This window comes from Pristiophorus japonicus, chromosome 5 (genome assembly GCF_044704955.1).
Source record: "Pristiophorus japonicus isolate sPriJap1 chromosome 5, sPriJap1.hap1, whole genome shotgun sequence".
Lineage (NCBI taxonomy): Eukaryota > Metazoa > Chordata > Chondrichthyes > Pristiophoridae > Pristiophorus > Pristiophorus japonicus.
This window is the reverse complement of record NC_091981.1, coordinates 246,928,616-247,055,769: the sequence shown is the minus strand read 5'-3', so window position 1 is coordinate 247,055,769 and position 127,154 is coordinate 246,928,616. Positions and strand designations below refer to the sequence as shown.

General features: G+C 45.3%; 1 protein-coding gene across 1 annotated transcript; it reads right to left on the bottom strand.

Moving 5' to 3' along the window:
- Positions 1–6,878: 6,878 nt before the first annotated feature.
- jcada (junctional cadherin 5 associated a) lies at positions 6,879–107,916 on the bottom strand. Its single transcript, XM_070881499.1, has 3 exons — positions 107,559–107,916; positions 69,146–73,239; positions 6,879–11,990 (listed from the first exon to the last, which is right to left on the bottom strand). The coding sequence occupies exons 1-3, from the start codon at positions 107,861–107,863 to the stop codon at positions 11,956–11,958; spliced, it is 4,434 nt and encodes a 1,477-aa protein (XP_070737600.1). The 5' UTR covers positions 107,864–107,916; the 3' UTR covers positions 6,879–11,955.
- Between the last annotated feature and the right edge of the window lie 19,238 nt (positions 107,917–127,154).

Here is a 127,154-nt window from a genome sequence, read left to right as displayed (position 1 = left end):
GTCTTCTCTCTTAGGTGGATGTAAAACTTCCCATGGCACTATTCGAAGCACAGCAGGGGAGTTCCCCGGGTGTCCTGGCCAAAAATGATCCCTCAACAAACATAATTGAAATGGATAATGTGGTCATTAGCTTATTGCTGTTTGTGGGAGCTTGCTGTGTGCAAATTGTCTGCCGATTACACTAGTGACTACACTTCAAAAGTACTTCATTGGCTGTGAAGTGCTTTGGGACATCCAAAGGCTGTGAAAGGTGCTACATAAATGAAAGTTGTTTTTGCTTTCTTTCTGACATCATTGAGTTGCATTGCTGCTCGCGTCACTCTTTGGTCAGGCAAAGTGCCACCAGATTGCCGATGAAACTTTTAATATTAATGAAGAGCCAATGGAACAGTCAGGAAGGTCAGCTGTCCGCTGGGGTTCCGAAGGATGTTTTAAAAAGTTTCTTCCAAGGTTTCCAAAGTTATTTAAACGTTTCTCCAAAGGTTTCCAAGTTGTTTAAAAGTTTAAAAGTATTTCCAAATTGTTTAAAAAGTAACTCAGGTTGATTAAAAGGTTAAAAAATAGATTAAGAGTTGGCTAAAAGTTGATAAAAAGTCTAAAATGAAAATCAGTAGTAGATTATAAAAGTTTTCCCAAATTGTTTAAAAGTTTAAAAATTGATTAAAAGTTTAAAAATTGATTAGCTCACATAGTTTAAAAGCTCGCTGGTGGTCCAACTGTACTACAAGTTTTGTATTGACGCAACATGCAAATTGTCACGTCAGCATAAAAACTGCAGTGTAATTGAGCCATTGTACTGTGTTTTGTAACCTGGCAGTGCTGACGAATGAAAAAGTGTTCTACTTTGTGACGAGGGTCTCCCATTGGAAAATCAGTTGAAAAGCAAAGCTGTCCAAAGAATGCAATCATTCTCACCCCTTTGAGGTGCATTATTACCGTATTGTCATGAACTCTGCCAGTATGCCTGAGCTACGCTTTTGGTACTCAGGTTGTAATCGTAAGATCTGCATCTTACTACGTGGGCTTATACTATGCACAGGGACCTGGACCTTTGCATTTAGACTGCAAACACTAACCAAATACTTTAGTATGACAGCCTTGTATCTGAATTCTTACTTTGAGGTTGCCTGTTTGAGCACCTGTGGTGCCGTTGGTTTGTGACATCCTCAGCACGGAGCTATGATCAAGAGCTCACCTCTCAGGGTTCGGGTGTTACATTACTTCAGTTCTCTGCCGTGCTTCAGTCATCTAGTCCCGAAACTCTGGAACTCACTACATAAATCTCTCCGCTCCTCTACCTTGCTTCTCCTTTAAGATGCTCCTTAAAACCTACCTTTTAAGGAATTTCTGCAGCCGCAACCGAGACTCCAGGATGGTATGTTGCCTCCCTGGTGGAAGGGTCAAGGCTGTCTCGGAGTGGCTGCAGAGCATTCTGGAGAGGGAGGGTGAACAGCCAGTTGTCGTGTTACATATAGGTACCAACGATATAGGCAAGAAATGGGAAGAGGTCCTACAAGCTGAATTTAGGGAGCTAGGAGTTAAATTAAAAAGTAGGACCTCAAAGGTAGTAATCTCTGGATTGCTACCAGTGCCACGTGCTAATCAGAGTAGAGGGAGCAGGATAGTTAGAATAAATGCGTGGCTTGAGCAGTGGTGCAAAAGGGAAGGATTCAAATTCCTAGGACATTGGAACCAGTTCTGGGGGAAGTGAGACCTGTACAAAAGGGACGGTTTGCACTTGGGCAGGACTGGAACTGATGTCCTGGGGGGAACATTTGCTAATGCAGTTCGGGAGTGTTTAAACTAATATGGCAGGGGGATGGGAACCTATTTAGCGAGACAGGGTGAAGTAATATGGAATCAGAAACAGATGGGAGAAAGGTAAAAAGCAATGTGGAAGGCTGAGTAAACAAAGGCAAGAAACAAAAAGGGCCACACTACATCATAATTCTAAAAGGACAAAGGATGTTAAAAAAACAAGCCTGAAGGCTTTGTGTCTTAATGCAAGGAGTATCCGTAATAAGGTGGATGAATTAACTGTGCAAATAGATGTTAACAGATATGATGTGATTGGGATTACAGAGACGTGGCTCCAGGATGATCAGGGCTGGGAACTCAACATCGAAGGGTATTCAACATTCAGGAAGGATAGAATAAAAGGAAAAGGAGGTGGGGTAGCATTACTGGTTAAAGAGGAGATTAATGCAATAGTTAGGAAGGACATTAGCTTGGATGATGTGGAATCTATATGGGTAGAGCTGCAGAACACCAAAGGGCAAAAAACATTAGTGGTAGTTGTGTACAGACCTCCAAACAGTAGTAGTGATGTTGGGGAGGGCATCAAACAGGAAATTAGGGATGCATGTAATAAAGGTGCAGCAGTTATCATGGGTGACTTTAATATGCATAGAGGTTGGGCTAACCAAACTGGAAGCAATACGGTGGAGGAGGATTTCCTGGAGTGCATAAGGGATGGTTTTCGAGACCAATATGTCGAGGAACCAACTAGGGGGGAGGCCATCTTAGACTGGGTGGTGTGTAATGAGAGAGGATTAATTAACAATCTCGTTGTACAAGGCCCCTTGGGGAAGAGTGACCATAATATGGTGGAATTCTACATTAGGATGGAGAATGAAACAGTTAATTCCGAGACCATGGTCCAGAACTTAAAGAAGGGTAACTTTGAAGGTATGAGGAGTGAATTGGCTAGGATAGATTGGCGAATGATACTTAAGGGGTTGACAGTGGATGGGCAATGGCAGACATTTAGAGACCGCATGGATGAACTACAACAATTGTACATCCCTGTCTGGCGTAAAAATAAAAAAGGGAAGGTGGCTCAACCGTGGCTATCAAGGGAAATCAGGGATAGTATTAAAGCCAAGGAAGTGGCATACAAATTGGCCAGAAATAGCAGCGAACCCGGGGACTGGGAGAAATTTAGAACTCAGCAGAGGAGGACAAAGGGTTTGATTAGGGCCGGGAAAATAGAGTGCGAGAGGAAGCTTGCAGGGAACATTAAGACAGACTGCAAAAGCTTCTATAGATATGTAAAGAGAAAAAGGTTTGTAAAGACAAATGTAGGTCCCCTGCAGTCAGAATCAAGGGAAGTCATAACGGGGAACAAAGAAATGGCAGACCAATTGAACAAGTACTTTGGTTCGGTATTCACTAAGGAGGACACAAACAACCTTCCAGATATAAAAGGGGTCAGAGGGTCTAGTAAGAAGGAAGAACTGAGGGAAATCCTTATTAGTCAGGAAATTGTGTTGGGGAAATTGATGGGATTGAAGGCTGATACATCCCCAGGGCCTGATGGTCTGCATCCCCAGAGTACTTAAGGAGGTGGCCTTGGAAATAGCGGATGCATTGACAGTCATTTTCCAACATTTCATAGACTCTGGATCAGTTCCTATGGAGTGGAGGGTAGCCAATGTAACCCCACTTTTTAAAAAAGGAGGGAGAGAGAAAACAGGGAATTATAGACCAGTCAGCCTAACATCGGTAGTGGGTAAAATGATGGAATCAATTATTAAGGATGTCATAGCAGCGCATTTGGAAAGAGGTGACATGATAGGTCCAAGTCAGCATGGATTTATGAAAGGGAAATCATGCTTGACAAATCTTCTGGAATTTTTTGAGGATGTTTCCAGTAGAGTGGACAAGGGAGAACCAGTTGATGTGGTATATTTGGACTTTCAGAAGGCTTTCGACAAAGTCGCCACAAGATATTAATGTGCAAAGTTAAAGCACATGGGATTGGGGGTAGTGTGCTGACGTGGATTGAGAACTGGTCGGCAGACAGGAAGCAAAGAGTAGGAGTAAATGGGTACTTTTCAGAATGGCAGGCAGTGACTAGTGGGGTACCGCAAGGTTCTGTGCTGGGGCCCCAGCTGTTTACACTGTACATTAATGATTTAGACGAGGGATTAAATGTAGTTTCTCCAAATTTGCGGATGACACTAAGTTGGGTGGCAGTGTGAGCTGCGAGGAGGATGCTATGAGGCTGCAGAGTGACTTGGATAGGTTAGGTGAGTGGGCAAATGCATGGCAGATGAAGTATAATGTGGATAAATGTGAGGTTATCCACTTTGGTGGTAAAAACAGAGAGACAGACTATTATCTGAATGGTGACAGATTAGGAAAAGGGGAGGTGCAACGAGACCTGGGTGTCATGATACATCAGTCATTGAAGGTTGGCATGCAGGTGCAGCAGGTGGTTAAGAAAGCAGGTGGCATGTTGGCCTTCATAGCGAGGGGATTTGGGTACAGGGGCAGGGAGGTGTTACTACAGTTGTACAGGGCCTTGGTGAGGCCACACCTGGAGTATTGTGTACAGTTTTGTTCTCCTAACTTGAGGAAGGACATTCTTGCTATTGAGGGAGTGCAGTGAAGATTCACCAGACTGATTCCCGGGATGGCGGGACTGACATGTCAAGAAAGACTGGATCAACTGGGCTTGTATTCACTGGAGTTCAGAAGAATGAGAGGGGATCTCATAGAAACGTTTAAAATTATGACGGGTTTAGACAGGTTAGATGCAGGAAAAATGTTCCCAATGTTGGGGAAGTCCAGGACCAGGGGTCACAGTCTAAGGATAAGGGGTAAGCTGTTTAGGACCGAGATGAGTAGAAACTTCTTCACCCAGAGAGTGGTGAACCTGTGGAATTCTCTACCACAGGAAGTTGTTGAGGCCAATTCACTAAATATATTCAAAAAGGAGTTAGATGAAGTCCTTACTACTAGGTGGATCAAGGGGTTTGGCGAGAAAGCAGGAATAGGGTACTGAAGTTGCATGTTCAGCCATGAGCTCATTGAATGGCGGTGCAGTCTCGAAGGGCCAAATGGCCTACTCCTGCACCTATTTTCTATGTTTCTATGTTTACCTCTTTGACCAAGCTTTTGATCGCCTGCCCTAATATCTCTTTATATGGCTCGGTGTCAAATGTTGTATGATAATGCTCCTGTGAAGCGATTTGGGTCTGTTTTCTATATTAATCATCATCATAGGCAGTCCCTCAAAATCGAGGAAGACTTGCTTCCACTCTAAAAGTGAGTTGTCAGGTGACTGTACAGTCCAATACGGGAATTACAGTCTCTGTCACAGGTGGGACAGACAGTCATTGAGGGAAAGGGTGTGTGGGGAGTTTGGTTTGCCACATGCTCTTTCCGCTGCCTGCACTTGTTTTATGCATGCTCGAGGTGCTCAGCGCCCTCCTGGATGCTCTTCCTCCACTTCGGGCAGTCTTTGGCCAGGGAGTCGCAGGTGTCGGTGGGGATGTTGCACTTTATCAAGGAGGCTTTGAGGGTGTCCTTGAAATGTTTCCTCTGCCCACCTGGGGCTCGCTTGCCATGTAGGTGTTCCGAGTAGAGTGCTTGCTTTGGGAGTCTTGTGTCGGGCATGCGAACAATGTGGCCCGCCCAACGGAGCTGGTCGAGTGTGGTCAGTGCTTTGATGCTGGGGATGTTGGCCTGATCTAGAACACTGATGTTGATGCGTCTGTCCTCCCAGGGGATTTGCAGGATCTTGCAGAGAGACTATGTTAAAGGCGCTATATAAATGTACGTTGCCAGGATCTTACAGCCCGAAGACATAGCACCGACAGTGAGGGTCCCTCTTTTCTCCTCACATCCTCAGACATGGCACTCATTTTATCCACTTCAGAAGAATGGAAGGCTGAATGATCCCTGCCAGGAATCAAACTTACAATTCCAAGACCGGCAATCAGCTCCAGGTATTGAACCTCCAAGATCACCCCAACCTCTGTCATTGAGCTGCAGTATGTGGACGACGCCTGTGTCTGCGCACATTCAGAGGCTGAAATCCAGGATACAGTCAATGTATTCACTGAGGCATATGAAAGCATGGGCCTTACGCTTAACATTCGTAAGACAAAGGTCCTCCACCAGCCTGTCACCGCCGCACAGCACTGCCCTCCAATCATCAAGCTTCACGGCGCGGCCCTCGACAATGTGGACCATTTCCCACATCTCGGGAGTCTCTTATCAACAAAGGCAGACATTGATGCAGAAATTGAACTTCGCCTCCAGTGTGCCAGTGCAGCCTTTGGCCATCTGAGGAAAAGAGTGTTTGAAGACCCAGCCCTCAAATCTACCACAAAGCTCATGGTCTACAGGGCTGTAGTAATACCCGCCCTCCTGTATGAATCTGAGGCATGGACGATGTATAGAAGGCACCTCAAGTCGCTGGAAATATATCATCAACGATGTCTCCACAGATCCTGCAAATCTCCTGGGAGGACAGGCGCACCAACATCAGTGTCCTCGACCAGGCTAACATCCCCAGTATTGAAGCACTGACCATACTCGATCAGCTTCGCTGGGCAGGCCACATAGTTCGCATGCCAGATACAAGACTCCCTAAGCAAATGCTTTATGCGGAGCTCCTTCATGGTAAACGAGCCAAAGGTGGGCAGCGGAAGCGTTACAAGGACACCCTCAAAGCCTCCCTGGTAAAGTGCGGCATCACCACTGACACCTGGGAGACCCTGGCCGAAGACCGCCCGAGGTGGAGAAAGTGCATCCAGGAGGGCGTTGAGTTCTTCGAGTCTCAATGCAAAGAGCGTGAAGAGATCAAGCGCAGACAGCGGAAGGATCGTGAGGCAAACCAGTCCCACCCTCCCCTTCCCTCGACGAATATCTGTCCCACCTGTGATAGAGTCTGTAGCTCCCATATTGGGCTGTTCAGCCACCAGAAAACTCACTTTGGGAGTGGAAGCGAGTCTTCCTTGATTCCAAGGGACTGCCTATGATGATGATGAATACTGAACCTCTGGTGCCAAATGAGAAAAATTGAAGAAATTGGAGGGCAAAGAAAACTCATACAAATAGGGTAATATTTAAAAGTAGTTTCATGCATACATTTTATTCAGAGATAAACTGGAATAATATACAACGGTGAACATACAAGACAGTCTGTGAATTAGTATTTACATTGAGTTGATAAATGGAAGCTAATGGCAAGCCTCAAGGGAAAACAAATGAATTCCCTGTTATTTTACCCCACATCTTCTTGGGTTCTATACAAATACATATTTATGTTTAAAAATAATATAACAGCTTTTGTTTTCAAAAATAATAGAGCAGCTTTTAAGATACGTGGCATTTGGATGATTTTCTGAGTCACTGAAATGCAAATTCATCCCATCCTCTGTGTCTAGACAGAAGAAAGGCTGCATTTCAATCACCTCAGACTGTTAGTCTACTGTCACTTACATTGTCTCCATAAAGGAAGGGACAAAGCATTCATATAAAGTATTAACCTGGTTATGGAAATTACTATTCCAACACACTCCTGGCTGCCCTCCTATGTAAACTTGAGGTCATCCAAAACTCGGCTGCCCGTGTCCTAACTCGCACCATGTCCCGCTCACCCATCACACCTGTGCTCGTTGACCTACATTGGCTCCTGGTTAAGCAATGCCTTGATTTCAAAATTCTCATCCTTGTTTTCAAATCGCTCCATAGCCTCGTCCCTCCCTATCTCTGTAACCTCCTCCAGCCCCACAACCCCCCAAGATATCTGTGCTCCTCTAATTCTGCCCATTTGAGCATCCCTGATTACAATCTCTCAATTGGTGGCCGTGCCTTCTGTTGCCTAGGCCCTAAGCTCTGGAATTCCCTGCCTAAACCTCTCCACCTCTCTACCTCTCTCTCCACCATTAAGACGCTCCTTAAAACTCTTTTCTTCATCTGTCCTAATTTCTCCTTATGTGGCTTGGTGTCAAATTTTTTGTCTTATAATACTCCTGTGAAGCTCCTTGGGACGTTTTACTACATTAAAGGCACTATAATAGCACAAGTTGTTGTTGTTATAATATCACAAAAAAAAATGTTAATGGACAACAGTCTACCTCACTTTTTTGATCCACGCTGTGTATTGTATTTAGGTGATTAGTTTTTGACAACAGAAAAGGATTAGCCATTGGAAGACCTTCCTATGAGACAGAAGCTTCCAGTTTCTCTCTTACATTGTATTTGGCATTAATGTCACAATTTGGCTTTCAACAAAAATCAGTGATTTTTTGTCAGTGTTGTCGCTAGGATTTTTGTAAACTCTAATTATAAATAAACATGCTATAATACAATTATGGATTTTATCGCTTTATAACTGGAATGTGCCTGGAAAAGCATTTTGAGTTGTATAACATGAGGGCGATTTGGCTACAGTCCATCAGTGCAGTAGTGGTGGGAGCAATTTGAGATGGTGAATTAAAGAATATCACCAAGAAACATAATGCACCAAATTTAAATGACACTGGCTTAAGTGCAATGCTCCCTAAAGTGGATTAGTACCAATGGGCTAAAATACAGCTAGTGACAACACTGCCCAATGTGAATTGGAATCCAGCACATTAAATTTACATCCAAAGCTTTTCTGTGTAAATAACAATTATCTGGATCCAGCTACAGCTACACATGTGGGACTTGAGATAACGAATCAAAATAGAAGGTTCTTTACCAACTTTTATTTTGGAATTCTTGCGAAAGCTACACATAATTGAACTCTTATTATCGGTCACTTTATTTGCTGCCCATATACATACTATATGCATAGATATGCATTAAACTATACAATTTATCTCTATATATTAAGTCAGCTGTAAGCCTACTTGTCTTGCTGTTAATTTTCATTAACTTTTGAATAGCTTGTGTCCCCTGTGCTCAGAATGAAAACTGAGCCCAAACTGCACTAGCGTTTAAAAGTTTAAACACAACCGCTTACCTTTTTTCACATGTGTTATTTCATTTAAATGTTAGAAAAATAATGAATATGTTGTCTGTAGGTAGCACGAATGCTGCATTAGAATTAGTAGCATTTTGTAATTGTATGATACGCTTGAACCTAGAATAATGTCATTTTTACCCTACAGAAATATAAAAGCCAGCCTCACATGCTACTATCAACCAATAAACAGTGGGCCAGAAAGCTTACCGGCAAACAGTCAATCTCAGATTTCTATATTTACCTTGTGGTGCTCAATCTGAATGTAAACACTGGCCATTTGTGCTTTGCCATTGAAAACAACAGGATTGGGTAAATTCACCCAGAACGTGTATTGATGAGGCAATTTACTTTGCACACATTACCTTGGCATCTTTTAAGAATTCCAGTCTGTGCTGTCTGGTAAGTAAACTACGTGCAAACACGGGGCTTATTAGACTGAAATTATTGACATGCATGTCGATTAGACATTTTTTAATCCATTCTCAGGATGTGGGCATCGCTGGCAAGGCCGGCATTTATTGCCATCCCTCATTACCCCGAGGAGATGGCGGTAAGCCTTCATATAACACGTATGCTGCAAAAGGCCCTGAATAATTCCTAGTCCTTGGAGGCACAGAGAAAGAACTTTTTTCTCCCCAGTTGCTATGAAAAGGAAAAAAATCCCACCACAATAACCTCAATTTCCACATGGTTTAACAGTCAATAACCTTATAATATTAGCTTGCTACTACTGGTTCTCTGTGTTAATCAAGATTCCAAATAGCAAGGTCTCTGATAATCTTGCCATTACTTCCATTTTTATAATACTGTATAGGTTAAAAATAAATATACATAACATTTTATTTACAGCAATACTCTTTTGAGCCCATTTCTTCATTTAGTATATAGTCAGTCAGAAAGGCACCAACAAGCACTTAAAAGGTTACATTCCACTTCTGTTTAAAAATCAATACAGCACTTTGGGGTGTTTTTCTACAATAGAGGTGCTATATAATTGCCAGTTGTTGTGATGTGAATTTATAACAGTTCTCAGCTACTTCAGATCTAAACAACTCCAAGAAAGACAGCAGAAAGTGCCGATGGATTTGCTGATCTGAGGAATGAGTACTTTCCCCGTCATCTTGTGGCTTGTCCACCATTTTCCAAAACAAACACAAAAGACAGGTCGATAGATGTGCAATTTCTGCGGTGTAATGGCACTGGATGGTATTGGTTGTGGGTGTCATTTGCACAGCATCATCCAGCTCGAGACCGTTTTCTGTTGGAAATTGTCTCTACAACATGATGGTTTTAAAACTTCAGGGGGCACTGATTATTAAACCTGTGGCGGACACACAATTAATTTGGGTCAGAAATATTGAAATTAATGTCCAATATAAAAAATACGCATTGCAAACTGTGGGCGGGCACATCAAATATTCTTCTCCCAATGTCATATTAATATTAATTTGAGGAACGCATCATGCTGCATGAATCTCAGTAAAGTATGCCTTGCCCTGTCTGGCAGGGATTGGCCTGCAGTTTCTGCTGCCGGCCTCGGGCAGTAGTGACTTGAATTGGGCGTCCAATTGTGGGGAAGGGGCGGGAGCCCTGTCCAGTGGCAACTCCACACCTGCTACCTCAGGTGCCATTTCTGGGGAGTGGGGACCGGCAGCTTTAGAACTCCCGCCTCAAATGGTGGGCACTTCATTTAAATATTCACGGCGGTGGGAAGCGGGGTGTGGTGTTGTCCATCCTGCAAGGCACGTCCCAACATTCAGGTGGGCGGAACACGGATTCTAAAGGAATGGCCGCTCAGCGTTGCTAAAGGAATCAACTGTGGTGGTGGCTGATCTTTAAAGGCCTGGATAAATAAATTCAATCTGCAAAATTTCACTCATTTGTGGCCCATTTATGCTCATTTTCTTTTCTTTTGTCTTGCGGGCATTTCATCTGTCTGGAGTCTTTGTGCCAATTGTTCACTTTTTTACTGGCATCAATGGTTTTCCGTTAATGGGACTGTCCGCCCTCCCCTGCCCACCCCACCTGTAGTATTTGGAAGAAGAGGAGGACCCACAGAGGGATGCCAGGCAGGTCTGGGTGATAATTCGTGCCCACCCACTGGGGCCCTGGAACCCACATGTGCTGACAGGTGACAGGTCTTGCTTTGGCAGACAATTAGTGCCTGAGGAAGCTCCTCTCTCCAAAGGAAGCTGGGTCAGCAGACCCAATGTTGCCAAAGGTTTTCTGAGATTTAGCCCCCCATATTCTGACACACACGCACACTTTGCTTTGCCCCCATCATGAGTGAGCTCCCAGGCCTGCACCTGTCCAGATTTGCACCTGAAGCTATGCAAATGAGTTAATCTTGTCAAATTGTGCGGAAACAACGCACTTCTATTTGAGTCAGCCTAAAACTCACCAACAACCATTCCACTCTAAAAGGTGCCAATTTTGGAAAGTCTGGGCTTAGGGGTTTCATAACTTGAAAATATATACGATTTGCACAAAACACTTTCGCATAATTAGTTGTAATTAAGATGTAAAAACTGTATACTTACAAATACTTCTAATACAGAGAAAGCAAATTCGGAACAGCACATGAGCAATATTGCCATTCTCTGATATCAAATCCAGTTAGTGGAAGCTCAACGCGGAAGGCTTGATTTTGCATTTTTAGTGACTTTTGTGCTCATCAAGTGAGTGATATCAGCTCAAGGGAACGGAGCAGTTCCTAATTTCAGGCGTCCAGTGTTAGCATCAAGCGTTCCTAACTTAGGCATTGTGTAATTGGATGCTTTAACTCTGCCTCAATCTCAACTTCAGACGCACACCCCGTACTGCACCAATGGGACACTTCCTGCACCAGCCATCCTGTGGACTCAGAGTGAGGTGACAATTCGGTGCCAAATTACGGGTGGTTTTGTGCTGTGTGCCCATGTGCACCAGGAACTGGGTTGTGTCTACCAGATGTAGAAGGCTGCGATCTTTATTGAAGAGTGCAGTCTGTTCAGACACTCAACGGTTAACAGTGGTCTCTGTGCCTGACTAATTTCTTCCTGGCAGTGATATAGCATTTTATCAATGCATTTATTAATATAAACAGTGTGTGCAGAAGGCAGACCAGAAGTTTGCATTTGATGAAAGGCAGTCTTGTGAACCAGATCACAGTGTAAAATCCATAACATTTTCCTGAAATCTCTTCGCTCTTGTCATCTCCCTTCTTTTCACACAGTCTCAACTTTGCTGGGATCGTAAGCATCTGGAAAACAGGAACGATGCAGGGTAAAGAAAATTGCATCAACATCTGTTTCACACATAATTCGTACAGCCACAGGCTTGCTCACACCTCAGCCTCTGCAATCCAATGTGACATTATTCAGTGTTACGCAACAGTCAACTTGTTGAACCATATGTTGAAGTTAGTGTGGAGTGATGCATGCATGTAAAACATCCCCATTTTTGCACAGATAGCCAGTGTTTGGACCTGGTGCCCTGCGTTGCCTATTCTTCTGCTTTAAAATCAGTGCGGGGACAGGTCTGAGCTATCTCCGACTGAAGCTTACTGGCTCTCGCACCTCGTCACCCACTGCAGCTCACTTTAATACCATGCACTAAGGTGGTTCCCATACTTGGCAGAACAGATAAAAGTGAGGATGAGGATACGATTTGCTTTGCGGCCTGGCGGTAGATAAGGCGGAAGGGGTAGGGATGGGGTGGGGGTGGGTGGGATGGGCGGTGTACAGCTTAAAAGTCAAACTGCTGTTCTGCTTAGGTGGGCTTGTTCAGCATCTGTGATCGAAGAGAAAGCCTCCAGTTAAATGAAAGCACAAGGAAACTAATTTTGTAACTGTTGCGAGCCAGTGAGGTATAGCTCTGGGATCTTGGCAAACGTGTTGTTTATGTGGGCTTAGTGAGATAATTTTGATAGCTTAAAATCTTAATTGCAATCAGTCGTAAAACTTGTGACTTGTAAATACACACATTGGTGAAACATTAGGACGTTGCAACACGGTTTAAGAAGGAACATTTTTATTAATGCTTGCGATTATCCTTCATTTCCAATGGATTAAACCCAACACAAAAAACTTATTGTAGAATTTGTGTACTTTAATCAACGTAACTGTTACGCTTACTGAACTCAGCCATCGGGGTCGGAGGTCAATGCCAACCGACTTAAAGGCAGTGAGAAAAGCCAAAGCAGCTGGATTTATATAGCGCCTTTCATGTCCACTAGATGTCTCAAAAGTGCTTTACAGCCAATGAAGTATTTTGGAGTGTAGTCACTGTTGTAATGTAGGAAACGCAGCAGCCAATTTGCGCACAGCAAGCTCCCACAAACAGCAATGTGATAATGACCAGATAATCTGTTTTGTTATTTTGGTTGAGGGATAAATATTGGCCAGGACACCGGGGATAACTCCCCTGCACTTCTTCGAATGGTGCCATGGGATCTTTTACGAGAGAGCAGACGAGGCTCGATTTAACATCTCATCCGAAAGATAGCATCTCCAACAGTGCAGCACTCCCTCAGTACTGAACTGAAGTGCCAGCCTAGATTTTAGCGCTTAAGTCTCGAACTCAGAGGTGAGAGTGCTGCCAACTGAGCCAAGTTTTCAGTGGTCCCCAAATGTTCATGATGTGGGAACCCCGGCTTCGAGTTGTGACCGAAGGGGCTTGGGGTATGGTATCTGGCTGCGCTTTCTGCTATTCCAGTGCAAACTGGTGACTGAGGACTAGGGCAGAAAGCCTTCTGCAAGCACTAATAGCAAGGAACAGGCCAATCCCAGTTTATCCTCCAAGGGAGACTTGAGCAGCATCTGCACAGGGCCTCTTCCTGCCCTTGGACTAGTTCCCAGCTGGAGAGAGAGGTTGCTTTCCCCATCAGACACAACCTTCTTCCAGAGTGTCAAGCTCGAGGGAGAATCCTCCAGCCTACATCCATACTCCATCCACCCATGCCTTTCAGGAAGAAACAATTAAGCAAATAATCTTTGATATTTTTCACAACAATTAATTACGACAAGTGACAATTGTAACTAAAATAGTGCAAAATGGCAGCACTTTAAAAATGTGCTTGCTTATACTTAACCTTTAATTAATGTAATTTTTTTAGAAAATGTCAACATTAGACTACCTACAAATTATAACAGAAATATCTGAAAAATAAATAAATCATATGCATAGGTTGTTTTTACTGTTTGCAGTCAGGTGGCAATAAGATTGCTAAAATTAGCCTCCAAAATCCAGGCTAGAGAGAGGAAAAGCCAGCCAGGGCAATTGTTTCTAATCATCAGTCAGTGTCTGCTACTAAACAGACATCTGATGTCTCTGAGGTCTCATGGAATCTCATTTCAGCACGAGTCAGTGCTTTCACTGCGAGGAAGGAGAGACAGTGGTGTGTGTGGAACTGAGTACAAAGTGACATGAAATGAGACCATTTCTTTCATACAATTACTGCTTCTGTGTTTATTTGTGTACAGGTCACTGCTTCCAACAGCACTTGCTCTCGCTTACTGATTCGCTGCAGCCCAGTTTACCAAATGAAAGATAGCATTAACTCCATAACCAGCTGCCCTCTACTGGATGCAGGTGCAATTACATCATATTAAATGCTGTGAGAAGAAAAAGTAGTTACCAAATAGTTCAAATTTGAGGTGTCAGTCTTTCGGATAGGAGGGCCAAACACAATTAAAGGCAGCTGGGAATGACTGGCAGAGGCCTCATTGGAAGCAGTGGAACCCATGATAAATAGTAATTGGATGGAGCGTATACCTTTAATTGTACCTGGGCTATAGGCAGCACTGGGCCTCGTTTCTCATCACAGAAAAGCTCAGAGTCTATAAAGCACCTAAAACATGATACAATTTGGACATTGCAATCTAGAAATTACTGTTCCGTATACTGAATGTTCAAACCTGTACAGGCTGACATCTTATTCCACAGACACAAATTAAAATTTTCCATAGAAAGCTGTCGGTTTTGCTCAAAACCTGTACCACAATTTTAAAGGTTAAATGGATATCTTGGTGAATCATTTGGGACAGACAATTAAAAAAAACCCCGTAAATTGTTAAATGCAACAGACCAGTCCATTTGCAGGCGTTCCAAAGTTCAGCTTGGTGCATAATGTCTACATCGTTTCAAGAATATCATAATATTGGAAATGAAAGCAATCTGTTTTGATGAGATTGTTTATAGTGCACGACTCATAAAAAACAAATCTCCTGCCAAAATAAATAGTGTTGTTAGAATTCTCCAAATGGTGGGTCATCAAATCATTTGGCACGGAGATGGCTCAAATAAAGGCTGGTCTGTTGATACACGAGATAAATACCTATTAAGTCTTAACAGGAAACATGGGTACACAAAACAAGGCTGTCAAACTGGACTTGAAGTGGCAGCAGCACTTATTCTGCAATTCCAGCACTGATGTGGAAGTAATTAGCTCTCCCTTATGGTCACTTTGGGCATTGCAAGGTTGGATTTTCCACAAAATAACAAGGTGGAGAAATTCAGTTGGATAGTGCCCCGAGGGGTGTTACAGGGGCGCTAAAGGGTTTGCAGCTGTGAGCGCCGGCATTAGCGCTGCTCGGCAAATTCAGTGTGCCGGTACTGGCGATTCTGAGGAGTCTCGCCCTAGAGCATCGCGCCGGTGTGCAACGCCCCTGGTATTGACATGGAAGCAATGTTTGGTTTCCGCTGCATCCGTAGCGTCCCGTAGTGACACCGCCAGGTCAAAGAGCATAGGGGTGATGGGTGAGCGGGACCTGCCACGAGTTAGGAGACGATGTCAAGCTTACGTAAGGTAGAATGTGGGAGGCCAGCCAGAAGTGCATTGGAATACTCAAGTCTAGAGGTAATAAAGGCATGGATGAGGGTTTCAACAGCGGATGAGCTGAGGAAAGGGCAGAGACGGACAATGTTATGGAGGTGGAAATAGGCGGTCTTAGTTATGCTGTGGATCTGTGGTCAAAAGCTGATTTCCGGTTCAAATATGACCCTGGGAAAATGTGAGGGTATCCACTTTGGTATGAAAAATAAAAAAGAAAATTATTATTTACATGGGGAGTGATTACAAAATGCTGTAGTACAGAGGGACCTGGGGGGTTTTGTACATGAAACACAAAAAGTTAGTATACAGGTACAACAATTAATCAGGAAGGCAAATAGAATGTTGGCCTTTATTGCAAGGGGGATGGAATATAAAAGTAGGGAAATCTTGCTACAACTGTACAGGTATTGGTGAGAGACCACACCTGGAGTACTGCGTGCAGTTTTGGTCTCCTTAGTTAAGGAAGGATATTCTTGCATTGGAGACAGTTCAGAGAAGGTTCACGAGGTTGATTCCTGAGATGAAGGGGTTGTCATATGAAGAAAAGTTGAGCAGGTTGGCCCTTTACTCATTGGAGTTTAGAAGAATGAGAGGTGATCTTATTGAAACGTATAAGATTCTGAGGGGGCTTGGCAGTATAGATACAGAGAGGATATTTCCCCTCATGGGGGAATCTAGAACTAGGGGGTATAGTTTCAGAACAAGGGGTCGCCATTTAAAACAGAAATGAGGAGGAATTTCTTCTCTCAGATGGTCGTGAATCTTTGGAATTCTCAGTTGTGGAGGCTGGGTCATTGAATATATTTAAGGTGGAGATAGACAGATTTCTGAATGGTAAGGGAGCCAAGAGTTATGCAGAGCAGGCGGGGAAGTGGAGTTGAGGCCAGGATCAGATCAGCCATGATCTTACTGAATGGCGGAGCAGGCTCGAGGAGCCAAATGACATACTCCTGCCCTATTTCTTATGTTTTTATGTTCTTATACAGGTGGTGGGTTCACTTGCTGGATGATCGGCAACACCTGAATGGCACCCTCGGTGCTCTGTGATTGGATGAGCTCCATCTATTGACCTCTAACCCTGGAGGTCCGCAACAAGATCATGATTCATCTTTTCTTCAAGCAGTGGCGATTTACCGCTCAGTCGATTCTCTTTCTGAGTTCACAGACTTTTAAGAGATGAGTAAATCATTATTTATTGAACACTGATGGCACTCTGTGCTTCATTTTTCTTTATGTTGGTGGATCTGTTGCAGCAGTAGTTTCACATTTTTGTCTTTATATTTTGTGGATTGTCATTATTTGTTTTACAATTTTAAGTAACTGTGAAAAAGAGCAATTGAGACCTTGGTCAATCTGCCTCTGTGATGTGCATTGTAAATCTGCCTGCACCTGTTACCACCTGATTCCATACTTTGTGACGAGGTCTCAGCATACTATTTGACCACAGGAGGCCATGTCCTTTTCCTTATATTTTATCCTTTAGCCCATGTGCCAGAGCCAAGACCAATCTATGAGAAGGATTTGTGGTGAAAGGGGAAAACGGTTAGAAAGAGACACTTGCATTTATCATGACCATCGGACGTCTCAAAGCACTTTACAGCAAATTAACTACTTTTGGAATATAGTCACTGTAGTAACGTGGGAAATGCGACAGCCAACTTGCGCACAGCAAGCTCCCACAAACAGCAATGTGATAATGACCAGATAATCATTTTTCCTTGTTATATTGATCGAGGGATAAATATTGTCCAGGACACCGGGGATAACTCCCCTGCTCTCCTTCAAAATAGTGCCATGAGATCTTTTATGTTCACCTGAGAAAGCAGATGGGGCCTCGGTTTAAAGTCACATCTAAAAGACAGCACATCAAACAGTGCAGCACTCCCTTAGTGCTGCACTGGAGTGTCAGCCTAGATTTATGTGCTCAAGTTCCTGGAGTGGGATTTGAATCCACAACTTTCTGACTCAGAGACAAGTGTGCTACCCACTGAGCCACAGCTAACATAGTTAGCAATCAGAGGGAGGAAGCATCCTGCCCTCCACCAGCCTGTCACTTTGGATCTTGCCAACCTACATCTAATCTTTTTGGATGTAGGCAAGTGGGTGTCTCCCAAAGAGGAGTGATTACAAACACAAACACTGGCCTTGAATTTAACTTCAGCACCCCTCTATCCCTCCAACCCTCTGACAGTCTCGAGCAATCCAATCCCCATTCCCGGCGGCCATAATATTATTCAGGCTCTGGTCGAGGCTCCCGCTAAACGCAGGCGGGAGCCGACTTAACACGCAAAAGAAATTGGTAGCTGCGCAACTTATTTTTAGCCTTACCACAGGGGGAGTGCTGCCTGTTTTCAAGCTCCTCGTCGACCAGGAGGCACAGGAGTGCTCCCGCCAGGCCTCACTAGGAAGCCTTCAGCCTCCCCAGCCTCAATCCCCAGTAGATGTAATTTATCTAGATTTTCACAAGGCCTTCGATAAGGTACCTCCTAATAGACTGATGAACAAGGTCAGAGAATGCGGAGTCAGGGGACAAATAGCAGAATGGATAGCTAACTGGCTTCAAGACAGAAAGCAAAGAGTAGGGGTAAATGGTAGCTATTCACAATGGCAGAAGGTAGGTAGTGACGTTCCACAAGGATCAGTGCTGGGACCACTGTCGTTCACAATTTATATTAACGATTCAGACTTTGGAATCAAAGAAACAATTTCTAAATTTGCAGATGAAACCAAATTGGGGGCGATAGTCAATACTGAGGAGGACTGCAAAAAATTACAGGAGGATATTAATAAACTTGCAGAATGGGCATATAATTGGCAAATGAAGTTCAACACAGATAAATGTGAGGTCTTACATTTTGGTAGGAAGAATAGGGAGGTCACTGATTACTTGGAGGGTGAGCGTCTAGGTGGGGTAGAGGAACAAAGAGATCTCGGAGTACAAATACATAAATTGCTAAAAGTTGCGACACAGGTTAGCAAGGCCATAAAAAAAAAGCAAATCAAGCACTCGGGTTTATTTCTAGATGTATATAATTGAAAAGTAGGGAAATTATGCTAAACATGTATCGAACCTTGGTTAGGCCAAACGTAGGGCTAGAAATTCGCTGGGATACCATCCTCACTATAGTCTGAATAGGGGTGCTAAAAGGTTGGCAGCCGCAAGCACCAGCATTCGCATCGTTCGGCAATTTCAGTGTGTCGGTACCGGCGACGCAGAGGAGTACCGCCCAGGAGCGCCACGCGCGGTGTACAACGCCCCCGGTATTGACCCGCTTTCAAAATATGTTTTGCGCTGAACCCGTAGCGCCCCCGTAGTGACAGCACCAGAGAAAGCGAGTGTGTAGAGCTGTCTTGGCGGTGGAGAGGGAAGGAATGACTGCGTGAGGTAAGTGTGATTGTTTTGTTTTCTTTTTGCGATTTAACTTCAATTGGGGTGATCAATATATGGGGAATGTTTTTTGGTGTTTTTTGTTTCGATTTTTTTTTTGCAGGGAGGCCTCTCTTGGGGTGCGACGAAGCCGGCTCTTTAGCTCCAGATATTCAGTTGTTCGCCCGGCCTAGCGCCCGAAGGGAAGTGTGGAACACTTCCCTTCGCGCTCCACTCCACTCTCAGCGCGCAGCTGCTGAATTTTTTGGCTGCCGACACAAACCATTTCCCGGCGCTAATTTTATCCACCGCCCGACATTTACCCCTCAAAAAACCATCAACCTAACTTCCAACCCTAAGAGTACTGCATACAGTTCTGGTCGCCATATTATAAAAAGGATATAGAGGCATTGGAGAGGGTGCAGAGAAGATTTACATGGATGATACCAGAAATGCGAGGCTATACATATCAGGAAAGGATGAACATGCTGGGTCACTTTTCTCTTGGAAAAAAAAAGGCTGAGGGGTGATCTAATAGAGGTCTTTAAAATTATGAAAGCTTTTGATAGAGTAGCTACAGAGAGAATGTTTCCACTTGTGGGGAAGAGCATAGCTAGAGGCCATCAATATAATATAGTCACAAGGAAATCCAATAGGGAATTCAGAAGAAACTTCTTTACCCAAAGAATGATGAGAATGTGGAACTCGCAACCACAGGGAGTGGTTGAAGCGAATAGTATAGATGCATTTAAAGGGTGACTAGACCAGCATATGAGGGAGAGGGGGATAGAGGGTTATGTTGATTTTTTTTTGATAACACTCCTGTGAAGCGCCTTGGGATGCTTTATTATGTTAAAGGTGCTATATAAATACAAATTGTTGTTATTGATTTTTCAGCTTGTACCAAGCATGGTTCATTCCACGTAACCTATACTCAGAGGGGATATCCCAACCTTGAAGGATCCTTGGATTAGGCTCCGACCTATAATCATCCATCATCATAGACAGTCCCTCGACATCGAGCAAGACTTGCTTCAACTCTAAAAGTGAGTTCTTAGGTGACTGAACAGTCCAATATGGGAATTACAGTCTCTGTCACAGGTGGGACAGATAGTGGTTGGAGGAAAGGGTGGGTGGGGAATCTGGCTTGCAGCACATTCCTTCCGCTGCCTGCACTTGTTTTCTGCATGCTCTCGGCAACGAGACTCGAGGTGCTCAGTACCCTCCCGGATGCTCTTCCTCCACTTAGGGCCATCTTTGGCCAGGGACTCCCAGGTGTTGCTGGGGATGTTGCACTTTTTCAAGGAGGGTATCCTTGAAGCGTTTCCTCTGCCCACCTGGGGCTCGCTTGCCGTGTAGGAGTTTCGAGTAGAGTGCTTGCTTTGGAAGTCTCGTGTCGGGCATGCGGACAATGTGGCCCTATAATCTGAGCTATAAAGAGAGCCGACCGGGAATGTTTACACTAGAGAATGGGTGGCTCAGGGCGATCCTGCTAACTTATTCAAACTGGAAGGAATATGGATAAAGGAACGGCGATATATTTCCAAGTCTGGATGGTGTGTGATTGCGGGGGAACATGGAGGTGGTGGTGTTCCCATGCGCCTGCTGCCCTTGTCTTTCTAGGTGGTAGAGGTTGCGGGCTTGGGAGATGCTGCCAAAGAATCCTTGCCGAGTTGCTGCAATGCATCTTGTATATGATACACACTGCAGCCATGCTACACCGGTGGTGCAGGGAGTGAATGTTTAAGATGGTGGATGGGGTGCCAATGAAGTGGGCTGCTTTGTCCTGGATGGTGTCAAGCTTCTTGAGTGTTGGAACTACACTCATCCATCACACTCCTGACTTGTGTCTTGCAGTTAGTGGAAAAGCTTTGGGGAGTCGGGAAGTGAGACCCTCACTGCAGAATACCCAGCCTCTGACCTGTTCTTGTTGCCACAGTATTTATGTGGCTGGTCCAGTTAAGTTTCTGGTCAATGGTGACCTTCGGGATGTTGATAGAAACATAGAAACATAGAAAATAGGTGCAGGAGTAGGCCATTCAGCCCTTCTAGCCTGCACCGCCATTCAATGAGTTCATGGCTGAACATGAAACTTCAGTACCCCCTTCCTGCTTTCTCGCCATAACCCTTGATCCCCCGAGTAGTAAGGACTTCATCTAACTCCCTTTTGAATATATTTAGTGAATTGGCCTCAACTACTTTCTGTGGTAGAGAATTCCACAGGTTCACCACTCTCTGGGTGAAGAAGTTTCTCCTCATCTCGGTCCTAAATGGCTTACCCCTTATCCTCAGACTGTGACCCCTGGTTCTGGACTTCCCCAACATTGGGAACATTCTTTCTGCATCTAACCTGTCTAAACCCGTCAGAATTTTAAACGTTTCTATGAGATCCCCTCTCATTCTTCTGAACTCCAGTGAATACAAGCCCAGTTGATCCAATCTTTCTTGATAGGTCAGTCCCGCCATCCCGGGAATCAGTCTGGTGAACCTTCGCTGCACTCCCTCAATAGCAAGAATGTCCTTCCTCAAGTTAGGAGACCAAAACTGTACACAATACTCCAGGTGTGGCCTCACCAAGGCCCTGTACAACTGTAGCAACACCTCCCTGCCCCTGTATTCAAATCCCCTCGCTATGAAGGCCAACATGCCATTTGCTTTCTTAACCGCCTGCTGTACCTGCATGCCAACCTTCAATGACTGATGTACCATGACACCCAGGTCTCGTTGCACCTTCCCTTTTCCTAATCTGTCACCATTCACATGGTGGGGGATTCGGTGATGCTAATGCCGTTGAATGTCAAGCGGCGGTGGTTAGACTCTCGCTTGTTGGAGATAGTTATTGCCTGGCACATGTGTGGCAAGTTACTTGCCACTTATCATCCCAAGCCTGAATGTCATCCAGATCTTGCTGCATGCGGGCATGTACTGCTTCATTATCATGTGAATGGAACTGAACACTGTACAGTCATCAGACCTTCTGATGGTGGGAAGGTTATTGATGAAGCAGTTGAAGATGTTTGGTCTGTATAATAAATCATTGATCCAGTGGTAAAAATGAAAGGGGTTGATTTTAACTTTTGGTGGGGGTTAAAAGATGGGCTTGTCACCCATTACACCCTCACCCTGGTTTGGAGAATCAGGCGGAGTGTATAATGGGGAGCCAATCCACTATCGGCCATTTTTCTGCCACCGCTTCAAGTTACGATCTCTTATAATTCAACATCTTGCTCAACATTTCTTATATTTAAACAGTTTGACAGAATCTGGGAGCATTTTTGTCGGGTGTGGGTTTTGCTCGCTCCCAGCTGACCCTGACCCTCGCTTCTGACCTTGGCCGCTTTTCTAGGGCGAGGCTATTTGCATAATTCAGGTGGGTGTCTCGTCCTCTGCCCAGAAGCAGGCAGCAAATGGCCATGCTGGGCCATGCTGAGTCGTGCTGGGCTGCACTGAGCCGCGCTGGGTCGCGCTGAGCCGTGCTGGGTGGTGCTGGGCCGTGCTGAGCCGTGCTGGGCTGCGCTGAGTCGTGCTGGGCCGCACTGAGTCGTGCTGGGCCTTGCTGAGCCAAGCTGGGCCATGGGTGCCTGGGGCATTGTAGCAATAGCAGCATGCAGAGGAACATGTTAAATATAGCACTTTAGCTTTTGAAATTGAGTGCGTAGGCCATTTAATTTTTTAATTCCCCTGCCCCCACAGCAATCCTGGATGACACTCCAGTGCAGCACTGAGGGATTGTTGCTTGGGCCTCAGCTATTCACAATCTATATCAATGATTTGGATAAGGGGACCAAATGTAATATATCCAAGTTTGCTGATGATACAAAGCCAGGTGGGGATGCAAGTTGTGAGGAGGATGCAAAGAGGCTTCAAGGGGACATAGTCAGGCTAAGTGAGTGGGCAAGAACATGGAAAATGGAATATAGGGCCCAAGTTTGCTCCGACGCTTAGAACGGCGCACCTCCGTGAGTTGCGCCGACTTTCTGGAACATAAAGCGCGCCTAAAACTTACCGAGGAATTCTCCCCGCTCCTCGGAATGTCTTCGGGCTCAGCATAGCGCACCACATCCAGTGGGGGGGCGGAGCCAGGTCCCGGTGCTGAAAACAATGCCGGGACCTCTGCACATGTGCGCTAGAGTGTGCGCGCATGTGCAGTAACTCCTCGCCCCCGAATCTCTGCAGGCTGTGTGGCAGGGGCCCGAAGCACGCCGCCCCAGCCCTGGCCAAATGGGCTCCAACTATGCGGAGGAGAAGGATATCCTGAGATCGGATCTGGAGACGGCAATGTCTGTCATTGGAGACAGGAGATCCTTGGAACAGAAAGCCAAACAAGAAAGGGAGAAGGAGCTGGCAAAAGTGACCATCAAGAAGGAAGATGTCGAACTCATTATGAACAAGATGGAGATTTCTCGAAGTGCAGCAGAGCGTGGTCTCCGGGAGCATCTGGGAAAGGTCGTCGAAGCCTTGATTGCTCTCACTGACTGAGGCCATCGAGTGTTTCTTGGGACTGTCTCAGAGATGTTCGGGGGAGCGGGGGTAGCAGGAAAGCAAAGAGATTGGCGGCAAGACGTGAGTAGGATGGTACCTGGGCAGACTCGTCTGTTTAACGTTGCCCGCTGTTTGGGGGCAGGATTGGTGAGGTCTCCGTGAAATGAATGCTTTGCTTGTGCAAGTGTTTCTTCTTGTGCCCCGGCGATAGAAACATAGAAACATAGAAAATAGGTGCAGGAGTAGGCCATTCGGCCCTTCGAGCCTGCACCGCCATTCAATGAGTTCATGGCTGAACATGCAACTTCAGTACCCCATTCCTGCTTTCTCGCCATACCCCTTGATCCCCCTAGTAGTAAGGACTACATCTAACTCCTTTTTGAATATATTTAGTGAATTGGCCTCGACAACTTTCTGTGGTAGAGAATTCCACAGGTTCACCACACTCTGAGTAAAGAAGTTTCTCCTCATCTCAGTCCTAAATGGCTTACCCCTTATCCTTAGACTGTGACCTCTGGTTCTGGACTTCCCCAACATTGGGAACATTCTTCCTGCATCTAACCTGTCTAAACCTGTCAGAATTTTAAACGTTTCTACGAGATGGCCTCTCATTCTTCTGAACTCCAGTGAATACAAGCCCAGTTGATCCAGTCTTTCTTGATAGGTCAGTCCCGCCATCCCGGGAATCAGTCTGGTGAACCTTCACTGCACTCCCTCAATAGCAAGAATGTCCTTCCTCAAGTTAGGAGACCAAAACTATACACAATAGTCCAGGTGTGGCCTCACCAAGGCCCTGTACAACTGTAGTAACACCTCCCTGCCCCTGTACTCAAATACCCTCGCTATGAAGGCCAACATGCCATTTGCTTTCTTAACTGCCTGCTGTACCTGCAAGCCAACCTTCAATGACTGATGTACCATGACACCCAGGTCTCGTTGCACCTCCCCTTTTCCTAATCTGTCACCATTCAGATAATAGTCTGTCTCTCTGTTTTTACCACCAAAGTGGATAACCTCACATTTATTCACATTACACTTCATCTGCCATGCATTTGTCTACTCACCTAACCTATCCAAGTCACTTTGCAGCCTCATAGCATCCTCCTCGCAGCTCACACTACCACCCAACTTAGTGTCATCCGCAGATTTGGAGATACTACATTTAATCGCCTCGTCTAAATCATTAATGTACAGTGTAAACAGCTGGGGCCCCAGCACAGAACCTTGCGGTACCCCACTAGTCACTGCCTGCCATTCTGAAAAGTACCCATTTACTCCTACTCTTTGCTTTCTGTCTGCCAACCGTTCTCAATCCACGTCAGCACACTACCCCCAATCCCATGCGCTTTAACTTTGCACATTAATCTCTTGTGTGGGACCTTGTCGAAAGCCTTCTGAAAGTCCAAATACACCACATCAACTGGTTCTCCCTTGTCCACTCTACTGGAAACATCCTCAAAAAATTCCAGAAGATTTGTCAGGCATGATTTCCCTTTCACAAATCCATGCTGACTTGGACCTATCATGTCACCTCTTTCCAAATGTGCTGCTATGACATCCTTAATAATTGATTCCATCATTTTACCCACTACTGATATCAGGCTAACCGGTCTATAATTCCCTGTTTTCTCTCTCCCTCCTTTTTTAAAAAGTGGGGTTACATTGGCTACCCTCCACTCCATAGGAACTGATCCAGAGTCTATGGAATGTTGGAAAATGACTGTCAATGTATCCGCTATTTCCAAGGCCACCTCCTTAAGTTCTCTGGGATGCAGACCATCAGGCCCTGGGGATTTATCGGCATTCAATCCCATCAATTTCCCCAACACAATTTCCCGACTAATAAGGATTTTCCTCAGTTCCTCCTTCTTACTAGAACCTCTGACCCCTTTTATATCCGGAAGGTTGTTTGTGTCCTCCTTAGTGAATACTGAACCAAAGTACTTGTTCAATTGGTCTGCCATTTCTTTGTTCCCCGTTATGACTTCCCCTGATTCTGACTGCAGGGGACCTACGTTTGTCTTTACTAACCTTTATCTCTTTACATATCTATAGAAGTTTTTGCAGTCCGTTTTAATGTTCCCTGCAAGCTTCCTCTCGTACTCCATTTTCCCTGCCCTAATCAAACCCTTTGTCCTCCTCTGCTGAGTTCTAAATTTCTCCCAGTCCCCGGGTTCGCTGCTATTTCTGGCCAATTTGTATGCCACTTCCTTGGCTTTAATACTATTCCTGATTTCCCTTGATAGTCACGGTTGAGACACCTTCCCTTTTTTATTTTTATGCCAGAACAGGGATGTACATTTGTTGTAGTTCATCCATGCGATCTCTAAATGTCTGCCATTGCCCATCCACTGCCCTTAAGTATCATTCGCCAATCTATCCTAGCCAATTCACGCCTCATACCTTCAAAGTTACCCTTCTTTAAGTTCTGGACCATGGTCTCTGAATAAACTGTTTTATTCTCCATCCTAATGTAGAATTCCACCATATTATGGTCACTCTTCCCCAAGGGTCCTCGCACAATGAGATTGCTAATTAATCCTCTCTCATTACAGAACACCCAGTCTAAAATGGCCTCCCCCCTAGTTGGTTCCTCGACATATTGGTCTAGAAAACCATCCCTTATGCACTCCAGGAAATCCTCCTCCACCGTATTGCTTCCAGTTTGGTTAGCCCAATCTATATGCATATTTAAAGTCACCCATGATAACTGCTGCACCTTTATTGCATGCACCCCTAATTTCCTGTTTGATGCCCTCCCCAACATCACTACTACTGTTGGGAGGTCTGTACACAACTCCTACTAACGTTTTTTGCCCTTTGGTGTTCTGCAGCTCTACCCATATAGATTCCACATCATCCAAGCTAATGTCCTTCCTAACTATTGCATTAATCTTCTCTTTAACCAGCAATGCTACCACACCTCCTTTTCCTTTTATTCTATCCTTCCTGAATGTTGAATACCGCTGGATGTTGAGTTCCCAGCCCTGATCATCCTGGAGCCACGTCTCTGTAATCCCAATCACATCATATCTGTTAACATCTATTTGCACAGTTAATTCATCCACCTTATTACGGATACTCCTTGCATTAAGACACAAAGCCTTCAGGCTTGTTTTTTTAACACCCTTTGTCCTTTTAGAATTATGATGTAGTGTGGCCCTTTTTGTTTCTTGCCTTTGTTTACTCGGCCTTCCACTATTGCTTTTTACCTTTCTACCATCTGTTTCTGACTCCATATTACTTCGCCCTGTTTCACTGCATAGGTTCCCATCCCCCTGCCATATTAGTTTAAACACTCCCGAATAAACCCCTCTCTCGCCCCCTCCCTCTCCCCTCTTCCCCCCCTCCTCTCCCTCCTTTGCTCTCCCCACTCCCTCTCCCCCTCCCTCTTCCCCCTCCTCTCCCCCCCACCTCACCCCCCTCCTCTTCCCCCCTTCCTCTCCCCTCCTCTCTCCACTCCCTCTTCCCCCTCCTCTCCCCCCTGCCTTCCCTTCTATTTTTTATTTGTTATTGATTGATTGATTGCTTATTACTTTGGTGTTGGTGCTTTAGGTGCAGGGTTCCTTCTATTTTTTATTTGTTAATTAATTGCTTATGACTTTTTGTGCTTTGTTTAGTGCTTTGTAATTCTTAGTGCTAGGTTCAGGTCCTCTCAGCTTCCTTGTATTTTTTATTTGTTATTGAATGCTTATTGTTGTTTAGTGCTTGGTGCTTTAAATGTACTGCTTTGTTTAGTGCTTAGTGCTTTAAATGTACTTCTGCTTCTTTAATGTTGTTGTGAAAGTGTTTAGTGCTTTGGAAAATCCTCCAACTTCCCCCTACCCCGCCCCCCATCTCTGGCTACCTGCATTAATTTCTTAAGTCTCCACAAGATTTTTCTGAGTGTACATACGCTCGACTAAGTTAGTTTGGAGTAACTTTTCGCTGGCTAAACTTGCTTAAATGGCCAAAGCAGGGTAACGCCCCCTTTTGAAAAAAAAAATTGAACTAAAAAGAAACTGAACTAACTCACTTAAACTGGAGCAAACTAAATGGGGAGAATTGCGATTTTTAAGATACTCCAAAAAAAACTAGTTGCTCCAAAAAAATAGGAGCAACTCCTGGGGAAACGTGGGTCCATAATGTGGAGAAATGTGAAGTTATCCACTTTGGTAGGAAAAATAGAAAATCAGAGTATTTTTTAAATGGTGAGAGATTGGGAAATGTTGGTGTACAGAGGGACCTGGGTGTCCTTGTGCACAAATCACTGAAAGTTAACATGCAGGTACAGCAAGCAATTAAGAAAGCAAATGGTATGTTAGCCTTTATTATAAGAGGATTTGTCTATTAGAATAAAGATGTTTTACTGCAATTATATAGGGCCCTGGTGAGACCGCATTTGGAGTATTGTGCACAGTTAAGTCTCCTTACCTAAGGAAGGATATACTTGCCATAGAGGGAGTGCAACGAAGGTTCACCAGACTGATTCCTGGGATGGGTGGATTGTCCTATGAGGAGAGATTGAGTAGACTAGGCCTACATTCTCTAGAGTTTACAAGAATGAGAGGTGATCTCATTGAAACATACAAAATTCTTACAGGGCTTGACAGGGTAGATGCAGGGAGAATGTTTCCCCTGGCTGGGGAGTCTAGAACCAGGGATCACATTTTCAGAAGAAGGGGTCGGCCATTTAGGACTGAGATGAGGAGAAACTTCTTCACCCAGAGGGTGGTGAATCTTTGGAATTCTCCACACCAGAGGGCTGTGGAGGCTAAGTCTTTGAGTATATTCAAGACAGAGATTGATAGATTTTGGGATATTAAGAGAATCAAGGGATTTGGGGACAGTGCAGGAAAGTGGAGTTGAGATCAGCCATGATCTTATTGAATGGCGCAGCAGGCTCAAGGGGCCAAATGGCCTACCCCTGCTCCTAACTCTTATGTCCTGTGCTGCACTGTTGGAGGTGCCATCTTTAAGATGAGGCGTTAAATCCCGCTTGCCCTCTCAGGTAGACATAAATGATCCCATGGCACTATTTCCAAGAAGAGCAGGGGAGTTCTTCCCTGTTTCCTGACCAATATTTATCCCTCACTAAAATAGATTTTCTGTTCATTATCTCACTGTTGTTTGTGGGACCTTGCTGTGCGCATATTGGCGGCCTCGTTTTCTACATTACAACAGTGACTGCACTTCAAAAGTACTTCATTGGCTGTATAGTGCTTTGAGATGTCCTGAGGTCATGAAAGATGCTTTATGAATGCAAGTTCTTTCTTTTCTTTCTGTAAGAACAGACTGGCTAGAGCACAAATGGTGGAGATCATCAGATGACATTTTTCCCTCATTTCCCTGCAATTACAATACACCTGCCCATGTTCGGGTGGGCCTATTGTAGTCCCATTACCACGTCTGGTGGAAATTCCTGGAAGTGGCAAGGGATGAGCGAAGTACCGGCACAAATAGCTCCTGAAAATTTCCCGCTTGGATCGCCTGGAATTACACCCGGGTAGCTAGAGTCACTCGAATGAAAAATCCCGGCTCGTGGCCTCTGGTTCTGTGTTCACAGAGTAGTGTTCAATCGCCTCCTTAAATCTACACCATCTACATATTGTTGCATTTTATAGACCTAGATCAAGTCATGCCTTGTTCTCCCCACCCCAACCCCCAGAAAAATCTTTTCTCCACTAAAAACACATTCATTCATGTGGGCACCTCCTCATAACCGACATCACTCGTCTCTGATCCCGCTCCAAAGTTCTGTTAAAAATACCCTGATGAGTAGCCTGTGAATGGTTGGGCTGTCAGAGCTTATTTGTGAAGTAAAGCTTTTTTGGTCGGGATTTGCACTAGCCACTTTCCCTCTGCAGCTGAGGCACATCAGTACCAAGCATCTGACACCGTACATTCGTCTGTTTTAAACTGCACTTAATAAACGCCACCCCGCCCCACAAGTGCAGCATAAAAGAATCAAAGGCAGTCAGAGGCGGGAGTTCGTGGCGTTGGTGAGGCCTATAAAAGGCCCAGCGGCAGTCAGAGGCTGCAACAGTCAGAGGCGGGAGTTCGTGGCGTTAGTGAGGCCTATAAAAGGCCCAGTGGCAGTCAGAGGTGGCGGCAGTCAGAGGCGGAAGTTCGTGGCGTTAGTGAGGCCTATAAAGGCGCGGCGGCAGTCAGAGGCGGGAGTTCGTGGCGTTAGTGAGGCCTATAAAAGGCCCAGCGGCAGTGAGAGACGAGAGTTCGTGGCATTGTTGAGGCCTATAAAAGGCCCAGCGCCAGTCAGAGGCTGCGACAGTCAGAGGCGGGAGTTCGTGGCGTTGGTGAGGCCTATAAAAGGCCCAGCTTGTGCAGCTACAGGGAGAAGGCAAAAAAGTAGAAAGAAACAGAAAGGTGACGTCACAGCCAAGGGGGTAAGTGATTGGCTGGATTGGTGAATAGCTTTTCTTTTTTCTCTTCTATAACAGTCAGTAACTTTTAACATTGTTGTTGCCAATTTAAGGGTATCTACGGGTTAAGTCATGGCAGGGGAGCTCGGTCACGTGATATGCTCCTCCTGTACCATGTGGGAACTCAGGGACACTTCCGGTGTCCCTGACGACTACATCTGCGGGAAGTGTATCCACCTCCAGCTCCTGACGGACCGCGTTGCGGAATTGGAGCTGAGGGTGGATTCACTCTGGAGCATCCACGATGCTGAGAATGACGTGAGTAGCATGTGTAGCGAGTTGGTCTTACCGCAGGAGAAGGGTCCACAGCCAGCTAGGGAATGGAAGACCAGCAGGAAGAGTAGTGCAAGGAAGGTAGTGCAGGGGTCCCCTGTGGTCATCCCCCTGCAAAACAGGTACACCGCTTTGAGTACTGTTGAGGGGGATGACTCATCAGGGGAGGGCAGCAGCAGCCAAGTTCATTGCACCGTGGCTGGCTCTGTTGCACAGGAGGGCAGGAAAAAGAGTGGGAGAGCGATAGTGATAGGGGATTCAATTGTGAGGGGAATAGATAGGCGTTTCTGCGGCCGCAACCGAGACTCCAGGATAGTATGTTGCCTCCCTGGTGCAAGGGTCAAGGATGTCTCGGAACGGGTGCAGGACATTCTAAAAAGGGAGGGAGAACAGCCAGTTGTCGTGGTGCACATTGGGACCAACAACATAGGTAACAAAAGGGATGAGGTCCTACAAAACGAATTTAAGGAGCTAGGAGCTAAATTAAAAAGTAGGACCTCAAAAGTAGTAATCTCGGGATTGCTACCAGTGCCACGTGCTAGTCAGAGTAGGAATCGCAGGATAGCGCAGATGAATACGTGGCTTGAGCAGTGGTGCAGCAGGGAGGGATTCAAATTCCTGGGGCATTGGAACCGGTTCTGGGGGAGGTGGGACCAGTACAAACCGGACGGTCTGCACCTGGGCAGGACCGGAACCAATGTCCTACGGGGAGTGTTTGCTAGTGCTGTTGGGGAGGAGTTAAACTAATATGGCAGGGGGATGGGAACCAATGCAGGGAGACAGAGGGAAACAAAAAGGAGACCAAAGCAAAAGACAGAAAGGAGATGAGGAAAAGTGGAGGGCAGAGAAACCCAAGGCAAAGAACAAAAAGGGCCACTGTACAGCAAAATTCTAAAAGGACAAAGGGTGTTTAAAAAAAACAAGCCTGAAGGCTTTGTGTCTTAATGCAAGGAGTATCCATATTAAGGTGGATGAATTAACTGTGCAAATAGATGTTAACAAATATGATGTGATTGGGATTACAGAGACGTGGCTCCAGGATGATCAGGGCTGGGAACTCAACATCCAGGGGTATTCAACATTCAGGAAGGATAGAATAAAAGGAAAAGGAGGTGGGGTAGCATTGCTGGTTAAAGAGGAGATTAATGCAATAGTTAGGAAGGACATTAGCTTGGATGATGTAGAATCTATATGGCTAGAGCTGCAGAACACCAAAGGGCAAAAAACGTTAGTGGGAGTTGTGTACAGACCTCCAAACAGTAGTAGTGATGTTGGGGAGGGCATCAAACAGGAAATTAGGGGTGCATGTGATAAAGGTGCAGCAGTTATCATGGGTGACTTTAATATGCACATAGATTGGGCTAACCAAACTGGAAGCAATACGGTGGAGGAGGATTTCCTGGAGTGCATAAGGGATGGTTTTCTAGACCAATATGTCGAGGAACCAACTAGGGGGGAGGCCATCTTAGACTGGGTGTTGTGTAATGAGAGAGGATTAATTAGCAATCGCATTGTGCGAGGCCCCTTGGAGAAGAGTGACCATAATATGGTGGAATTCTGCATTAGGATGGAGAATGAAACAGTTAATTCAGAGACCATGGTCTAGAACTTAAAGAAGGGTAACTTTGAAGGTATGAGGCATGAATTGGCTAGGATAGATTGGCGAATGATACTTAAGGGGTTGACTGTGGATGGGCAATGGCAGACATTTAGAGACCGTATGGATGAACTACAACAATTGTACATCCCTGTCTGGCGTAAAAATAAAAAAGGGAAGGTGGCTCAACCGTGGCTATCAAGGGAAATCAGTGATAGTATTAAAGCCAAGGAAGTGGCATACAAATTGGCCAGAAATAGCAGCGAACCCAGGGACTGGGAGAAATTTAGAACTCAGCAGAGGAGGACAAAGGGTTTGATTAGGGCAGGGAAAATGGAGTACGAGAAGAAGCTTGCAGGGAACATTAAGACGGATTGCAAGTGTTTCTATAAATATGTAAAGAGAAAAAGGTTAGTAAAGACAAACATAGGTCCCCTGCAGTCAGAATCAGGGGAAGTCATAACGGGGAACAAAGAAATGGCAGATCAATTGAACAAGTACTTTGGTTCAGTATTCACTCAGGAGAACACAAACAACCTTCCGGATATAAAAGAGGTCAGAGGGTCTAATAAGGAGGAGGAACTGAGGGAAATCCTTATTAGTCGGGAAATTGTGTTGGGGAAATTGATGGGATTGAAGGCCGATAAATCCCCAGGGCCTGATGGACTGCATCCCAGAGTACTTAAGGAGGTGGCCTTGGAAATAGTGGATGCATTGACAGTCATTTTCCAAAATTCCATTGACTCTGGATCAGTTCCTATCGAGTGGAGGGTAGCCAATGTAACCCCACTTTTTAAAAAAGGAGGGAGAGAGAAAACAGGGAATTATAGACCGGTCAGCCTGACCTCAGTAGTGGGTAAAATGATGGAATTAATTATTAAGGATGTCATAGCAGCACATTTGGAAAGAGGAGACATGATAGGTCCAAGTCAGCATGGATTTGTGAAAGGGAAATCATGCTTGACAAATCTTCTGGAATTTTTTGAGGATGTTTCCAGTAGAGTGGACAAGGGAGAACCAGTTGATGTGGTATATTTGGACTTTCAGAAGGCTTTCGACAAGGTCCCACACAAGAGTATAATGTGCAAAGTTAAAGCACATGGGACTGGGGGTAGTGTGCTGACATGGATTGAGGACTGGTTGTCAGACAGGAAGCAAAGAGTAGGAGTAAATGGGTACTTTTCAGAATGGCAGGCAGTGACTAGTGGGGTACCGCAAGGTTCTGTGCTGGGGCCCCAGCTGTTTACACTGTACATTAATGATTTAGACGAGGGGATTAAATGTATTATCTCCAAATTTGCAGATGACACTAAGTTGGGTTGCAGTGTGAGCTGCGAGGAGGATGCTGTGAGGCTGCAGAGTGACTTGGATAGGTTAGGTGAGTGGGCAAATGCATGGCAGATGAAGTATAATGTGGATAAATGTGAGGTTATCCACTTTGATGGTAAAAAGAGAGACAGACTATTATCTGAATGGTGACAGATTAGGAAAAAGGGAGGTGCAACGAGACCTGGGTGTCATGGTACATCAGTCATTGAAGGCTGGCATGCAGGTACAGCAGGCGGTTAAGAAAGCAAATGGCATGTTGGCCTTCATAGCGAGGGGATTTGAGTACAGGGGCAGGGAGGTGTTGCTACAGTTGTACAGGGCCTTGGTGAGGCCACACCTGGAGTATTGTGTACAGTTTTGGTCTCCTAAATTGAGGAAGGACATTCTTGCTATTGAGGGAGTGCAGCGAAGGTTCACCAGACTGATTCCCGGGATGGCGGGACTGACCTGTCAAGAAAGACTGGATCAACTGGGCTTGTATTCACTGGAGTTCAGAAGAATGAGAGAGTACCTCATAGAAACATTTAAAATTCTGATGGCTTCAGACAGGTTAGATACAGGAAGAATGTTCCCAATGTTGGGGAAGTCCAGAACCAGGGGTCACCGTCTAAGGATAAGAGGTAAGCCATTTAGGACCGAGATGAGGAGAAACTTCTTCACCCAGAGAGTGTTGAACCTGTGGAATTCTCTACCACAGAAAGTTGTTGAGGCCACTTCACTAATTATATTCAAAAAGGAGTTAGATGAAGTCCTTACTACTGGGGGGATCAAGGGGTATGGAGAGAAAGCAGGAATGGGGTACTGAAGTTGCATGTTCAGCCATGAACTCATTGAATGGCAGTGCAGGCTAGAAGGGCCGAATGGCCTACTCCTGCACCTATTTTCTATGTTTCTGTTTCTAATATGTACCTCCACTGTGTGAAGTTCCCTGCCTTCAGTGTGCACCCTGAGCATCAGTTCCATTGTCTCCTTGAGGTCATATGCTTATTTGCCTCCAAAGTCAACTGTTCCTATTCCCAATTACACACTAACAGCATCTTCATCTGTGAAGCTTTAGTGGCATCAGGAAGCATGTTTTCAAACAAAGGGTAGTGGAAATCTGGAAGTCTCTCATCCAAAAGGCTGTAGATGCAGATTCGATTCAAATTTTCAAGACTGATATGGGTAGATTTTTGTGAGGTAAGAATATCAAGCAATATGGATCAAAGGGTTGCGGTACAGATCAGCCATGATCTCACTGAATGGTGGAATAAGCTCAAGGGGCTGGATGGCCTACTCCTGTTCCTGTGACCAATGTTTTCCACCTCCTCACTCATTTTAGCATCCAGTTGGAAAACATTTGATCACATCTGGTTGTAAGCCTTTATCGGCTTTGTTGTTGACAATGAATTCATCTTTTTCTGGTTGCTGATAAAACACGCTACCCATTGAGCACATTTCAGAAAGGCCAGTGCAAAATTCTAGTTGTGAGAGCACGGCAGATCTATAGGAAAGCTCCCAGGAGAGAGCTGCTGGTAAATCTTTTAATGATCAGGAGTGGGAGACAATCTGAAAGTTAATCCACACAATCTCACTTGTCATAGCATGAAAGAAATCCACAAGGAATTACATTGCAATGCAGATGCACAGAACTGTTAGTGAATACGTGCCACCTTACAGCTTCTCAGATTTGTTGTGAGGGAATATTGCACTGTTTAATAAGAGATGTGCTGCCATAAGTCAAAGCTTTTCTCAGTAAATACGTTAGCAAAAAAATCTTATGCTTTCCAAATTAAAAGAAAAAAAGTTCCTTTGAAAACTTGGAACTGCCAACCCTCAGGGACAAAAATAAAAGCACTTCAGTTTTAAAAACATTCTTTTCAAGGGTGCTAGGTTGTTAATTTGAGGAGGTGTTCGGTTAATTCAGTTGCTGAAGTACCCAGCTGCTGTACAAAACTGTCATCACCTAGTCCCAGGGCAGTCCAGCCTTTCGGCCCAATTTTGACCCCAATTAGTTCCAATTCAGATTGTTTCCTAACTGATTCTGATGTACAATCAGTGACAGAATGGCACTTCAGTGACGAAATCTGTAAAACTTTCTTTCAACAGGACCTCAGCAAAGTGAAGAGGAGAAAAGGCCATTTTGCCCATTGAAGCACATCTACTATCCGAACTACATTGGTCCATTTCCAATGTTTCTATTCACCTTCCAGGAAAATTATTCTCTTTCAAATTTAAACTAAGGATCTTAATTTATTTTTTTAAATGAAGTACATTGACACAATGTCCTGGAGTTTCCACTCAGTTGTGCTCGTTTTTTTAGGTGCAAAAGATTGCAGAATTTTAAGTGCAAATTACGTTCCGCACAAATTGAGTTTCCGCAATCTATTGCGCTGGTTTAAAAACCATGGCGCTGGAAACTGGCCCCGCCCACAAACCTGGCCATGCCCCCAGATCGAATAAATCACCATGGCGAGTTTCCGCTAATTACACTTGTTTGCGGGCCTTCGAGAAGACTCTTAAAATTAAACAAACTTGTTCAGGAGCTGTGTAATAAAGGTGCAGGTCCTGAGTGACCTTGACTTCACTATGTGCTTTGTGTGAATCTGTACTGAGGGGACAGGACTTTACAATTATATTATATGTGTCAGCTATGGCTCAGTGGGTAACACTCTCGCATCTGAGTCAGAGGTTGTGGGTTCATGTCCCACTCCAGGAACTTGAACACATAAATCTAAGCTGACACACCAGTGGAGTGCTGCACTGTTGGAGGTGCTGTCTTTTGGATGAGATATTAAACCGAGGCCCCGTCTGCTCTCTCAGGTGGACGTAAAAGATCCCATGGCACTATTTCAAAGAAAAGCAAGGTATATTAGTTATCACCAGTGTCCTGGCCAATATTTATCCCTCCATCAACATAACAAAAACAGATTATCTGGTCATTATCACATTGCTGTTGGGGGAGCTGGTTGTGCACAAATTGGCTGCCGTGATTCCTACATTGCAACAGTGACTACACTTCAAAAAGTACTTAATTGGCTGTAAAGCGCTTTGAGGCATCTGGTGGCTGTGAAAGGCACGATATAAATGCAAGTCTTTCTTTCTTTATTTCTTTCTTCAGAATATTGGCTGATTTGTGTGATTCCAGAATTGCCTGAAATACTCTTCTCTGAAATTTCAGTTGCAACATGTTCGCCATTGGCAATTTCAGGCTATAGAAAATGCTATGAGAAATATGTTTCTCCTTTTCTTTTTCTTAACCTTACTTTTGGTCATGTTTAACAGCTGTTAATCAGAATGGCAGGTGGCTCATTTTACAGCAGCTGATTCCATGCCACATGAATTTGAAAAGTTACCAACCACAATGAAAGACTTGCATTTATATTATGCCTTTCATGACCTTAGAACGTTCCAATGTGCTTTTGCTGTTCTTCGAAACAGTGCCATGGGATCTTTTACATCCACTGAGAAGGCAGACAGGGCCTCGGTTTATTATCTCATTCAAAAGTCAACACCTCAGACAGTGCAGCACTCCCTCAGTACTGCACTGAAGTGTTAACCTGGATTGCATACTTAAGTTTCTGGAGTGGGACTTGAACCCACAACCTTCTGACTCAGTAAGCAAAAGTGTTACCCACTGAGCCACAGGTGACAATGTGTAATAATGCTAATTTCTCACTTCAAAAATGCTAAAATGTAGTTTATCTGGCTGTGCGTACAGGTTTGGTCTCCTTATTTAAGGAGGGATATACTTGCATTGGAGGTAGTTCAGAGAAGATTCACGAGGTTGATTCCTGAGATGAAGGGGTTGTCTTACGAGGAAAGCTTGAGCAGGCTGGGCCTGTACTCATTGGAGTTTAGATGAATGAGAGGTGTTCTTACTCAAACATAAAAGATTATGAGGGGACTCGACAGGGTAGATGCTGAGAGGAATCCCTCGTGGGGGGAATCTAGAACTAGGGGGCATAGTTTCAAAATAAGGGATCGCACATTTAAGTCGGAGATGAGGAGGAATTTCTTCTCCAGAGGGTCGTGAATCTTTAGAATTCTCTGCCCCAGAGAGCTGTGGGAGCTGAGTCATTGAGTATATTCAAGGCTGATAGACAGATTCTTGAACTATAGGGGTGTAATGTCTGTAAACTTGTAATGTTTGTAGCGCAACACAGTGGATGTGGATGTATTGTGTACTGCAAGTGCAGGGTTAATAATAAACAGCCCAGGCAGATTTCCGGAGACTTCCGAGAGAGCTGCTTGCCATGTTAGGAGCTGTGTGTGCTGTGTTCTGTGAATATATCACATTTGGCGACTGAGATGGGATTTTTCAGATGATTTAAAGCTTAAATTTTGTTGGTGAAGGATTCAGCCAGCCGACAGAGAGATTTTGGAAGTTTCTGTCTTTTGAAGAAAGCTACAAAATCCGAGGTAAAATACAGCACACGGTGTGAACAGCTAGAGATTAAAATGGCAACACCCGCAGGTGTATTGGGACATTTGGGAGAATATAGACATGACCGGGAACGTTTTAAAGCATATGTGGATTGGTTAGAATTGTATTTCATTGCAAATAACATAATCGAAGTTCCAGACAATGCAGTCTAGAACCGGGCTGTGTTGGAACATAAGAGAGCGATCTTTTTATCGTAGGCAGGTCCGGCATTATATCACACTCTTGTAAATCACTGTACCTCGACAAATTGCGTGATTTCCAACTGGAGAAATCCAAGATAGAGCTGCGAGGCTACTTGGGATAGAAAATTCCTGTGGTAGGTCGTATCACCGTACCGGTGAAATATAAAGATCAATTTCAGAACTTGCCTTACTAGGAAGAAATTGGTTGAGCTCACTAAAGCTGGATTGGAGTAAGATTTTCTGTGTGGAAGCGAGATTTTCATCAACGGATGAGGTTATCAAGAAGTATCTGAAGGTGTTCTGCGAAACGGGCAGTCCGATCCAAGGCTTCAAGGCGAGTGTCAGGGTACAGAAGGACGCTAGATCGGTTTACTACAAGCCACGTTCTGTACCATATGCACTCAAGGAGAAAGTTGAGCAAGAACTCAAAAGACTAGAGACTGAGAACATTATTTGTAAGATAGATCGATGTAATTGGGCTACACTCATTGTTGTTGTACCTAAGTACAATGGTAAGGTAAGATTGTGTGATGATTATAAAGTAACCGTAAACCAGGTTCTGGAGGGTAATGTCCCCAATACATTGCCGAATATAGAAGATTTGTTCACAGCACTGACAGGTGGTCAGATCTTCTCAAAACTAGATCTTACGAATGCCGACTTACAGCTTGAACTAGATGAGGAGTCCAAGTCATGTTTGTCTATAAATACTCATCTAGGCCTATATCAATTTAATAGGCTACCGTTTGGAGTGTCTTCCGCCCCAGCCATATTCCAAGGGGTGATGAACCAGATTTTGCAAAGTATTGAAAGGGTAGCATGTTATTTGGATGACATACTAATTTCAGCACCAAATAGGCAAATTCATAATAACATATTGAATGAAGTCCTCAAACGGCTAGAGAAGCACAAAGTACGAGTGTCTGCTCGTAAGTGAGAGTTATTTAAAAACTCAATGGAGTACTTAGGGTACAGAGTAGACAAAGATGGTTTACATCCGACCAAGGAAAAATTGGATGCAATTAGAAATGCACCCACTCCCAGGAATGTCACTGAACTTTGTTCATTCTTGGGTCTTTTGAACTGTTATGGGAAGTTCCTACCAAATTTGGCTACAGTAGTACATCCACTGAATGAACTTTTGAAAAAACAGGTCCATTGGAAGTGATCAAAAGAATGCGATACAGCATTCAAGGAATGTAAAAGCAAATTGGTAGAGAGCACCATGTTAGTTCACTATGACATATCTAAGGAGATTAAGCTAGCATGTGATGCCTCTCTGTATGGAGTTGGGGCAGTAATCTCTCAGGTATTACATAGGGGGGAGGAGAGACCAATTGCTTTTTCTTCACGCTCTCTCAGTGCCAGTGAGAGTAATTATGCGCAAATTGAAAGGGAAGCTTTGGCATTAATTTTTGGGGTCAAGAAGTTTCACAAATACTTGTATGGTCGTAAGTTTACCATCGTTACGGACCATAAGCCCCTAACAGCAATCCTCCATCCTAAGTCCCTAGTTCCAACATTAGCTGCAGCCCAAATGCAGAGATGGGCTTTGATTTTGTCAGCATATACATATGATACTGAATACAGACGATCAGCTGATCACAGTAATGCTGATGCAATGTCTAGATTGCCTACCCCATCACAAGTTACACCTGATAGGGAAGAAGTGTTTTATTTTTCATACATTGATGAACTGCCAGTCATAGCTGAAGAGATTGGTAGAGCAACCAAACGTGACCCAGTGATGTCAAAGGTGTATGAGTATATTGCAAATGGATGGCCAAACTAGGTAACAGACAAAGATACACATCCATTCTTCATTCGTAGGAATGAATTATCAGTCGATAAAGATTGTATCATGTGGGGTGCAAGAGTGGTTATACCAAATAAATTCAGGTCCAAATTGTTAGGAGACCTCCTTGACCAGCACCTGGGAATGTGCTTAACCAAGAGTTTTGCACGCAGTTATTCATGGTGGCCAGGTCTTGATAAAGATAAAGAGTACATCGTGAGTCAGTGTACGACATGTCAATCGGTAAGCAAACAACCACCACCAGTGAGAGTGAAGAACCATCACCATAAATGGTTAAAGTGGTTACCAGGAAGAGTGGTGAAGATATGTGGTCCTCGCACATATTTGGTAAAGATGTTTGATAATGGACAGGTTAGGTTTGTTCATATTGATCATATTTTACCTACAGACATGGAAGGAGTTGAAGGTGGGAATGATTCAATTATTTCTGACTCATCAGATAGTTTTGATACACCAGTAGCAAATCCTAAATCCAATGTATTGAAACAAATCCAGGAGAGAATCAGAATGAAAGTCTGAGTCTGAGTCAGGAAAACAAAGAGCCTGAAGTTAGAGTGAGTTCAAATGAAAATCAAGGAAATTCCGTGGAGGAAAACATTCCTCAGGATGAGCCTCGAATGAGTTTAGATTCGACACCATGTTTGGAAGGTTCTGTTCGAGAGTGAAGGTATCCTCTTTGAAACAGAAAACAAGTGGTAAAGTTAAATTTGTAAATATGGAAAAAAAAGTTTATATCCTGTGTTATGTATAAACATGAAAGTTATGTATATTTGTTATGATGGCTTCTTCAGTAAGGAGGGAGAAGTGTAATGTCTGTAAGCTTATAATGTTTGTGGCTCCACACTGTGGATGTGGATGTATTGTGTACTGCAAGTGCAGGGCTAAAAATAAACAGCCCAGGCAGATTTCTGGAGACTTCCGAGAGAGCTGCCTGCCATGTTAGGAAGCTGTATGTGCTGTGCTCTGTGAATATATCACAAGGGGAGTCAAGGGTTATGGGGAACAGGCAGGAAAGTGGAGTTGAGGCCAAGATCAGATTAGCCATGATCCTATTGAATGGCAGTGCAGGCTCGAGAGGCCGTATGGCCTACTCCTGCTCATATTTCTTACGTTCTTATGTGCAGTGAGCAAAATTTAAATATTTACCCATTGATACACAAAACCATTGAAAAGCATGGTTAAATATCTAGAATCTTTTGACCTGCTGTATTATTCATTTACAAAACCAGATGACATTTTTGACTTGAGGGATTGCTAGGAGACATGCTGCTTGGCAATACTTGCTAAGATAGTGTTGCTAGGCCACTGAAGTAGACATTAAGAATCAACCACCTATTGTGGGACTGGAATCACAAGTGAATCAATTGGGTTTTATAACAATCCAGAAGCTATTTATAGCTATTTTCTGGTACTAGTCCACAACTATATTAAATTCAATTTCACAACTTCTCCAGGGTGGGATGTGAAACGTGATCTTTGGGTTGCTAGTCTAACATCATCATTCCCATCTTCTGCAGATGACAATGGCCCTTTAAATCCCAAATTTAAATGGCATTCGGAGGCTAATATCATGTGCATTGACATTCATATTTAGTATCATTGCAAAACCATAGACATTTCACCACAAGCTGAGTGAACAATAACATTGCAGAAGACTGCAAACCTCAGCAGGCAAACGGCATTCACAGATAAAGTGGTGCAAAAACTGAAAGCTATTAAATGAAGCTGCTAGTTACTGGTTTCAAAGCAGCTTAGTAGAATGCACGCAGGTAATACAGAGAAGCAAGTGATTGATCAAAGCTTCTTTCCCTTCTGAATTGTGGACTCGCCCAGCGAAATGACATGGCAATTGCTTTTAAATTAGATCTGCTGCTTTCAGGAGGGTTTTGAAGGGCTATATTAAGGATTAGGGTGATTGCTCTAGTAAGCTCAGCTAACAGTTGTATGAAATTGCTAATATCGAGCTAGGCGAAAATGGTTGGACTGCTGCTCCAGTGCTGAACCTACCTGGCCCGAGGGTGAGAAGTAAAAGGAACCGCTGCTGCTCAGGCGATGCTCATTGACATTGCGTGCTCTGCTTTATTCTGATACTTAGTGGGTGATTTTAACCCAATCCACCCAGCAGAACCTGGGTGGGAGAAAGTTCTAATTGCCCAGGTCACCGACCCACCCTGGATCCACGATCTCTGCGCTCCTCCAATTCTGGCCTCTTGCACAGCCCCGATTTCCACCGTCCCACCATTGGCGGCTGTGCCTTCAGCTGCCTAGGCCCTAAGTTCTGAAATTTTTCCCCCAGAATCTCTTTATCTCTCTACGTCTCGCATCTCCTTTAAGATGCTCCTTAAAACCTACCTCTTGAGACCTAGGCTCTGTCCTAATATCTCTGTACGTGGCATGGTGTCAAATTATGTCTGATTACACTCTTGTGAAGACCCTTGGGATATTTTGCTACATTATCATCATCATAGGCGGTCTCTCGAACGAGGATGACTTGCTTCCCCGAGAGTTCACAGATGTTTCAATGAAGGACCCGATGTTCCAGTCCTGAACTCCAATTGAGCGGGTGGAAGATGCCTGTGCGTGGACTTTTTTAACATGTGGTGACCGTTGCACATCAGCCACTACACGGGCTTGACAAAGCTAGGCCTTTATCCAGTGGCAAGGGTTGAACCAGGACGACTGGAGACCTGCTCTGCTGCACGGACCCAGTGCGCACACATTATAGGCGCTATATAAATGCATGTTGTTGTTGTTGGAACCACCGGGAGATAGTAGCCATGGGAAACAAGCTGAAAGCAGAAAAGCAAATGTCATTCGGCAGCAAAGGAACAGAATCCAGAGCGGGATGGGAAGCAGCAGAAACTGATCAGACTTAGTTCAGCATAGAGAGAAACATTCCAAGCAGAGGAGCAGATAACAGAGGACTCAGTAGCAGGCCAAGTCCTAGAATAGAGGCAACCCAGCAGAGAATACAGTCTGTGTAGAAAGCAGCAGCTGAGGAAGAGGTCACTATCAAGCCCAGGACCAGTGGAAAAATGGCCGAGGATCAGGAGCATATAGCTGAGGACCCAGCAGTGCATTGAAGTACAGACCTGAAGCTCAGCAGGTAACAGCAGCAGACATGGGATGGGCACTGTCGGCTAGAACATATTCCTTAAAGTCTGGCGTGACTGAGTAGCAGAGCAGAGTTTTGGCAGCACAGTTTTATAGTGCAGTCCTGCACAGCAGTGTAGCCCTGATGGCAGAGGAATCCAGGAGTTTGTGACGTCCAATTTGAACAGAGTTTCAGCCATTGGAAAGAGCACAGTAAAAACACGGAACGAGTATGGTGGGGGTGGGGGGTGCAGTGGGGGGGTGGGGGGGGGGGCGGTGTTGGAGATGAGTAATGTGCTCTGTACAGGTGCTTTGACAAGCTGTTTGAACTTATCCTTTGGGCTACAATGCACCCACTACCTCATCATAACTGCGTTTACACTACAACCCTAGCAACATTGAAATGCAGACTGAATATAATCCAGAATCAGGCCTGACATGACTCCGCAGAGAAGCAGGCAGACTGTGACTCCAGGAATGAGCTGGCTTCCACTGTTTCTGTCTGACGCTGCATGGAGTGGAACTCCAGTGCTTTGTCAAACTGGGTTTAAAATGGGCTTCAGGATCTCTTTGATCTCCTGGACTCTTGTTAAATCTACCTGGAGTTGATTTAAATGTTTACAGAGTTCAGAAACTGCTGCTCGCAGATGTTGGGAGAGGAATTCTGCCCATTTATGGAATCACCAAGTCCTCGACTGGACAGAATTGCTATGCCAGCCAGGCAGGAGCCAGGCAGTGCAAACAGGGCTGGAACTCATTCTGCAGCTACCTGTCTGAGACCAGTAGACAACAACAACCACAACTTGTATTTATATAGCACCTTTAACATAGTAAAACATCCCAAGGTGCTTCACAGGAGTGTGACACCAAGACACATAAGAGAGAAAGGGATAAACAAAATAATTACAGGCGAGTCAGCCTAACCTCGGTGGTGGGAAAATTATTGGAAAGATTTCTGAAGGACAGGATAAATTTTCATTTAAAAAGACACGGATTAATCAAGGACAGTTAGTATAGATTTGTTAAGGAAAGGTCATGTCTGACTAACTTGATTGAATTTTTTGAGGAGGTAACAAGGAGGGTCGATGAGGACAGTGCATTTGTTGTAGTGTATATGGATTTTAGCAAGGCTTTTGATAAGGTCCCACATGGCAGACTAGTCATAAAAGTAAAAGCCCATGGGCTCCAGGGCAAAGTGGCAAGTTGGATCCAACATTGGCTCAAAGGCAGAAAGCAGAGAGTAATGGTTGATGGGTGGTTTTGTGACTGGAAGGCTGTTTCCAGTGGGTTTCCGCAGGGCTCTGTGCTATGTCCCTTGCTTTTTGTGGTATACATCAATGATCTAGACTTGAATGTATGGGGTATGATTAAGAAGTTTGCAGATGATACTAACATTGGTTGTGTGATTGATAATGAAGAAGAAGGCTGCGGACTGCAGAAAGATATCAATCTACTGGCCAGGTGGGCAGAACAGTGGCAAATGGAATTCAATCCGGAGAAGTGTGAAGTAATGCATTTTGGGAGGGCTAACAAGGAAAGGGAATACACATTAAATGGTAGGACACTGAGAAGTGTAGAGGAACAAATGGACCTTGGAGTGCACGTCCACAGATCCTTGAAGGTAGCAGGCCAGGTAGATAAGGTGGTTAAGAAGGCATACAGCATGCTTGCCTTTGTTAGCCGAGGCATAAAATACAAGATCAAGGGGGTTGTGCTTGAACTGTATAAAACACTAGTTAGGCCACAGCTAGAGTACTGCATGCAGTTCTGGTCACTGCATTACAGGAAGGATATGATCGCACTGGAGAGGGTACAGAGGAGATTTACAAGGATGTTGCCGGGAGTGAAGAATCTTAGCTATGAGGACAGATTAGATAGGCTGTGTTTGTTTTCCTTGGAACAGAGGAGGCTGAGGGGAGACCTCATTCAGGTGTATAAGATTATGAGTGCCCTGGATAGGAAAGGTCTATTTCCCTTAGCAGAGGGGTCAACAACCAGTGGGCATAAATTTAAAGTAATTGGTAGAAGGTTTAGACAGGATTTGAGGGGAAATTTCTTCACCCAGAGGGTTGTGGAATCTGGAACTCACTGCCTGAAAGGATGGTTTTTGGCATGGAAGCAAGGTTTCGAGGGACTGCCTATGATGATGCTGAGAGGTAGAAACCCTCACCGCATTTAAAAAGTTCTTGAATGTGCTCTTGAAGTGCTGTAACCTGCAGGGCTACAGACCGAGAGCTGGAAAGTGGGATTAGGCTGGATAGCCTCTTGTTGGCTGGTACAGACACGATGGGCCGAAATAACCTCCTCCCATGCTGTAAATTTCTATGATTCTATGATAAGAAGAAATCAAGGCAGGTGACCAAAAGCTTGGTCAAAGAGGTAGGTTTTAAGGAGCATCTTAAAGGAGGAAAGAGAGGTAGAGAGGCGGAGAGGTTTAGGGAGGGAGTTTCAGAGCTTAGGGCCCAGGCAGCTGAAGGCACGGCCACCAATAGTTGAGCGATTATAATCAGAGATGCTTACTGCAGAAGATAGAGGTACGCGGAGTCAGAGGAAATGTATTAGCATGGATAGAGAATTGGCTGGCGAACAGAAAGCAGAGAGTCGGGATAAATGGGTCCTTTTCGGGTTGGAAATCGGTGGTTAGTGGTGTGCCACAGGGATCGGTGCTGGGACCACAACTGTTTACAATATACATAGATGACCTGGAAGAGGGGACAGAGTGTAGTGTAACAAAATTTGCAGATGACACAAAGATTAGTGGGAAAGCGGGTTGTGTAGAGGACACAGAGAGGCTGCAAAGAGATTTGGATAGGTTAAGCGAATGGGCGAAGGTTTGGCAGATGGAATACAATGTCGGAAAGTGTGAGGTCATCCACCTTGGGAAAAAAAACAGTAAAAGGGAATATTATTTGAATGGGGAGAAATTACAACATGCTGAGATGCAGAGGGACCTGGGGGTCCTTGTGCATGAATCCCAAAAAGTTAGTTTGCAGGTGCAGCAGGTAATCAGGAAGGCGAATGGAATGTTGGCCTTCATTACGAGAGGGATGGAGTACAAAAGCAGGGAGGTCCTGCTGCAACTGTATAGGGTATTGGTAAGGCCGCACCTGGAGTACTGCGTGCAGTTTTGGTCACCTTACTTAAGGAAGGATATACTGGCTTTGGAGGGGGTACAGAGACGATTCACTAGGCTGATTCCGGAGATGAGGGGGTTACCTTATGATGATAGATTGAGTAGACTGGGTCTTTGCTCGTTGGAGTTCAGAAGGATGAGGGGGGAACTTATAGAAACATTTAAAATCATGAAAGGGATAGACAAGATAGAGGCAGAGAGGTTGTTTCCACTGGTAGGGGAGGCTAGAACTAGGGGGCACAGCCTCAAAATACGGGGGAGCCAATTTAAAACCGAGTTGAGAAGGAATTTCTTCTCCCAGAGGGTTGTGAATCTGTGGAATTCTCTGCCCAAGGAAGCAGTTGAGGCTAGCTCATCGAATGTATTCAAGTCACAGATAGATAGATTTTTAACCAATAAGGGAATTAAGGGTTACGGGGAGAGGGCGGGTAAGTGGAGCTGAGTCCACGGCCAGATCAGCCATGATTTTATTGAATGGCGGAGCAGGCTCGAGGGGCTAGATGGCCTACTCCTGTTCCTAATTCTTATGTTCTTATGTTCTTAAGAGAGCAGAATTTGAGGAGCACAGGTATCTCAGAGGGTTGTGGGGCTGTAGATTACAGAAATAGGGAGGGGTGAGGCCATGGAGGGACTTGAAAATAAGGATGAGACTTTTGAAATCTAGGCATGGTTTAACCGGGAGCCAATGTAGGTCAGTGAGCCCAGGGGTGATGGGTGAGCAGTATAAATGTCGCAGCAAATTACATTGGTATGGCCTTAAATTCAGTATAAGGAGCATATCAGATATTTTTGGTTTATGTGGGTTGTCTTCCCAATGTGAAAACAAGTATGAATTTTGGGTCAAATGTGGCAGCTTGGCTCAGTGGTAGCACTCATGCTTCTGAGTCAGAAGATTATGGTTTCAAGTCCTCCACTCCCGCTTCCTGAAGCACTTCAGCACTTAATCAAGCCCGATCCTTAAATGTAGTTTTAAAATGTGCAGTATTGTCTGTGGTGCCATCTTTTGAAGGAGACATTAAACTAAGCCTGTGCCTGCTTGTTCAGGTGGGTGTAAACAATTATACTTGCATTTATATAGCTGTTATAGTGCCTTATCACTCCTCAAACCAAATTAAATGCAAGAGGTGGTAGTCAATTTTCACATAGGATGATTCTATGCACATCAAGATCCCACAAACAGCAACTGGGTAATAGGCCAATTGATCTGTTTTTGATGATGATGGATGCAAGAGGAATATTGGCTACAATGCCAGGAAAATTGCCCGCTCTTCTTCCAATAGTGCCACAGCTGGAGTACCACGTGCAGTTCTGGTCACCGTATTATAGGAAGGACGTGATTGCACTTGAGAGGGTGCAGGGGAGATTTACTAGAATGCTGCCTGGAATGGAGAATCTTAGTTATGAGGACAGACTGGATAGGCTGGGTTTGTTCTCATTGGAACAGAGAAGGTTGAGAGGAGACCTCATAGAGGTGTACAAAATATTGAGGGGTCTGGACATAGTGGATAGTAGTGGCCTATTTCCATTGGTGGGGGGGGGGTCTATTACGAGGGGGCATAGTTTTAAGGTGGTTGGTGGAAGGTTTAGAGGGGATTTGAGGGGGGGGGGGGTTCGTTACGCAGAGGGTTGTGGGGATCTGGAACTCGTTGCCTGGAAGATTGGTGGATGCAGAAAACCTCACCACTTTTAAGAGATGGTTGGATGGGCGCTTAAAGTGCCGTAACCTGCAGGGTTACGGATCTAGAGCTGGTAATTGGGATTAGACTGGATGACCTTTTGTTGATCGACATAGTATTAATGGTAAGTGCTGCAGGGAATAGAATATGGCCAGGATGATCTCCTGGACTAGTTTCGATCTCCTGGATTGGTCGGAGAGGAATTTTCCCAGATTTTTTTCCTCCCGAAACTGGTGTGGGTTTTTATCTGTTTTTTGCCTCTCCCAGGAGATCACATGGCTCCGGTTGGGGTGGAGTGTAGAATGTTTCAGTATAAGGGGTGTCGCAGTTGTAGTGAGGCGGACTGGTTGGGCTGGGTGCTCTTTGCCTTTCCGTCATTGTTCATAGGTTTATATGTAACCTTTAGGGCTGCTGACCAAGGGCTGTGCGGCTCTTTGTCGGCCGGCGTGGACACGATGGGCCGAAATGGCCTCCTTCTGTGCTGTAAATTTCTATGTTTCTATTGAATTTTTTCAACCACCTGAAATAGCAGATTGGACCAAGGAAAAAAGAAGCACAGCACCTCCAAAACTAAAACCACAGCACTCCATCAGTACTGCACCCAAATATTAACCTACATTATATGCTCAAGTCTTGAAGTGGGACTTGAACCCTCCACCTGCTAACTCCAAGGCAAAGGTTTTGCATCTTGAAGCAGTGCTAACAACAAATCAGGTGATTCTTCACGATACAAACCTGGCAGGGCCTTCTTGGCAGCTTTCTTCTGGCCCATCTTTCTGCACATTTGGAGCCAGGTCATTTGAGTATTGATGACAGCAGTTACCCTGCCAGCTATTACACAATAATAAGAATAAAACCGGATGGCCCACCCGGCATTGACCTCGGCACTGGCTTCAGACACAACAATGGCACACTCAGCCCAGTTGACCCTGCAAAGACTTCCTCAATAGCATCTGGGGACTAGTGCTAAAATTGGGAGAGCTGTCACACAGACTAGTCAAGCAACAGCCTCACACAGTCATACTCACAGAAACATACCTGTCAGCCAATGTCCCAGATTCTTCCATCACTATCCCTGGGTATGTTCTTTCCTACCGGTAGGACAGATCCACCAGAGGTGGCAGCTGTTACGTATGCAATAAAGGTTCAAACTGAGTACTGTTTAATTAAGCAAGGTACAACCTTGCTTCTGCTTTATTTAGTCCCAAAGTGCCTGACTCTCAAAATGGCTGGCCTTTTATACCTGAGCAGCACCATGTGCATGCTGCTCAGTGGCCTCCAACAATGACGTCATCAGGTGGCTACAAACAGAATGTACATACATGACAATACCACCCTCTTAATTCTTATCACAGTCTTTGACAGGTTGAGACGGTCTGGTGCTTTGCGCTCCCGGATTGACCGTCTCATTTCGATTCCAGCCTTGGGTGAGTGTGCGGGGTCTGTTGTGGCTGATGGCTGGATGACTGAATTGTTGGGTGTGGCAGTGGCCATGTCAGGAATTGCAAGTCCATTTTTATTGAACAGGTCTGTGATGGAAATTCCGGGCTCACTGATGACCCTTGAGTTCTCCGAAGATTGCTGGTAGGTTGGTTGGTCGTCGATGGTTTTTTTGTCTGACTGTTTTGGCTTGTCTGTGTGCCTCAGCTTTGTCTGATCCATGTGTTTCCATGTTTCCTGCAAGTTTGCCTATTCTTGAGCTTAATAATGAATACTCTGTTGCCCTCCATGGCCATGACCGTACCAACGATCTATTTGGGACCCTGACCATAGTTCAACACATATACAGGATCATTAACAGAAATCTTGCGTGACACAGTTGCGCGATCGTGATACCCTTGTTGACTTTGTCTTCTATGTTCAACATGGTTATTTAAATCCGGGTGTACCAGAGACAGCTTGGTCTTAATTCTTCTTTTCGTCATGAGTTCAGCAGGCGAGACCCCTATGAGTGTGTGGGGTCTTGTCCTGTAACTCAGCAGTATGCAGGACAAGCAGGTCTGCAGTGACTCTTGGGTTACTCTCCTCATGCTTTGCTTGATAATTTGTACTGTACGTTCAGCTTGCCCGTTGGACGCAGGCTTGAATGGTGCTGACCTTACATGTTTTACGCCTTTATGTTTCACAAACTCCTGAAACTCCTGACTGGTGAAGTATAGAAACATAGAAACATAGAAAATAGGTGCAGGAGTAGGCCATTCGGCCCTTCGAGTCTGCACCGCCATTCAATGAGTTCATGACTGAACATGCAACTTCAGTACCCCATTCCTGCTTTCTCGCCTTACCCCTTGATCTCCTTTGTAGTAAGGACTACATCTAACTCCTTTTTGAATATATTTAGTGAATTGGCCTCAACAACTTTCTGTGGTAGAGAATTCCACAGGTTCACCACTCTCTGGGTGAAGAAGTTTCTCCTCATCTCGGTCCGAAATGGCTTACCCTTTATCCTTAGACTGTGACCCGTCAGAATTTTAAACGTTTCTATGAGATCCCCTCTCATTCTTCTGAACTCCAATGAATACAAGCCCAGTTGATCCAGTCTTTCTTGATATGTCAGTCCCGCCATCCCGGGAATCAGTCTGGTGAACCTTCGCTGCACTCCCTCAATGGCAAGAATGTCCTTCCTCAAATTAGGAGACCAAAACTGTACACAATACTCCAGGTGTGGCCTCACCAAGGCCCTGTACAACTGTAGTAACACCTCCCTGCCCCTGTACTCAAATCCCCTCGCTATGAAGGCCAACATGCCATTTGCCTTCTTAACCGCCTGCTGTCCCTGCATGCCAACCTTCAATGGCTGATGTACCATGACACCCAGGTCTCGTTGCACCTCCCCTTTTCCTAATCTGTCACCATTCAGATAATAGTCTGTCTCTCTGTTTTTACAACCAAAGTGGATAACCTCACATTTATCCACATTATACTTCATCTGCCATGCATTTGCCCACTCCCCTAACCTATCCAAGTCACTCTGCAGCCTCATAGCATGCTCCTCGCAGCTCACACTGCCACCCAACTTAGTGTCATCCTCAAATTTGAAGATACTACATTTAATCCCCTTGTCTAAATCATTAATGTACAATGTAAACAGATGGAGCCCCAGCACAGAACCTTGTGGTACCCCACTAGTCACTGCCTGCCAGTCTGAAAAGTACCCATTTACTCCTACTCTTTGCTTCCTGTCTGTCAACCAGTTCTCAATCCACGTCAGCACACTACCCCCAATCCCATGTGCTTTAACTTTGCACATTAATCTCTTGTGTGGGATCTTGTTGAAAGCCTTTTGAAAGTTCAAATGCACCACATCAACTGGTTCTCCCTTGTCCATTCTACTGGAAACATCCTTAAGAAATTCCAGAAGATTTGTCAAGCATGATTTCCCTTTCACAAATCCATGCTGACTTGGACCTATCATGCCACCTCTTTCCAAATGCGCTGCTATGACATCCTTAATAATTGATTCCATCTTTTACCCACTACCGATGTCAGGCTGACCGGTCTATAATTCCCTGTTTTCTCTCTCCCTCCTTTTTTAAAAAGTGGGGTTACATTGGCTACCCTCCACTCCATAGGAACTGATCCAGAGACTATGGAATGTTGGAAAATGACTGTCAATGTATCCGCTATTTCCAAGGCCACCTCCTTAAGTACTCTGGGATGCAGACCATCAGGCCCTGGGGATTTATCGGCATTCAATCCCATCAATTTCCCCAACACAATTTCCCGACTAATAAGGATTTCCCTCAGTTCCTCCTTCTTACTAGACCCTCTGACCCCTTTTATATCCGGAAGGTTGTTTGTGTCCTCCTTAGTGAATACCGAACCAAAGTACTTGTTCAATTGGTCTGCCATTTCTTTGTTTCCAGTTATGACTTCCCCTGATTCTGACTGTAGGGGACCTACGTTTGGCTTTACTAACCTTTTTCTCTTTACATATCTATAGAAGCTTTTGCAGTCCATTTTAATGTTCCCTGCAAGCTTCCTCTCCTACTCTATTTTCCCTGCCCTAATCAAACGCGTTGTCCTCCTCTGCTGAGTTCTAAATTTCTCCCAGTCCCCTGGTTCGCTGCTATTTCTGGCCAATTTGTATGCCACTTCCTTGGCTTTAATATTATCCCTGATTTCCCTTGATAGCCACGGTTGAGCCACCTTCCCTATTTTATTTTTATACCAGACAGGGATGTACAATTGTTGTAGTTCATCCATGCGGTCTCTAAATGTCTGCCATTGCCCATCCACTGTCAACCCCTTAAGTATCATTCGCCAATCTATCTTAGCCAATTCACGCCTCATACCTTTAAAGTTACCCTTCTTTAAGTTCTGGACCATGGTCTCTGAATTAACTGTTTCCTTCTCCATCCTAAGGTAGAATTCCACCATATTATGGTCACTCGTCCCCAAGGGGCCTCGCACAACTAGATTGCTAATTAATCCTCTCTCATTACACAACACCCAGTCTAAGATGGCCTCCCCCCTAGTTGGTTACTCGACATATTGGTCTAGAAAACCATCCCTAATGCACTCCAGGAAATCCTCCTCCACCGTATTGTTTCCAGTTTGGTTTGCCCAATCTATATGCATATTAAAGTCACCCATGATAACTGCTGCACCTTTATTGCATGCACCCCTAATTTCCAGTTTGATGCCTTCCCCAACATCACTACTACTGTTTGGAGGTCTGTACACAACTCCCACTAGCGTTTTCTGCCCTTTGATATTCCATAGCTCCACCCATACCGATTCCACATCATCCAAGCTAATGTCCTTCCTTACAATTGCATTACTTTCCTCTTTAACCAGCAACGCCATCCCGCCTCCTTTTACTTTCTGTCTATCTTTCCTAAATGCTGAATACCCCTGGATGTTGAGTTGCCAGCCTTGGTCACCCTGGAGCCATGTCTCCGTGATGCCAACCACATCGTATCTGTTAACTGCTATCTGCACAGTTAATTCGTCCACCTTATTCCGAATACTCCTCGCATTGAGGCACAGAGCCTTTAGCCTTGCCTTTTTAATACACTTTGACCCTTTAGAATTTTGCTGTAAATTGGCCCTTTTTGTTTTTTGCCTTGGGTTTCTCTGCCCCCCACTTTTACTCATCTCCTTTCTGTCTTTTGCTTCTGTCTCCATTTTGTTTCCTTCTGTCTCCCTGCATTGGTTCCCATCCCCCTGCCATATTAGTTTAACTCCTCCCCAATAGCATTAGCAAACACTCCCCCTTGGACATTGGTTCCGGTCCTGCCCAGGTGCAGACCGTCCGGTTTGTACTGGTCCCACCTCCCCCAGGAATTTGAATCCCTCCCTGCTGCACCACTCCTCAAGCCACGTCGCTCACCACTATGTCAGGCAGACCATGTGTCGCGAACATGACATTGAGATTCTCTATGGTTGCCGTGGTCATGCTGGATGACATGATTATGCATTCTATCTTCTTCGAATAAGCATCCACCACCACTAAAAACATCTTGCCCAGGAAGGGATCTGCAAAATCTACATGGATCCTGGACCAAGGTTTCGATGGCCACGACCACAGACTCAGCAGCGATTCCGCTGATGCTTTGCTGAGCTGCATGCAAGTGTTGCACTGATGCACGCTTGCTTCCAGCTCAGAATCAATTCCTGGCCACCATACATGAGACCTGGTGATGGCCTTCATCATCAGTATACCTGGATGTGTGATGTGTAACTCATGCACAAACTTCTCTCTCCCTTTCTTGGGCATTACAACGCGATTGCCCCACAATATGCAATCTGCTTGAATAGACAGTTCGTCCTTACGATGAATGTATGGTTTGGCCTCCTCGCATATTTGCTTAGGCATGGCAGACCAATCCCCTTTGAGGATGCAACCCTTTACCACCGATAAAATCGGGTCCTGGCTATTCCAGATCTTAACTTGTTGAGCCATGACAGGGGTTCCTTCACTCTCAAAAGCATCCATGAATAACATAAGATCTGCCAGTTGTGGCATTTCCACCTCTGGTGTGGGCAACGGCAACCGGCTCAAAGCATCGGCACAATTCTCTGTGCCAGGTCTGTGACGAATGACATAACCATAGGCAGATAATGTCAGCGCCCACCTTTGGATGCGGGGATGAAGCGTTGGTATTGATACCTTTGCTCTCGGAAAACAATGAAATGAGCGGCTTGTGATCAGTCTCTAATTCGAACCTTAGACCGAACAGGTATTGATTCAGCTTTTTAACACCGTACACACATGCTAAAGCTTCTTTTTCTGTCATGCTGTAAGCTCTTTCCGCTTTAAATAAACTTTTGGATGCATACGCGAAAGGTTGAAGTTTCCCCGGCTCATTGGCTTGTTAGAGTATGCAACCAATTCCATATGACGATGCATCACAGGCCAAAACTAAACGTTTACATGGGTCATAATGTACCAGCAGCTTGTTCGAGCAAAGCAGATTGGTGGCTTTCCCAAAAGTTCTGTTTTGCGATGCGCCCTACGCCCAGTTGTCGCCTTTTCTCAATAGCATGTGCAGTTGTTCTAGTAAGGTGCTCAATTTAGGTAGGAAGTTACCAAAGTAGTTGAGTAGATCCAGGAACGAATGCAGCTCTATTATATTCTGCGGCTTGGGTGCATTCTTGATGACCTTGGTTATCACGTCAGTAGGTCTGATGGCATCAGCGGCGATTTTCCTCCCGAAGAATTTGACCTCCGGTGCCATGAAGACGCACTTCGAGCTTTTCAGTCTGAGTCCCACTATCTCCAAATGCAGTAGAGCCTCTTCCAGGTTGTTCAGATGTTCCTTGGAGTCATGACTGGTGATCAGGATGTCATCTTGGAATACGACGGTTCTGGGAACGGACTTCAGTAGACTTCAGCAGCGCGAGTCCGGGGTGCGTGGAGAGGCCTATAAAGGCCCAACGTTGGGGGAGGAGCGGCAGTTCGAGCAGCGCGAGTCCAGGGTGCGTGGTGAGGCCTATAAAGGCCCAACGTTGGGGGAGGAGCGGCAGTTTGAGCAGTGCCAGTCCGGGGTGCGTGGTGAGGCCTATAAAGGCCCAACGTTGGGGGAGGAGCGGCAGTTCGAGCAGCGCGAGTCCGGGGTGCGTGGTGAGGCCTATAAAGGCCCAGCTTGTACAACTCCAGCCGGGAGAAAAAGCAAAAAAGAAGTAGAAAGGAATCAAAAGGTGACGTCACAGCCAAAGGGGTAAGTGATTGGCTGGTGATTGGTGAGTAGCTTTTCTTTTTCTTTTTTATATCAGCAAGTAAGTCGTTAACATTATTGTCTTTTTCTTTCTTATATCAGTAAGTAACCTGTTAACATTGTTGTCGTCAAATTAAACGTATCTAAGGATTAATCATGGCAGGAGAGCACGGTCACGTGATATGCTCCTCCTGTACCATGTGGGAACTCAGGGACACTTCCGGTGTCCCTGACGACTATGTGTGCGGGAAGTGTATCCACCTCCAGCTCCTGACGGACTGCGTTGCGGATTTGGAGCTGAGGGTGGATTTACTCTGGAGCATCCACGATGCTGAGAATGACGTGAGTAGCACGTGTAGCGAGTTGGTCTTACCGCAGGTGAAGGGTCCACAGCCAGCTAGGGAATGGAAGACTAGCAGGAAGAGCAGTGCAAGGAAGGTAGTGCAGGGGTCCCTTGCGGTCATCCCCCTGCAAAACAGATACACTGCTTTGAGTACTGTTGAGGGGGATGACTCATCAGGGGAGGGCAGCAGCAGCCAAGTTCATGGCACCGTGGCTGGCTCTGTTTCACAGGAGGGCAGGAAAAAGAGTGGGAGAGTGATAGTGATAGGGAATTCAATTGTAAGGGGAATAGATAGGTGTTTCTGCGGCCGCAACCGAGACTCCAGGATGGTATGTTGCCTCCCTGGTGCAAGGGTCAAGGATGTCTCGGAGCGGGTCCAGGACATTCTGAAAAGGGAGGAAGAACAGCCAGTTGTCGTGGTGCACATTGGTACCAACAACATCGGTAAAAAAAGGGATGAGGTCCTACGAGACAAATTTAAGGAGCTAGGAGCTAAATTAAAAAGTAGGACCTCAAAAGTAGTAATCTCGGGATTGCTACCAGTGCCATGTGCTAGTCAGAGTAGGAATCGCAGGATAGCGCAGATGAATATGTGGCTTGAGCAGTGGTGCAGCAGGGAGGGATTCAAATTCCTGGGGCATTGGAACCGGTTCTGGGGGAGGTGGGACCGGTACAAAGCGGACGGTCTGCACCTGGGCAGGACCGGAACCAATGTCCTAGGGGGAGTGTTTGCTAGTGCTGTTGGGGAGGAGTCAAACTAATATGGCAGGGGGATGGGAACCAATGCAGGGAGACAGAGGAAAACAAAATGGAGACAGAAGCAAAAGACAGAAAGGAGATGAGTAAAAGTGGAGGGCAGAGAAACCCAAGGCAAAATACAAAAAGGGCCAATGTACAGCAAAATTCTAAAGGCTCAATGTGTAATAAAAAGGCAAGCATGAAAGCTCGGTGTCTCAATGCGAGGAGTATTCGGAACCCAGGAGATGGCTCTGAGCTAGTTAGAGTGGGTGAGAGCGCAGATGAACAGGACCCCAAGAAAGAATGCAAAAGGCAGGATGCAACAGAGCAGAGTAGCACTGGGGTAAGTGTAAACCACAAAGTGATAGGAAGGGACAATATGTATGAATATAAAGGGGCTGCAGGAGGGGTCAAAACTAAAAATCATGGTTTAAAAACTAGTAACTTTACCTAAGCACACGCAGCATTCGAAGTAAAGTAAATGAGTTGACAGCACAAATCATTACAAATGGGAATGATTTGGTGGCCATTACAGAAACGTGGTTGCAGGGTGGCCAAGACTGGGAATTAAACATACAGGGGTATCTGACAATTCGGAAGGATAGACAAGAAGGGAAAGGAGGTGGGGTAGCTCTGTTAATAAAGGATGATATCAGGGCAGTTGTGAGAGATGATATTGGCTCTAATGAACAAAATGTTGAATCATTGTGGGTGGAGATTAGAGATAGTAAAGGGAAAAAGTCACTGGTGGGCGTAGTTTATAGGCCCCCAAATAATAACTTCACAGTGGGGCGGACAATAATCAAGGGAATAATGGAGGCATGTGAAAAAGGAATGGCAGTAATCATGGGGGATTTTAACCTACATATCGATTGGTCAAATCAAATCGCACGGGGTAGCCTGGAGGAGGAATTCATAGAATGCATACGGGATTGTTTCTTAGAACAGTACGTTACAGAACCTACAAGGTAGCAAGCTATCTTAGATCTGGTCCTGTGTAATGAGACAGGAATAATAAACGATCTCCTCGTAAAAGATCCTCGCGGAATGAGTGATCACAGTATGGTTGAATTTGTAATACAGATTGAGGGTGAGGAAGTTGTGTCTCAAACGAGCGTACTATGCTTAAACAAAGGGGACTACAGTTGGATGAGGGCAGAGTTAGCTAAAGTAGACTGGGAATACAGACTAAACGGTGGCACAATTGAGGAACAGTGGAGGACTTTTAAGGAGCTCTTTCATAGTGCTCAACAAAAATATAGTCCAGTGAAAAAGAAGGGCGGTAAGAGAAGGGATAACCAGCCGTGGATAACCAAGGAAATAAAGGAGAGTATCAAATTAAAAACCAATGCGTATAAGGTGGCCAAGGTTAGTGGGAAACTAGAAGATTGGGAAAATTTTAAACAACAGCAAAGAATGACTAAGAAAGCAATAAAGAAAGGAAAGATAGATTCCGAAAGTAAACTTGCGCAAAACATAAAAACAGATAGTAAAAGCTTTTACCGATATATAAAACGGAAGAGAGTGGCTAAAGTAAATGTTGGTCCCTTAGAAGATGAGAAGGGGGATTTAATAATGGGAAATGTGGAAATGGCTGAGACCTTAAACAATTATTTTGCTTCGGTCTTCACAGTGGAAGACACAAAAACCATGCTAAAAATTGCTGGTCACAGGAATGTGGGAAGGGAGGACCTTGAGACAATCACTGTCACTAGGGAGGTAGTGCTGGACAGGCTAATGGGACTCAAGGTAGACAAGTCCCCTGGTCCTGATGAAATGTATGCCAGGGTATTAAAAGAGATGGCAGAAGTTATAGCAGATGCATTCGTTATAATCTACCAAAATTCTCTGGACTCTGGGGAGGTACCAGCGGATTGGAAAGCAGCTAATGTAATGCCTCTGTTTAAAAAAGGGGGCAGGCAAAAGGCACGTAACTATAGGCTGGCTAGTTTAACATCTGTAGTGGGGAAAAGGCTTGAAGCTATCATTAAGGAAGAAATAGCGGGACATCTAGATAGGAATAGTGCAATCAAGCAGACGCAACATGGATTCATGAAGGGGAAATCATGTTCAACTAATTTACTGGAATTCTTTGAGGATATAACGAGCATGGTGGATAGAAGTGTACCGATGGATGTGGTGTATTTAGATTTCCAAAAGGCATTCGATAAGGTGCCACACAAAAGGTTACTGCAGAAGATAAAGGTACGCGGAGTCAGAGGAACTGTATTAGCATGGATCGAGAATTGGCTGGCGAACAGAAAGAGTCGGGATAAATGGATCCTTTTCGGGTTGGATATCGGTGGTTAGTGGTGTGCCACAGGGATCGGTGCTGGAACCACAACTGTTTACAATATACATAGATGACCTGGAAGAGGGGACAGAGTGTAGTGTAACAAAATTTGCAGATGACATAAGGATTAGTGGGAAAGCGGGTTGTGTCGAGGACACAGAGAGGCTGCAAAGAGATTTAGATAGGTTAAGCGAATGGGCTAAGGTTTGGCAAATGGAATACAATGCCAGAAAATGTGAGGTCATCCACCTTGGGGAAAAAAACAGTAAAAGGGAATATTATTTGAATGGGGAGAAATTACAACATGCTGCGGTGCAGAGGGACCTGGGGGTCCTTGGAAGAATCCCAAAAAGTTAGTTTGCGGGTGCAGCAGGTAATCAAGAAGGTGAATGGAATGTTAGCCTTCATTGCGAGAGGAATGGAGTATAGAAGCTGCAACTGTACAGGGTATTGGTGAGGCCGCACCTGGAGTACTGCATGCAGTTTTGGTCACCTTACTTAAGGAAGGATATACTCGCCTTGGAGGCGATTCGCTAGGCTGATTCCGGAGATGAGGGGGTTACCTTATGATGATAGATTGAGTAGACTGGGTCTTTACTCGTTGGAGTTCAGAAGGATGAGGGTTGATCTTATAGAAACATTTAAAATAATGAAAGGGATAGACAAGATAGAGGCAGAGAGGTTGTTTCCACTGGTCGGGGAGACTAGAACTAGGGGTCACAGCCTCAAAATACGGGGGAGCCAATTTAAAACCGAGTTGAGAAGGAATTTCTTCTCCCAGAGGGTTGTGAATCTGTGGAATTCTCTGCCCAAGGAAGCAGTTGAGGCGAGCTAATTGAATGTATTCAAATCACAGATAGATAGATTTTTAACCAATAAGGGAATTAAGGGTTATGGGGAGCGGGCGGGTAAGTGGAGCTGAGTCCACGGCCAGATCAGCCATGATCTTTTTGAATGGCGGAGCAGGCTCGAGGGGCTAGATGGCCCACTCCTGTTCCTAATTCTTATGTTCTTATGACTTTCCATATTCCTCTGGAATATTGCTATAGCTGAGCGAATTCCGAAAGGGCACCTGTGGTAAATAAACAGTCCTTTGTGCGTGTTAATGCACGTAAGTCTCTTCGATGTCTCGACCAACTCTTGTGTCATATAGGCCGACGTCAAGTCCGGTTTTGTGAACGATTGCCCTGCGGCTAGCATCGCAAACAAGTCATCAGCCTTCGGTAATGGGTACTGATCTTTTTTCGAAACCCTGTTGATCGTAGCCTTGTAGTCTCCACAGATTCTGACTGCGCCATCACTTTCCAGCACAGGAACAATGGGGCTGGCCCATTCATTAAATTCAACCGGTGATATGATCCCTTCACGCTGGAGTCTGTCCAGTTCAATTTCGACCTTCTCCCTCATCATATACGGCACTGCCCGAGCTTTATGATGGATGGGTCTTGCATCTGAATCCACATGGATCTGCACCTTGGCTCCCGTGAAGTTGCCGATACCCGGTTCGAACAGCGAGGGGAACTTGCTCAATACTTGGGCATATGTATCTTCCTCCGATGACAACGCTTTATGTCGTTCCAGTCACATCTGATTTTATCCAACCAGCTCTTGCCGAGCAGTGTTGGGCCATTGCCTGGAACAATCCACAGCAATAACTCATGAATCGCACCGTTATATAACACATGACTTTGTGTACTGCCAATCGCCTTTATCAGGTCTTTGGTCAATGTGCGCAGCTTGGCATTAACAGGGCTCAGCCTGGGCCTCACAGTCTTAGTATCCCACAGCTTATTAAATGTCCTCTCGTTTATGATCGATTGACTTTCCCCTGTGACCAGTTCCATCGACACCCATTAAACTTCACATTATCAAAATTGGTTTATTCTTGGTTATGAAGGAGTAGAGTGCATACACTTCCTTCTCTGGCATCGTGGATTGCGTATCCGGATCTGTGCCAGTCTGACTCTCATCCTCCACGTGGTGTGTCACAGCTCATTTGATCATCTGCGGATACTTGCGCTGGAAATGCCCCACTTTCAGACAGCCTTTGCAACTATATTGCTTAAATCGGCACTGCTGGTGCCGATGATTTCCTTCACAACGCCAACACGGAGAAGTCGGATACATTCCCGCTGCCGGACTTTGGGCAGCCACAGGTTTCGCGAACGCAGCCGGATAGGCCCTGCCATGTGCCACTCTGCTGAACGCTGAATCAATCGGATTTACAGTACTTGCTGAGGTTCGGTTCTTCACCGCTATTTGCTTTAGACTTCTGTCCGTCGTCATACATGATTGAGCGATCTGGATGGCCCTTTTTAAATCCAACTCCTCCACCACCAGAAGTTTGCGCAGGATCACCTCGTGGTTGATACCGACAACAAAGAAGTCCCGCAGCATGTCTGCCAACACCATCCCCAACTTGCACGGTCCCGCTAGACGTCTCAGGTTGGCAACGAATTCTGCCGCGCTCTGGCCCTCCAATCGAACGTGCGTATAAAACCTGTAACTCGAGATGATGATGCCGTATTCTGGCTTGATATTCAACATTACCATTGCTGAATCCCCCACCATCAACGTCCTGGGGGTCACCATTGACCGGAAACTTAACTATTGTGGTGACAAGAGCAGATCAGAGGCTGGGTATTCTGCGCTGAGTGTCTTACTTTCTGACTCCCCAAAGCCTTTCCACCATCTTCAAGACACAAGTCAGGAGTGTGATGGAATGCTCGCCACTTGCCTGGATGAGTGCAGTTCCAACAAGACTCAGGAAGCTCGACACCATCCTGGACAAAGCAGCCCATTTGATCGGCACCCCATCCACCATCTTAACCATTCACTCCCTGCACCACCGGCGCACTGTGGCTGCAGTGTGTACCATCTACAAGATGCACTGCAGCAACTCGCCAAGGCTTCTTCGGCAGCACCTCCCAAACCCGCAACATCGACCACCGAGAAGGACAAGGGCAGCAGGCACATGGGAACACCACCACTTCCATGTTCCCCTCCAAGTCACACACCATCCTCACCGTTCCTTCATCGTCCCTGGGTCAAAATCCTGGAACTCCCTCCCTAACAGCACTGTGGGAGTACCTTCACCACATGGACTGCAGCGGTTCAAGAAGGCGGCTCACCAGCTCCTTCTCAAGGGCAATTAGGGATGGGCAATAAATGCTGGCCTTGCCAGCGACATCCGCATCCCATGAACGAATAGAAAAAAAATTTGTTGCCAGGCTTCTAGCACCTGCCTTTTTTGTGAAATGTGCCCTTCTTTACCAGAGGACAGCATGTCTTTTGCCTCTCTGCCTGCGACATGAGTTTGAGAAAATCTGTTGGGGCATGGTTGAGAAGCCCCCATTGCCCATGGATTTCCAAATGCAAGTCCTTACCCTTCTGCTGCAGATGACTGATGCAGCTGCAGCCCTTCAAATACGTACCCACTGTGGAACTGCTCAATGCTCTGCTATTGACTATAATGTAATTCGACCTTCTGAAGACATTTAATAAAATGCTGCATGTGAGCCTTCTCAAGGAGATTAAGGCTTATGGAATTCATGGTAAAAAATCCTATCTGAATCTATTTTTGTACATACTGATGGGGGATGTGGTGCAGCCTTGTCTCAGAGTTTGGTTAATAAGTGTGGCCTATTGGGATTGTGAATCCATTTTCCCTCTATTATGATTATTGATTATTCACTAAATGCAGTTATCAGTCAATAAGAAGCTGTTATCAACAAAGATAATGAAATATTAGGATATTTCTCAAGAGCATTGATCTATAAATCACAACTAGCTATTATCATCTTGTATAGATCACTGGGGTGAAACCACATTTGAAATGCTATGTGCAGTTTGGGGCACTCTACTTTCTAAAACAGTGGTTCTCAAAACTTTTTTGGTTGAAAGACCCCTTTTCAAATTGATTCGTAATCATGGATCCCCGAAGGACCCCTTATCAAAATGAGTAGTAATCATGGACCCCCCATCTGAATTATAATACTATATCAGACTCATAATATGAAAGTGCTGCATGTAGTAGTTTAATAACAACAACAACAACTTGTATTTTTATAACGCCTTTAACGGAGTAAAATGTCCCAAGGCGCTTCACAGGAGTATTGTGAGATTAAACATTTGACACCTAGCCGCATAAGGAGAAATTAGGGCAGGTGAAGAGGTAAGTTTTAAGGAGCGTCTTGAAGGAGGAAAGAGATGTAGAGGCAGAGAGGTTTAGGCAGGATGTACCAAAGCTTGGGGCCCAGGCAGCAGAAGGCACGGCCACCAATGGTTGAGCAATTATAATCTGGGATGCTCAAGAGGGCAGAATTAGAGGAACGCAGACATCTTGGGGGAGGTGGTAGTGGGGCTGGAGGCGTTACAGAGATAGGGAGGGGTGAGGCCAGGGAGGGATTTGAAAACAAGGATGAGAATTTTGAATAAGGCTTTTAAGAAAACAGGGACTAGAAATTTGACTTGGGCGGTGGTGCGAAATGTGCGGTATTAGATCGGCCGCCCGTTATATGCAGCGCTGATATTCAGGAACATTGACTGCACTGGAACTGAATATCAGGCGCTGCGTATAATGGCAGCCAATCCGATACCACCCGCTTTGCGCCACTGTCCGAGACAAATTTCTAGGCCCAGGTATTTACTTACAGATATCAGTGAGATGGGTGTGCCTGCTTCTCACTGTCTACCTTGGTGTGAGGTATTTAAAGTTGTGCCTGCTGTTCACTTGCTACTTGTTACATTTATTTTAAATACCGTCCTTAAAACTACTGCTCATCTCCGCATTTTAATTACAAACCTGTTTTTAAATATCATTTGAAATTAGCTGAAGCCTCAATTTTAATTCAATGCTAAAGAGTGAAAGAAGTGAAATTAAAAAGCACTCAAGACGAATAAAACCTCCCAAGACATATAAGCTGCTTGAGTAACTGGGATCGCCAGTTTCACACCCATCTGCCGACATCCACATCAAACAAACTTGTTCTTTTTGCGGTCAGGGCGTTCCCAGCGGGTCAGGAACAAGTCCGTGCATTTCCAGTCCGCAACCTGCCCTCTCCAGCCAGTGACACGCAAACCCGAATTCTCCTCTCCCCTCCCATCCCCCAAAAAACAACAGCTGTGCCACCTAATGGGCCCGGGTCTCCAATAGCCCTGCTTCCTCCAACTCTCAACTTTTCCAGAACGGTCCAGCATATAAATCAGTGCTACCGTGGTAACAGGATTTCGGCTCGATTCGGACCATAGAATCATAGTATCATAGAAATTTACAGCTCAGAAGGAGGCCTTTCAGCCCATCGTGTCTATGCCAGCTGAAAAAGAGCTATCTGACCTAATCCCACCTTCCAGCTCTTGGTCCGTAGCTCTGTAGGTTGCGACACTTCAAGTGCGCATCCAAGTACAGGTACTTTTTAAAGGTGATGAGGGTTTTTGCCTCTACCAACCTTTCAGGCAGTGAGTTCCAGACCCCCACCACCCTCTGGGTAAAAAAAGTTCTGCTCAACTCCCCTCTAATCCTTCTACCAATTACTTTAAATCTATGCTCCCTGATATTGACCTCTCTGTTAAAGGAAATAGGTCCTTCCTATCCACTCTATCCAGGCCCCTCATAATTTTATACAACTCAATTAGATCTCCCCTCAGACTCCTCTGCTGCAAAGAAAACAACCCCAGCATATCCAGTAATTTTTCACACGTAAAATTCTCCAGTCCAGGCAACATCCTTGTAAATCTCCTCTGTATCCTCTCTAGTGCAATCACATCTTTCCTGTAATGTGGTGACCAGCACTGTATGCAATCCTCTAGCTGGGGCTTAACTAGTGTTTCATACAGTTCAAGCATAACCTCCCTGCTCTTGTATTCTATGCTTCAGTTAATAAAGGAAAATAATAAAGTAATAAAAAAAAGACCAGTGGCAGTTTCAACTCGCTGACATTAATGATCCAAGATTATCCCACATAACTGGTTCAAGAAAAGTTGGTACATTGAATAAAAACTTTCCATCAGACCACATATAGCCAGCAGAAGACTTGCAGTGAACGAGGGCAACTCACCCTTGGTTGAACTTTGAGCTAGAAATTCATTATAGCCAAGAAATGGGCAGTGTTTAGACTAAAAATGGTTAAGTAGCGCCAGTTGAAAAATCGTCTAGGCTGCACGTAAAATTCGTCCTCACTCCTTATTACAATGATTGCAGTCATGATTCTAATCTAAAAGCTCTTGCTCATTGGCTTTACACTGAAAAGATGGACCAATATCGGGGGCAGTCTAAACACAAGTAATGATTTCTACAGACATTTTTCACTGCTTAAAGGTGAGGTTCATTGATGCTGCAGCACCTCATCCTCAGCATTGTTGGGTTAGCAGCTGCCCCAACAACCATATGAAGTAGGAGAAGGAGAAGGAGCTCTTATTTACAAATCCTGATGGCAGATCGCTGCCTCCGGGAGAGAGCCCGGAGGTTTTCCGATTAAACTTTGGAGGGATTGGTTTTAGCAGTGATAGGAAGGCAGACGGTCCGGTACCCGCCAACTGGCAGGAGGCCCTCACCACAGGTCTGCCACATTATGTGGAAGGAGGTGGCACACCACGTCACAGGCAGCACTGTGGTCCTCAGGACCCACACACAATGCAGGAAGTAGTTTAACAGGCTCATCCGGGTGGTCAGGGTGAGTGAAGGCTTCAACAAATGCTACAGACCCGCATCTGTACCACAAGCGTCACACACTGCTCAATGCAGCACACCCCCAGCACTCACCCACCAACAATCTAGCAACACTCACACCCACATCTCACACCTTGCACACAATGTCAACTTTTCAACTAAGGCAGGCACAGGGGTCATTAGTTATTAGAATTCATGTGATAAGTGTAGTATGTTTATAGATACACTTATTAATTGTGTTTGGAATATTTTGTGGTCTCTCTCATTTCACTTTTGTGCCCAGGAGGATGCTGTGATATGGCATGAGACAAGGATGGTATAATGGGAATGTGGTGAGCTATGGGGATCTGGGCTTTCATTCATGCAAATCAGAGCATGGTGAGCCGATCACGGACAGCCCATACAGAAGGTTCATTGTCTTGCAGCCTCCGCCTCCCTCTTCCTCTTTGTCCTCTTCCTCATCCTCCTCTGCCTCGTCTTCCTCCTCGTCCTCATTCTCCTCGTCCTTGGTCTCGTCCTCCTCGGCCTCTTCCTTTTACCCCTCGTCCTCTTCCACCTCATCCTGTTACCCCTCGTCCTCTTCCTCCTCCTCCTCCTCATCCTCATCCTCATCCTCCTCTGCCTCATTGTCCTCCTGAGGTAATCCCGCAATCTCACAGCCCCCATGACTGTGAGGATGTGTTGTGAGCAGAAGCTTTTAACAAATAATGAGTGGCTTCTGCACTTGAATGGACACTCCCTGTCACCAATAAAAACTTGAAATAAATGAAGAAAGCTGTTTCATTTGCAGGAAGTAGCAAACGGGCACTGAAACTGCAAAGCCCTGTCAGACTCGGCTGATTGGGGATGGTATCTGTAAATATTGCTGCTGCAGGCTGCTTCCTGCTGGTAGATGCCAGCTCTCCCTGTCATTGTTCTGCACTGCCGTTAAAATAAGTGGCTATAATGAAGTTGGAGATTGGACGTCCAGTGAGCGTTGCACACTCACTGACGTCATGATCTCCATGATGGCGAGGTCTCTGGTGATCTAATTTACCAGCAGCACTACTGGCAACATAGCGTGCCGATATAGCGTGCGGCACTGAAACCAGCATCAGTTGTTGTTACAGCATTTTAGCACTATCTTGCGGCGCTAATGTGTGACAGAAACCACACGAATTTCTCTCCCGACAAAACGTTTCTATTTTTCAGGCGCCCTTCGCTGCACTACCAGCCAGCCTACCTCCGCTTTCCTCCCACAGACAAGTGAGGTCATTGGAAGGAACCCCACCGTGAACACTCTGGTGCTGCCTCCTGCCCGATCCACACTAGTTCATTTTTACAGTCTCCAATTTTTCTGAGATCTTCTCCAACGAATAATTGGTCAATGTTTTGCAGACCTCCTGGAAAGTCTGTATGGACCCCAGTTGGAGAATCAGTGCTAAAAAAGACATTGATATATTGTACAAAATACAGAAGAGTGACAACGATGATCCCAGAACTTAGGGCACCGACTTAGGAGAAAAGGGCCTGACATTCCAACCCAGACCAACGACACCAGCCGGCATCTGGATTGTGAACTGGAAAATGTGGCTCAGCCGGGTTTTCATTGCATTTTTTTCTGAGTTGCCATTTTCCAATAAAGGCGGATCTTCCGTCCGCTCCGAAAAGTTTAAGGGGCATGTTGAAGGAATTCCCATGCTACCCTGGTCATGCTTCTCTTAAAAGAAGGTTCACTAGGTTGATTCCGGAGATGAGGGGGTTGACTTATGAGGATAGGTTGAGTAGGTTGGGCCTATACACAGTGGAGTTCAGAAGAATGAGAGGTGATCTTATCGAAACTTATAAGATAATGAGGGGGCTCGACAAGGTTGATGCAGAGGATATTTCCACTCATAGGGGAAGCTAAGGGACATAGTCTTAGAATAAGGGGCCGTTCATTTAAAACTGAGATGAGGAGAAATTTATTCTCTCAGAGGATTGTAAATCTGTGGAATTCGCTGCCTTGCAGAGCTGTGGTTGCTAGGTGGAGATAGACAGATGTTTGAGCGATAAGGGAGTAAAGGGTTATGGGGAGCGGGCATGGAAGTGGAGCTGAGCTCAAGAACAGATCAGCCATGATCTTATTGAATGGCGGAGCAGGCTCGAGGGGCCAAATGGCCTACTCCTGCTCCTAGTTCTTATGTTCTTAAAAGGCCTCGGTGGAATTTCCACCAGCTGCACCAAGATGTGAGCTTCTTTTGAGCGAATCGATTACCTTCTGTCTTGATGCAATTAAGGCTCATTTTGAAGGTGAAGAATATTGCAACTGCTTTTTTTCTTTGACCCAGAAGGATCTGTCGGCCACTCCACCTTCCTGGAGTGAATCAGAGTAGTCACCATTGATGCACCCATGCAAGTGCTGGCTGCCTTACCCTGACCGCATAAATGACCTTATCCCAACAACTTGGGACGGGGATTGGTAGCTGGGTGCTTGGTGGCTTCTCTTCACCACTTTCCCACTGGCGGAGCAGCCCCTACGGAATTTCCAGGCAAGAGACTTTGCTCAGTTGAACATGTTTCCATTGGAGAAAAGATTATTGGGGGCGGGGTGCAGGATATAGTTCTTCAAAAGCTGAGACATAGAAATGAAGTAGATGTAGGAATCGGTAACCAGAGCACGCAGACTTAAGATAATTGCCAAAAGAACCAGAAGAAAGATTGGGATTGTTTTTAATGCAGTGTATTATTGTGATCTGGAATGTATTGCCTGAAAGGTTGGTGGAAGCAGATTGAATGGTAAATTTCAAAAGGGAATTAGATAAACACTTGAAGGGGAAAGAAATGGTAAGGCTGTGGGGAAAGAGCAAGGGAGTGGGTCTAATTGGATAGCTCTTTAAAATAGCCAGCACAGGCACAATGGTCCAAGTGGCCTCCTTCTGCGCTGTATGATTCTATGTAAAAACGGAGTGACTCCTGCCAGCGAACTGCAAGTTGTGCACTCCAACAACTGGAAGCATGAGTTTCTGCTTTTTAAAAAAATTATCATACTAACCAGCCCGCTCCCTTTCCGGCTTCCCTGCTTTCTCACCAGCCCACTCCCTTCACGACTTTTAAAAAAAAATAGTACAAATTACAGCAATCACCCCTTCATCGAGACATCACATCCTGTTGAAATTTGCTATGCTTTTTATATAAATACATGTTATTCCCCAATATCAATTGGGAACAATTATTCCCGTTTCTTATTTACCAGCATTCAATTAATAGCCATAAGGAAGTGGATGCCTATCAGAGGCAAGGCAATGTTTTTACATTTTTTTTAATTACTTTCTCAAAATGTTATATATACATATTTTGTGAAGTCATTGTAAATTATAATTTTGTGTGCTTGTAAGTGAGTATATTGATACAGTGGGTTTGTTGGCATTATGGTGCATATGTTGTGACCATTAATGGTTAAGGTGATTCATTTGGGCTTGCTCCCTGCATTCAGTTGGTCTGAGGTGGAGATGAGGAGTCCTGCCAACATTAACTTGCGGTCCTATTCATCGGAATCTCCATCCTTCCCTGGCTCCAGGTAAGCAGCTGCTGTTGACAACAATCTTAATCTTCTGCTTTCGCAAATGTATTCCTAGGCTCAACAACAGTATCAATGGAGGGTGCATATGAATGCAGCCTCACATGACTATGTTAAGGAGCTGGTGTTCATGTTAGGGGCAATGAAGTGTGGGGAAAAAGCAGAAAAGGCTGCTCAGGTGAAGAACAGACTATCCGCTTTACACTGTCCTCTTGTATTTCGCCCCTAAGCAATGGATCATGACAATGATAATGCAGTGGCCACAAAATGAACATACTCTAAAATGGCACATTGGTGCAACATGTCAAAGCATGGGTATGGTAGCATAATGGCTATGTTACTGGATTAGTAATCCAGAGGCCTGGACTTTCTTGAGAGATGAGTTCAAATCCCATTATGGCCAAGAGAATTTAAATTCAGCTAATTAAAAAGCTAGTATCAATAATAATGACCATAAAACTACCAGATTTGTCATTAAAAACCCATCTAGTTCACTAATGGGAAGGAAATCTAATGTCCTTACCTGGCCTGGCCTATATGTGACTCCAGACCCACAACAATGTGGTTAACTCTTAACTGCCCTCTGAAATGGCCTAGCAAGCCACCCAGTTGTACTGAACCTCTACAACAAAATCAGCACTGTGGGTGTATCTTCACTACAAGGACTGCAGCAGTTCAACACCACCTTCTCAAGGGCAGTTAGGAATGGGCAGTACATTTTGGAGGAGGTTCCCGGCCTGTTTGTTGATTGGGGCTGGCATGTGGTGCAGGGAAACACAAGAAAAAAAGAGGGAAGACAACACCTTAAAAACAGGAAGATCCACCATTAAGCAAAAGGTGGCTATCACATTTCAATAACTTGACCCAGTGCCTGCGAGGTGAAAATGCCAATCGGTTTGCTCAAAAACACAAACTGTTTACATCTTGGTCTGTGCTACACTAAAAGCATCCCTATATTTACACATTCTACAGTGAGCATCATCCAGTCTATGAGATGCCGCGAATCTAGTCCTGACATTGTGCTGTAAAGATTTTACAAAGACATACCTCCAATCTCTTTGTTCTCAACATCAGCTGTTATTGAAGACACGTAGGATTCCAAATCCTGGTCCAGTGATATGATTCTCTTCCTTGTTGTGCAGGTGTCTTCTCTTCTGGCCGATGTGTAAGCTGCTTCCTTTTCTCCTCGCTCTGTGCTACATTTTTCCTCATCAAGTTCATCACCAGAATCTGCACTTTTTATGCTGAGACGCCTGATACGGGAAACCGAATCTACTTCTTTCATTCTAGCCAAGCGCTCCAGAGCTGTTCGGCTCGGGGTCGCTGCAAGTTTACCTTGCAAGGCTTCAATCATCTCGCAAGTGTTTCGACCTTTTCTGTCTGTACCCGGGACAGAGGCATTTTTTCTTTCTGTGCTAAAACAGCAATTTTTGTCAGCCCAATTATAAAACTCTTTGAAAGGCCCATGAAAGAATTCGTTTATGATGGCCCTTTTCCCCAACTGCAACTCTTTGTAACTTTCAGTCGCATGTTTTGGTAGTTTATTCTGTAGCACATTATTTCCATTTGGGATCCAAGTGCCTGTTCCATATAGAGGGCTGTGTTGCCATTCTGATTGTATGTTGATGTCAAAAGGTTTTTCATTTACATGTCCCAGTAGCTCTTCTGAAGCGTATTTCCTGTTTGCTATAAAATGATCATAAGTATAGCCCAGCTCCACTTCAGCAGAAGATTTTGTCTCACTTTCTCCTGTATCCTGAAGCATAATTTTCTTCCCTGGAGAAATCAAAGCTTCTGCTGCTACATCTATTCCTAAAATCCTGGCAGCTCTTTCTTCGAACGATTCGTTTTTGGAAATTCCTTCTGCAGTTTTCTGTTCATAGAGGTCATTCATGTTGTCAATGTTTGGTTTTGTGCTTTCATGACAGCTTACAGAGCTCAGGTCAGTTTCAGAGCAGCCCTGATCATTGTCACGTTGAGATAACATGTTTCTAATACTACCATCACAATCAGTTTCTGGAATTGGCACTGTTTTTTTACCTAGTGCCACAACTCTGATTGGTGAGTCTCCATCATTTGTGCTTTCTGCCTTTGTCTCACTTAACTGATGCATAGACTTTCGAACTCCATTGATGTTTATGCATTGCCTTTTGCTATGGGTGTCTTCCACATTCTTTTCATTGTTTAATTTAGTGAATTGTGCATTTTTTTTTGTGAATACATTTCGCATTCTGCTGCTTTCTGTATTTGTCGTTCCTTTATGGATAGGTTTATGGAGTAGATTGCTTAACTGGCTGCTGAGTTTGTTATTGTCAACAGATGCTTTAAAAAGGTTCTGAACCTCAGGGGTAATATTGGTGTAGTCTGGGCAACTTTTATTACTGCCTCTGTCCACCTGTTCTTTGGGCTTGGTTATTTTGGCGCTTGGATTTTCAGGCACACATAGTTCAGGTTTCTGACAAGACATCATTTGAATGTTTGAAATATCTTTGTCTGAATTTATCGACTGGATTGCAGTGAGCTCACCATCTTCATTCTCCTTGTGCAATGCCTGGAGGTTACGGTCCTCTTGTTCCTGAATCTCTTTGTTGAAACTTTCCAATTCACTGATTGCATCCCAAGGACGACGGTTTACAGGCTTCAGCAAGAACTGACCAAAACCTACAGCCTCCTTGTTGGATAAAGTCTGCGGACACACTCTGCTCTCTTCCACCCTCTCTTCCACATTTACATCTCTGCCTTTCTCATGTGGCCTTTTCGAAGCCCCATCGAGCTGACTTTGGTGCAAGTTAATGTGACTGGCCTGATACTGTGCTGAAGATGTCCTTGAGAAAGCACTGTTGGTCGATGGATACAAGCTTGTTTGACCATTTATTGAATAGTTATTTAGATTACGTTTCTGGTCATTGATGCCTGTAGCATCTGCACTTCTTTTAGCCCCTTTCATTAATTCAGGCTCTGAATGGTTCTGACTTTGTATCTGGTTGCCTGTTGCAATCTTTTTTATAGCACCAGTGAATGACCGAGCAGTGCGTGGACCTTTAATGAAACTCGTTTGCGTTTCTTGATCTCTGTACTGGTCACCTGGCCAAGAGCCAGAGGCTCTTAATTCTCTGTGTTGGTTGAAATGATAGCCAACTGCATGTGTGTGGCTAAGATCATTCCAAGGCTCTGGTCTCTTCAAGCCATTTTCTGACATCATATTTCCTGTCAATGCTTGTAACTCCAAGTCAGAGGAAGACATGCTTAAAAAACTTTGCTCTGTTAAGTTTCCAGTGCTATCGTTCATAACTCTTTCAACGTTGCCATTTCTCATGTTATTATTAAGTGCATCTTGATTTGACCCACCTTCAAATGTTTTCACTGGCACAGAAACGAGACAAAATATTGTTTCCGTCATCCTTCTTTTTGGGCGTTTCTTTTCTTGAACCTCGAAACACCGGGAATCTGCTTCCCACTTTTTTAGTTGGGTTATAGTTTCAGCAGTGCCTGGATTTGTATGCAGTTCTGCTTTAGAACTGGCAGTTGAATGTTGAAAGCTTGCTGGATGGTTGGTGGTTGCAAGAACCCTTGTATTATACTTTAATGAGGAGTCACGCTGGTTATCGACGTATGGTTTACAACAATGATCAGACTTAGTACCATTATCACTCTCTGGCTTGGATGCTACCAACCATCTGTTGCTAGTTGGCGGATCAGCGATAGGCCTCAGGCCTGCCTGAGTGGAGTAATATGACTCTGATGGAACAGCAAAGGCACTGCGACGGTCTGAGGGCCCAAATGTCTTGTTTCCATCTGTAACATGGTCCTTTGCATTCCATTGTTCATATTTATTATCTGCGTCACCGTATTGCTTTTCAGTCTGCACTATAGTAATATGTCTAATTCGAGGATCATTAAACGGTATGTACTTGACAAATGCCTTTTGGTCATCTGTGTATCCATTATGTGATGAACTATAGCTTTCCCTAGAGTGAGGGACATCTTTACCCATATCATCATTTACATTCTTAGCTTGCCGCAAATGTTGCTTTGAGCCATTATCATCAGCCATGTGTTTCTGATGAGCGTGATTGTTCTCCTGATTTTCTGAACACCAGTGAGCCTGATCGATAAGAGTCTCTGTAGACTGGTGGGGTTGACAAGTGTTGTTGCAAGTAGGCACTTTATCAAAACATTTCTGACCAACTTTCTGTTGAGGTGGTGCTTTGTAAGATGGGGGAGGCACATAGACAGGAGGCTCCAAGCTGCTACTAGCAAGAGCTTGGGAGTAGCAATTATGGTCAGCACCTGCTTCACTGTCCTTGGCAAAATAAGTCACTTGCCCATCATTTTCTCCATGTACATGGAGACTAGGTATCATTTCTGAACTTCTCCTAATTTGCTGATACAGTTCATAGGAGGGAGGTTTCAGTGGTCTACTGAACTTAGCTTTTGGCAACTGTGCACACTGAGCACTCTGCCTGAAGTTTTCTGTCCATTTTGAACTTGTACTCGGATTACAATAAGAGCTGCTATCTTGCATCACAAGATGATCTTTCAAACATTGATTTTCCAATCGATTTCTGTCAAACCCAGACATATCTACATAATGTAGATCTGTGTGAAATTCCTTACCATTACTTTCTGGTATAACTCTGGGCAACGATTGAGACTTCCCCTTTTTTTTATATTGCATTCCTTCTCTTTTTAATACTTCATCACCAACCATGTGGGGCAATGCACCCTGTCTTAACTTGTTTCCATCATCATCAGACAGCTGTCTTCCCAAGGAAGATTTCCACTCCTCTGTACCCAAGCTTTGGCACTTACGATCCACCGGAGTTCTCCACTTGTCTTCACACATCTCTCTCCCCGTCTCTCTCTGACCTTCTGTCTTCCAACCCTTTTGCTCAATTATTCCACTTACTTCTGTTTTAGGCTGCGTGTTCTTCAGCTGTGCATCTGGTGAACTTTTTCCTCGTTGTTCAGCTTTTGGAATGTTTTGAGTTTTTGTCACATTAGTTCCTTTGTAGTCTGAGTCTCCTCGGTTTGTGTAATCCAGTAAAACACTGAAGTCTTGTCCTCTTCGTCTCCAATAGGTGACATCCTTACCAGACTTGGGCCTAGATGAACAAAGTAATGGAGGACCACTGTTTAACCTGCAATGATTGTAAAAGCATAGAGTGTGGTTAAGACACTTGAGAAAATTGAATTCACATTTAAAACTTTAATGCCAACTTCATTAATAAACCCTTGTCATTTGCTCATAGATGATATATGCAATAAACTTAGGAACAAGAGGCTTTGAAAGGAATTAAGCAGGTTCTGTACACTGAATAAACACTCAGGTTACAGGCAGCAGCGATTAATCATGTACCAGAGCTAAATTATGCCAAATACTGTATATCTTGGACCTTAAACTACAGGTTACTTTTTACTGTATATTGTTTCCATTTTATGTTTTAACAAAGAGAAAGCGTTTCATAATAGTTCACTACCCAAAGACGGATTAACATGAAGTGAAGGTAGATATCAGAGCTGCACAAACGCAAAAGGTGATGAATGCATTTTTAACATTTACAATGGGCACATTTAAATTCATAGCCCGAGTAGACATGGTGGGCTGACTGCAAGCAGTGGATATTTCCGTTGAGTCTAATCACCAGATGGTTGTTCCAAGCAGTAAAGGTTCCTCATCCATGACAAACATAAAGCAGAGACAACCTGATGCCACATTTTATTAAAGAGGATAAGGAACCTTGGTGTGCAATATGCTGGTGGTTTCACAGCAACAGACCATAATAATCCTAGATATCTACGGCCCAAGTTTCCACACGCGCCTAGAACGGCGCAGTCCCGACCTGGACACCCATTTTTCGCGCCACAAAGTGCGCCTAAAAAAATCCTCCGTATTCTCCACTTCCCTGCAGGTCCTCTGGCCCTCGGCGCATCCAGCACGAGCTGTGGGGGGGCGGAGCCAGGTCCCTGCGCTGAAAACAGTGCTGGGACCTCTGCACATGCGCGCTACAGTGGGCACGCAAGTGCAGTAGCTCCAGGCGCCCGAAACTGTGTGGGAGGGGCCCGAAGCACGCAGCCCCTAGCCCTGGCCCAATGGCCTCACTGGGGCTGCGTGAATAAGGCTCCTCCCACGGCCAGCTCCTGCTTCCCCCCCCCTCCCCCCGACCAGACCCGACACCCGCTCCCCCCCCCCCCCCCCGGACTGGACCCGACCCGATTCCCGCTCCCGCTCCCCCCCTCGGACCCGACCCGACTCCCGCTCCTGCTCCGCCCCCTCCCCCGACTGGACCCGACCCGACCCGCGCTCCTGCTCCCGCTCCCCCCCCCCCCCCCGACTGGACCCGACCCGACCCGCGCTCCCGTCCCCCGACCCGGCCCGACCCCCCCCCCCCACTGGACCCGACCCGACCCGACTCCCGCTCCGTTCCCCCCCTCCACCCCCGACTGGACCCGACCCGACTCCTGCTTCCCCCCCCCCCCCACTGGACCCGACCCGATTCCCGCTCCCGCTCCCCACCCCCCCGACTGGACCCGACCCGACCCGACTCCCGCCCCCGGACTGGATCCGACCTGACCTCCCCCTCCCTCCCCCTCCCCCTCCCTCCCTCTCCCTCTCCCTCCCTCCCTCTCTCTCCCTCCCTCCCCCCGACCCGAACCGAACCGAACCTCCCCGACCCGATCCGACCCGACCCAACGCCACCTACCTGTAAATCTGGTGCTGGGGACGGGCCCTGCCCGAAGTCTCGGGCCGGCCCGTTCAGCCTTCGGTCCCGAAAGGCCTGCCTGAAGCACTTTCACACAGGTAGGAAGATGGTTTATTTAATCTTTTCTTTGCTTATAAATGTTTATTCAGGTTGGATTTATTTGTATAATATTTGTATACGTATAAATAAGGATTTATTATAGAATTTATTGACTTCCCTTCCCCCCCCCCGCACCTCGTTCTGGACCCTAATTTGTAACCTGCGCCTGATTTTTTTAATGTGTAGAACAGGTTTTTTCAGTTCTACAAAAATCTTCACTTGCTCCATTCTAAGTTCAATTTGGAGTACGTTTTCATTGTGGAAACTTTGAAATCAGGCATCAGTGGCCAGACACGCCCCCTTTTGAAGAAAAAATTCTGTTCCAAAGTGGAACTGTTCTACCTGACTAGAACTGCAAAAAAAAATGTGGAGAATTGCGATTTCTAAGATAGTCCGTTCTCCACCAGTTGCTCCTAAAAATCAGGCGCAAATCATGTGGAAACTTGGGCCCCTAGAGTGTTCACAATAGTGAGAGAAGAAAATAATGCAAGAAAAGTCACGCTATAATTTTTGTGGGGAGTCAGCTTTAAAGGACAGGGGCAAATCCAGGAGATCACCCACACTTCTTTTAGAAGGGGTCCAAAAAGAGGGGTTGACAGATTACAGATGAGGTTTCTTGAGATAGGAAGGTGGACATAATGCTCACTTACAAATAAGAGTGACCTGCTCTTGACTTCTCACGCTACTCTAAACAGGGAACTTGAAAGAACTTGATTTGATGTAGTCAAAAGGAGTAAATAATTGACTCTGGCCTTTTTTCTCTCCAAAGCATCTCAATTCAGATAAATGACAATAGCAACAGTGCCTGGTATCACAGGGTTAGAGTTCAATATTATGCAGCATGCAGATGGGAGTCAATCAGTTGTACCAGACTGAAGTCCAACAGGTTCTCCAGCATCTTTGAAAGGGTTATGTGACTAGGTATTAAGAGCTCTGACTAAGGACTCTGCACACTGGCATCTAAATGCTGATAATATTTTAATTCAAAGTATAGTCTGATGAAATATGCCCAGGAATATATAATGTTAAGAAGGTATGCCAAACGTAACGCTTTGCTGACAGTGAACATTTAAAAAGATGTTTAAGAAGGTGCCATGGATCATCTGGGAACTTTGTAAAGCGTGCTTTACGATAGTTAACCTGTGGGAAGCCAAAGTGATATGAGACTAGCTCCTTGAGGTGGTCTCAATCTACTTCACTAAATTTGATTCTGGTGACTTCACCCCTGAGTTACACCTCTAATTGCAAATTAAAGGGCAATTGAAACCTATAAGGACGAGTAGATGTTATTATTGTGGAGAGTAGTTATGGAATCAGAAAGCTGCTAGAATGGATCTTATGATCTTTGAAATAGTTACCAATGTAGAGTCTGTTGAAGCAGCCTGAGAATGCATAATATTGAAAGGATGTGCATAACATGAGGTATCTGTATTGTTGGCGTGTGACTTGGGCCATTAGATTGTGAAATAGAATCATAGAAATTTAGTGTAGAAAGAGGCTATTTGGCCCATTGTGCTCATGCTAGCTTTCTGAAAGAGCAAGCCACTAGCTTGCAATTCCATGAACCTTCCCTATTCCCTCTTACTTTTTTCTTTTTCATATAGTTCTACGCCTCTCCACCATTGTCCAGCTGGGTGGGACTGCACTCGCCTGGTTCCATTCTTATCTATCTAACCAAAGCCAGAGAATCACCTGCAATGCCTTCTCTTCCCGCTCCCACATCGTTACCTCTGGTGTCCCCCAAGGATCTATCCTCGACCTCCTCCTATTTCTCATCTACATGCTGCCTCTTGGCGTCATCATCCAAAAACAGAGCATTAGTTTCCACATGTACGCTGATGACACCCAGCTCTACCACACTACCTTTTCTCTCAACACCTCCACGGTCTCTAAATTGTCAGACTGCTTGTCCGACATCTATTTCTGGATGAGCAGAAATTTTCTCCAGTTAAATATTTGTAAGCCTGAAGCCATTGTTTTCAGTCCCTGCCACAAACTGCATTCCCTAGCCACTGAATCTATCCCTTACCCTAGCATCTGTCTGAGGCTGAACCAGGCTGTTCACAACCATGGTGTCATATTTGATCCTGAAATGAAATTCCGGCCTCATATCCATGGCATAACTAAGACTGCCTTTTTCCACCTCCGTAACATTGTCCATCTCCGCCCTTGCCTCAGCTCATCTGCTGCTAAAACCCTTATCCATGCCTTTGTTACCTCGAGACTTGACTATTCCAATGCACTCCTGGCTGGCCTCCCACATTCTACCCTACGTAAATTTGAGGTCATCCAAAACTCGACTAACTGTGTCCTAACTTGCACCAAGATTTCTTCACCTATCACCCCTGTGCTCGCTGACCTACTTTGGCTCCTGGTTAAGCAATGCCTTGATTTCAAAATTCTCATCCTTGTTTTCAAATCACTCCATGGCCTCGCTCCTCCCCATCTCTGTATTCTCCTCCAGCCCCACAACCCCCCCGCTCCCCGCACCCCCAAGATATCTGCACTCCTCTAATTCTGCCCTCTTGAGCATTCCTGATTATAATCACTCAACCATTGGTGGCCGTGCCTTCTGTTGCCTAGGCCTAAGCTCTGGAATTCCCTGTCTAAACCTCTCCACCTCTCTCTCCTCCTTTAAGGCTCTTCTTAAAACTAACCTCTTTGACCAAGCTTTTGGTCACCTGTCCTAATTTCTCCTTATGTGGCTCGGTGTTAAATATTTTGTCTTATAATACTCCTGTGAAGTGCCTCGGGGCATTTTACTACATTAAAGGCGTATAACTACAAGTTGTTGTAGTTATATAAATACAAGTTGTTGTTGTTGTAGTTATCCACTTCCCTTTTAAAAGCTATTATGGATTCTGCTTTTATAGTTGTTTCTGTTATGGCATTCCATGTCCTAACAAACCTCTGTGTAAAAATATTTTTCTTGAACTCTCCCTTCATTCTTTTGGTAATGTTCTTAAATTTATGCCCTCTAGTTATTGGCTCGATGAGGTGAAATAGCTTTTCCCGATTTACCTTATCAAAACCCCATACCGTTTTCAACACCTCGATCAGATCTCCTATTTGTTCCAGTGAAAATGGAGGGGATAACTCCCCTGCTCTTCTTCAAAATAGTACCACAGGATCTTTTACGTCCATCTGAGAAGGCAGATGTAAATGTCTCATTCGAAAGACGGCACCTCCGACAGTGCAGAACTCCCTCAGTTCTGCACTGGAGAGTCTGCCTAGATTTCTGTGCTTAAGTCTCTGGGGTGAGACTTGAACCCACAACCTTCTGACTCAGAGGCGAGGGCGATACCAACTGAGCCACGGCTGACACATTTCAGCACGCAGTGACAGTGTAGCAGAATTTATTTTGATCCTCGAGCCTCATCGTCACAATTTAGGCAAGCTACGGGTGCCCATCCTGGTACCCTAATGAAGCTCGCCAATCTGGGCCTAACTAATGTAAGCTGGCACTGAGACCCACAGTTAAGTCCAAGAGGAGCGATTAGGAAGAGGGAATGTGGGTGGAAAGGCAGTAGCCCTCAGTTGTTTTGTGGAGTCGGGAGGAACAATGCTGCTCCTTCCACAAAAAATAAGATTTTGTAATCTTGGAACTTTTTCTGAGCAGCCTCCTGTGGTTCCTTTAAAGAGCACTGATTAGGCAACTGAAGATCCGATATACTAGTCGGAGTGTGCACATCGCAAGCTCTAACTAGACATAATGCAATCAGGAGTCAATATTGAAATAAGGCCTGCGCTTATTTCAGGCAGTCGCCAGGGCCACCTAAAAAAAAATGGTCTGGGCCAATTGAGCAGAAGCTCGAACACCCGTGCAGACCAAGCTTGGGCCTCTGCACCTGCAAAACAAGCGCAACACTGTTGAATTTAGGCCCCAATATTCTAACTGCTCTCTAACCAATGATTTGTATAGTTTTAGCATTATTATAAGTTTTAATAAACAGTTTTGTTTACATAATATCATCTGAACCTCATATGAAAGGAGGCAGAGCCTCACAGAGTCTCACAACCACAGTCTGTCCTTCAACACTGCAGCAGACGTCACTGACAAAGTGAATAGAAACACTCTCGAGTTCTTTGTGTGTCCCAGAATCTTGTCTTAGAAAGAATTGTGTATGCTGAGAATAAAAAACTTGACTAATGAACAGGGAGAATGACAACCCTAGACAAATCTTGTGAATTTCTACATTAATCACCTGCAGCACTGTTTCCTTACTGAGTAGCATAACTTTGCATAACAAGTCTCTGAAGCAATGAAAATTGTGTTTTCAGAGAGAATTTGAGTGATTGCCCGACTAACTAATAATTCAGTCAGAAAAGGAATTGCCCAGCTCTGTTGCCATGGCATTTTTAAGACAGATTAAGACAGATAAAGCAGATTCTGAATAAATCAAAATGAAGAAATACTTTACGCTTTCATTCATTATGTAATCATTTTAATTTCGAGCAAAGGCGACGTTGAAAGTCAAAGATTTCCTATGGATTTGCAGTGATAACTGTAACAAGGGCTACCCCAAAAAAGTTTTTCAGCAGAATAGGAAGGATATGCCTCCTTTACGAATGGCAGCATTCAATGCTAAGCTGTACTGTTTATATTCGTTATGCTGGTACAATCTCATACACACACGGTTTATGTTACAATGAACTGTTCAAAACTATTCCGTATCACTGAATATCAATCTGCTGCCATTCATATTCACTCACACAATACGCAACTCCGCTATCTATTGTCTTTCTCATTATTATTTGAAATAATGTAGCAACATAAAAACAGCCGAACGCGACCAACTTTGGCACTACTGAGCACACACTGTACTTAACCTTCCCCCAGTGTCAGAGAGTGGAGATCATCTTACTCTCCAGCCTCACTTGTTCCAAGCCCAGTCCCCAGGAGTGCAGGACCGTGTCCTTGCGTCACCAAGACTACCCTGCAAATCCCTTCAAAATCATTTCTTACCTCAAGCAAATCATGTGCTTTGGACTGTAACTAGAGCAAGACAGAGTCTGGAAAAAAAAAGGAGTCGGTCTGCCTGGTTCTATTTATAAGAGAACTCAACCCTATTAAAACAAATGGCAGTAAGTCTGCTCGCAGACGCAGCCCCCAAGTCACGGGCTGTTGTACTGTGGAGAAATCTAGCTCACAACCTTGCACCTGGGAAGCTCCATTCCTCCCACCCCCCCCCCCCCCCAGTTCCAGCAATACCTTCTGGGTGGGATTTTATCGCTGTGGGCAGACTGCTATGTGCTTAAGCTGCGTTATATAACTTTCCACTGAATTTTGGCTCAAAAATCAGACAGACTTTAAAAAAAAATCTGGAGCAAGTTTTATTCATAAGTAAAATTAATGGCTACAAGAACAACATTACAATTGCTGTACTTACACATTGAATGGCTTCCCCTTTTTGCCAGGCTTCTTTTAGACATTATTCTCCTTCTTCTCGTCAAGTGACTTTTCAAATTCCAGGGTCTTTCTGGCACTATTGATTTCTTTGTGCTTTACTGATCCACTGAGTCTGTGCTGTAATTCCCTGGGCCTATGTTATAACATTACCTTTAGGCTCTCAGGCTCTAAACAAGTGATCGCTACTACAGGGAAAAATCCACTGCAACACAATGCCAGGGTGGTCTGAACAGACACAAATGGAAAATAGACTGGTTCTGTAGAAATAATAGTTTAGATCTGGAAGGTAAACAATGAATAGATGGAACACAGTGCATCAGGCAATGGCCACTCTTAATAGACTGGTCAATCCCTTGTAAGGGAAGCTTTGCTCTTCCAGTTGTTGTAATGCAATATAAGAGACATTAGCTTTCTCAGCACCTGGCCAGTAACACAATATGTGATAAAAGGCCCAGTTTTTGGCAAACAAAGCATGTTGGCCAAAACCTTCTACTTGGGTGCTTTCCCAACACAGGTACTGTGCACAAGAATAGGGGAAGAGAAAGGTGAAAAGCTGCTTTCTCTGTACCAGTTAGTTAATCAGTTCCAGAAAGGAAAAACTAGAAATAAAGGATCAAAGTGCCAAAAAAAAACCTTGCTTTGTAAATGAGACCAAAAGATCCTGGAACATGTCTGACTACCAAATTGTTACGAAGCACTAAAAAAAAGAAGGGAAATTCACGGGGGCGGTGGAAGAAGGGGGAAAAGTTATATGAGTAACTTTAAGAAAATACCTTTGATTTTATAAGTAGTTCCCCCTCTACCCCCTCTCCCCCCCCCCCCCCCCCACATGGAGGTTCACATTTTGAGTCTATTTCCATTCTTTATTGCTCCAATGATGACCTGGGCGTATCTCAGAGCAGCACGATTCAGGCTGAGCAGGCTGGATCTCTCTTCTCTCGGAAAGGCTGTGGGGTGACAATGGAGATCTTTAAATTATGAAGAGGTTCAATAGGGTAGACGCAGAGAAGGTATTTCCACTTGTGGGGATTCCGAAACTAGGGGGCATAAATATAAGATGCTCACTGATAAATCCAATAATGAATTAAGGAGAAACTTCTTTACTCGGACGCTGGTGAGACTGTGCAACTCGCTGTCACATGGAGTAGGTGAGGCGAATATTTAAGGGGAAGCTAGATAAGTAAATGAGGGAGAACGGAATAGAAGGTATATGTTGACAGGGTGCGATGAGTGGGAGGAGACTCGTGTGGAGCATATACACGAATAGCCTCTTTCTGTGCTGTAAAATTCGATGTCAATCTATCTAATGCAATTCAGACCAACCTAAAAGCTGTTGCAGAGTCACCTGACCTCAGTAAAGCCTCTATTATACAAGAGTGCAGCCTGTAGTTCTAGAGTTGAGTAACTTCAAATCAGCTCTCAAACCAGTCCAATAGACGAGGGCCAGGAATTTGCTCGGAGCTGCTCCCATTCTGCTGCCTTAACTTCACTGGAGTGCAGTGGAAACCCTGTTTACGCGTGTAATCTGGGTACGGTAACATCGTGGTTATGTTACTGGACTAGTAATCCAGAGGATAGAACTAATGATCCGAAGTCGTGAGTTCAAATCCTACCATGGAAACTGGGGAATTTAAATTCAAATTAGAATATAAATCTGGAATAAAAAGCTAGTATCAGTAATGGTGGCTACCGGATTGGAATAAAAACCTAACTGGTTCACTAATATCCTTTAGGGAAGGAAATCTGCTGTCCTTACCCGGTCTGACCTATATGTGACTCCAGACCTACAGCAATGTGGTTGACACTTAACTGGCCCCGAAATGGCTGAGCAAGCCGCTCAGTTGTACCAAAACAGCTACGACAAAGTCAGCACTGTGGAGCATCTTCACCACAGGCACTGCAGTGGTTCAAGAAGGCAGCTCATCACCACCTGTTCAAGGGCAATTAGGGATGGGCAATAAATGCCGACCTTGCCAGTGATGCCCACATACCATGAATGAATAAATTTAAAAAATAAAAAAATCGGGGTTTCCACTATACCTCTGGTAATGTTACGTCCCGGCCTAGCTCTCATTTACATGACTGGAACTACTCTGGGGTAAGCATAGGCCCAATTACAAACACCACTCGAACAGCTTAGAAAGATAATAGAAATGGAAACTATGCTAGTCTCCATCAGCGTCAATGAAACTGGGATAGTGAAGATATTTTTGAAAAGATAATTAAAGAGTTTTTAGTAGAGCTTTGCACAGAAAATCCTTCCACCAAACTCATATTTTACTTGTTTTTTTAAATTTTTTTTCATATAAACAACAATAATGAAAGGGGGGAGGGGCAACTGTCTCGGAGAAGTTACTGAGCCCAACAGTGCAATGGAGTTGAATGAAAATCAGCAAAAATTCAAATATTAATCAGCCGCACATAAACCTAATGCATTTCCCTCAAAGAATCAGCAACTCATCCAGTAACTGCTTGAAGCCAATCTTATCTTATCATATCATCAGCATTCATGCATTGCAACTGAGAAAATTGCAAAAAGCTGATCGATAGAGTCAAAATGGCCGACACAGCCAAACCCCCACCCCTCCCCAAAAGCCAAGAGACATAAATACAGGCCTTGTGGGATAGGCTAACGAGGAGCTGGACTGAACATGCAGTGGAATGCGAGCTTGTCGAGCTTGTTGCACCAATGCTCTTCTCGATCTTCCTCGCTGCAATACTTCATCTCAGTATCAACAAGCTCCCCGCTGAAGTGGAACTAAACTATCGAACCAATGGGAACCTTTTCAACCTACGTCGCCTCCAGGCTAGATCCAAGGTCATCCCATCCTCTGTCATCGAACTACAGTATGCAGACGACACTCGGAGACCGAACCCCAAGCTATCGTCAACACCTTCACTGAGGTGAACGAAAGCATGAGCCTTTCGCTAAACATCTGTAAGACAAAGACCCTCCACCAACCTGACCCCACCACACAGCACTGCCCCCCGGACAATGGACAATGTGGACCATTTTCCATACCTTGGCAATCTACTATCAGCAAGGGCAGATGGCAAGGTCCAACACCCCCTGCAGTGGGCCAGCGTAGCCTCCGGTCGCCTGAGGAAGAGACCAGGACCTCAAATCTGGCACCAAGCTTATGGTCTACAGGGCAGTAGTGATACTTGCCCTCCTATATAGCTCAGAGACATGGACTATATACAGCAGACACATCAAAGTGCTGGAGAAGTACCACCAGCGCTGCCTCTGCAAGATCCTGCTAATTCCCTAGGAGGACAGACACACAACATCAATGTCCTTGCTCAGGCCAACATCCCCAGCATCGAAGCACTGACCACACTCGACCAGCTCCATTGGTGGGCCACATTGTCCACATGCCCAACACGAGACTCCCAAAACAAGCGCTCTACTCGGAACTCCTACACGGCAAGCGAGCCCCAGGTGGGCAGAGGAAATGCTTCAAGGACACCCTCAAAGCCTCCTTAATAAAGTATAACATCCCCACCGGCACCTGGGAATCCCTGGCCCAAGACCACCCAAAGTGGAGGAAGAGCAGCCGGGAGGGCGTTGAGCACCTCGAGTCTCAGCACCGAGAACATGCAGAAACCAAACATAGACAGAGGAAGGAGCGTGCAGCAAACCAGACTCCCCACCCACCCTTTCCTTCAACCACTGTCTGCCCCAAAGACTGTAATTCCCGCATTGGACTGGATAGCCACCTGAGAACTCACTTTTAGAGTGGAAGCAAATCTTCCTCGATTTCGCGGGACTGCCTATGATGATGATGTCATAGTTTAAGCTGCAGGCCTAGCCAACATTCCGCCACCTTTATTGGAGTAGAAAAAGCCTAAAGTACACAAAAGCGGAATTTGCAGCAGTAGTGAGTGGATTTAGAACTTACTGAAGGGCAATGCGAGTGTTGAAAGTATGGGATTTCTATTTTAGAGAGGATTTGGTGGCATCAACAAAAAATTTTAATTTTGACATTTTATTGGATGCAGTTTCAGACATTTTGGAGCTTACTGCAACTCTGTCTGACAAACCAAGAATATTTCCCTCCCCCCCGGAAGAGTTATAGATATTCCAAGTATAAAAATAAAAGCAGTTGTCAATACAACCTCACAGGATCCAGTAACACTGATTTCAGATACATCATTGCTAAAGCAAAATACTGTTGTCCAGCTGGGTGGGACTGCACTTGCCTGATTCCATTCTTATCTATCTAATTGTAGCCAGAGAATCACCTGCAACGGCTTCTCTTCCCACTCCTGCATCATTACCTCTGGTGTCCCCCAAGGATCTATCCTTGGCCCGCTCCTATTTCTCATATACATGTTGCCGCTTAGCGACATCATCCGGAAACACATCGTCAGTTTCCACATGTACGCTGATGATATCCAGCTTTACCTCACTACCACTTCTCTTGACCCTTCCACGGTCTCTAAATTGTCAGACTGCTTGTCCCATATCCAGTTCTGGATGAGCAGAAATTTTCTCCAATTAAATATTGAGAAGACCTAAGCCATTGTTTTCGGTCCCCGCGACAAACTGCGTTCCCTAGACACTGACTCCATCCCTCTCCCCAACTCCTATCTGAGGCTGAACCAGACTGTTCCCAAACTTGGTGTCATAGTTGACCCTGAAACTAGCTTTCAACCACATATACGTTGAATAAGTAAGAACGCCTATTTCCACCTCTGTAACACTGCCCATCTCCACCCCTGTCTCAGCTCATCTGCTGCTGAAGCCCTCATCCATGACTTTGTTACCTCTAGACTTGACTATTCCAACGCTGGCCTCCCACATTCTACCCTACGTAAACTAGAGGTGATCCAAAACTTGGCTGCCCATGTCTTAACTCGCACCAAGTCCCACTTGCCCATCACCCTTGTGCTTGCTGACCTACATTGGTTAAGCAGCGCCTTGATTTCAAAATTCTCATCCTTATTTTGAAAGCCCTCCATGGCCTCGCCCCTCCCTATCTCTGTAATCTCCTCAAGCCTCACAACCCCCACGATGTCTGCGCTCCTCTAATTCTGCCCTCCTGAGCATTCCTGATTATAATCGCTCAATCATTAGTGGCCGTGGCTTCTGTTCCCTCAGTCCCAAGCTCTGGAACTCCCTGCCTAAACATCTCCGCCTCTCTACCTCTCTTTCCTCTATCAAGACGCTCCATAAAACATATCTCGTCACCTGCGCTAATTTCTACTTGTGCAGCTCGGTGGCAAATCTTTATCGCATAATACTCCTGTGAAGCACCTTGGGACGTTTTGCTACGTTAAAGACGCTATATAAATACAAGATGTTGTTGTTGTAATTTGTGAACTGAAATCTTTTACAGCAGATACCTACAATGATCTCAAGCTCGCCACAGCTTTCCCTGCCCCTGGCCCCATGGTAACTTAGAAGCACACACACACTCACCAAGGTTAAGTGCAACATCTCTACGGCTATTGAGACTCAGATCATCAAACCCATCTCATTCCAGGGATTGTACCCAGCACTTCCTGGTCAATATGGCTCAGCATCAGATGATGTGGTGTAGTCACCAATAAGCCACTGGGAGAGCTCGAGAGACACAGGGCCCAATTTTCCTCTGCTTTGTCCCAGAAATGCTTATTCCACAAGTGCAAAGCACAGGAAACAGGAATAGAGATCGGTGATATTGGGTCTCTGCCCCTTTAACATTGCCATGGGATTTCCAAAGCATCCATCCCCATGGAAGTCATGGAAAGCCAGCATCGGTAATAGGCACAGGTTGCCGTGATGATGTTGCAGGATGAGCATTCCCGGTTCCCCTGCCTCATTTTCTCAGACACTGGAAAGGTGTCTATTTTGAAGGGCATCCTGAAGAGTGATCCTTAGATCCCTTGTCCAGTAGGGTCAGTGAGGGGCAGGCAGCCAAAATAACAGGAGCCAAGGTAAGTTGTCTTCTTCCAGCCAGCAGCCATTCACACTGGTGCAGGCCTCTCAAGGGCAGACCTGAGCTGGGGAGAATCTGGCCCGTTTTAATGATCTGAATCGAGAAACACAGGTGGGTTCAGATTATTGCAGGTGAAACACACTTCGGTTGTGCTTTGCCTACCTGGCACCCAGGTGCAGGAAGGAGGGACGGGGGTTGTGGGAAAGGAAAGCCAACCTCTTACTCTTTGAGAAATATAAAAGAAAGGGAAAAGGGAGTACAGCGAAGGTTCACCAGACTGATTCCCGGGATGGCAGGACTGACATATGAGGAGAGACTGGATCGACTGGGCCTGTATTCACTGGAGTTTAGAAGAATGAGAGGGGATCTCATAGAAACATATAAGATTCTGACAGGACTGGACAGGTTAGATGCGGGAAGAATGTTCCCGATGTTGGGGAAGTCCAGAACCAGGGGACATAGTCTAAGGAAACTTCTTCACTCAGAGAGTTGTTAACCTGTGGAATTCTCTACTGCCGAGAGTTGTTGATGCCAGTTTGTTAGATATATTCAAGAGGGAGTTATATATGGCCATTACGGCTAAAGGGATCAAAGGGTATGGAGAGAAAGCAGGAAAGGGGTACTGAGGTGAATGATCAACCATAATCTTATTGAATGGTGGTGCAGGCTCGAAGGGCCGAATGACCTACTCCTGCACCTATTTTCTATGTTTCGATGTTTCTAAGGGTCGGTAACCAGAGGACACAGATTTACTTGGCAAAAAAAACCAGAGGTGAGGTGAGGAGAATTTTTTTTACGCAGCGAGTTGTTGTGATCTGGAATGCACTGCCTGAAAGGGTGGTGGAAGCAGATTCAATAGTAACTTTCAAAGGGCATTAGATAAACACTTGAAGGGAAAAAAATGACATGGCTGTGCGGATAGAGCTTGGGAGTGGGATTAATTGGACAGCTCTTTCAACTAGCCGGCTCAGACACGATGGGCCGAATGGCTTCCTTCTGTGCTGTAAGATTTTAGCAAAAAGAATGAAAGATGATAAGAAAGTGTTTGTCTCTTTAGATTTAAAAAATAAATAAATTTCAATAAAATGCAAGCAACACGGTGACCAGGTAGAATTGATGATAGTTGGAGGTTTGATGTTGCAATGGCTGAAGTGTCGCCCGTTGTCAGCTGCAGCAATGAACGCTCGAGGGTGAGAAAACAATGCACTTCAGCTGTGCCGTTCCCTGCTTAGTTCTCATTTCTCAATCTGTTTGTAGCACAGTTTCAGCAGCTATTAATAACAATAAAGCTGCTACTAGCTCAGGCAGCTGTTCCTTATCACTTAAAAAATCACTGGCAGGTACAACATCTCTGTGCTTCCACCCCCCAAAGGACAGGGAATGACCCTCGTCTCCTGATCAGGATATTCCACCCGAAACAACCCATAAACATTCCTCACCCCCTCCCACACAGAAACAGTATTTCTGCTGCTACATTTTGTGTTCCTGGTATTGCTCTGCTGGTAGTTTCCCCGTTGAGAATGATTACAGTTCGTGCTTCTGCTGGGAAGATGAAGCAGGATTGATGGAAGTGAACCATTAGAGATGAATTTTTGAGTCTCTTTTCAGTTCTGATGGCCAAAGAATTAAGGCTGATGATGGATGTCAATAACCCAGATAGATAGTTTAACAAATAGGAACAGGAGCAGCCCAATTTGGCCCCTTGAACAATTAGATCATGGATAATCTGCATGTTAACTCCATTTATCCGCCTTGATTCCATATCCCTTGATGCCTTTACCGAACAAAAATCTATCAATCTCAGGTTTGAAATTTTCCTTGGCCTAGACTCAACAGGTTTTTGGGGGAGAGTTTTCCAGATTTCCAACACCCTTCATATGAAGGAGTGCTTCCTGACATTGCCCCTGAATGGCCCAGTTCTAATGTTAAGGTTATGCCCCTTGTTCTGTACTCCCCCACCAGATCTATCCATCCTATCAAATATTTCTAGTCTGTCAGAGAACACAGTGGGATCTGCATTCCTGCCAGTGTGGCAAGACTAAGAATGATACACCCCACCCTTTTCTGCACCTGGACTGTGAGAGAAAAGGAACCACGACCACGGTTAGACAGCTGGAGAATGGACACACCCTCTTGCCGCTAAACTGGTAGGGATCAAACACAAAGCTTTTGCCAATCGTGAGACATCATTGGGGATCATATACCAATATACCCAGAACCTATTTGCCATTAATAACTTTCTTGTCTCTGCCGTGTAGATGTAAGGTTTGGTGTGTAGAATTATGGCAATTTCTGCATAGAGTTCGGCAATTTAGCCCCGTTGCATCTGTGCCAGTGCTAACTGTTCAACTGGGGCTGTCTATTCTAATTCAATTTCTCTGCCCCCTTTCTTTCTATTCCTTTATATTTTTCCTTTTCAAATGCTTATCCAAATCCTTTAAAAATTATGTTCTAATCTCTGCCCCAATAGCCACTTGTAACAAAGCATTCCATGTGTGGAAAAATAATCTCCCAGCTTCCCCCATCTTTCTTCTATGACTTTTAGTCCATGCCCTTGTTACTAATTTATCAATCAGGAGAAATAATGGAGCCTGAATTTGCCATCAGAGGCTTGCAGGGTTATAGGCTGCAGAAAATCCGAGCCAATCTTTCATTTTTACCTTCTCAAAATCGTCATCATTTTGATCTGTTCTTCTTTGTTCCAGTGGAATTAACCTCAATAATTCAAGCCTCTCTTTATAACAATTACCTTCTGGTTCCTGATATCCGTTCCATGGCTCTTATATCCTTATTATAATGGGATTCCCAGAACCGGATACAATAAAACCATAGAACCATAGATGTTTACAGAAGAAGGTCACTCAACCCATTATGTCTGTGCTGGCTCTTTCCTAGAGCAATCCAGAATTAATCCCTCCGCCCAGCTCTCTCTCACTGGCCTTGTATCTTCCTCTGCTTCAAATATTTATCTTCCCTTAAAAGAAACAATGATCTCTATCACTATGATTCCCTAGTGCTCCAACAATTCTCTGCATAAAGAAATTTATTCTAACCTCTGTCCTTACTATCTGAATTATGATGTTATCACCACCTTCATTACCAACTCCCAGCCAGCGGAAATAGTCTTTCCCTATTCACACCATCAACAGCCTTCATAATTTGAAGAACCTCCTAGCCTTCTCTCCTCCAGTGGAAATAGTGCCAGTATCTGAAGTCTCACCCAACGCTCTCATCCATGCCTCTGTTACCTCTAGACTTGACTATTCCAATGCACTCCTGGCTGGCCTCCCACATTCTACCCTACATAAACTAGAGGTGATCCAAATCTCGGCTGCCCGTGTCTTAACTCGCACCAAGTTCCATTCACCCATCACCCCTGTGCTTGCTGACCTACATTGGCTTCCAGTTAAGCAATGCCTCGATTTCAAAATTCTCATCTTTATTTTCAAATCCCTCCATGGCCTCGCCCCTCCCTATCTCTGTAATGTCCTCCAGCCCCACAACCCCCGGAGATGTCTGCGCCCCTCTAATTCTACCCTCTTGAGCAATCCTGAGTATAATCGCTCAACCATTGGTGGCCGTGCCTTCTGTTGTCTCGGCCCCAAGCTCTGGAACTCTCTGCCTAAACCTCTTCGCCTCTTTCCTTCTCTTTCCTCCTTCATGGCACTCCTTAAAACGTACCTCTTTGACCAAGCTTTTGGTCACATGTGCTAATTTCTACTTTTGCGGCTTAGTGTCAATTTTTTAATCTCACAATACTCCTGTGAAGCGCCTTGGGACATTTCACTACGTTAAAGGCACTATATAAATACAAGTGGTTGTTGTTGTTATAACTATAGTTTCCCATCTCTGGCATCATCCTGGTGAGTCCATGCTGTACGCTATCTATGAGCTAGAACCTCCACTTTTGTGCTTATCGCCCAAAAATGGGCGTTATTTCCGGATTGGGTGTTAAAAAAGGGTTTTCAGATTGCCGGCTTCTCGGCCATTCTCAAAACACCTAGCTTCCATTTTTGAAAATGGCCGTTACTGCGAGCGATATCAAATGGGCGATAGCGTTAAATTTTTTTGATCTTCTGCCGTAAAGTGAGGCCGTCCTTAGCAATGGCATGGCAACGCTCGATTCCCGTGATTCTGGAGGTCAAGGGTCATCATGACATGCGCAGAAGAGGAGACAGAGAGAGAGGGAGCTCAGAGGGACTGAAGGCATGTCTGGATGTGGTGTGGCTGCTTTGGGAGGAAGGAGGGAGACTTTAGAGCTTCACAGCAGATAGGCAAACAAAAAGTAGCTGTTACCAGCCACATATTTGACCGACTTTGGCCTATAATGGAGAGAGGGGAGGAGGCATCACAGCACGCTGTGGAGACTGACGCTGGAGAGAGCAGTGAGGTGGGAGAGGAGCACATTGGAGGGTGCAAAAGAGCAGGGAGGTTCTTGGGCGAGGCAAATGCCTCCCTCCTGCAGGAGGTCGAGTTACGCTGGGGTGATTTGACACAGGGAGGGCATGGGAAGCCCACCCTAAAGGCCTACCAGAAGATATGGACCGAGATAGCAGAGGTGGTCTCGTCAGTGACCAACGAGGTGCGTGAGGGCAACCAATGCTGCAAACAATGGAAAGACCTTGTGGGATCTGCAAAAGTACGTATTACATTGATTTAATGTATTTATGTATTTATATAATTTGATTTGTAACAGTCATGAGTGACTATCATCAGATGTGAGGTCTTCCACTTTTACCGGGAATGTTTTACTCAAAGCCTGCAGTCACGGTGCACGTCTTTAGGTAAAGAAGGATCATTTTCAAAATAATGATGATTATATCTGTCGGTTATGTGTTGTATCAGTGTCTGTGAAAGTACCTAGCAATGATATCATGCAATGATCTCATGCCATGTCATCCTGTCACCTTTTACAGAAGAAGCTATTGACGATGAGGTCCGTGCAGCGACATCACTAACATGGAGGAGCGCGTGCTCGCACTCGTGGGGAAGCACCCCCGGACTGCAATGGACGCATCTGCAGACCCTGAAGTGATGCCACGTGAGTAAAGCTTACACCATTGCGTGATGTAAAGTCTATAGATGCCACACACACTCATATCCAAACGATCATATCTGATAGATGATTTCTAAAATTGTCATAGAAATAATGATGGCCTAATGAAAATCATTGGAATGCAAATATATTGATGGTCATGAAATGTGATGTCTGCAATGATTTTGAGAGTGGTGGTGCTTTTGTCATGCATATGTTGTGTGTAGCGCTGGACTCACCTTGTGACCCTAGCACCCCCTTCTCCTCTAATAACCTCATTTGTGTTTTTCAGCTCAGCCAGCAGCGCGTCCCAAGGCAGGACCATAGAGGCCAGAAGGTGGGGGCACGGGGCAGGAGTTGACAGACGATCCTACATCTGGTGCTGAGGAGTTCCGATTCTCGCCCGTCAATCCGCTGGGTCTGTTCTCCACAGATGAGAGCGCGGATTTCGAGGAACCTGCATCGCCCCGCTCCAGAAGCCATTCCACCCCAAGGCCATCTAGTGGTCCTCCGGTCATTTCCGTACCACTCTGGAGGTACCGGCCCCAAGACCTCACCACAGGGCACCCTATTTGTCCCCAGGATAGCGCTGATCCTGCAGAGGCCTCGTGGACGTGGCAGGTCTGGTCCACGAGTGCCACATAACAGCGGAGAGATGGTACAGTTGTCCAGGAGGACTGTAGACATTGGTGACCAGTTCATCAAAGCATTGGGGGGCATATCCTGACAGCTGGCCACCATGACCGAGTACATTCCGCGGTTGACAGAGGCCCTGGATGCGATAGTCAGGAACACTGCTGCCACAGGCCTCCCAATGGTCCCCGAGCTCGGCACTCCACCCCTAGGTTCCACACCACCACTGCGAACGACAGATGAGCGCAAAGACCAAGATCCTGCTTCTGCATCAGAGAATGTTGCCCTCTCGGCATCCCCCCGCTCCCAACCCATGCAACGACTGCATCTGCCTTCATCCTCCCCAATGAGGCACCACCTGAGGGGCTCCTCGGCCACGTTCCGTGGAGAGAGGAGGGTAAGGGGTAGAGGTGGGGAGAAGAAGGGGAAGGGGAAAGGAAAGTGAGGTGAGGTGCATGTCCACAGGTGATGGCTGTGTTATATCTCCATCTGGATGCATGCAATTTGTTGCAATGCATGGGGACTGGGGACCACGCTCCTGCTTTGCCTTTGTATTCTGTGTTGCTGGGCATGCTGAAAATGTGGAAAAAGTGGGGTGTGGGCGAGGGTTGGGTGTTATTGCCTGTATTACTTATGATTTCAGACCAATGTTGGTGTAACATTTTTGTTATTGAACATAACCTTGTTGCACATTGTCTCAGATAGCTGCACCATTACACACTGGTGATTCCTTAACATCCTTAACATACAACTTAACATCAATCAAACTAAACTTTAACTGGCACCAAGGTGATGGGCACCATTGATGTCTGAGCTGCACACACACAGCAGTGTGTCAGCGTTATCATTCACATCAACGCACTTTCATGCAAATCATTCAGATATCAGCTCCTCGCGTAAGAGTGGGATTTTAAAAATACCAGCCACACCTCTGGCGTTCGTTCAGAACAGTCCCACTTTTTGTGGGCGTGTTTTTGGGCGAGCGATATTGCGGGAGATATGTGTGCGAGGTGGGGAAAGTGACGGTGGGTGATCTCCTGGGCGTTCGTTTCGCCAAATGTGCTCTTTATGAATTTCGCATTAATTCCCTGTGGAAAATAACGCTGGGCAATATTGTGGCCGTTGATTTTGTCCATTCTGATGATTCCAAAAAATTTGGGTGGGTGGTATTATTTTTTCCTGGCGTTAACCACATCGGGAAAGTAACGCTCGGCGATAAGTTTTCTAAAAATGCCCGTCAGTTTCCATTTTGTGCCAAAATGCGCGATATATGTGTGTTATACGAGATTTCAGCAGTAAAATGGGCTTTAAGTGGGTGTTAAGCATGCAAAGAAAGTGGAGGTTCTAGCCCTATGGCTTTAATGTCCTTTCTATAATGGGCATACGGTACAGTACTATAACTGTGGCCTCGTAGGTGTTCAGCATCTACTAATAGGTACAGTGGTATTTCTGATGAACGGAGCAGGCCCGCGGCCTGTCCCACTTAGGATTCTTCAACGGATGCTGCGGCCGCCAACAAAAGGCAAGATGTCAAAAATAAAATTTTGAAAATAGCCTTCTTGCGGAGCCAGGTGGAATAGGAGTGACCCCCCACCCCACCCCCTCAACACCCACCAACTCTACAGTGGCCGTGATTGCGGCCTCCTCCCGGTCCATAACCCCCCACTCCCTCGACCTACCTTTACGTCGCTGCCAGCAGGGCAGGTAGCCCAGCATCCATTCTCTTCAATACACGAGTTGTCTGTGGAGGCACGACGGGTGCCGACAGCTCACGCGTAAAATGTTATCGAGGCCCAACTTCAGGTGGGCCTCAGGCCTCCCAGTTGGTGTGCGCTGCCTGTGCAACACTGTGTCCGAGCCCATTAATATGTTTTTGTAAGCTCTTTCAGATCTTATCACTTGCATAGTGGCCACAAGAATGAGTAACACTATTACATATTAATGTTGTGCTGATTTGCGTAAAGCAGTAGTAAACTTGTACAATCATATTAAATGGAGAAGAGATGAGTCTCGCATCATCCGTAGGTTATGTAGCGGGATAACATACTCTCCTTTCACCTCTTTGCCAGCTCTCGAAATGAAATGAATTCAGGCAATGTTAATACAGTTGCTATTGGAGATGGGCCTAAAGCACAACAATTCAGCACAACTTAGAACTAAATTGATAGCTTTGTTCAGAGAAATCAGAGATAGCTCCTATGTGATAATTGGTTATGTTTTGCTGTTCTGAACAATATTACACACTCCACATTTCAGTTTCAGGCAGAGTTAGTGAATACTCGCACACTGAATAGTGAATTTACTAGCTATAGTCTTAAGAAATAACAACATAAGAAATAGGAGCAGGATTAGGCCATTTGACCCCTCAAGCCTGCTCTGCCATTTAATAAGATCATGGCTGATCTGATCATGGACTCAGCTCCACTTCCCTGCCCGCTCCTCATAACCCTTTATTCCCTTATCGCTCAAAAATCTGTCTATCTCCGCCTTAAATATATTCAATGATCCAGCCTCCACAGCTCTCTGAGGCAGAGAATTCCATAGATTTACAACCCTCTGAGAGAAGATATTCTTCCTCATCTCAGTTTTAAATGGGCGGCCCCTTATTCTGAGACTGTGTCCCCTAGTTTTAGTTTCCCCTATGAATGGAAATATCCTCCTTGCATCCACCTTGTCGAGCCCCCTCATTATCTTATATGTTTTGATAAGATCACCTCTCATTCTTCTGAACTCCAATGAGTATAGGCCCAACCTACTCAACCTATCCTCATAAGTCAACCCCCTCATCTCTAGAATCAACCTAGTGAACCTTCTCTGAACAACCTCCAATGCAAGTATATCCTTTCTTAAAAAAGGAGACCAAAACTGTACGCAGTATTCTAGGTGTGGCCTCATCAATACCCTGTACAGTTGTAGCAGGACTTTTCTGCTTTTATACTCCACCCCCGCCCCCCACCCCTTGCAATAAAGGCCAACATTTCATTTGGCTTCCTGATTACTTGCTGTACCTGCATACTAACTTTTTGTGCTTCATATACTAGGATCCCCACGTCCCTCTGTACTGCAACACTTTGCATTTTTTCTCCATTTAAATTATAATTTGCTTTTCTATTTTTTCTGCCAATGTGGATAAACTCATATTTTCCCACATTATACTCCATCTGCCAACTTTTTGCCCACTCACTTAGCTTGTCTATATCCCTTTGCAGATTTTTTGTGTCCTCACAATTTGCTTTCCCACCCATCTTTGTATCATCAGCAAACTTGGCTACTTTACACTCAGTCCCTTCATCTGAGTCTTTAATATAGATTGTAAATAGTTGAGGCCCCAGCACCGATCCCCGCGGCACCCCACTAGTTACTGTTTGCCAACCGGAAAATGACCCATTTATCCCGACTCTCTGTTTTCTGTTAGTTAGCCAATCCTCTATCCATGCTAATATATTACCCAACCCTGTGAACTTTTATCTTGTGCAGTAACCTTTTATATGGCACCTTATCGAATGCCTTCTAGAAATCCAAATACACCACATCCACTGGTTCCCCCTTATCCACCCTGCTCATTACATCCTCGATTAACTCCAGCAAATTTGTCAAATATGATTTATCTTTAAATAAGACTATGCTGACTCTGATTGAATTATGCTTTTCCAAATGTCCTGCTACTGCTTCCTTAATAACAGATTCCAGCATTTTCCCAACAACAGATAACTGGTCTATAGTTTCCTGCTTTCTGTCTGCCTCCTTTTTTTAAATAGGGGTGTTACATTTGCGGTTTTCCAATCCTCTGGGACCTCCCCAAAATGTTAATTGACAATGATGGTGACAAGACAGGCTAACATCAGTCTTTGACACCATATACAGTAGACACCTCAAATTGCTGGAGAACTACCACCAACGATGTCGCCACAAGATCCTGCAAATGTCTTGGGAGGACAGACGCACCAACATCAGTGTTCTCGATCAGGCCAACAGCCCCAGCATTGAAGCACTGACCACACTCGACCAGCTCTGTTGGGCGGGCCAGATTGTTCGCATGCCCGATTCGAGACTCCCAAAGCAAGCACTCTACTCGAAACTCCTACACGGCAAGCGAGCCCCAGGTGGCCAGAGGAAACATTACAAGGACACCCTCAAAGCCTCTTTGATAAAGTGCAACATCCACATCGACACCTGGGAGTCCCTGGCCAAAAACCGCCCTAAGTGGAGGAAGAGATCCGGGAGGGCACTGAGCACCTCGAGTCTTGTCGTCGAGAACATACAGAAAGTAAGCGCAGGCAGCGGAAAGAGCGTGCGGCAAACCAGACTCCCCACCCACCCTTTCTTCCAATGACTGTCTATCACACCTGTGACAGAGACTGTAATTCCCGTTTGGACTGTACAGTCACCTGAGAACTCTTCCTCGGCTTCGAGAGACTGCCTATGATGATGATTTTTATTTGGTCGGTGATCGTGCTGATGGCTTACCAAGCACAGCTCTCAGTAATCCTTACATACTGAAGGCTAGATCTAGAAATGGAGGTCCCTCCATGCATTTGACAACAGTACATTGTACTTACAGCCCATTTTAATCCAAGGACAAGGTTCCAAATACTGGTTGCTGCTTACCCCAAGCTAACATTAGCTTTAGTTGGTGCTGTACCAACCAGCTCTAATACTGCAAGTAAAAGAAAAACCCTGTCTTGTATGTAACCTTTACGTAACACCACTGCAATACTGTATATACTTACGCAATGCACACATTGGCCACAGGGGGTGAACTTGTGGGAGACACTCCTTACCTGGTCATCCAGGTATATAAAGGGAGGTCCCACGCAGGGTCATCACTTCTTGGTCCTGTGAATAAAGGTTCAGGTCATAGAGTGACCTTGTCCATAGAATGTGCCTCGTGTGGGTTTTGTGCCATTGAGTAAGGACATTACAAACCCGACAAATCTAGAAAACAAATACCCTACAAATGACCAAAATGAATCAGTGACAATGGACACGAAGGATATTTTGATCGAAACATTTTGTAACTTGATGATGCAACACCACATATAGATGACGGCTGTATTACTTCTCACAGCAGTTACATGCACACTCAAGGTGTTCTGTGCGATCATTGAATCAAGTACTAGAAATCAAATTGCAAAATATTACATTAAAAAGACGAGATACTGGGGCTAGTTACCTCCTGTAATTCAATCCAAGGGTTCTGCTTACATTCCGAAACCAGAAGAGCTGAGCACTTGTGCTTCAGAATGACATTAGGAACCCTCTATTGAATTAGCAGCTTAAGACTGCATCTTAACAAGCATCTATTATTCTATTGCCATATACTTTACTTGGTATTTTGTAGTAATTGTATTACTGGTATGACAGCTTCAGTGCATAAATATAAATATCAATACTTGAAAGCTGATGGCAATTACAAAATGCAAAAAATCAGTGCAAATACAGTCAGCAGATTGTGGGTCAACACACTTGATAATAGCAAAAAGAAACACATTTTTTTAAAACTCCTCTTTCTCCTTGATGACCACCCAAATATGATAAATATATGTAACTTATGTAAAAACATCCTGGAGCACTGAAAAGTGTGAGAAATATCACAGTGTCCTGGCCTGATTCCTATTCCCACAACGTGATACTGTAACATCTGAAACTGAAGGAAAGATAGCATTAAAGCACAGCATGTCTGCTGGCTACAATCAGCTGTCTCCAGTCTGCTGAGCAATTTTTAACAGCATCGCTTGCCTATGGGAGCCAATGTGTGGTGCTACAGGGTGGAAGGACACATTTTATGCAATTCACTCTTGACATGGAGAGTTATCTATCCTGGCAGCACTGTGTAGGAGAGGGAGAGCCACAAGTAGTTTGAGCAAGTCACTTTCTTACGGAGAGTGAGGGCCCAAAAAATACAAATATGGAGGATGAATCATTCGAGGCCACTTTCATATATCTCCCAATGATTGGAGCAAGAGCTGCATTAGAGAGGCCTTCTAGCAATTTGGTAGTTTGACCTCTCTGGATAGTATCTGACTTGGGATGGGGATGTCATTAAAACATTTTAGGAATTAAAAATGATGGAAGAGAAAAAAATATGTTATTCTTTTGTCCCTTTATGTCAATTAGACATTGTTAATTTGGACCCAGATATCAACAGGCATGCAGTAGGCATATGGCAGCTGTTACTTACAGTTACTATACAATTATCTTTATGTCAAACCTTACTGATCTCCCATTGCGCTCCACCACAGAACGTGAAGACCCAGGACTGAATTTTCCCTTGGACAGGCTCATTGCCAGAGGAGGGACAGGTTGGGACTTTAACCCACCTGCCAATCCCAGTGTGACTCTGACCCACCTTTATAAGTTGACGTCATTAGTTTTGCAAGGAGGGCTCTCAGGGAGATTGAGGAAATCACTACTGCAAGATTCAAAACTAGGCCGAGTGGGATAAGGGGAAGATCAAGGCTGAAGTGGGAACATAGGAATGTAGGAACAGGAATAGGCCATTTAACCCCTTGTGCTTCTTCCGCCATTCAGTTACATTGAATGTATGTTCCTTTCTCCCTCAACTCTTTTTACCCTCTTTGCTCCACATCTCTTGATACCTTCACCGAACAAAAATTTATGAACGTCAGGCATGAAAATGTAAATTGACCCAGTGTCCGCAGTCTTTTAGGAGAGATAGAGAGAGAGAGTTCAAGATTTCCACTACCTAGGGCTGCCGGATTGTCCTGAATCTTCAGGAATGGGGTGTGAATGTCCCAGGCATTGCTGCTAACCCGGGAGAACTTCACTCTTTAAACCTCTCGCCACACTAGCGAGCTCCCCCTGCGGATTGACGTCACTGGCTGTCAGATAGAATTACTTAACCTTTTCGGCCCACTCCTTTGCGCCTGATGCTCTGAGCGAGGAAGGCACTGGCCACTGGCACAACTACCCACAGTTAAATTATAATCAAGGTCTGAATGACATCATCATCATGAATTTCACTGAGGCCATCACCTGACTCGTGCATGGACCTCACTGGTTGGCCAGAATGCGCCCGTTAAATAGACACACGGACAGCAAAGATCAGGTGAGAGGAACTCTGCAATTACCTTGCCGCACACCCCGTTCTCATTGCGAGCGGGGTGATAAAATTGGAGCTGCAGAGCTGTCGGAACTTGGGAATTTCTCTGGAGTGCAGGCTAAAGAGGTGGGAAATGCAAAACTGAGGCACTACAGTGCATTAGAAATGTGGACAGTTATAATGGGAAATAGGGTTGTCAATGCTCCAGGACTGTCCGGATGTCTCCAGGAATTAAAGATTAACCTCTGATAGACTGCCGATAGCAACCCCAGCAGTACACCATTTGGTAAATTTACCCATTGTACCTATTGTGTTCCTAACACAGATGAGGCTGCACACAGGGAGGTTAAAGTAACAGTGACCTCAGTCTTTAATAAGACACTCCAGAGTGAGGAACAGGCCTTAAGAGCCGGCTCTTATACAGTGTTCCCAAGGGATGCTGGGATCCCTTGGGACTTCAGGGGATGAGCTCCCTGGTGGTGGAACATGGGAGTGCATGCTTTACAGATACACAACATCACTCCCCACCAAAGTCAAAGTGAAAACTATTTACAAGGTGAGGCGGTCGGGAGCCTTTCTTTCCCTGGTGGACCGCCTCGGTACAAATGTCTGTTCTGGTGTGTTGGGTGTGCCCTCGCTGGGCTGGCGTGTTGTTGGCCCTGCAGGGCTGCTGGGTGAGCCTGGCCTTGCTGGGCTGTTGGGCGTGATGGGTTCGATTTCCTGTTCTGGGGTGGTGGCGTTGATCCTTTGGGTGTGTGTTGTGGGCTCGAAGAAGGTGGTGTCTGCTGTGGGTTGTTCAGGGCAGTCTGTGAACCGCAGCCTCGTTTGGTCCAGGTGCTTTCTGCAAATTTCCATTGTCTAGTTTGACTACAAACACTCTACTCCATTCTTTAGCTATCACCATGCCCGCGATCCACTTGGGACCATGTCCATAGTTTAGCACATACACAGGTCATTCAGATCAATTTCCCGTGACACAGTGGCGCGACCATCGTTTACATTTTGTGGCTGCCGCCAGCTCTCTACCTGATCATGCAGGTTGGGGTGAACCAGCGAGAGTCTGCTTTTAAGTGTCCTTTTCATGAGTAGCTCAGTCGGGGGCACCCCTGTGAGCGAGTGGGGTCTCGTGCAGTAGCTGAGCAGTACTCGGGACAGGTGGGTTTGGAGTGAGCTTTCTGTGACACTTTTAAAGCTCGATTTGATTGTTTGTACTGCCCGCGCTGCCTGCCCATTGGAGGCTGGTTTAAACGAGACCGAGGTGACATGTTTGATCCCATTGCGGATCATGAATTCTTTAAATTCGGCACTGGTGAAACATAGCCCATTGTCACTGACCAGTATGTCAGGCAGGCCGTGGGTGGCAAACATGGCCCTCAGGCTTTCAATGGTGGCGGTGGCGGTGCTTCCCGACATTATTTCACGTTCAATCCATTTTGAAAAAGCATCCACCACCACCAGGAACATTTTACCAAGAAACCCATAGTCGACATGGATCCTTGACCATGGTCTGGAGGGCTTAGTGGTGCCACTCTGGGCACGTTGCTCAACTGAGCACACACACTGCATTGCCGTACACAGGACTCTAAGTCAGAGTTGATACCGGGCCACCGCACGTGGGTTCTGGCTATCGCTTTCATCATTACTATACCCGGGTGTGTGCTGCGGAGATCCGAGATGAACGTCTCCCTGCCCTTTTTGGGTAGCACTACGCGGTTACCCCATAACAGGCAGTCTGCCTGAATGGACAGCTCGTCCTTTCGCCGCTGGAACGGCTTGATTAGCTCTTGCATTTCAACAGGGTGCTGGCCCAGCTCCCATGCAGTGCACAGTTTTTTACTAGGGACAGCAGAGGATTTTGGCTGGTCCAAGTCCTAATCTGGCGGGCTAATTTATCATTTTCAAACGCTTCCATGACCATCAACAATCTGCGACGCGTCACCATCAACAAGTTTGCAGGCTGCGCCATTTCCACCCCCGTGGTGGGCAATGGTAGCCGACTGAAAGCATCCGCACAGTTCTCGGTGCCTGGCCTGTGGCGGTTGCTTTGGTTATACGCTGATAGCGCAAGTGCCCACCTTTGTATGCGGGCTGAGGCATTAGTATTTATCCTCTTGTTTTCAGCAAACAGGGATATGAAGGGCTTGTGATCGATTTCCAGCTCAAATTTGAGGCCAAACAGGTACTAATGCATTTTTTTTACCCCGAACACACACGCTAAAGCCTCTTTCTCAATCATGTTGTAGGCCCTCTCAGCCTTAGACAAGCTCCTGGCGGCATAGGCGACAGGTTGCAACTTCCCCGCAACGTTAGCTTGTTGTAATACACACCCAACTCTGTATGACGATGCGTCACATGCTAGTACAAGTCTTTTCCACGGGTTATATACAATACAAGCAGCTTGTTGGAGCATAAAATGTTTCTGGCTTTCTCAAAAGCAATTACTTGTTTTTTTCCCCATACCCAGTTCTCACCTTTGCACAATAACACATGTAGGGGCTCTAAAAGAGTGCTTAGCCACGGTAGGAAGTTACCAAAATAGCTGAGGGGTCCCAGGAACAACCGCAGCTCCGTGATGTTCTGTGGCCTGGGTGCGTTCCTGATAGCCTCTGTCTTGGCGTTTGTGGGCCGAATGCCGTCCGCCGCGATCTTTCTCCCCAAAAACTCCATTTCTGTTGCCATGAAGACGCATTTCGACCTTTTCAGCCACAACGCTACGTGATCCAGTCGCTGGAGGACCTCCTCCAGGTTTTGTAGGTGCTCGGCGATGTCCCGACCCATGACCAATATGTCGTCCTGAAAGACCACCGTGTGTGGGACCGACTTGAGTGGGCTCTCCATGTTTCTCTGGAAGATCGCTGCAGCCGACCGAATTCCAAACGGGCATCTGTTGTAGATGAACAGTCCCTTGTGCGTGTTGATGCAGGTGAGGCCCTTCGAAGACTCCTCCAGCTCCTGCGTCATGTAGGCCGAAGTCAGGTCAAGCTTGGTGAATGTCTTGCCTCCTGCCAGCATCGCAAATAGGTCGTCTGCCTTAGGTAGCGGGTATTGATCCAGTAGCGAGAGACGATTAATAGTTACTTTATAATCATCGCAAATCCTGACCGTGCCATCACTTTTGAATACTGGAACAATCGGGCTGGCCCACTCGCTGAATTCCACTGGGGAGATGATGCCCTCGCGTTGCAGCCTGTCCAGCTCAATTTCCACTCTCTCCCTCATCATGTGAGGTACCGCTCGCGCCTTGTGGTGAATGGTTCGTGTCTCTGGGACCAAGTGGATCCATACCTTCGCCCCGGAAAGGTTTCCAATATCTGGCTCAAAAAGGGAAGGAAATTTGTTAAGAACCTGGGTACATGAGGCCTCATCGACATGTGATAGCGCTCGGATGTTATCCCAGTTCCAGCGGATTTTGCCCAGCCAGCTCCTTCCAAGCAGTGTGGGGCCATCGCCCGGGACAATCCAGAGTGGCAGTTCGTGCACCGTGCCCTCGTAGGTGACCTTGACCATGGTGCTGCCCAGGACAGTGATAAGCTCTTTGGTGTACGTTCTCAGTTTCGTGTGGACGGGGCTCAGGGCTGATCTGAATGCCTTGTTGCACCACAGTCTCTCAAACATCTTTTTACTCATGATGGATTGGCGAGCGCCAGTGTCCAGTTCCATGGCTATGGGTAAGCCATTCAATTTTACGTTTAGCATTATAGGTGGACATTTCGTCGAAAATGTGTGCACCCCGTGTACTTCAGCATCTACCTCCTCTCTCTGAGGCTCGAAATTGCTTTGATCCACCATGGACCGATCTTCCTCTGCCACGTGGTGGTTAGCAGGTTTTGCAGAGCTTGCAGCTCGTCTGCAAGCTCGTTGGAGGTGCCCCATTGTTCCACAGCTCTTGCAACCCTTTGAAGCAGCATGAATAGGCTGAATGGAAGCCTCCACAACGCTATCAAGGTGTGAATTGCCTTGCATTCATCCTTTGTTGGGGACTCTGAGTCATCTGGGTCACCTGAGGCCTGCTGGCAGTTGCATACTCGTGGTTTCTGCCCTGTACATTTCTGCTCGCAAACACAGTTCCAGTTACTTTATGAACATTGCTCGCACTTGTGTGCTGAAAGATTTGTTTGGTGTTATCACTGGTGGATATAAACGCCTGTGCTATCGCAATGGCTATGCTGAGGGTCGGTGTCTCTGCAGTCAAAAGTTTTCGTAGATGGTCTCGTGGCCAATGCCCAGTACAAAAAAGTCTCTGAGCATTTGCTCCAGGTAGCCATCAAACTCACATTGTCTTAGCTCAGCGACGTAGCTCGCCACTTCCTGACCTTCAGATCGCTGGCACGTGTAGAATCGATACCTCGCCATCAGCACACTCTCCCTCGGGTTAAGATGCTCCCGAACTAGTGTACACAGCTCCTCATACGACTTATCTGTGGGTTTCACTGGAGCCAGAAGATTCTTCATGAGGCTGTAGGTCGGTGCCCCGCAGACTGTGAGGAGGACCGCTCTCCTTTTTGCAGCGCTTCCTTCTCAATCCAGCTCGTTGGCTACAAAGTACTGGTCTAGCTGTTCGACATAGACTTCCCAGTCCTCACCCTCCGTGAACTTCTCCAGGATGCCCACAGTTTGCTGCATCTTTGCGTTGGATTCGTATTCTCGTCGCCAGTTATTGTGTTCCTAACACAGATGAGGCTGCACACAGGGAGATTAAAGTAACAGTGACCTCAGTCTTTAATAAGACACTCCAGAGTGAGGAACAGGCCTTAGGAGCCAGCTTATATACAGTGCTCCCAAGAGATGCTGGGATCCCTTGGGACTTGAGGGGATGCACACCCTGGTGGCGGAACATGGGAGTGCACGCTTTACAGATACACAACAGTACCAAATAGCGAGTGTATCCTGACGTGCTGTGCTTGGTAACCTGCTGGCAAATACATCAGCAGGCCCTGGCACACCTACCCGACGATGAACTGTATTCTAGGGGTCCGGGTTAGCAGACAGAGAACAGCAACAGCAACAGCATGGATTTCTCTAGTGCCTATAACGTGGAAAAATGTCCCACGGTGCAGCCGCAGACCTGTGCCATCAGCTGTAGGTGTGCTTGCAGCTACCAGCAAAGTAATGATCAGCTATCGCCTCAAAACCACCTCCTCGCCCTAGGGGAGGTTAAGAACATAAGAACGTAAGAAATAGGAACAGGAGTAGACCATACAGCCCCTCGAGCCTGCTCCGCCATTCAATAAGATCATGGCTGATCTGATCATGGAATCAGCTCCACTTCCCCGCCCGCTCCCCATAACCGCTTATCCCCTTATTGTTTAAGAAACTGTCTATTTCTGTCTTAAATTTATGCAATGTCCCAGCTTCCACAGCTCTCTGAGGCAGCGAATTCCACAGATTTACAACCCTCTGAGAGAAGAAATTTCTCCTCATCTCTGTTTTAAATGGGCGGCCCCTTATTCTAAGATCATGCCCTCTAGTTCTAGTCTCCCCCATCAGTGGAAACATCCTCTCTGCATTCACCTCGTCAAGTCCCCTCATCATCTTATACGTTTCGATAAGATCACCTCTCATTCTTCTGAATTCCAATGAGAAGCGGCCCAACCTACTCAACCTTTCCTCACAAGTCAACCCCCTCATCCTCGGAATCAACCTAGTGAAGCTTCTCTGAACTGCCTCCAAAGCAAGTATATCCTTTCATAAATATGGAAACCAAAATTGCATGCAGTATTCCAGGTGTGGCCTCACCAATACCTTATATAGCTGTAGCAAGACTTCCCTGCTTTTATACTCCATCCCCTTTGCAATAATGGCCAAGATTCCATTGGCCTTCCTGATCACTTGCTGCACCTGCATACTATCCTTTTGTGTTTCATGCACAAGTACCCCCAGGTCCCGCTGTACTGCAGCACTTTGCAATTCTTCTCCATTTAAATAATAACTTGCTCTTTGATTTTTTTTCTGCCAAAGTGCATGACTTCACACTGTCCAACACTATACTCCATCTGCCAAATTTTTGCCCACTCACTTAGCCTGTCTTATGTCCTTTTGCAGATTTTTAATGTCCTCCTCACGGATTGCTTTTTCTCCCATCTTTGTATCGTCAGCAAACTTGGCTACGTTACACTCAGTCCCTTCTTCCAAGTCGTTTTCTAGATTGTAAATAGTTGGGGTCCCAGCACTGATCCCTGCGGCACCCCACTAGTTACTGGTTGCCAACCAGAGAATGAACCATTTATCCCGACTCTCTGTTTAAAGGGATGGAGACAATTAAAGGGCATTACTCCCTACAGCATAACTCCACTACAGAGCAGCCATCAGCCACGGGAGTTTCCTGATGGTGCAGGGTTACTCCAGCACCTGCCTGCAGGCTCCTGCCTGCACTTTGAATTTACTTTCGCCTCATTTCTGCCTATCTCTTTCTTACTTGCCCGTCCTTTCCTGAGGTTGTTAACGCGTCGAGATGCCTTTTGAAGCTTCCATAGACATTTGGGGGAAGAAATTGCCCTGTGCCCCAATTGGTGGCGGTAACCTGCTCGGGGTGGAACTTCCTGCGCCCGGCGTTGATATCCCGTCCCGGCTGTGGAATTGGCCTTAACGCCCCTCAGAGGAAGTGGAGCTCAATCTCACACGCTCCACTTTTTCGTTGGGAGGGTCCAGCGGCGCTAATGTGGCATAATCAGCGCGATCAGCTATGCAGATGCTCAACGTAACGCTGACACGTTTCAACGCCCCTCCCCTTTGCTTAAAGGGGAGGGCCGCTGCTCACTCGGCATGGCCTCTGATGGTCTCCATTAGGCCATCAGGTCAGTGTGGTACCAGGACTGCAGCGCGGCCCCCAAAATGGAGTGCTGGGCTGCTCGATGATGGCCCGGACCACACTAGGGGACAAGAATTGGAGCCGACCAGTGAGTCGGCAAAACTCCATTGATGGCAGCGCGGGGCTCTTGCAACCTCCCCCTTAGTTTGCACTCCGCGAGCGGATGTCGGCCCGGTTCTGGACCTGCGAGGCTGGCGCAGATACCCGCTCGCCCCAACCTCACGTGGTGTGGAGCAAGATCCAGCGCGGGGCGGAATGGGGTTGGCACACGCCGCTAAGGGGCTGCCACACATGCCGGTGACATCATCGCCAGTGACATCATCGGCAGTCGCATGGTGGCCCAGAACGCTCCGCTAACTCCCGGAAGCCGGTAGCAGCCTCCCGGGAGAAAAATGTTTCGTGCCCCGTTAAAGAAAGACTTGCATTTATGTGGCGCCCCCCTGAAGTGCTAATGGGCAACACAAAAAGGGGCAATTTCCACCGCTTTTTGTCACCCTATTGTGATAATGCCCTTTAATTGTCTCCCTCCCTTTAACTTTTACTTATGTTTAGTTTCCTCCCCCGTCGCTAGCCTGCCCTTTACTTCCAAACTGACACTCAGGGTTATGCTAATGAGATGACCCAGGAAAATTGGGCATAAATAGATCTCTTCTACCTCAGCCTGTCTAAAGCCAGCCAATACTTAAGCCAAAAGAGAAAAATGCAGGCTTTAATGTTGGCAGGCTATTCTGTCATGGGGACATCGCAGGCAGTGATCACACACGTACTTTCCAGCAGGAATCACTAGAGTGCGATCATGAGGACAAACACTGATTGATTTCCCCCTTCCTACCTCAATCGTTGCTATCCTGGTTGAAATCAGCTAACAGCACAGACCAGGGCTCATACACTGGTCCTTATGCTCTGAATGGCCTAGCAGTACATCACTTGGTGAATTTACCCATGGAGCCATGAGGTAGCTAACCTGATTTGAAACATTTTTCCAGTGTGATAGGGTGTTGATATAAGTGTTGCGAAATACAGTGAAAACCTGATAAGATCACCTAGTTCGGACATGATAGAATTGTGGCCTGCAATGTAAAATTATTTGACCACTTTTATCCCCCATTGCAATACAGCGAATGAAGATGGTGCAAAATGGGACTTTGCACATTTGTAATGCAAAGCAACTTGTGCCAGTGATTTACTTTAACCTTTTAGCAAAGCTAAGCGACGGTCAGATCAACTGATTTTTATATTCAGATAACAACGGGGAAAAGGCGGGGGAGTGGGACTAGCTGAAGTGCTCTTGCAGAGAGCCGGCATGGGCTCGACGGGTCGAATGGCCTCCTTCTGTGCTGTGACCATTCTATGATTCTAATTTTTAAGACAGTATCAACAATGGAACTATCACAAACACAATTTCATAAAGAGCCCAACATTTTGATTTTGCAATTGAAATTTGTATTGATTTGTAAGTTATTTATACGCTACCCTTGTGAAATATCGTACAACTTTGACATCAAATATTTAAACCTTTCAAATGAATAGGAGTTAGATATGGAAGTGGACAGCACGAAAAGTCACTGAACAGATATCAGGTGCTTTACGAAACAAGCGTAAGTTCCACTTCATGACAATGGGATCCAGTCTAACACAGGTGGGCACTTAAACAATGAACTCAAATTGCTCGAAAACACTCGTCACCTGTGGGTAGAAGCGTGCCGGTGCATGACATCACAGCATTCAGCAATCTGCTGCAAAATCTTTATTTTTAAAAAATTTACAACAGCTGGTTAACTCACCCTGCTTCCTTTACAGCAAACGTGGGCAAATCAGTACAGTAGCTGACGCCAACCTGTCTTCTCGCAGTCCTTTCCCCGCCCTCACTGTCACTGAAGTAGCCCTCCACTTGTGCCTGCCTGCTGGGAGAGTAGGCCCTGGTGCCAGTCTCGTATCCATTCACTGCTCCGTGGCCCGACTGGTTTTCCCTGACTTCACAACGGCAGCTGGTGTAGGTGTTCTCGTTGGCGGACGGGGGCTTGTCTTTTGAACTTTTCTTTGCGGGTTGATAGCCATGAGAAATCAGGAGGTCCTCCACACTGAACATGTTGCGAATGCTTCAGTCACAGCAGGTTGCACTGGGACAAAGCCACGCTGCAGAAGCCATCACTGTATATATGTATATAAAAATAAAAGGAGAAGCAGAATGTAACACCAGAAACGATGGCTAATTATCTTTTCCATAAAGATTCCTAGGTTAATAAACTGGTTGCTGCTATTACAAAGCTTCAGTTTTACTCCGTTTTTATCCTTGCCCTTGTATTCTCCAGTCTGACAAACCAATTTGTAACGCTGAACTGCACACGCTCAGAAACACACTATAATAAATATTTTTGTACCGTTTCTCCCCAGATAATATTTCTCTGCTTTTTTAGCCAGAAGGCAGCTGTAGAGAGCTGCTGAGTCAGTCTGTTCGGCAGCGGAGCCTTGCGTTTTGACAACAGCTTTTAGGTCTTAATAGGCATTTCAAAAGGGGGAAACTCATTAGTGTGCTTCAAAGGCTGTGAGTAAAAAATAAAGTGAAAGCCCTGACAATCTCTATACTGAGGCTTTTGTTAAGAAATATCAATGTAGCTTGTATATTTTAACATTGGAACTATTAATCAAGATATATAGGTACAATAAACTGATCGACATAGTTGCCATTGAGACCGAATGCTGTTTTCCATTGCTAAAGTGGTTTGTTATTAATGTTACCATACAGAGGAAGTGTAATGATTGCCGATTACCTGCCGTCTGTACATTTTTGGTCAGATTTGATGTATATATAAAAATAATCTCTGGGGGAGCGAAGGAAGGTGGCTCTCCCGCTGTTCTGCAGAGGATGCTTTTACAAGAATCTGACCATGTACTGAGTGATCAGTTGCCTCCCTGTAATCTAAGTGAGCTGCTTCTAGTGGAGCACTGATAAAACTGAGACAGTTCTTTGGAATTTGGACCTTTTGAGTTTTAATAACTGGCCTTTTCTTGTTTTCTGTTCCTGTCAAAGGGCTGTCCAAACTTCCTTACTACTTTCTTTAAAACACTGGACAACAAATCTCTCAAAAATCTGTGTTTTACTAAAAGCAAACATGAAGCCATATTGCTGATAATATGGAAGTTAAACACAAGGAGTAAAGCAGCTGAAATATTTTCTGTATTTTCCTCATCAGTGATGTAAATTAAACTAATGGTGTGTTTTCAGGGCTCAGCCTCAGTTTGCAATATCCTGACATCTGGGCTTTTGCAAACGAAGGATCGAACTTAATAGTGCAAGGTACGTTAGTAACAGTGCAAAGTGTGGTAGTACATAAGAACATAAGAAATAGGAGCAGGAGTAGGCCATTTGGCCCCTAGAGCCTGCTCCGTCATTCAATAAGATCATGGCTGACCTGATCATGACCTCAACTCCACTTCCCTGCCCACTCCCCATAACCCTTGACTCTCTCATCATTCAAAAATCTGTCTATCTCCACCTTAAATATATTCAATGATCCAGCCTCCACAGCTCCCTGGGATAGAGAATTCCAAAGATTCACGATCCTCTGTGAGAGAAAAATTCCTCCTCATTTCCGTTTTAAATGGACCACCCCTTATTCTGAAACTAAGCCCCCTAGTTCTAGATTCCCACACGAGGGGAAGCATCCTCTCTGCATCTACCCTGTCAGCCCCCTCAGAATCTTATACACTTCAATAAGATCACCTCTCATTTTTCTAAACGCCAATGTGTATAGGCCCAACCTGCTCTATCTTTCTTCACAAGACAACCTCTTCAACTCAGGAATCAACCTCGTGAATCTTCTCTGAACTGCCTCCAATGCAATAATAGCCCTCTTTAAATAAGGAGACCAAAACTGCACGCAGTACTCTAGGTGTGGCCTCACCAACACCCTGCACAATTGTAGCAGGACTTCCCTACTTTTATATTCCATCCACTTGTAATAAAGGCCAACATTCCATTTGCCTTCCTAATTACTTGCTGTACCGGAATGCTAACTTTTTGTATTTCATGTACCAAGAACCCCCAGATCCCTCTGTACCGCAGCATTTTGTAATCTCTCCCCATTTAAATAATAATTAGCTTTTTTATTTTTCCAAACAAAGTTCATAACCTCACATTTTCCCACATTATACTCCATCTGCCAAATTTTTGCCCACTCACTTAGCTTATCTATATCCTTTTGCAGATTCTTTGTATCATTCCTCCCAACTTGCTTTCCAACCTACCTTTGTATAATCAGCAAATTTGGCTACATTACACTCGGTCCCTTCATCCAAGTCATTAATGTAGATTGTAAATCGTTGAGGCCCCAGCACTGATCCCTGTGCACACCACTCGTTACAGATTGCCAACCGGAAAATGACCCACTTATCCCGACTCTCTGTTTTCTATTAGTTAGCCAATCTCCTATCCATGCTAATATATTACCCCCAACCCCGTGATCACTTATCTTGTGCAGTAACCTTTTATGTGACACCTTATTGAAAACCTTCTGGAAATCCAAATGCAAGACATCTATTGGTTCCCCCTTATCCACCCCGCTCGTTACATCCTCAAAGAACTCAAGCAAATTTGTCAAACATAATTTGATTTTCATAAAACCATGCTGACTCTGCTTGACTGCAATGTCTTGCTACTACTTCCTTAATGATGGACTCCAGCATTTTCCCAATGACAGATGTTAGGCTAACTAGTCTATAGTTTCCTCCTTTCTGTCTCTCTCCTTTCTTAAATAGGGATGTGCATTTGCATTTTTTTAATACGCTGGGACCTCTCCAGAATCCAGGGAATCTTGGTAGATTACAACCAATGCATCGACTATCTCTGCAGCCACATCTTTTAAGACCCAAGAATGCAGGCCATCAGGTCCAGGGGACTTGTCCACCTTTAATCCCATCAGTTTGCCTAGTACTTTTTAATCTAGTGATATTGATTGTTTTAAGATCCCCCCTCCCAATAGCCCCTTGATTATCAATTATTGGGATGCTTTAAATGTGTTCTACTGTGTAGACAGGGTACAAAATATTTTTTCAATGTCTACGCCATTTCCTTGTTTCCCATTATTAATTCCCCAGTCTCATCCTCTAAGGGACCAGCATTTACTTGAGCTACTCTCTTCCTTTTTATACACCTGTAGAAGCTCTTACTGTCTGTTTTTATATTTCTTGCTAATTTACTCTCATAAATTAATTTATCTCCTTTAACATTTTTTTTAGTCGTCCTTTGCTGATTTAAAAAAATGTCCCAATTATCTGGCCTTTCACTATTCCTTGCAACATTGTATGCCTTTGCTTTCAATTTGATACCATCCTTTACTTCCTTAGTTAGCCACGGATGGTTCATCCTTCTCTTAGAAACATAGAAACATAGAAAATAGGTGCAGGAGTAGGCCATTCGGCCCTTCAAGCCTGCACCACCATTCAATAAGATCATGGCTGATCTTTCACCTCAGTACACCTTTCCCGCTTTCTCTCCATACCCCTTGATCCCTTTAGCCGTAAGGGCCATATCTAACTCCCTCTTGAATATATCCAATGAACTGGCATCAACAACTCTCTGCGGCAGGGAATTCCACAGGTTAATAACTCTCTGAGTGAAGAAGTTTCTCCTCATCTCAGTCCTCAATGGCCTACCCCTTATCCTAAGACTGTGTCCCCTGGTTCTGGACTTCCCCAACTTCGGGAACATTCTTCCCGCATCTAACCTGTCCAGTCCCGTCAGAATCTTATACGTTTCTATGAGATTCCCTCTTATCCTTCTAAACTCCACTGAAGAAAGGCCCAGTTGATCCAGTCTCTCCTCATATGTCAGTCCAGCCATCCCTGGAATCAGTCTGGTGAACCTTCGCTGCACTCCCTCAATAGCAAGAACGTCCTTCCTCAGATTAGGAGACCAAAATGGAACATAATATTCCAGGTGAGACCTCACCAAGTCCCTGTACAATTGCAGTAAGACCTCTCTGCTCCTATACTCAAATCCCCTAGCTATGAAGGCCAACATGCCATTTGCCTTCTTCACCGCCTGCTGTACCTGTATGCCAACTTTCAATGATTGATGAACCATGACACCCAGGTCTCGTTGCACCTCCCCTTTTCCTAATCTGCCGCCATTCAGATAATATTCTGCCTTCGTGTTTTTGCCACCAAAGTGGATAACCTCACACTTATACTCATTTATACTGCATCTGCCATGCATTTGCCCGCTCACCTAACCTGTTCAAGTCACCCTGCAGCCTCTTAGCATCCTCCTCACAGCTCACACCGCCACCCAGTTTAGTGTCGTCTGCAAACTTGGAGATATTACACTCAATTCATTCATCCAAATCATTGATGTATATTGTAAAGAGCTGGGGTCCCAGCACTGAGCCCTGCGGCACTCCACTAGTCACTGCCTCCCATTCCGAAAAGGACCCGTTTATCCCGACTCTCTGCTTCCTGTCTGTCAACCAATTCTCTATCCACGCCAGTACATTACCCCCAATATCATGTGCTTTGATTTTGCACACCAATCCCTTATGTGGGACCTTGTCAAAAGCCTTTTGGAAGTCCAAATACACCACATCCACTGGTTCTCCCTTGTCCACTCTACTAGTTACATCCTCTTAAGAGTCTTTTTTTTCTCACTGGAATATATCTTTGCTGAGAGTTATGAAATATCTCCTGAAATGTTTGCCACTGTTTGGCTACCATCTTACCCTTTAATCTATTTTCCTTTAGCTACTTTAGCCAACTCTGCCTTCATACCTTTGTAATTGCCTTTATTTAAGTTCAGGACACTAGTTTGATACCTGGATTTCTCACCCTAAAATTGAATTTGAAATTCTACCATGATATGATCACTCTTCCCAAGAGGATGCTTTACTATGAGATCATTAATTAATCCCGTCTCATTACACAGTACCAGATCTAAAATAGTCTGCTCCCTTGTTGGTTCCACAACATATTGTTCTAAGAAACCATCCCAAGTACACTCTATGAACTCTTCCTCAAGGCTACCTTTGCTAATTTGATTTGTCCAATCAATATGAATTTTAAAGTCGTCCATGATTTTTGCCATACCTTTCTTACAAGCCTCTATTATTTCTTGATTTATACTCTATCCTACAATGTGGCTACTGTTTGGGGGCCTGTAGACCACTCCCACCAGTGACTACTTTCCCTTATTATTTCTTATCTCGACCCAAACTAATTCTACATCCTGATCTTTTGAGCCAATATCAGTTCTCACTACTGCACTGATCTCATCCTTTATTAACAGAGCTACCCCGCTTCCTTTTCTTTTCTGCTTATCCTTCCAAAATGGCAAAAGCCCTGAATATTCAGTTCCCAGCCTTGGTCACTTTGCAACCATGTCTCTGTAATAGCTATCAGATCATACCCATTTATTTCTAATTGTGCTGTCAACTCATCTATCTTGTTATGAATGCTGCGTGCATTCAGATAAAGAGCTTTTAATTTTTGCCATTTTTCCATAATGACCTAAACTCCACTTTCCTGGCAGATCTCCATGTCCCTTGATTCCACTAGAGTCCAAAATTCTATCTATCTCCCAATTTCCCTTCCCAAAAACCTAAATTTGGTCCAAATTGAACTAATTTAAGTTTGGACACATCTAACCATTGTACAGTTGTCCCCTGCAAGCAGATAAGGAAAACAATGTAACAGGTTTCTCCATTATAATACCAATTGCTCAGTGTGTGGGGCCGGAACCATGGCAACAAATGTTTTTTCTTTGGTCATCATTTAAGGGGTAGTTAGATAAACACTGACCCCATTTTCTGATGCATTCTTATGTCGATATGCTCTGTCCCTTCCTATACTATCACTAAAACAGATCTGGCCATTATCACAATGCTCTGTGTGGGACTTTGCAGTGTGCAAATTGGCTGCTGCGTTTCCTGCAGTACAATAGTGATTATGTTTCAAAAGTACTTCATTGATTGTAAAGTGTTGTGGGTCGCCCGAGGTCGTGAAAGGCGCTTTATAAAGTTCTTTCTGTCTTCTTTTTTAGATCAACAAATGTAATTTATAAATAGAATCTAGAATACTACATCTTCAATCAGCGATCTGATATTCACATAATATTTACAGTAATGTAACAGGCCATTTGGCCCAACAGGTCAGTGCTGGTGTTTATGCTCCACACGAGCCTCCTTCCACCCATGGTCATCTAATCATCAACATATCCTTCTTTTCCTTTCATCCTCATGTGTTTATCTAACTTCCCCTTAAATGATGACCAAAGAAAAAACATTTGTTGCCATGGTTCCGGCCCCACACACTGAGCAATTGGTATTATAATGGAGAAACCTGTTACATTGTTTTCCTTATGTGCTTGCAGGGGACAACTGTACAATGGTTAGGTGTGTCCAAACTTAAATTAGTTCAATTTGGACCGAATTTAGGTTTTTGGGAAGAGAAATTGGGAGATAGATAGAATTTTCGACTCTAGTGGAATCAAGGGACATGGAGATCGGACAAGAAAGTGGAGTTTAGGTCGTTGATCAGCCATGATATTGAATGGTGGAATAGGCTCGAGGGGCTGTATGGCTTACTCCTGCTCCTATTTCTTATGAACCACAAGTCACCTGGATTGAGGTTATTTGCATGCATGAGGTTTTTTTGAATTACATGTGATGCTCACCCTTCAACTATTACCCATTAAACATAAAGCATTCATTTGAGGAAAAATAGAATGCTAACCCGTACAGCTGAAACTGTACAATACAGGTGGGAGTAAGTCATGCTGAAACTGTGCGATGCTCCGATCAGACCACACTCAGGGTGCTGTGTGCCGTTCGAATCACTGAGACACATGGGAGACATTCAAACCTTGGAGATTGATTCCTGATGTTACGAGAAAAAACTGGACAAACTTGGGCTTTTTACCTTTGAAAGGAGGTAAAAGACAGGAGACAGTACAATGGTATATGTAGGATAGTAAATGGCATGACACAACTAAATCCAGAACTTCAAACCAATCTGTGAAAATTGTTCAAAGGGACAGAGGATCAAACTGATGAAAGGAAAATTTGGGACTGACACCAAAAACCTCCTAATAAAATAGTGATAATCATAGGGGGGGACAGATTTTCTGAAAAAATAATGGCTTCTGAATGACACATACTGTGATTAATGCACAAATCGACCAGCAACTCATAGCGAGGAAGAGATAGCCCATGATTTGCGAATCGCCGCATGTTGTTGGTCGATTTGCGCTGCTTTGCTGTTGGCTTCATACAAATGGCATCTCGTGCTTAATCCCCCCCTGGGGTTTCACGAAGTTGCTGCATTTACTCATTAATTTCCCAATTAATGCGCCACAGAAAGTTAAATCTAGTCATTAATAGCGTAAGTACTCTTTTAACGATGCGATAATTGTTAATGATTGCCAATCAACCTGGCTTGCCCAGAAAGTAAGTCTGTGGTCTCATTCCTTTAGGTTGTAAATTGTATTAGGAGATTTCAAAATGTAAAATTTTCAATTTTTAAATTTATTTCCTTACTTTTCCTTTCTCTTTTTCGCGCTCTCTTAATCCAATCTTTCTCTTTCTGTACCTGCTTTGACGTTGAATTCTCCCACTCTAATCCACCCTCCTTCTCAATCATTCCTCTGTTTATTTCTCAATCCTTTAATCTCATTGGTTAAGGAGGTATACTGATTATCCCATTGTTCACCAAAGTCCAAGATGCCCTGTTGTAAGCTCACATTTCCAGCAATTTTATGGGCAAAAGTTTTTTAAAACCTAAGCGTGCTGGAACAAGTCTAACTAACAGGGCGAACCACGCCATAGATGCCTCCCTCTAACAGAATCTGAACCATTGAATGGACCCCAGGGTATGGTAATGAAGGCACAATCCAATTTCTAGACCACAGAGTCTCCTGCATACTTGAGCAAAATGGACTGAATGTCCCTTTTCATCTGTGTCTATCTTGTAATCTTTTAAAATAAATAAGCAACTGGAATCTTGCTCTTGGCTGTTTAAGGATTCAGTTGTTTTTATTTCCTGCAATACAGTTCTACTGGAATGGGTGTTTATGCTGAATCTATATTGCTGGAGGCATCCTTCAAACACCCTGAGTGAACTTACAACACAGGAATAGGACATATGGCCCAACTTGTCTATACCAGTGTTTATGCTCCACACGAGCCTCATCCCACCCTACTTTAACTAACCCTATCAGCATATCCTTCCATTCCTTTCTCCCTCATGTATTATCTAGTTTCCCTTAAATGCATCGATGCTATTTGCCTCAACTACTCCATATGGTAGCAAGCTCCATGTTCTAACCACTTTCTGGTTCAAGACATTGCTCCTGAATTCCTTAATGGATTTATTAGTGACAATCGTATATTTAGGATCCCTAGTTCTTAACTCTTCCACATCTACCCTATCAAACCTCTACATAATTTTAAAGATCTCTATTAGGTCACCCCTCGGCCTTCTCTTTCCGAGAGAAAAGAACCCCAGCCTGTTCAGTCTTTCCTGATACTGTACTTATAACCTCTCAGTTCTGGTGTCATACTTTTTTGCATCTTCTCTAATGCCTCTATATCCTTTTGTAATATGGAAAGCAAAACTGTGCACAGTACAGTGTGGTCTAACCAAGGTTATATACACGTTTAACATAACCTCCCTGAGTTTCAATTCCATTCCTCTGGAAATGACTCCAGTGCTTTGTTTGCATTTTGATGGCCTTATTAAGTTGCGTTGATACTTTCAATGATTTGTGTATCTGTACAGCTAGATCCCTTTGCTCATCTACCCCATCTAGACTCTTCTTTTCCAATCAGTATGTGGCCTCTTATTCCTCCTACCAAAATGCACCACCTCACACTTATCTATATTGAAATTAATTTGCCATTTACATGCCCATGCTGTAATTTTATTAATGTCTGCTTGTATTTCGTCCTCCATATTAAATAATTAAGTATACTCTCCAATTTGGTATCGTCAACAAATTTTGAAATTGTACTTCTGACACTTAAATAAAATGTAAGTATATATATCCAAATTTTTACTGCTAGATTGGAAATAATTGGGATGGAAAACAAGGCTTACTTTGTTGCTCAGTAAAGGCTATCCAACTAGTTCCACTCGCCCACTTTCTCCTCATACCCCTGCAAATTTTTCTTCAAATAGTTATCCAATTCCCTTTTAAAAACTCCTATTAAATCTGTATCCACCACCCTATCTATCAGCGCATTCCAAATCCTAACCACTCGTTGCTTAAAAACGTTTTTCCTCATGTCGATTCTGATTCTTTTGCCAAATTTGTGCCATCTAGTTATCGACAATTCAGCCATTGGAAACAGCTTCTCCTTATTTACTCTATCTAAACCCTTCATGATTTGAACACCTCTATCAAATCTACTCTTAACCTTTTTCTTCTCTCAGAGGCTTGTGGATCTGTGGAATTCGCTGCTCAGAGAGTTGTGGAAGCTGGGACATTGAATAAATTTAAGAGGTTATGAAGAGCGGGCAGGAAAGTGGACCTGAGTCCATGATTGGATCAGCCATGATTGTATTAAATGGCGGAGCAGGCTCGAGGGGCCATATGACCTTCTCCTGCTCCTATTTCTTATGTTCTTATGTCCTGCCATTTGAAGGGCGAGTAGCTCTCTGCAGAATTGGGCAGTGGCTGAGAGGGTCATGCTTGCAGCCCCCGGACCTGGGTCCAATGCAGAAAGAGGGTCAATAACCTTGAGTAGTAAGGTAACAACACTCCTCTCACCCCTTCCCCCACCACTCGCAACCATTACCTCCCTTCCATCACATCCTTCATTATAAGCACGTTTAACCCCTGCCCCGCCCATTTCCACATTAAATTCAGCCGCTCACTGTCTGGGATGTCTGGCCAGTTGGTAGGAGGAGTTGCGATCCTAGATTTTTCGGAAAAAGTTGGCTGTCTGAAGTTTGAAGCGAGGGGAGGCCTGAGCTGCCGACTCCCGATGGTAAGTGCTAAAGATCTGCTCTTTTGGCAGTATCTGTGGGCCAGGAGATTCAGCAGTGCTCCCTCAAGGCCTCACTAGGAAGTCTTTGGCCTCCTCAGCCCCAATCACTGCCCAAAGCCTGAAGCCCGAAGCCTTCTGCTCTATCCTCCCCCGCATTTTGGCCCCGATCTCCAGCCTCTCCACCAACGTCCCCCGCCCCGTCCCAACCCCATCCAAATCGCAGCCTGTAGCTGATAATCCCTTCCAAGTACCAGGGACCGTTCCGACGGATCCCCGGCTGAGGCCTCCGACTGTCAGTATTCCATCCTACCCGCTGGCCGAGCGGTCAATTTGGTCAGCGGCGGGGCAGGCAGCGGCCCAACAATATTCTAATCAGGCCCTGCTGTTAGGATCTGCAGGGCCTCCATGCCCCCAGCCTTGCCTGGTCCTTTGCCTGATTATGGGCTTCCCCGCAACCTCTCTGGCTCCCATTTATTTTTCAGTTTCATACATTACATCATAAAGTTAATTTAGCCAGGAGCAGTCGTACTGGACTGCGATTGATTTTTTGACCCATATTTTGGCCCTTCTTGATAGGTTTAAATATTTGCCCTATAATGAGGCAAGTCACTCCTTGAAATTGTCATGTATGTAACCACAATGTAACACCACTGTATTACTGTATACACTCAAGGGGTGAACTTGTGGGAGACACTCCTTACCTGATCACACAGGTATAAATAGGGAGGTCCCACGCAGGGTCATCGTCTTTGGAGTCCTGTGAATAAAGAGTTAAGGTCACAGAGTGACCTTGTCCCCAGAATGTGCCTCATGTGGTTTCATTCTGTAGAGTAAGGACTTTACATTGGCGACGAGAAACGGGAATTCACGACCCGCGAGAATGGCCACCGGTAACACAGAGGAACGATACTGTGTTGGGGAAGACTGGGACGATTTTGTCGAAAGGCTTCATCAAAGCTTCATTACGAAAGAATGGCTGGGGGATGCAGCGGCCGACAAGCGAAGGGCTCATCTTTTGACCAGCTGTGGACCAAAGACTTACGTGCTCATGAAGGACTTACTAGCACCCGAAAAGCCGGCGGACAAAACCTTTGAAGAACTTAGCACATTGATCGGGGAGCACCTCAAACCGGCGAGCAGCATACCCATGGCCTGACACAGATTCTACACCCACCGACGTCGTGAAGGACAGAGCATACCGGACTTCGTAGCGGACCTCCCGGCGTTTGGCCAGCCTCTGTAAGTTCACAGATGCCTGCAGGGGGGAGATGCTAAGGGACTTCTTTATCGAGGGCATCGGTCATGCGGGAATTTTCTGCAAATTAATTGAGACCAAGGATTTGACCTTGGAAGCGGCGGCGTTGATAGCTCAAACTTTCATGGTGGGGGAGGAAGAGACAAAATAATATATGCGTGCAATTCTGCCTCTAATGCGGCGATGGATCAGGGAGTCAACATCATCAATGCGACTCAGAGCCCCGCAGGCAGGCAGGGGCAGTCTGACACTTCCCAGGCAGCAATAGACCCCAGAGTAGGACTTCAACAGAGACAATGGCAGGCTGAACGGACATTCACGCCATCACAGTGGACAATGCGGCCCGGGATGGGGCCATTGACACCCACTAATATAGGGTACTTAAGAGCAGTCAAAGGGACAGTCAGCGCGGAATGCCTGGCTATAGTCCCTTTGTTCTCAACAATGGAAACTTTAACTCATGCTGGAGGTGTGGGGGATAAAGCTCAGCTAGATCTTGCAGAATTCAACAGTTTGTCTACAGGAACTGCAATCTCAGTGGCCACTTAGCTCGAATGTGCAGGAAATCTGCAACCAGACAAATATATGAGGGGGATGGACCAGAAGAAGGTTCTTTGAGGCAGGATGAATTTTGGGGCAAATCGATAGACGCCGAGGTTCAGCGAGTCCATGTGGCGAATATTCACAGTTCATACACCAAAACGCCACCAATGATGATGAGCGTTTTATTAAACGGTATCCCAGTACGCATGGAGCTGGACACTGGGGCCAGCCAGTCACTCATGGGCGTTCAGCAATTTGAGAAGCTATGGCCACTTAAAGCCAGTAGACCCAAATTAGCACGTATTGAGACACAATTACGGACTTACACTAAAGAAATCATTCCGGTGCTAGGCAGTGCAATGTTGGCTGTCACACACAATGGGTTAGTGAATCGGCTGCCGCTCTGGATTGTCCCGGGCAATGGTCCCACACTGTTGGGGAGATGCTGGTTAGCGAGATGAACTGGAAATGGGGGGATGTTCACACAATTTCATCTGTGGAGTGAAGTTCGTGCTCACAAGTCCTACAACAATTCAATTCACTATTCCAACCTGCCGTCGGGACTTTCAAAGGCACTAAAGTAGTGATACACATCACCCCGGACGCCAGGCCAGTGCACCACAAAGCCAGAGCGGTGCCGTATGTGATGCGGGAAAAGATCGAGAGCGAATTGGACCGGCTGTTGAGAGAGGGCATCATCTCGCCTGTTGAATTCAGCGACTGGGCGAGCCCCATCGTTCCCGTCCTAAAAGCGGATGGCTCGGTCAGGATCTGTGGCGACTACAAGGCCACCATCAATCGGGTGTCCCTACAAGATCAATACCTGCTCCCGAGAGCGGAAGACCTCTTCGCCATGCTGGCAGGTGGCAAGCTGTTCACCAAGTTGGACCTCACTTCAGCCTATATGACCCAGGAACTGGTCGACGAATCTAAACTACTGACCACCATCACCATGCACAAGGGACTGTTCGTTTGTAACAGGTGCCCGTTTGGCATTCGATCAGCGGCCGCGATTTTTCAACGAAACATGGAAAGCCTGCTTAAATCCATTTCTGGAACAATCGTATTCCAGGACGACATCCTCATCACGGGTCGAGACACCGAGGAACACCTCCACAACCTGGAGGAGGTGCTACACCGACTGGATCGGGTAGGCCTGCGACTCAAGAAGTCTAAATGTGTGTTCTTAGCTCCTGAGGTTGAGTTTCTGGGCAGGAGGGTTGCTGCAGATGGGATTCGGCCCACCGAATCCAAAACAGAGGCGATTCGACGAGCACCCAGGCCCTGCAACACATCGCAGTTGCGTTCATTCCTGGGACTGTTGAACTATTTCGAGAACTTTCTGCCGAATTTGAGCATGTTGTTGGAGCCGCTACACGTGCTCCTGCATAAGGGTTGCAATTGGTTTTGGGGGGACTGTCAGGAACGGGCTTTTGTTCAAACAAGTTATTGACCCTGTACGACCCCTGTAAAAAATTGATTCTGACATGTGATGCATCATCCTATGGGGTTGGGTGCGTGTTCCAGCAGGGCAATGCTGAGGGTTAACTACAACCTGTGGCTTATGACTCCAGGTCATTCTCTCAAGCAGAACGGGGCTATAGTATGTTTGAGAAGGAAGCGCTTGCATGTGTCTATGGTATAAAAAAAATGCATCAGTACCTCTTTGGTAGGAAGTTTGAATTAGAGACGGACCACAAGCCATTAACATCCCTGTTGTCAGACAGCAAGGCTATCAATGCCAACGCATCTGCTCGCATACAGCGATGGGCTCTCACGCTGGCTGCTTATGCCTACTCCATCCGGAACCGGCCTGGCACTGAAAATTGTGCTGACACGCTCAGCAAGCTTTCACTGGCCACCACCGAGGGGGCAGCAGAGCAAAGCGCTGAGATGGCCATGGCTGTCGATGCCTTTGACAGCGCAGGCTCCCCCATCACAGCCTGCCAGATCAAAATCTGGACAAACAGAGATCCTCTCCTATCCCTGATTAAGAAATGTGTCCTGACTGGGGATTGGGCGCCTGCACACAAGCATGCCCTGAGAAGGTCAGACCGTTCCACAGACGGATGGATGAGCTCTCCATCCAAGCCGACTGCGTACTATGGGGCAGCCGGGTGGTTATGCCCCAGGGCAGGGAGGCATTCATCAGGGAACTCCACAGCGAGCACCCAGGCATTGTGCTGATGAAGGCCATTGCCCGGTCACACGTTTGGTGGCCTGGAATTGATTCAGACCTGGAACACTGTATTCGCAGGTGCTGACGTGTGCCCAGCTGGGTAATGCCCCCAGGGAGGCCCTGCTCAGCCCGTGGCCCTGGCCCACCAGGCCATGGTCATTCATTCATGTTGAATACGCGGGCCCGTTCATGGGAAAGATGTTCCTTATTGTGGTCAATGCGTACTCGAAATGGATCGAGTGCATCATTCTGAATTCATGCACGTCATCCACCACCGTGGAAAGCCTACGTGCAATCTTTGCAACCCATGGCTTGTCGGACATCCTAGTTAGTGATAATGGCCCGTGTTTCACAAGCTATGAATTCCGAGAGTTTATGTCGGGCAATGGCATCAACCACGTCAGGACTGCGCCGTTCAAGCCGGCCTCCAATGGCCAGGTGGAACGTGCGGTCCAAATCATTAAACAAGGTATGCTCAGGATTCAAAGACCCTCCCTACAATGCCGCCTATCGCGTCTCCTGCTGGCCTATAGATCCCGACCGCACTCACTCACGGGGGTCCCGCCCGCAGAGCTACTAATGAAACGGACACTCAAAACTTGGTTGTCCCTCATTCACCCAGTCCTGACCGACATAGTTGAGGGCAAGTGCAAGTCACAAAACGAATACCATGGCCGTAATTCGAGGGGGAGATGTATAGAAATAAATTATCCTGTATTCGTCCTCAATCACGCCATGAGGCCCAAATGGCTTGAGGGCACTGTAATTGACAAAGAGGGGAATAGGGTCATTGTGGTAAAACTCAACAATGGTCAGATATGCCGTTAGCATCTGGACCAAGTAAAAAAAAGGTTCAGCATTGACACGGAGGAACCTGAAGAAGACCATGAGATGGAGCTCACCACACCGCCAGTGAACGAGCAACTTGAGCAATCAGAAGAATGCACAGTCCCTGCGGTCAGCCCGGACAGGCCGGAATCACCACAGGTGACAGACACTCATGTCAGTGTCCAACAACCAGAGCCCCAACTGCAGCGCTCCACGAGGGAGCGTAGACCCCCTGAAAGACTAAACCTATGATCCCAATAAGACTTTGGGGGGGGGGGGGGGAGGTGATGTCATGTATGTAACCACAATATAACCCCACTGTATTACTGTATACACTCAACCTAGATGCACACCTTGACCACAAGGGGTGAACTTGTGGGAGACACTCCTTACCTGATCACACAGGTATAAAAAGCGAGGTCTCATGCAGGGTCATCGCCTTTGGAGTCCTGTGAATAAAGAGTTGAGGGACTTATTTCCCCAGAATGTTCCTCGTGTGTTTTCATACTGTAGAGTAAGGACTTTACAGAAATGGAGCTGGGTTTAAATGGGTTTGTAATCTTTGTCATTCCTGCTGATTGTGATGTTAACAGTTCTGGTGTTGGCACTGGTACACAGTCCCCGCAAGGCACTATTTCACAGATTCTATTCAGTGGCATAAAGTGCCATTTCACACCACGTTAATAGTGAAAGCCTCTTTGAAAATAATTTCTGTCGTGGTTTCATATCACCGGCTGCAATTCTACTGCATAGCAAGGAGAAGATAACCTTGGGATTTGTGCCCATCAGGGGCAACAAAGGCCCATGTAACATGTCCCAAATACTGAGGTCAGATGTAGAAACAATGATTAATTCAGAACAATTTTTGTAAAAACCTCTGTGATTTTTGGATAGCTCATTTATTCGGAGTTCTTTATTTTTAAATATTCAAAGCCAGTACTCCACTCCACGGAGAATGTATGGGATGGGCGTGATACCATAAATGGGCAGTGCCTCCTGGAGGGGAAGGGAAGAATTACCAGGACAGCCGTGAATTGCTTTAGTCTCAATGCCCATTACACCCAAGGCACCAATGGAGCATTAACATTTCAACTAAACAAAAACAAAGGCTACATAGTTTCACATGAAGGTGGATCCCCTTTACAATTAATACCATTGAGTTCCTGGTACGCAGGCACCACATTAATACACCCCCGGACTTTTCTCAATAGCAATGCACCATGGCAGAGAAATATAGAAACAAAGAAAATAGATGCAGGAACAGGCCATTCAGCCCTTCGAAGCTGCACCACCATTCGATAATATCATGGCTGATCTTTCCCTCAGTACCCCTTTCCTGCTTTCTCTCCATACCCCTTGATCCCTTTAGCCGTAAGGGCCACATCTAACTCCATCTTGAATATATCCAATGAACTGGCATCAACAACTCTCTGCGGCAGGGAATTCCACAAGTTAACAATTCTCTGAGTGAAGAGGTTTCTCCTCATCTCAGTCCTAAATGGCCTACCACTTATCCTAAGACTGTGACCCCTGGTTCTGGACTTCCCCAACACCGGGAACAATCTACCCGCATCTAACCTGTCCCGTCCCATCAGAATCTTGTATGTTTCTATGAGATCCCCTCTCATCCTTCCAAATTCCAATGTATAAAGACCCAGTTGATCCAGTCTCTCCTCATATGTCAGTCCGGCCATCCCGGGAATCAGTCTGGTGAACCTTCGCTGCACTCCCTGAATAGCAAGAACGTCCTCCCTCAGATTAGGAGACCAAAATTGAACACAATATTCCAGGTGAGGCCTCACCAAGGCCCTGTACAACTGCAATAAGACCTCCCTGCTCCTATACTCAAATCCCGAGCTATGAAGGCAAACATACCATTCGCCTTCTTCACCGCCTGCTGTACCTGCATGCCAACTTTCAATGACTGATGTACCATGACACCCAGGTCTCGTTGCACCTCCCCTTTTCCTAATCTGCCACCATTCAGATAATATTCTGTCTTCGCGTTTTTGCCCCCAAAGTGAATAACCTCACATTCATCCACATTATACTGCATCTGCCATGCATTTGCCCACTCACCTAACCTGTCTAAGTCACCCTGCAGCCTCTTAGCTTTGCCCTCACAGCTCACACCACCACCCAGTTTAGTGTCATCTGCAAACTTGGAGATATTACACTCAATTCCTTCATCCAAATCATTGATGTATATTGTAAAGAGCTGGGGTCCCAGCACTGAGCCCTGCGGCACTGCCATTCTGAAAAGGACCCGTTTATCCTGACTCTCTGCTTCCTGTCTGCCAACCAGTTCTCTATCCACATCAGTATATTACCCCCAATACCATGTGCTTTGATTTTGCACACCAATCTCTTGTGTGGGACCTTGTCAAAAGCCTTTTGAAAGTCAAAATACACCACATCCACTGGTTCTTCCTTGCCCACTCTACTAGTTACATCTTCAAAAAATTCCAGTAGATTTGTCAAGCATGATTTCCCCTTCATAAATCCATGCTGACTTGGACCGATCCTGTCACTGCTTTCCAAATGCGCTGCTATTTCATCCTTAATAATTGATTCCAACATTTCCCCACCACTGATGTCAGGCGAACCAGTCTATAATTACCCACTTTCTCTCGCCCTCCCTTTTTAAAAAGTGGTGTTACATTAGCTACCCGCCAGTCGATAGGATCTGATCCCGAGTTGATAGACTATTGGAAAATGATCACCAATGCATCCACTATTTCTAGGGCCACTTCCTTAAGTACTTTGGGATGCAGACTATCAGGCCCCGGGGATTATCGGCCTTCAATCCCATCAATTTCCCTAACACGATTTCCCACCTAATAAGGATATCCTTCAGTTCCTCCTTCTCACTAGACCCTCGGTCCCCTAGTACTTTCGGAAGGTTGTTTGTGTCTTCCTTCGTGAAGACAGAACCAAAGTATTGGTTCAATTGGTTTGCTATTTCTTTGTTCCCCATTGTAAAGTCACCAGAATCTGACTGCAAGGGACCTACGTTTGTCTTCACTAATCTTTTTCTCTTCACATATCTGTAGAAGCTTTTGCAGTCAGTTTTTACGTTCCCGGCAAGCTTCTTCTCGTACTCTATTTTCCCCCTCTTAATTAAATCCTTTGTCCTCATCTGCTGAATTCTAAATATCTCCCAGTCCTCAGGTTTGCTGCTTTTTCTGGCCAACTTATATGCCTCTTCCTTGGATTTAACATATCCTTAATTTCCCTTGTTAGCCACGGTTGAGCCACCTTCCCCGTTTTATTTTTGCTCCAGACAAGGATGTACAATTGCTGAAGTTCATCCATGTGACCTTTAAATGTTTGCCATTGCCTATCCACCGTCAACCCTTTAAGTATCATTTGCCAGTTTACTCTAGCCAATTCACGCCTCAAACCATCGAAGTTACCTTTCCTTCAGTTCAGGACCCTAGTTTCCGAATTAACTGTGTCACTCTCCATCCTAATAAAGAATTCTACCATGTTATGGTCACTCTTCCCCAAGGGGTTTCGCACAACAAGATTGCTAATTAGTCTCTTCTCATTACACATCACCCAGTCCAGGATGGCCAGCTCCTGGTTGGTTCCGCGACATATTGGTCTAAAAGACCATCCCTAATACACTCCAGGAAATCCTCCTCCACCGCATTGCTACCAGTTTGGTTAGCCCTATCAATATGTAGATTAAAGTCACCCATGATAACTGCTGTACCTTTATTGCATGCATCCCTTATTTCTTGTTTGATGCTGTCCCCAACCTCACTACTACTGTTTGGTGGTCTGTACACAACTCCCACTAGCATTTTCTGCCCCTTGGTATTCCGCAGCTCCACCCATACCGATTCCACATCATCCAAGCTAATGTCCTTTCTTACTATTGCATTAATTTCCTCTTTAACCAGCAATGCTACCACCTCCTTTTCATTTCTGTCTATCCTTCCTAAATGTTGAATACCCCTGGATGTTGAGTTTCAAGCCTTGGTCACCCTAGAGCCATGTCTCTGTGATGCCAATTATATCATATCCGTTAACTGCTATCTGCGCAGTTAATTCGTCCACCTTATTCCGAATACTCCTCACATTGAGGCACAGAATCTTCAGGCTTGTCTTTCTAACACACTTTGTCCTTTTAGAATTTGGCTGTAATATGGCCCTTTTTGCTTTTTGCCTTAAGTTTCTCTGCCCTCCACCTTTACTTTTCTTCTTTCTATCTTTTGCTTCTGCCCCCATTCTACTTCCCTCTGTCTCCCTGCATAGGTTCCCATCCCCCTGCCATATTAGTTTAACTCCTCCCCAACAGCACTAGCAATGTCTGCCTAGGACATTGGTTCCGGTCCTGCCCAGGTGCAGCCCGTCCGGTTTGTACTGTCCCACCTTCCCCAGAACCGGTTCCAATGTCCCAGGAATTTGAATCCCTCCCTGTTGCACCATTCCTTAAGCTATGTATTCATCTGAGCTATCCTGCGATTCCTGCTCTGACTAGCACGTGGCACTGATAGCAATCCTGAGATTACTACTTTTGAGGTCCTACTTTTTAATTTAGCTCCTAACTCTCTAAATTCGTCTTGTAGGACCTCATCCCTTTTTTTAC

Coding starts and splice junctions, on each gene's coding strand:
- jcada (XM_070881499.1), bottom strand. CDS start 107,863: ATGTTCAGTGTGGAGGACCTCCTGATTTCTCATGGCTATCAACCCGCA. Junction 73,240..107,558: donor TTTGCTGTAAAGGAAGCAGG/GTGAGTTAACCA, acceptor CAATCATTGCAG/GTTAAACAGTGGTCCTCCAT. Junction 11,991..69,145: donor TGAGAACAAAGAGATTGGAG/GTATGTCTTTGT, acceptor CCTGTTTTCCAG/ATGCTTACGATCCCAGCAAA.